Here is a 133,684-nt window from a genome sequence, read left to right as displayed (position 1 = left end):
TTTTCGCATTCTAATGTTACATTGTGTTAATATTGGATATGACTGTGCGTTGGGACACTGTGTCAGTGATCCGGGCGGTTTAGTAGGATGACACGCGTCGTCCTAGTCACCCTTTATATGATATTATATTCCTTGTCTGGAATAGGGGCGTGACAAGAACAGAAGCTCATATCGACTGAAGAAGAATTTTTCTTCTTGCAAAAGAAAGTTGGTTTAGACTTCCAACCAGAAAGCTTATGTTTCATTTTATAGATTATTCTATTTGTTACATAATTTGTTCAATAGAAGAGAGCATTAGTTTTTCACATGTGATCTTAAACACGTAGACTTAGTATTTATCTAATATATATTTGTAATCTCATTTTCTCAACCTCAGCATTTTGTGGGTCTTGAGCATCCCACCCGAAACATTTAAAGATAAAAACCTAAACGGACTGAGTTTTGCTTCAGCCACGGTGAATGGGGAATCCATTCACCAAGGCTGGTTCAAATGCGTATAGGAAGAATCACTAGGGTATTTTGGGAACATACTAAAACTCTGTTGGGGTTTTTGAACCCTAGGATGGTTGGTGAACTGTCCTCCATGGGTGGAGGAAAATTTTCTCCTAAACTATATAGTTTTACTTTAAAAGCATTTGGAATTGTTAAGTAGAGTTTTTAAATTAAGGTTGTGTTTGGTATGCCTTCTTGAAATGCATTATCGGTCAATAATGCATTTCAAGAAATCATACCAAACACAACCTTAAATCTTTCACCCATGGTCTTAAACATATGGACCCACTATCTGTATATTTGTCAAAACATTTTTGGAAACGATAGGCTTCAAATGGCATTCTGTGACAAGGACTTACATAGTGGAGGATAATGGTGTCTGGGAGAAGCGCATAAAGTAAGTTCTGCTCCACATATCATCTACAATAGTTTTTTTTGGTTTAACCATGTTTCTAATAAAATGGAAATAATATTTTCTAATCTCATGCAACAAAATTTATTTTTCAAGAAAAACCGACTTGAGAAAAGTTTAAGAGATAGGCCTGCCACAATGGCCTAAATTGCAAAATTCATATGCTAGTGGGGATGGAGGAGTTGGAAATGACGAGGATCATGTTATCTTAGATGAGGACAATGACCTCGAGGGTGATGAGGTTGTTCCACATACTCCTAGGTCTAGGAGGTTGGGTGGATTTGATGATGGGAGTGTTGAAGGAAATACCATTATTGGTACCCATAGACTTGATAAAACCCCTAGTGTGATTAGGAAGAGGAGTAGGAATTCAGATCGCCACAAGGACAATGTGTGAGGTATCTCGAGTTAGAATGGAGAAGTACACTTCCTTCTGGGCACCATCTCTTAGATTTGAGACTGCAGACTACAGTGTCAATCACTGTGTGACATTGCTTGAAATTATTTCAAATCTCGATAAGGATTTATGCATGAAGGCTATCAAGCAAATACAGAGGACCTAGGATGGAGAACGGCCTTTGTTTTGCAGTTCTAATAATAGAGTTCAGGGAACAAAGGAATGGCGGGGAAACTGGCAGGGAGGGTATGGGGTTAGGAGATGGAAAATGGGGTGAGAGTGGGATTTTAGGGCTGGTTAACAGAGCTGGGTGCGGCGGAGTTGCAGATGCTTTCAGAGAAACCAACGGTTTTCTGTCGCCTTCCACAAAGAAGATGGAGAAGAAGGGTGTGGGTTCCATTTGCTTTTAAAACAAATTTTAAAAAATAACAATTAGAAACCGTGAGGGAAAGGGTAATTTTACCATTATAAAAATGTTAACAACAACTTAACTACAAAAGAGTAAAAGACTAATGGATTGGACTTAGTTGAAATATAATCATAAAATAAGGGTAGTCTTTGATATTTTTTCAAAGTATGGGGTGTCCGTGACATATTGAATACTTATAGGGGGTGTCCATGAAATTTGCCCTAAATTAAATGACTGAGTTTTCCTTCACCCACTCAAAAATGGAAAAAGAATATTGTCTGATCGTGTGCAGTCTGTGTCCAGACAAAGCCCCCTGAAATAACCATCCCTACCCCCTATAAAATGAAAAATCCCCTCGATCGAATGCCCCTATGCATCCCCTCATTAGCTCTGCATCAGATTGGTCCCCATGATGATGCAAGGGCCACTCGACTGGAAAACGTTCTTCTTCCCTAATAAAATTTTCAAGTAAAATCTTAACTTATGTATAGATTTTATTTGAAGATTTCCATTTTACAGTGATTTTACTTTTTAGAAACAAATGGAGCCTAAAAATAAAAAGACCGAAAACATACAACATGAGAAGCATCATGATTCATATGACTCAAATAGAATAGAGAAAGCAGCATTCTTTAGTTCGGACTGGATTGGACTGGATCGGCCGTGTCAATGTCGGTAAAACGATACTAATGATGTTTTGATCTGGAACTGGATTGATACGGCCGATACGTATCCATACCAATACCATGGATTTAATACCATGAACTAAATCCATGATAAGGACCATGTGTTCGCTGTTGGGGTTGGGCTTTGAATTAACAAATGGTACACCCAGACCCGGTCCATGTACATTTGTACATCCCTATCTTGTGTCCATTTAATAGTGGGTTGGGCTAACTGCTAAGGTTGAATCAGGGATATGAAAATCAAAATTGGGGATCAAATCGGTCTGTGCCAATTCTGAACTGAATCGACCAAAATCAGCTGGAATCTAATCAGAATCAACTGTATCGGTCACGGTCGAATCCTATCTGAATCATCCGATTCCAATTTTTGAAATAACGGGTTGGATGCTTAGCTGTACTACATGTGACTAGCCCGTTTCCAATCCTTCATAATAATGTCAATCTAGGATTAGAACCGGAAATCAGACCAGAACCGGCATCAACCCACCCGTTAAGTTATTGGTATGGTTTTGAATCTGAAATTTGGAATCAATTAATAAATAGGATGGGAGTTCACCCCTCAATTGTATACTTATGAATGGATATTTGGTTATTTGTATACGTAGAAATAAATATATAATTATGTTTTGGAATGGATGTTTTGTTATTTATATGCTTTAGGTTAAAATTTTGGAATTTTGAACACTAGAATAGTGTTTGGACTAGATTAGATTAGAAAGTACGTCCCACCCATTAACTTTGGTTAGATTTTTGCACCTAATTTCATGTAATAGAAATAAAATGGAATAAAATTCTGAAATAGTCAAGGAGATGTTTTAATTTTGAAATTGAAAACTGATTTCATTCTTGCTCTTTAATGAGCACATAGTTAATTTGATGGGTAAGCTGTAATTTTATGTTAAAAATAAAGGGTGTTGTTCTTCTCTCGGGAGCATAGGCTGTGCTCAGACACATGGGGCGGGATGCGATGATCATTTTGGCCATTCAAGGGATGAGACAGTCATTTCGCCCACACCCATGTATATGGGCGCATCCTACGCCTCCAGTGCAAAGAACATTTCTCCTAAATATAAAACACTATTGCTCTTCCCTTGATGGTCTCACAACCATCATGCCCCCGTCACCACCCTCTCTTAAAAAAATATAAAGAATCTATTCCCAGAAAATGAACTACAGGCATAATCAGCCATGGCACGTAAATGGTAGTTTGATGCCGAGTAACATCGATTCTATTGCCTCTTTTTTTTTTGGGGTTTCTCATGGAAAAAGAGATGGGGGAGGAGGCTACGTACTGAAGAGGAAGAAAGAGTAAAAACTGCAAACTACTCTTCTTAGCAAGCAACTCTCGATCGAGAGCCATTCCATCATTTCAGATTCCTCACAAGCTAATTAAGAACTTATTTTCATTTTTCTTTTTTTCCCCCGATACTAACTCATCTGAAATAGACACCAAACGGTTCAATTAATTCACCATAGAAATAATTAACTCATATATAGGTGACAAATCAAGTCAATCACCATTAATTTTGCTTAGATCGACGGAATATATAGAGACCCCAAATGGTTAGTTGTTTTGTCCGTCCTGATACAGTGATTAGTTCAATTTGGGTGACATATCAACTCAGTCACCATTTTGCTTAAGACAGAATTATCATGTTTTGAACAAATTAAAGGCTGGCCCCAACTTTTGTGAGGAATTTTCTTTTCCAAGATTTGTTAAGCTAGGTCTGCTCTCAATTACCCTTGTCTAAGCTCCTTTTGGTTCAATTAATCTCTTTGTTTTCACCATAGAAACTCTTCTAACTTCTATTCATCTCTCTCTTAATAAATTGCTTTAACCATATAATTCTTCTAAGCATATATAGTTCAAAATCTTGATGAAATTTCTTTGAAAATTTCGGATATCCAATCAGACCGAAACGAGATGCTATGTTGAAATGAAAAAAATGCAATATTTCAAAAAATTTAGTGAAATTTCGATCATATCGTTTCGAAAATCTAAAAAATCTCGGTAACTTTGATATAAAAAATGAACCGTTTCTTTGAAATTCTGGTTATTTCTTTTCAGTATTTTGGTATTTTACACTCAGAAATGGTTAAGCAAAACTCATAGAAAAAATACAATATTTCGGTGAAATTTCAGTATTTGAAACTCTTCTAAATTCTATTCATTCTCTCTCTCTCTCTCAAATTAATTCATAATAGTGCTCTACAAAGGATAAACATACAAGGAAAATATGGGAGATCGCGATTAGTAAAGTTTGAATCATTCATTTAACAATAAGTTAGCATCTAGGTTGGTGTAGATTGAACCGGCCGGTCCATACCCTTGCTTTGTCCCTTCTCTGCATGTAAATTAACCAACTAAACCAAAAACAGGTGTGACATTATTCAAATATGATTGGATGATGAAGATAAAAAAACAAAAAAAAAAAACAAATTGTATTGGGTTCACATCAATCAATATCGTGAAATAATTGATCACTTGATCATAATATAAGATCTTGTCTAATAATAATACGCATAAAATAAAGAAAAGGTAATAGAGAATAGAAAAAGAGGGAATAAAGGGGTTGGAACCACCACAATAATTGTTAAATTAATCATACTTTTAAACTTGTCTTAAACTCCACATCTTAGACTAACATATGAAGCTCATTGAATTGGTTTCAAAAATTCTCATGGCATGGGGGTGTTACCTCTATAGCTAGCTCCCGTGGCTTAGCCAATCTTTCCAACTAAAGTTTTCATTTCTTTTTGGATAGTCATGAACATAAATGTTTTTTCGGTAATTAATTTGATCCCTTATACATGCATGTTAATGTAAACTTCTCCCACGTCTCTATAATGCAAGCAAAAAGGAGGGAGAGAAGAAATTGTTTTAACATCAAAGGAAGAGTTTCAACTCTATTAAAAAAAAACTTTCTCAAAGTTTCTCTTGTTACTAACTCTAGACCCCTTATATACAATGATGAAAGGGCTAAACCACCACTGTGCTCTTGTGGTACCCTAACCATGCATGTTTGAGGCCGATATACGGGTGATCCTTGATTGTATTGGTGCCTGTTATGTGCTTAATGGGGCTCACTTTAGTGTATGACTGTTAGATTGGGTCAATTTAGTATGGGATAGGTTAAAGAGCGTGATTTAACTCGTTCCATCAACTTTGGAGCTTTTGGTGTATCGGTCAAGTACCTAACATTTGGTATCAGAGCCAAGTACCACGTCACGGATTCGAGTCACGTAATATTTGGTATCAGAACTGACCACCATGTCACGAGTTTGAGTCACGGAAAGAGCTATCTAGGAGAGGGCTACCTAAAGTAGAGTGAAAGCCGTAAAAAAATGGCTACATGCTGCTAAGCAGAGTGGAGCCGCTTGGAAAGGATTACCTACTACCAGAGTGAAAGCTGCGGAAGCATGGTGGTCTGTTATGTGCCTAATGGAGCCCACTCTAGTGTATGGACATTTAGTTGGGCCAACCTAGTATGAGATAAGTTAAAAGGCTTGATTTAACGTGTTCCATCAACTTTGGAGCTTTTGGCGTATCGATCGAAGGATCTTTATCCTCTCAGTTCCCTGCTCGGTATAGTTTGTCCAGTTCTTCTCATAGGGGGCAAAAATGGCGACCTTACCCCCTGCCCTAACACACTGCCGGGGTGGGGTCCACCCCCCCTCTTATTAGAGGCACTAGTGAACTGTACTTGGCAAAGAACCTGAGAGGATATTTTTGCATCGATCGAGTACCTAACAATATTAATAACCATCGATCCCAAAATCTGGTATGTATCAAGGGTAAAACTGTCAAAAAATTTGATATATTTTTTTAAAATATCAGGGGCAAAAATATCCGATCCTGGCCCATTTCATCATATTAATTTCTGAAATAGACAGTATCTGATCCGATTCCTTGCACTAAATCCATGACCCTACAATAGAAATGGACCTTAATCAACTCAAATGACCTTTTTAATTACATGCAAAATTATTACCAAAAAAAAAAATTTACATGCAAAATTCTGATTCTGATTCTAGGAGGGTATGGATTGATTTGATTTAAAACTAATTAGTCAATTCCATGGACCCACTAAACAATTAACAGATTGAGATCTATCTATATCCGTTCTGGTTAATATCAATCTTCTGATTGATTGCATGCCAAATTAATTGGCGATAGCCCCACCCCCGTTTTATTATTTTTGCTAATCCTTTCATAAGATTCCCTTTTACCGGATGAATATATTTTCAAATGGTATTGATCTAGAACCTCTTTTTTTCCTCACTAAAGGTAAGTGAGAGTATTGGGAGAAAACAAATACCACTAAAGAAAAAAAGTTAAGATTTATCTTGTTTTTTTTTTTTTTTTTGGGTAGAAATTAAGGCTATTTATTCATGCGTGCCCAACGCCAAACAAAGGAAAGCATAATACATAACACAGATAGATAGCATGATAAGCGTAAGGTCTGGATATACAGTATCCAGAGCCAAGGAATCCAGAGCCAAGGAGTGGAAATTGATCCAGTCTCACATACCATTGATAGGAACATCCAGGCCAGGGGTTGGTTCACAACCACTTCCCTAGTAAACAGGCTGTAAACACAGCTAGGTTTAAGCGCATGCACATACGTGCCAATAAAGGAGTCTCCAAACGTGCCGAGTAGACTAATGAAGCTGACGACACAGCTAACAATACAGCTGGATACATGACAAATATCCATAATGCTGCAGGGAACCCATGAGCAGGACTGGCTTGGCTGACAAGGCATCACGCATATCCAACATCTACTGACGATGGCGACGGTGGTGGAGAGCATGAAACCCATGAGCAGGACCGGGTTGAGAATGGTCATTGTGTCATCCGAACCGACGGTAACCATGGTACCATCATCACCAGACTCGGCATCACTTGCAAACACACAAATATAGAGGAAAGAAAGACCCTCCCGAAACCCCTTGATGTTGTTCACAAAACAACCAAAGACTGAAACGAATATTACAATAAGATAAAATATTTGCCGACTGTGGCAAAACACCCCAAGAAAACACCAATTGATTGTTGTGTTGGCCATGCCAATGCCAACCAAAGATTTATCTTATAACAAGTAGATTTTGGTCTTTGGATCACTAGCAAGAATATACATGTACACATATGACATCTCTATAAGTGTATTTAGAACTTGAGATTTGTCATCAGTTGTTTTTCCTTACGATCAGGACTAGAAACTAACCACTAGAAGCTCACCCTTGGGGTTTCGCCTACACCTTCATTTAATTGTCATTTTGTCTTATTCTATTTTGTAATCTATTTGAAGAATTCAATTGATGGTAAGATACAAGGAAATTAACAGGTCTACAAATAATGAATGTCATTGGTGTGCCAAATATAGAGGGTTAGAATTGGTGCAATAGTAAGGTTGCTCTATTGTGACGAAGTGGTCACAGGTTGAGTCTGAAAATTAAACAGCCTCTCTGCAAAAAAAAGGTTAAGGTTGTGTACCAACAGGTGAACATACATCTCAGAGTCAATCATATTTTAATTTTGTTTCCATAAATACCCTTTCTTCCCTTGTGAATGGTAAAAATAGGATAGGTGGTTGACTCTCACATGTAAGTTCACCTGTTGATATGTGCAGAGAAACCGAACTCCAGGATATATATATATGGAGGACGATGCATGCATGGATATGAGCTTATTAATTTTGTCTTGACGTCATCTATTAATTATCACTTCAGATCGTCTACGGCGCCCTGCCCAGAGCGGCGCACAAACAGGGTGCCCTGCAATGACGGCCTTACCCCCGCTCGAGCAAGGTGCTCGGGCAGGGGTAAGGCGATCAATGCAAGGCGTCCTGTTTATGTGCCACTCAAGCCGCTCTGCCCGTAGCGCCGTAGACGATTTGGATCCACTATTTATTGTGGTAGCTGGCCATGTAGCATCCATGCAAATTAAAGATCTATCTATCTATCTAACTGTCAATGATTCACCCAAATCTATATATTCTGTTCTCATCCAATGTTGGATCATCCACGTTTCTTCCTTCAACCTCATCCAAATTCCAAATTGGCTTTGGTGGGTCCACCATCTCATGACTGCTTCCTGTCCTTCCCAACTCTTCCTTTTGATCAACCATTCATGGATTATCAGTTATATCATCTCTCTCTCTCTCATACACACACATCATAGATGGCGTGTTATCTTATATTTAGGTTGCAGTTATCCCTTGAGAAGAAAGAAGTGGACCATGAGAGTCCAGTAATGTGGCCCACCAATGTATCATTTGTATCAGTGGGACCACCCGGCCATTTGCTTTTATCCAATGGGGGGTAAAGCCGTAAAGGATTGGATAATCTCAAAAACTCACTAACTTGTATGTATATATATCGATCTTCAGCAAAGCTATATACAGCTTTTGACATTGTTGTAGAGTTGCCGGGCATAAGTATAACACAACATGGACTTGGAAGTAATATATATATCCTCTTATCTATTAACTAATAAGTAAGCCAAAAATAGAAAAATATCATCTCAATTTACTTGGTCGTCAATTTCCTTAATTCCTTCTAATAGAGGGAGGTGGATCCCATCCCGGACAGTGTGCTCGGACAGAGAGTAGAGTGGTTATTTCCATCACCCTATTAGATGGAATTGAAAAAATTGAGGGACAGACAAATTGAGGGGATAAAGATCCGACAAAAACTGCATGCGGGTAGTCATGTTCTTGTAAAATTATTAACAACCAACTACATGTATTATATCTATACATGGTCCATGACCCATGATCCATGGGCCATGGCACGGCATGCCTTGGTTTCTTAAATGATAGGCCAACTCCTAAATGATTTAGAATTCGCTTGGTCGGGTCGGGTCGGATTGAAAATCCTCCATTAATCCACTCCAAGACTCCAAGCAGTTGCTGCTGACCCTTCTTCATATATGGTAGGGTAGGGTTTGCCCTTCTCAGATATTGATGAGAAGATATTGATGAGAAGACCCTCTTGCCTCAGTTATAGAAATTTGTTATCTAAAGGTTAGGAGGGTCCATGCATTGCCACATTAAAGTATCAAAAGCACATGAAGATGGGACTCCAAACCAATATATATACAAAAAGTAATAAGGATATGGATATATATAAAAAGGTTGTTGGCTGGGTTTTGAGGGAAGAACTGTATATGATCAATTGTCTCAAAATCTTTGTTTCTAATTGAAGATTGGCAAAAGGTTTTGTGTATGACCGTGCATCATATATGGTTCTATCTCAACCCCTTTGTACATGAGGCCGTTAAAATTAATGACAACCCCCTCCCCCTTTATAGGATTTGCCCTGGTGGAAAGATACTAGTAGTGTGTCGATCAAGGGCAAGCCCTGGTGATTGGCACTACTCTCTTAGGATAGTGTTTCAAGGGCTTGGTCAGTGGATCAAGTTCTCTCGACGGTAAGACACAACTACTACTATCTTTCTTACTTCTCAAGAAGGTTGCGGCGTTCTTGGGGCACCCATTCTGGCCCCTTTGTGAATCCTTTCCTTGACTCCTAATGGATGCCTTAAAAAGAAAAAACTACAAAAATATAATAGTGTCTTAAATAAATTTCTTATTAAGGTCCCTTCCATGGGATAAAGTGGGAGTTCGGATCCTCTCCAAAACGCCAGTGAGTGCAATGCGCATCTGATAATTGGAGCTGTCTCGCACACGTCTCAAGGACATCTCTAGCCATCCAATGCACGCCGCACTCACTGTCAAGTTGGAGAGGATTTTTTCATATAAAGTGGACATCTCTTTTCTGTTTATGTTAAGGTTTATTAAATATTTTATGATGCTGCACATATAGCTGTAACTACCTGTATTACACTTTTTGTATTTATTATCATTTATTGATTTAAGAAAAAGGCTCTCTAAACCTAAGATGTAGACTGTGCTTTCTTATAATGAAATATTATATTATTTTTTTAAGAGAAAAATAATGGTTTAAAAAAATCATGCGAAATGGTATAGAAATACATTGTTTGCTCAAGAACCCTCGCTCATTAATTTATCATGTGTAGGCAGCAAAAAACTAAACATGATAAAACCACCCCAATGGGTAGCTCAGTTGGTAAAGACCACATCTCATAATGGTCATGAATTTAAATCTCCTTGAGGTCGTATATATCCTCAAAAAAATAAAATAAAATAAAAAATAAAAATAAAACCCATGGCTCAGGGGACTCATGTACTGTTTATAGGGCCCATTAGAAAGATACTAACCACCAAGCCAAAAAAATGGGAAATAAGTAGAGAAGGGAAGAAAAGGTGTAACCATGCAAGGAAGATGAGGAAGGGGATTAAGTGAAGGTATCAAGAGAAGGAGGAAAAGACAAATGCTAAAGTAAGGTGAGGGTATGGAGTCCTATGGACTATAGAATATGGACACCTTCCCAAGAAAACCTATTCTGTCTTTTACAGTTTATTTATAACAAAAACATATGCAAGGGAGTGTGGTAGGAGCTAGGTTCTTTTCTTCTTAAGAGGTAGATATAATGTTAGCACTTTCACCACTTTTTGTTTTACACTCCTTTCCTTACCCAATTTTCATTGGCCACACACTTTTTGGTGGGGTTTGAATACCATAGTCTCTTGAGTGTGGGACACTCCTTTCCCTCTTTAAAAAGAAGAAAAACTGATGGTTCAGTTTAATATCCCAACTTTTTTATTTTTGTCTTAATTAGAAAAGCTGTTGTTGCTTGGGGTGTCATGGAGTCCATTATTAGGAAGAAATTAAGTTAGATCCAAGATGAACTATAATAATTGTGATTTTTTTTCCTATCAATAAAGCTAACTGTACTGTGGACAGATCTAAGCTGGTTTTGTTAGTTTTTTGGCCAGTTCCTCAAATAAATAAATATATATATATATATTTTAATGGGTTCTTGAGATTGGCCAAAACTGATTCAACCAATTAGGTTGACCCAATCTCTTATAACCCTAGAAGGAACTGAACCACAAATGGTTACTACATCTTGATCAATTTATCTACATAATTGATAAGCTTGGTGAAGATATATTTATGATCTATTCCAAAATAGGTTATTGGATTTGACATTAATCAGAATTGAAGTTGATCGTCTTCAGAATTAAACAATCGATTTTGATACATTCTTATCTCACCATGGATGTAGGCATCTTGTCGAACAACCTACATATATCCTTATGTAATGAATATTTGATTGTTCTTTCTTTTGTTACGTTTTGTTCTTTTGTATCATAAATAAGTTTCGATTTCTACATCCCATCCATTTTCATTTTTATTTTTCATTTATTTTAGAAGGTGGGTGGGGGTTGGGATGTTTTAATTAATACACAATCAAAGTAAACTATGATTCCTCCATGATGGATAGTCGAATTGTATAGTAAGAATCAATTTCTGAAAACTGAAAAGTGAGTTATTTTTGTAATGAGATAGATAGATTACAAAAATTAATTAATGGCATAAGGTTTAATTAAGGGTAGAGTTAGGGTTCTTCTCCCTCGGGACTACAAATTAAGTGGAGAATAAAGATATGACAAAGCACATACATATATAACATGCGCAATGGTTACAGACTATGAAACTAACATGATCCTTTAAATAAAACGTGAGCATGTCTTGTCTTAATTGGTCTGTTGTTAAATTGCAAGTGTCAGAGGAGTTTTAGAAATAAAGTGAAATATTATTGTCACAAGGGTTTCTTAATTTTTTAATATCACAAGACATCTATTTCGTGATGATTTTTTTTTTCCAAAATTTTTTTGCATGTCAAAACAAATTTCGAGGTGGAATTTTAGACGCTGATCTTGGGTTTAGAACATGCCAAACGGCAGGGTGTCTGTCACCTATGGATTGAGTGCGAATCTATTGCTGTGTCGATTCTCGTTGGTAAAGGAATTTTCCCCTGATTCATTTGTCAAAGATGGTTTTCTCTTCAGGCTTTCTTCAATTCCATCTAACGGAAGATCACTTATTATTTCAAGGAAACTAACTCAGTAGCTGATTTCTAGGCAAAATATATCTGCGGCAAAATTGTGTGATTTCCTATATGATGGTGGACTTCCCTCCTACTATACGGGATGATATGATTGCTGATACTCATCAAAGACAAAGATATCGATTTTCTTAATTTTCTCTTGTTTGTTTGCTAGTTTCCTCCTTCTCGCTGATGGCAATGTCATAGGTGGGAGGAGGTTTTCTGAGCTCTTTTATATCAGTTTCTGCCTTTTCTGGCTTTGCCTTTGTTTTTTCCTTTGTTCTCATTTTCTTCTATTAATTCAATTGGTCTTTTTTGTAGAAAAAAAAATCAATTTTGTTACGTGGATAGATAATATTTTCATTCCGACCATTGGATTGAGAGGAAATTGTCTAGATTGCAACGTGTAAACTTCAAAATCGTCTAGGTTGCCATGTCTTGTCTTGGTCTATTATTAAATTACAAAAGTCAGGAGGAGCTGTAGCTAATTCTTTAAATTAAAATTAATGAAAATAAGGTGAAATATTATTGTCAGAAGGATTTGATATCTTTCCCAATATCACAAGACATCTATTTTGTTATGTGGATGGATAATATTTCCATTCCGATCAGAAGATTGTCTAGATTGCCATGTGTTAAACTTCAAAATCTGTGTATGTCCATTCATGTGTACCAATACTTTACTTATTACTGTGCACTCTAGAGAAAACTAACAAATGGTTCGGATAAGAAAATTCATGAAAATGATTGTCTAAAATCTATCTTGTGACTTTCAGAACATCATAAAATCATGTGACATCGAATAACTAGCCAATAAATCATCACATCTAACTTATAGGATTATGGTCAATTGACGAATTTTTGCTACTACTTGAGCTCGCACCTAAATAAATGGAATCTCTAAGGGTATTTTGAAAAAAAATACAAAACCCTACGAGTGTATTTGTGAAACCAAGGGAAAGCGAATTATTTCACTTCTTTGGCTGCAAATCCAATAGCAAGAAAATTCCCGCAACCCGAATAGTAGCAAAAAAATTTCTACGATTGGTTGTTGTCACAATGCATGCATTTCAATTTTGTTTTGACTTCAGATCTGCGTGCACAAGATCACAAGAATGAAAAATGGATGGAGCCATATTTTTGATTCATCACTAAAACATGAATAACTCAAAAAATTGAATCCATTACTTATAATTGGCTAATATATTCTTCCTTTTATTTTACATTTATTATTAACAATAATCCTTATGAGGGCAATTAGTACATTTTGAAGGGTTTTCTAAAGCAGACAAGTGCTCTGCTAGTAGTTTTAATATGTAGAATATTATTAAGAACTACATATGAGAGAGCATGATTTTACTGCATAGTATCGCAAAGGGTATCGGTAACCTACAAAATCGATACGATATCAATAAAGCATCGGTCAAAATCGATTGTATTGAACAAAATTACCCCTAATCTCCTTTAAAATAAGTTTTTGATCATTTTACCCCTTATCCATATCGTGCTATCGATACGGTATCAATACGGTATTGATATTGATGACTAGCAAAACCGTTACATATCAAGCCGGGCGATACGATACCGATTCTTAGAACCATGAGAGAGAGAGAGAGAGAGAATCCGTGATCACTCATCACAAGTCAAGGAGATAAGGGTTCCAAAGATGTAATTTATATTGATTGACTTCTTGGGTTTGTGAGTTGTATGCCCTGGTCATAGAGATGTCTCTTTTAAGGGAAGTCGGTTCTTTAAATATTATTCCCTTGAATCTGATCTACCTACCCTACAAACAGAAAGACATTTTTACTAACTTAAAGGATGACATCCGTCTTAATTTGTCTTCGTCACTTCACCCGTGGAGAGAGAGAGAGAGAGAGAGAGAGAGAGAGAGAGAGAGAGAGTGTCTCTGGAAATGTTACCCCCGTGAATGGTGAAAAAGTGAGTCAGTGAAGAAGAATCTTCTCTGAGTGCGACGGGTCTCTTCCTTCTTTCTCTCATGGGCTGTTAACCATGTGTGCCCCCACATATCATCCCAAGGGTAACATTGTAAATTGAATACAAAATGTGACCTCTTCCTTCGCCGCCCATCCTCATCCATTTTTTCCTTTTTTTCCTAAATTCGTAAGCGTAAAGTCGCAAAATCGTCCACTATCCGTCCACGCCCGTGTTATACTCTCGGCTTAGGTCGCTCGCTCGCTCGCTCTCTCTCTCTCTCACACACGACACCCTCATCTTTCTTTTCTCTCTCTGTGCAACGTCCATGCATCTTTAACAGTTTTTCTTTCTTTCTTCTCTGTCTCCCTGCAACGTCGACCATGTCCCCTTAACAGTTAGAAAGAACGACGTGGAGATCCAATCACCAAATCATATCTCTTTACATCATCCATCTCTACCATTCAAACCCCCCCCCCCCGGCCCCCACCCCGGCCCCCCACTCTCTCTATATATATATATTCACATCTTCCGCAGCAACAAACACACACAAACCCAACCCAACCCAACCCAACCCAACTTTCTTATCCAAAAATGAGTTCCATCTCTCTTATCTTCTCTGTGTTTCTTCTCTTTCTTATTCTCTCGGTTTCTTCACGCACAGGAGAAGCACGTCCTTCCTTCGCCTGTGATCCACAAAATACAAACACCAAGACCCTACCTTTCTGTAAGGCGTCTCTACCGATACCAAACAGGGTGAGAGACCTCATCGGACGGCTGACATTGCAGGAGAAGATCCGTCTCCTCGTTAATAACGCGGCCCCAGTGCCGAGACTTGGTATCAGTGGTTACGAGTGGTGGTCGGAAGCTCTTCACGGGGTCTCCAACACAGGTCCCGGTGTTAAATTTGGTGGTAAATTCCCTGGCGCCACTAGTTTCCCACAAGTCATCACCACCGCTGCCTCCTTCAATTCTTCCTTATGGGAACTAATCGGACGGGTGAGATTTCCCTTTCTTTCTTTCTCCATTTCCATATTAAGTATAAAACATTTCCTGTTTCCGTGTTTCCCTTCTATTCCATTGATAATTCCATACTACCCCTCTTGTCCCCCATGGATTACTAATTATGGATAATAGGGTAGTTTGGTAAATTATATTAAAAGAGTAGCTTCTTTTTATTTTATTTTTTTTGTCTTGTATGTTTATATATTTTGAGTTTTGTTTAATCCAAAACTTTAAGGCATTAAGTGGAGAGAGATCCTTAACTATGTGAAGATACTAAGAAACTGAAAAAACCGATACAGGATTATGGCTCTACAAATCCATATATCAAAAAGCTTGCTTAGTATCTTCGATGCTCCAAGTGATTAATAGCAATGAAAGTAGCTATTCATAATGGATGACTTGATTCGAGTATAAATCAACTCCCTAGACGTGAAGGTTTCAAATACAGTTTTGTGATGGTACATGTCCTTTTGCATCTATAAATACTTCTCCTTATGATGTCATTAAAAATATTTAATGGGAGCATTTGTAGAAAAAAAAAAAAGACTTCAGCTGTGACTAATACACTACAATGCAAAATATAGAATTTTTTTTAAATGAAAACATATTATTTTGATTAATTTGATACAATACGATTGATACGTGTCAGTATCAATATCGATGTTGACAAGACCGATATCGTATTCTCAATGGAAAACCGGAAATGGAACGAGCTTTGAAAAGGTGAAGTAACGTGAAAGTGTGAAAACCGTTTTTTCAAAAAAGTGTACAAAGCTTTTTGGAGGGGGGGCTTGGGAGTGCGATCTTCATGAGATTCTGAGCTTTCGGTTGGTCTATGTAGTGTCGGATCTATTTCTGAAATCTTCTAAAATATGGGTTGCTGGCCCCTCGGCTAAAAGTTGTCCCGGGTCCATGGAGCACTTTATTATTAGTATTTACTGTATTTATTAGGTGCCTAACTAAATAATTGTTTTCTCTCATATAACCCTTTTGGATTTTGACAACAGACGTGTCAGTCCCTTCGCCGCTGCATAATGAAGCTCTCAGTTTGTGCGTGGTGCAGTGGTCATGTACGAACCCAAGGGAAGATTTAGTCAGCCTAAAGTCGGATATCCCTCCTGTCTCCAAAAAAATGAAAAAACCCTACAAATCTGTCTTTTTTTTGGAAAACTACTCTTGTATCCATGTTTTACAATAAGCTACAAAATTAAGAATGGGTTAAAGGCTGGGCATGCCGGGGTTGTGCTCAACCTCAGCTTGTCTCTCTCCCCATCTTCTATGGAAATGACTCTCTTGTCTTTCCCATTCCACCCTAGATTCAAATCCTCTATTGTCGAGTTGCCTGGTAGGATCGTGCTGTCAAGATACACTGAGGTATATAATGATCACCTTACCCCCACTCGGGCAAGGCACTCGATCATCTTCTACAAAAATGACCCTCTCTGACAATAAAACAATTCACTTTTTGACTGGACACTTCCAATCTATATCCATATCATATTATTCTTAAATATGATGTCAACAGATATCGACCAATATGATACGATACCTTATTTTATTGTGTTGCCCATTACTTATGGGTCAAGAGGGATGTGTCTGTGGGTGAGTGTAGGTGGTGTCCGATGAAGCAAGGGCCATGTACAATGGAGGATCGGCGGGTCTCACATACTGGAGCCCAAACGTGAACATATTCAGGGACCCTAGGTGGGGCCGGGGCCAGGAGACTCCTGGTGAAGATCCTGTTTTAGCCTCCAGGTATGCTGCTAGCTACGTCAGAGGACTCCAACAGCCCCACGGTAGAGACGGTAACAGGTTAAAGGTCGCAGCGTGCTGCAAGCACTACACAGCCTACGACATGGACAACTGGAATGGTGTCGATCGTTTCCATTTCAATGCAAAGGTAAATTACTGACACAGTCTTAATATCTTTAATTAAAATTTTAAGCACTTCAAAGTTTTAATTATGGGAAAAAGTACCTTGAAAAGGGCAGTGTGATCTTATGTTCAAACATCGAGAGGTGTGAAATGACTGACCCACTCTCATAAAAGTTGAAAATCTTATCCTTGTTGATACTTTTGCATATGTTTCCATTGGCCTTGCATTGACGCAATGTACGTCAATGAGAGTATCCACAAAGCATTGATTTGAATAGGGTTCAATTTCATTTGGGGTTGAGCATTCTTTTTGCACGTCGTGTCTGGACACAGGAACCACACGATCGAGGAGAAAGTTGGCCGCAACCAGGGTGAAAGAGTGTATCTCTTCATCCCAGGTTTAGGTTTTGGAATAGTGAATGACATCATTAATTCCCTCTCCTTAAGGATCTGAAGTGTAAGCAATCCTTTCTCAGTCCGATCAGATGAACAAACTCCATGAATTAAGAGACTCTCTCTTGATCTTGGGTGGACGAAAGAAAACTGAGTCCAACCTAAAATAAATGGGAAAAAGAATGTTGTCCGATCGCGTATAGCCTGCCCTTGTACGTCCCTTCATTGATCCCCATGTTGGTGCAGATTCATGGGAGTAAGTAGCGTTCTTTGAGTGCAGGAAATGTTCATGTACGTGAATGACTTACAGCCGTTCAGATTGAATCCACTCTGTGGAAATGTTCCATTTAAACGGTTTTGAGTCATTCACGTACGTGAACATCATTCACCCCCCTCACGTTCTTCTTTTGATTTAAAAATAATTAAAGGAAAGAGAACGTTACCGGGTCATATGTGCGGCACATGGCCCTTGCACCCACCCAGATATAGGGCTATGCAAAATGACCGTCATGTCCCCAGGGATTTTCGCCTTTTCATGGGAGGGGGGGACAACGGTCATTTCGCGCGGCCTATATCTGGGCATTGGTGTCGCGCACTGCATGTGACCAGGTAACATTTTTCTCCAAATAATCATTTTGGAAGTTAAAATAATTGACTACACTGAATTGTGCGCAGGTTAGCAAGCAAGATTTGGAGGATACATTTGATGTGCCATTCAGGGCATGTGTGGTGGATGGGAATGTGGCGAGTGTGATGTGCTCTTACAATCAGGTTAACGGAAAACCTACCTGCGCCGACCCCAACCTCCTCCGCAACACCATACGTGGTGAATGGCGCCTTAACGGGTTTGTCGTTCTCTTACCTCCTCCTTTCTTATTTAATCCTCTCTCTCTGGAAAGGTTGGGCCAATAACCAAACGAGGCCCAATTCCAAGGTAAAAGTATGGGTCCGAATTGACCCGGACAAAGCAAGCCCAGAGAGGCTAGAACCAACAATTTCAAAAAAGGGTATCAAGGAAGCCCTGTGTCATTTAATTTCTTTTCATGATTGCAGGTACATCGTTTCAGACTGTGATTCTGTTGGGGTTTTTTACGATACCCAACACTACACTGCAACACCTGAAGATGCAGCTGCGATCGCCATTAAATCAGGCCTAGATTTGGACTGTGGACCTTTCCTTGCAGTCCACACAGAGCAAGCCGTGAAGACAGGGAAGCTGAGCGAGTTGGATGTGAACGGTGCCTTGATTAACACCCTAACCGTTCAGATGAGATTGGGCATGTATGATGGAGAGCCATCGGCACAGCCATTTGGGCATTTGGGCCCACGGGCAGTATGTACCCCGGCCCATCAACAGCTTGCCCTCGAGGCCGCCCGACAAGGCATTGTCCTATTGAAGAACCGTGGGACATCCTTGCCTCTCTCACGTCTTCGCCACCGTACGATCGCCGTGATCGGGCCCAACTCTGACGTCACGGTCACCATGATAGGGAACTATGCGGGTGTACCATGTGGGTACACAACTCCGCTGCAGGGGATCGGGAGATACGCTAAGACCAACCATCAACCGGGATGTAGCGACGTCGCATGCAGCGGCGGCCAGCTATTCGGTGCGGCAGTGAACGCTGCTCGTCAAGCGGATGCGACGGTGCTTTTGATGGGTCTGGATCAATCCATCGAGGCTGAGTTCAAGGATCGGGTTGGGCTACTCTTACCGGGACGCCAGCAAGAGCTCGTTTCCATGGTGGCCAGGGCTTCCAAGGGTCCCACTATACTGGTATTGATGAGCGGTGGGCCCATCGATGTTTCATTTGCTCAGAATGATCCACGTATCTCTGCTATTCTCTGGGTTGGGTACCCTGGCCAAGCGGGAGGGACAGCCATTGCTGATGTGGTTTTCGGAACAACTAATCCAGGTAGGTTTCTATCAATTAATGGGTTAAGTCTTATAATTTCAAACCCTGCATTTCAGGTAGATTTCGCATTCCCCGAAGATAAAAATAGAAAACAGTGTGAAATCGACCTAGAATGCATACCAAACACAACCCTGATAACAATAGAGAGAAAGGGATTTTTGTTCGTAAACATTTTATATCTTGCCACAAGCTTCCTATTCCTACCCATTGATAGAGGTGTCAATTGATTGGTTTGGTCTGGTTTAAGTTGGATTGAATCGGTTTTAGGTATGTATTGGCTGAGTCAAATCAAAGCCGAACCATTAAGGTAAAGCTCAGTTTTGATTTTTCTTAATTGATTCTTATCGGTCTGTTATCAGTTTTAATTTGGTTCGGTTTCGATTTTCTATATGGGTTTCTCAAGTTTGGTTCGATTTTGATTTTGGCTAGTCCTATCGATTTTCATTCATACCGGTTTCTAAAAACCCAAACCAAAGCCGAAACATATAGTTTATGTTTGGTATGCATCCTCGGAATAGATTCCAGGTCTAAAACACATTTTATAACCCAATTCTTCTTTATTTTCTCTCATCAGAATACGTTCTAGACCTAGAATCTATTCCCAAAATAAATACCAAACATAGCCTAAGATTTCTATTCGGATTACTTTCTATCGGACCAAAACATTTGGGCTGAAATTAGACATTTAGACACCCCTATTACCAGTTTGGATCCTCTACTGCTGCTCCTGCCCATGCAGCCGGTGCACAGCCTCACACAGGCAAGGTGTGGACCCCACCCGGGCAGGGTGCTCAGGCATTGGGTATGATGATCATTGTACCCCAGCCTGTGTGAGGCTGCACACCGACCGCACGGGCAGGCAGCAGCAGAGGATCCCGATCCCCCATATTACTACCCGATACTACCCGATATAGATAACTGATGTGGTGCATATAAATCTTCAGGAGGAAAGCTACCCATGACGTGGTATCCGCAAGACTACGTGGCCAAGCTGCCCATGACGACCATGGCCATGCGGTCCAACCCGGCCACCGGTTACCCAGGGAGGACCTACAGGTTCTATAAGGGCCCTGTTGTATACCCCTTTGGGCATGGACTGAGTTACACCCATTTCGTACACACCATTGCCGCCGATGCTCCAAAAGTAGTCTCAGTTCCTCTCGGCGGTGGACATTCTGGCCGGAACACCACTTTCTCAGGGAACTCAGTAAGGATTAAACACGCTAAATGCAATAGGCTCTCAGTTGGGTTACAAGTCGAGGTAAAGAACACTGGCTCCATGGATGGAACTCACACTCTACTTGTTTACTCGGAGTCGCCGGCCGGAAACTGGGCACCTCACAAACAGTTGGTGGCATTTGAGAAGGTGCAAGTTCCGGCGGGTTCTAAACAGCGAGTTGGGATCAACATACATGTCTGCAAGTATCTCAGTGTTGTGGACAAGAATGGAATTAGAAGAATTCCCATGGGTAAACATAACCTTCATATTGGTAATGTTAAGCATCCCTTCTCTCTCCAAGCTTTGCCTCTTGGGGAGATCAAATCATAGTACACCAAAAATGGAAGAAAGAGGAGCATGCCCTGCCCATCTCCCTTTGCCTATAATGGCAGTTGTGTCTCATCTTCCTTCTACCCCCTCTCCTCTCCTTGGTGAGGGGTGCAAATTGGCATTGATTTAAACCCCAATTTGAGAAAGATCTTTAATGAATAAATGTATGTGTGTATGAAGAGAGAGAGAGAGAGAGAGAGAGAAAAAGTCACATTTAAGAAGATTAAGGAGAGAATAATTTGACATTTGGAAGAAAAGAATAAGTCAAATTAAAAGAAAATGGGTTGTTAAGTTTTTTTTTTTTTTTTTTTTTTTTTGGGGGGGGGGGGTGTGGGTTGGGGAGGGGGTTGTGTTGCTCAAATATAGAAGTGCAAGTCCTGTATTTCATACTAGTTGTTAGGATTGGTAATGTATTGTGCTCTTCAAAAGTGGGAGCTGTTTGATTCTTCAAGACTTCAAATGTGTAATGGATTTTATTAGAAAAGAAAAGTACAAAGTTTGAAGACTCGTTGCTTGTGTGATTAATTAACTTTATTTTCTTTTACAACATTTTTATTTATCTCTCTAATCTTCTAAGTGAAGAGAATTGGTCATCTATTCTTGTTTCATAATCAGCTTGAGCGTTGGTCAATCAAACTTCAAATCAATAAATAAGGACGCACTTAGTGCATGAGGCTTCCGTCAGGGTTTGGAGAAGGTCATAATTTAGGCAGCCTTACTCCCGTTTTAGGGAGAAACTATTTCAAAAGACTTCAACCCATGATCACTTGATCACAATAGAATAACCTTACCATTACACCAAGGTCCACCCTCAACCTTCAAAATCAATAACGATAAAAATACCAATGCTATCATCACTTGGTCATTCGGAACTTTTTTATTTTTTTGGAATTGGAGATGTCCTGTCTTTGGCCGACTAATTCCTCCAATGCTCATACATGGCCCCGCAACACACATGAATCGAAAGATTTGATTATCCAAAACATTGGATTTCTGCAAAGTTCTTTGGACAAGTCGCATCGTCCATATCGACCTCGTGGAGCTTTCTTCGCTTGAGTTTTGAAAGATTTTTTCTTTTGACTTTATTCCAAAAGGTTTTTTTTTTAAGATTTTGAATATTTGAAATGAAAGCATGTGGATAAGGTCAACTTAATAACACTTATAAGCTATTTGTTTAGTTTCAATATCTCTTTCCCCTTTTAAAATTTTGCATAAATTGATAGTTAATATTCAATTTGACAATGGCCTATAAGCTATTTGAAAAAGGTTTTCTTCACCACGAGGTGAAAGATCACATTGATACCCCATCAATGGTCATAAAAATCCGCTTTGTATTTACTAATGATCAAACATATCTCCCATTGTGCGTGATTCCCTATGGATGCCAATCAAAGGCCTCGATCAATAGATACTTTATTGATTGTGGCTGAAGGAAAACTTAATCTTTAGCTATTTGTTTAGTTTTCAACTATTTCCATCTCTTTTTCTTTTTTATCTTAATCAATTAATATGTAGCAAGGTCCTCCCCACATCCCCCAAATTCTCTCAAATCTTGGGCATTGAAATATAATCCAACAGGCTCTGTTTTAGTACAAGTTTTTCTTTGGAGAAAGTTTTTTGTGGCATAGGATGGAGAGAATGTACCTCGTGATGTGATCTTATGATTGGACTTGAGTAGGTGAGTTTCATCATAACTCTTGTTCCTATTGTACGAAGTTGAAAATATCCTTCCCCAATCCAATTCAAAAGTCAATCAAAGTGATGCCATGACTTATTAACATTCAACGGTCCCGTTAGCAACAGAATGTAAATATGGTGGAGGAAACGTACCTCCATTTTGCCCTAATATACCTCCTCTAAACATCACTGTCCAATGTTCTATTCTTGTCCAATGTACTTTGCTTGCTCCAATGTCCCTTTTATATCTCCGGCAGTCACCAACAAGGAGCAAGGGTTCACATTCACAGGGTTGCTCTCTGGCTTCTCCTTAACGTCCTCCCAATTATACACAAGATCGATGAAGTTATGTATATACTTTTGTAAAACTAGAATGCTCCCATTTAAAATTACGTCAATCCATTGATATATGGTATGCTACAAGTGAATATTTGTGACATTTCCAATCATTGCGAAAGATGTCAAGCCTTCATGGGATCAACAACATTGCCAAAGCACATGACCGTATATCTGCAGTTAGAAGAGTAGGTGAACGTACTCATGAAAGTAATGATCTTTACATGGAAATGAAAAAATCCAGAATGATTAATGAACAAATATTGCAGTTGGTGAACCTATAATAGATTCTCTATGAAAATGATCAAGGCAAAGAGAATCACATTAGGATTAGAGTATTTAAAAGGATTTGGATTAGAGTATTTAAAAGGATTTAGTTTTCTTTCATCCATAGTGTAGAGATTCTCTCATCACCAATGGTGATATAACACTTTGAATTGTGGGTGTATCATTAACTCCCACCCCCTAATGTTCATGGTTTGAAATCCCTTTCTTCATGTAATAAAGGGTTGGATGGGATGGATGAAGAAATTCTCTCTTCACCATCGGTGTATAGAAACGGGTCGTATCTGAAATTATCATCCCCCCAACAAACAAAGCCCAACCAACAATAATATGTTTATGGGAGAATATTTTTTGTGGGGGAGTTTGCGTTCTATGCCCAGACACAGGGGGAACGAAATATGTCACCCTACCCTCATGAAAGACGGTAATGATTACCCTTATGATACCACCGTGCGTGTTCCCATTGGCTCTTGCATGTGCACAAGGTTCCCGATCTCCCACAGAGAACTCTTACCCTATGTTTATATAACTCTCATTGAATTAAGGGTAGGTATTAGATAAATAAGATTAGATTTAGTCCAAAATAGACAGTTAAGATTCCAGCTATCATTGGAGTCGAAAGTCCTTCAAATATTTTTTTTTTTTAATGAAAAAAAGTCCTCCAATTTGATATGTGAGTTCAAAACATGTTTCGCATGATCAACATGTACTGACAAATCCCAGAAGTCAGGGTTGGCGGTCGTGTTAAATACTTCATTTGCCTTGCTCTCTCTCTCTCTCTCTCTCTCTTTCACTTGTTTGGGTGTTGTGTGTGAACCCAAAAGATCCTGTCAATTCAGGCAGCATGTAGCTGTGTGCAGCGCCTGTGATGAGGTGGGCGCATTGATCGCCTTACCTTTGCTCGGACAAGATGTTGGGCAGGGGGTAAGGCGATAAATGTGCACCGCATCATCTCAGGTGCTGCACATATAGTACTGCTGCCCTGATTGACAGGAGCCAAGTCCGTGTGTGAACCATCTTATGAGATCTTGAAGATAGAAATATAGATAGAGAATGGTAGGATGTCAAAGTTCGGTGTAAACCTGTGGGATCAATCGGTTCAGATTAGACCAAATCGAATTGAATTCTCATCGGTTTGTTTTGGGTTGGGTTTTTATGAAACTACTAAAACTAAAATTGAAACCAAATCGGACTGATCAAATGCACTGGCCGAAACTGCAAATCGGACCAAACCCGATAAAAGAAACTAAGACCAGGCCAAAACTGAATACTTCGAAAAACAAAAAATCAGGATTCTCATATTAATGGCCTTATGTATACATGTAAACCCAAAACCCGACCAGACTGGATCGGTAGTAGATCGATTAGAAATTGATAACACAAAAAAAAAAAAATAAAAAAAAAAATAATAATAATAACAATAATAAAAGATAAGAAACTGGACCAATGGAACTGAATTAGACAGGAAGCAGCATGGTTCGTGATCTCGGTATCAATTGGATCGGATCGGATCGGATCGATCGATACGGATTGAGATCGCCCAAAATCGGGCAAATATGACAGTTTTGTCCCTGTTTTTTTATAAATAAAAAAAACTAAATTTTTTACATTTTTATCTCTGTCCGTACAAGTGGATCGGATTCATATCGGGATCGGTCTCGGCCGATACCAATCCGATCCGGCCAAAAGCAGCCGATTCGATCCGATACCTCAAACCATGGGAAGCGGACTTCCTTTAATGGTTTGGTTTGGTTTGGTTTGGGGTTGATCCAGTAACAAACCGAAATCATTTCAACCATGTCGAAACCAGACCAAACCAAACCAAACCGACGGATTGGACACGCTTTAGAGAATGGGATTATAACATGCATGCCTCATCTTCTTGCGGATCTTGCCTCTTGGTGTGGTGAGAGTGGGACCGTTGGGATGTTGGAGAAGTGTCGGTGACCGACAGATGACAAATCTCACGTGTGGGAACGCACATTCTCTGATTCGGCACGGCCAAACAATCCTGAGACGTTAATTTACTTCAGATTTAAACCCAAAACAAACAAACCCGATTCTTCTCTCTCTCTCTGTCGCTCTCACTTAGTTAGAGCACAACAGTACGTGATCTTTTAATCGATCTATTTCCTTAAATTTAGTTGGAGTTGGGGTTCTTTAATTGGGATCTCTCTCTCTCTCTCTCTCCCTAGATTTCTTGCACTGCAACGCTATTCCATATACTTATCCCTCCCTCTCACTCAACCTCCAATTCTCCACCTTTCCTTTTTTTTACTCTTTCTCAACCACATTAAATACTCTCCCCTCTCATCTCTTCTCTTCTCACCTCTTTTACTCCCTCATCGATCCCCCTTCTGCTGCTCCAACTTAATCCCTCTCTCCCTCTCTCAAAATAGTTGCAGGTGTTGCTCCTGCGGAGGAGGGTGAGATATGGCTGATCGCAACAGAGGCGAAGAGTATTTAGCTTCCCAGGTGGAGGAGGTAACACACACAGTCTCTCTCTCTCTCTCTCTCTCTCTCTCTCTCTCTCTGAATTACTAAGAATTAGATGAAATTGAGGTTAGAGGAGCATAGTTCTAATCTTTCATGAACATTATTAACCCTCTCTCCAGATTCATAGAAAAGGAAATGAGGGAGTGAAGAAATCACCATTTCTGTGTTTTTCTGCTGCTAAAGTATTTTAATTACAATGTAGAAAGCCCAAATGCCTGATGATAAGGCCACCTTCTAAAACCGTTGGATTGGAATGAAATGAATCTTCCATTTTTACCGTCAGACTGTGTTTTTTTATTAGGGGAGTGAGGAGGGGGCCTTCAATGATGGCTATGATTAGAGAGGCCCATGCATGGCCCATGAGTGAGTCCAAAGTAGAATAGATGAGCCCAGAGTTGTGTTTTTCTTAAATGTCAAACCTACTTATAGTTAGTTAGTTGACCTCCTCAACTGGGGTGGGCTTTCTTTGGGAGTCTGGTGGATGCTACTTACTTATCACTACTTAAAATGTGTTTAGTTGATTCACCCACCATTCATTACCAAAATCATTTCCATTAATCTCTTTCTCCCTCCCTCCCTCCCTCCATCAAAAATCATTATTTTTTCTGCATTTAGTGATATATGTGGGCCGTGGTGGGTTGTGGGCCTGATGATATTGTTATTGAGTTGGATAGAAAAAACCCGTGCATCAACAAAGTAGCTCATCAATTGGTTGCTGGGTTTTATTTCTCTTCTCTTCATTGGTCCACGTGTACCTTAAGTACCATCACAATTCTTCTTCTACATTTTTTTTTGGTAATGATTTTTTTTTTAAAGTTAAGGGAGTGAGGGAGTGAGGGAGAGAGGTATCCATCCCCGAGGGAGGGACGTAGGGACGAGGGTTTAGTACTTATGGTACCTAAAAATGTGGCTCCGTACTAAAGTATAAATTTCCGTACATCGAAGGTGGCCCCACAATCCCACTGGATATTCATATTAGGGTCTATGGAATCTGTTTGGTCCGTTCCGGTCTGGTTTTGATCTGGTTGACCCGATATTCGGATACATTAAAAAACGGGACAGTGCAAAAAAATTTGTTTTTGTTTTTGTTTTTGTTAGCCCAGTTCAGTTTTGGTTCGGTTGGTCGTCTTTTGGTTTATGTTTTTTGATGGTTTCTTTGAGGCTAACAAGAATTCTTATTGGTTTGTGATTCTATTTGTGTAAATAATTTTGACACAGGATGCAGCATTAGGAAAGAAATATGGGGGACTTGTTCCTAAAAAGAAGCCCTTGATCTCAAAGGTAAAGTCCATTAAGATTTAAGGTTGCGTTTGTTATGCATTCTTGGAATGCATTTTGAGTCGATAATGCATACCAAACGCCACCTTAAGAATCACGATTTTCCCACAGACCATATGATGATATGAGTGAAGCTTTTAACTTCCAGCTCCATTTTTATGTGTATCAAATATAATAAAAGCTTTTTTAATATTTGGTGATGGGTGTTTCTTCTATTTAGGATCATGAGCGTGCATTCTTTGATTCGGCAGATTGGGCTTTAGGGAAGGTAAATGAAGATGAGTTTAAAACTTGTTCAATTAAGAAAGCGTGAGAGATTGTATTTGGTATGCACTTTTGGAATCACGGTTCAAAGTAAAGGGAATTGTATCAGCCCATACCTGAGGGATACAGTAATCGATCGGTACTGAGGGCAAAATGGTCCAAAAAAATGTGAGGGCAAAACCATCTGATACAGCCCCCATACCAGCCGATCCATATTGGTATTGGCAGAGAGCAATAGCATGTTTTAAATTCCTACTTGAAATGGATTCTGGGTTTAGAAGGCATTTTGAAGCAAGAAAATAGAGAAGAATTGGGTTTCAAATACGTTCTACACCCAAAATCTATTCCAAGAATACATACCAAAACATGCTTTGTTTGTCACATACTGGGCTGGTGTAGGTCTTAGAAAGCCCACAGAGGAGGGCCTACAATTGCTTACTTATATTGATTGTTCTTTGTTTTTAATTTCTTGTGCTTGTAGCAAGGAGCTAGTTTGGACCAAAAATCAAAAGCAGATATAGAGACTCTGCGTCCAAAGTTGCAGGTATTGTTTGAATGTTTCTCATCTATGATGATCTAAAACAACGATTGAAAATATGTTCTAGACCCAAAATCTATTATGAGAATGCATACCAAACACAACCTAATTAACAAAAATGGCAGATTACAATGATCTCATTCTTACATCTCTAATATGGGATTGTTTGATTGAACTTGGAATTCCACAGCGAACGCCTCATCAGCAGCTCCCTCCTCGAAGACCAGCCTGTACATCAGGGAGAGATGTACTTGTGAGTAATTTCGTTTTGTTAAGATTTTTAATTTATGTTGTCGTTTCATATGCATTCTAGGTCAACAATGCATTCTGCGACAATGAAAATTATAATATCAGAATCCATTATCGACTAGAATGCATACCAAATGCAGCCCTAATCTTTCTGCTCTAATCCCCTTTCGCATTTATATCGTATTATACTGTTAAACCCGGTTTTATTTCATGATGTTTCAGGCCGAATAGATGGAATTGAGGCCACAAAGCATGGAGATCACATAAATTTGATTTATCTGAAATTCCTGAATTACTAAAATACTCTGGAGGTCTAGAGAGAGAGAGAGTAATACTAATTTAGTGAGGAGCTGTGTTTCAAACATCATTTGTATACAGATTACAATTGTTGCCTATATCTGAATGGAGGTTATCAAAAAAGGCTATATCTGAATGGAATGGTCTAAAAGATAAATTTGTATTATTAATGACTAGAAGTATAATGGTCTCTGATTGGACCATTATATTCTGAAGGTAAAGAAAGGTGGGACCCAGATCCTCTCCAGTGCACGTCAAATGGCTGGGAGCACTCGAGCACGCACCCCGAGTGCCTCCAGTCGTCCGATGCACTGGAGAGGATCTCCTTCCAAAAAGGTGGGCCTCATAAAACTTTCTTGGAGACCCAGAAAAACAAATATCTGCCTTTGTATGCACTCTCGACTCTCCAATCATTATAGAATGTAAGACCCACCAGAACACAAAATTAACACGACCTACATTATTGGGCCTGGACAGTTTAGGCCCAAACTGTGAATTTTTGTAGTCATAACCTGAGCTGGAATTTGTAGTAGCTCATTCCCCAGGCCCGGCCAACACTATGGCCCATTTCCTCCGGCTTCCAACCCAAAGAAAAGGTGTTGGGCCTCTTCATCGATGACACAACAAATGAGTAGGACTTGAACCACACTGGTGATATTTGGAGGTTTCCATAATTTTGATTCAATTCCAACCAAACCCAATTTTTCCCAGTTCTGGGCTCAGATTGGGGTATCTTAATTCCCATAGAAAATCAAGTTTGAATGTGATCCAAGGAGCCTGGGTGGGTTCTGTAAACTATAATATGGTTAAATTAAGGGTGTCAATCGGTTCGGTTCAAGATACAATGTGTATGAATCGAAATTGAACTGAAACTAAATACTTAACTTCGGTTCGATTTTATTTGTTTTCATTCGGTTCATACACAATCTCAGTAAATTCGGCAAAGTTGAAATAACCTGCTGAAACAAATAAAGTTGGGAAGGAATAAGAACCTCATGAAGATGCGGTCCCACAATGTCAATCGGGTTCCTCTCAACCCTTTGTTTACACAACTCAACAAAGAAACCCATAGTAGGGTTTAGCATGAATTAAGTTCAATTTATTTGGGTTAGACTTTATTCAATTTGGTTCAATTCAAAACCTATGATTTGTAATCTAAAACCAAAATTGAACCAAACCAAACCAAACTAAACTGAATAAAATTTCAAACCGGATTTTTTGGTTCAATTTAAGATGCCCGGTTCCGAGTTCGGTTTTAATTTCTGAATTGACACCCTTATTTAGGGATGTAACGGATCGGATTCGGCTTAGATAGTGCTATATCCGCATCCGCATCCGATTAACTTTTGGACGGATTCGGATAGTGCCAAACGGATACGAACATGGATACGGATCGGATATTTTATCCGTTTACATGTAAATAAAACTTTTCAGATGGCTATAGCCTATCCGTATCCGTTTAGCTTTTGAACGGATTCAGATAGTGCCAAACGGATACGAAAACGGATTTTGACTGTTCATTTACATCCCTACCCTTACTGCTGATCCTAAAATAGGCAAAGGGTCAAAGCAGTCGCAAATCCCCCACATGAAATCTCATCCATGGGTTGGGCTTGGGCTGGCACTGAGGGTTCACAGACGACAAGAGCAAAACAAGTCTAAGAGGTAGTAACTTAAACTACATAAGGCCCTGTCTAATTCGATACTAAATGAGTAGTCAATAGAATAAATAAGGGATTAGTTATGCAAAAGATTGGTTGATGGATAAGATAAGTTAATAATTATCTAAACAAAGAATCATTCTTTAGGAGATAGATCCCTTCTTAATCTCACCCTTTGCTTCCTCCTCTATAGACATGTCTAGAGATATGGAACTTGTAACCAAGCCACTAACTAATTTAATATTCCCATTTCCCAATTAGAGAGAGAGAGAGAGAGAGAGAGAGAGAATCTTTTAATAATATTCCCAATTCATTGTCATCTCTTATCATCATCCTTAGAAGAGAAGTATAAAAAACAAGAGGGTCTCATGTTGTTTACCCATTTTAAAACTGCCCATCATGACCCTATCCCAAGTAGTACATAGGAAGTACTCCTTCAAAGTATTCCATTAGACTGCTATTTTATTTATTAAGGGAAAGTTTCTTCCCCTAGATAGCCAATAATCATAATTATGAGAGAGGTTTCCCTACGCTGACAGTGTGGGGAAAGAATATGCACATCACATGAATTTCCTGAAAAATGTATCATCCACGCAGGGCCCACATTTTTAGAATAAGTAATAAAAAATAGTAAACAATCATGTGAGAGGGAAATTGCACAATGGCACGTGGCAATCCTTTTCCCTTAAATTTAACTAGTATCTGTTTATACCCCGTTTTACATTTTCGGGCTAAGTTGATACCAGGGCTAGTTCTTTTTGGATCGTCCTTGGGTGGTCAGAGCCCTGATTGGTGTAGTTTACTTTGCCTAGATAAACTTGGGCGGTTATATAGTTCGAACCACCTTGGGCGTTGGGTAGTTTGTAATCGACTATGTATAAAAGGAAGAAGGGGTGCAAGTTTGGCCCTGTCAGCCCCGCCCTGGTCCACCCTGAACCCAAATAGGACCTGGGTTGAGAAATCTTGGCCCTAAAGGCGGGTTAGGGTTGGAGATTTTTAACCCTGAGTCAGGATCGGGTCAGGGTTGAGACCTCATGCTGAGCCTAGCCCGATCCTGGCCCGGCCCGACCTTGTTTTAAGTTATACTATAAAATATAAATTGATATAGTATATATATTATAAACTTCAAATGTCACCCGCATTTTGTTATATAATATAGGGAAGTAGTTTTCTGTCCAAGAGTGTGGCCTACACCAGTACTATCATGGGTCTATCTCTCTCCTCCACAAAACAAGGGGGCATAGGTGTCTTTTCATATGGAGATGAGAGAGATAGACTCATGGGAGTACTGCGTAGTCTACACTTTCGGACAAGTTCTTTTTCCCTATAATATATTATATATGAAGATAATAGGTGATATAAACATTTTATTATAGTGTTATTTTAAGTAAAATTGATAATTTTCTCCCCGGTCCAATCCAGCTCATACATCTCCGTTCCCCCTCCCCATGATTAGGGCCAATCAGGGTCAGCCCGACCCCAACCCCGACCCAACCCGACCCTAAGGGTGGGTCAGGGTTGGATTTTTCAAGTCCTGATTTAGGGTCGGGTGGGCCTGGACCCAACTAAGGAGACTAAGGGTTGGACTAAGGTTTTATAAAACCCAGCCCAACCCGACCTTGTTGCAACCCTAAAAGGAAGGGAAAAGAAGAAAGAAGGCATCGAACATATCAATGAACACTTGCTAATTTATCTTTTCTTAGGAGTAGGAGTAAAGTAAAGTTTAGAATATTTTTCTCTGCAAATCCTCTTAGGAGGTTTACAATGTATTGTTTATCACTTGATGAAATAAAGAAAATTTGTTTGACATCAGGATCTGTTTCAATCTCCATTTTCTGCTTCATCAATTATTGGAAAAGTCCTTGGATTACCAAGGCCAGAGTTTAATCTTCATCGCCTGAAAGTCATATTTTTCCCTGGATTTGGAACGGTCTATTGACCGAAGAAAATCAGGGAAACAGTATCGATTGGCTGGCCATTGTTGTTTTAGGTGTAGATGCCAATTGGTTAGTTCGGTTTCGGACGGACTGAATTGGTTTCAAGGTTGTAATGGGTCAAATAAAATCAAACGGTGAAGCCAAGTTAGCTTTTAGTCCGTTTCATTTTTTAGCCGGTTCGGTTCAACTTTAATTGAGTTGGCTTAACCGACTCTTATCATGTCGTGTTAGAACAAACACCAAATAAAACACGAACAGAAAACAAAAGACAGATCGGGACGACACAGAGATTTAACATGGTTCATATACCAATATGATGTGCTACGTTCATGGGCGAAGCTGAAGCAATTTCACTATGTAATGGAAGAAAGCTACATTGTACAGATCTCTCAAGAACACTCAAAACGGAACTGCTGCTCTCTCCCAGAAACCATAATACGAAAACCCCAAAAATCACTCACTTTATAACAAAGTAGGTAAAGAATATAAGTACTCCTTCAAACGGGTCAATTCATTGGGTTGGGTCGTACCGTATTACAAGGGCTTCGATCCCACACCCTAACGAGATTAGTGATGGGATAGGCCCAAGCCCTCTGCTATCATCACAGATATCAGAAAAAATCCCATTCGGATCTCTACCAAAAAATGTCGGAGTGGGTCAATCTTCAAAACAGGTACAATAATTCAAGACACACATAACATGCCGTAATTGAGCTGTTATCGGTTCAGTTTCACTTTTCATTTATATACATTAAAAACTACAGCAAATAATGATTTGGGAAAAAGTAGTCTTTCTGATAGCATTGCCCCTACACCCAGACACCACGAGATGAGGTGAAATGACTACCTAGCCCCCATGAAAGGGGGTCCACTCTCTTGAACAAAGAATTCGTTTCCTAATGATTTTTATTGTTTTTGGATCCGGTTTGATTTCGATTTCAATTTCAATAGCAATAATGGTTTGGACTGAACCTATAGGTTATGGCCGGTTCGACCCAATCCGGTCTGAAAACTAACATCCCTAGTTTAAGGTTGGAGTGAAGAGGATAATGACTTTCGAGGTTCATTAAAGAAGACCAATTGAGAGTCTCTCCACAAAGCTAGTACTAGTAGTATACTTGGCTGCACGTTTGTATTGGTTGTACTTTCACATGCCCTTTTGAATGAAACTAACTATGAATGTCCAAAGAATGTGTCACACATTTCAAATTTATGTTTTTTGTTTATTTTAAAATTTTTCTTTTTACTTTTCTCCCCCCACATCTTTTCTTTCTAATTCCTCCTTTAATCCACTTGCAATTATTTTAGAATTTCTCTGATGCACATTCCATTATTCCATGTGGAAGCCTAATACCTATACACCCTTAAATAATGGTCTATTAGCATGTGGAGCATGTGCCCAAGACCACAGTTACCAAGGAAATTGGTTTCTGTACTGGAAACTTTATAGTAATTAATAGCATCATTCATGTTAAGGTATGGAACCAAATAAAAATCCAACCAATCAAATGCCCATTCGAATACCGAAAAGGGCAAAACCCCAATCCATATAAGTACATAATCTTCATTTCAAATCATATTCTGTTCTATTTTATTGGTTTACAGTTCACACAATTAAAAAGATGTCAAAAAGGGGAAAACAAACACCCAATCCACCTGTTGATCCGTTGTACTCCAATACTCCATGGTAGTATATTAAAAAGAAATTGCAGTTCTGTTTGGTTGTAAGGAAAATACAAATATTTTCTTGAAAAGTAGAATATATTTTGTATAAAAAATCATTTTAAGTGTTTGATTGTAAGGGACATGTAAATATTTGCTTTAAAAATGAAATATATTTTACAAGAAGTACAAATATTTTCCTTCACTTTCCTTTCTTTCATTTTCCCTACAACCAAAGGGAGTCTTATCTATCAACTATCCAGATATTTCATACATTATTCATGTAAACTAGAAAAATATTTACAAAAAAAAAAAAGCATAAATAATACAGCCAAGATATAGAAAAAAATACATGATTCTTAATGAATATTACACAAATTACCTAATTATGACCTTATAGACATGCTACATTCTTTGAAGTTAATGATTTTGCCAATTGTTTTTCTCTTTCAACAAAAGAGCTTTGTTTCTATGAAGAAATTATCTATGCTAATCTTTCAATAATTCCAGCTAATTTAATTGAAGGATGCGTTTTGTTGTCACTAAGATGATATAGTGAGATGTTGTAACCCTACATTAATTGTCGCTTGTCTTCTTCTCAAAAGGTATTTAATGGTAAGGTAAAAAAAAAAAAAACTTTCTAAAATAATATGGAAGTGGCTTGTCAATATTTAAAGTTACATATAAATTTTTCGAGTAGACATGCCAATTAACTGGATTTACCTTCATTGGAAAAAAAAAAAAGTATTATACTAAAAGGGCAAAAAGGTAAGATTATGATTTTTTTTTTCACCAACCATGGTTACAATATTTTTCCTTTATTATTAAATCACCTCCATAGACACTTCTACATTTACACCAAACCCTTCTCTATCATGAAAATGACAAAGCATATATAGCCTAATTAGCCAAGCAAAATTTATTTCTTCCTTTGCCAGCCAATCAATGTCATACAATAGTGGCTGGAGTTATTAGTGACAAGAACTGATATAGATTTTGTGATTCTAGATTTATATCAACACCTCGTACATGTGATGATGGGAACCATAAATAGTAATGCTATCACCAATATTAAAAAATGGGATAAGAACCTTGAAAGGCTATGTGGTCCTTGTGTCTAAACACAGAGAGGGAAAAATGATCGCAACACCCCTAAGAAAGATGGAAATCCTACCTCTATTGATGCTTTTGTACACACTCATTGCACTGGGCCACATTGCCTTTGAGGGATTCTTCTCCCGTCAAAAAATTAGAGAGTCAATTAAATACTCACTTAGATTTCTTGTAGGAGACACAATTTGGTTCGGCCCCCAAGAACTAGTTAAAGCCGAGTCATTGGGTAACTCAGTTGAATTATTATATGGATGGATCTCTTGATGTGTATAACATTGAAATTGATTGGTTATATGTTTCTATTAAAAAAATACTAACTAATTGATAGTTATCTACTTATCCTATACCCTGGTGAAATTTATATTTTAATTTATATTTTCTATATTATTTTTGTTCACATCTTATGTAAATTTACATTTCTTTTGTTTCAAAATCCGGTGTATCACATAGGTTTTGTGCTAGTATATCATAATTTGTATTATCAACTACTAGTGAAAACTTGGAATCGCTAATGAATTATTTATTTATTTTGTTATACTCTTCACTAAAACTTTTAAGAGAAAGATCCCTCCCAAACTGCATGCAGTCTACACCCAGATACATGCCCACATGAAATGACTACGACGTCCCTTGAAATGAAAGAATTTCACCCCATTGATGGCCCTACACACACTCTTCACTAAAACTTTTAAGAGAAAAAGAAATCCCTCCCAAACTACATGCAGTCTACACCCAGATATAAGCCCACATGAAATGACTACGACGTCCCTTGAAATGGAAAAATTTCACCCCATTGATGGCCCTACACACACTCTCATTGACCCCCACGCTTGTACAAGATCCATGCAGCTTGGCTGCGATTTTCTAACTAACTTTTAATATCACATGATAGGTATTTGGATTATTTAGCAAATCAACAACCAAAATAAATGCATTTATTATGCTCATATAGGTTCAACAACAATAGAACTTAATAAATAGGAAGAACATGTTAAAAACATGCCTATGTTGAGAATTTTTTCTTTTCAGCTGGTCTATTTAATTATAAAATAATATTTACATATTTACCCTAAAATAATAAATATCGAATACAGAAATGATCTCTTAAGTGGTGGCACCTAAGCAATTTATTAATCTGTAATATTAGTGAACTAATTTGGTTTCCTTGGTTCATCACTAAAAACTAATTATTCATACACATTCCATTTAATTTTACCCAACCACAAACAAGTTCTATTCTCTCATAACATAACTAAGCATTCATGTACTTCATAACTTTTGCGATTCAATTTTCAAATCTACGACTAAACTTAAAGAACTAAAGTCTCTCTTCATTACTCCAACCCCAATTGTTTCTTGGAAATTTCCTTGACATTTTAGCAATTCTATTTGTATCATGGGTAGGACTGTAAAAGGATCGGATTCGGCTCAAATAGTGCTATATCTGATTAGCTATTGGATGGATTCAGATAGTGTTAAACGGATACGAACAAAGATACAGATCGGATATTTTATCCGTTTACATGTAAATATAGCTTTTCGGATAACTATAGCTTATCTGTATTCGCATCCATTTAGCTTTTGGACGGATTCGGATAGTGCTAAATAGATACGGAAACGGATTTCGGCTATGCATTTACACCCCTAATCATGGGGTCCATTTTGATTGATTCTGCAATATCTATAAATTATTTGTGGTAGTCTTAAATTTCACATATTGTACTTATTTATTTAGTCCTTGCTCTTTATACACGTTTTACATATATGTTGTTGTTTATTTATCATCTGATTATTCAATCTTTCAAAAAAAATATTGGTCCTATAAACTACTTTGGAACAACCACCCCCACCCCTTTTTATAGTTGAATGTATCAATAATTGCATTTTGTGTGCTACTTTACATGCATTTGGTTCTAACTTTGTGACTAATGCTTTCATTTTAATCTATCTCTTTTTCATCTATAATTGAACCAAAAGAATTTATATGCATTTATTATAAATGTTACTTCTTTATTAATCTTAATCATATCTAATTTTTCTAATATTTATTAAAGTGATCGAATTGGTTTAATGCTTGAAATTAGTAAAAAAAAATGTGCTAAAATAAATAAAAAACTACTTGTCATTTCAAAATTATCGTTTTTATATTATTTTTTACTTAGCTATTGATGAAAAAAAATCCCTTCTTTCAACTTCCTCAAAATTCTTTTTGTATAATAATTAAAAGAGAGATTTTCTTTGGTTAAAAATTTTAAAAGAAAAAACACACCATTTTTAAGAATTAGTGAAAATAAAAGTGTTGTGTTTCTTCAAAACTCGATTCATATATCTGGTTGGATATATAGTTTTCAAACTTTATTGACAGGGAGACCCTAACCTCCCCTTTTGTACCAAGTTTGACTTCAAACAAACATCATCATTTGTTAAAATATAAATTAAGAAAACTAATCGAAATACAAATCTTAAAAAGATTATGGACCATCAAAATACAAATGAAGAATGCAATATACTTGGTGGTCTGCATGATTATATGTGGTCCAAACTTTGACATGTAATAATATATTATCTTTCTTCTCATTCCATATACATGTATTAGAAGGGAATACGTGGAACCTTCCATAAATATTAACCAAAATGTTTGTTTTCCATTTGACATTTTGGTAATGAAATACTTTTACCTCATTTGTTTCATTGTAAAATTTTCCACACTGCAAATAATATTTTACATGAAAAGGTTTTTTCATGCAAAATTTCTGTACTTTCTTAATGTCTTTTTTCATATTGTATATTAAAACAAGAGAAGAGGGATCCAAATGATGTCAGGCTGCAGTTTCCCACCGAGAGGGTGGGAGACCAGATCGCCCAATAGGGGGTATAATTATGAAGATGAGAGAGATGATTGCGCTCCTCTCCAGGGAGCCCAGCATGCCCAAAGAGCATCCAGCTATTGGGCTATGCCGCACACATCCCTAGGTGTACGCCGAGATGTACGTGTGCGATACAGGCCAACCCTTGGATACCCCTTGGGCACTCCCTGGGCGCTACGCTCCCTGGAGAGAAGCCGGATCCAGATGGAGAGTATAGGATCCATTGGGGATGTTAGGGGGTGTGCGTAGGAATCTGTACACTTCCATCGTGATAATCTTTTTCGGTGAAAAATCATATTTTATAAGAAAGCAAATCTTTATCTCACATTTTTACGAGGAAACAAACGGAACCATAATTCAATATTCATAAGTGTTTCGGATCATTGAACAAATAAAGGAGCTTCAAATGGATAATGGATCTGCCACTTGATTCGATCATTGAAGGATTCCAAGTAATGCGGGACCCTAAAATTTCCCATTGCCACGTGGAAACAGCTTAGAAAGGATTAAAAGGCATGTTATGAAAGGCTTACCCATCAGGCATAGAAGGGCTGGTATGGTATCGTATCGGGTGTAAATTAAAGAAAAAAAAACAAATCACTTATTATCCGATTAACGCTTTAAAATTAGAATCAGATTGGATCGGTCGAATCGATCAATTCAGATTAGAATCAGCCGTGATTGATTCTGATTCCGACCATTCTGGAGTGGCTGGTTCTTGGGTTTTAAGAATTGAATTGTTGGGTTTTAGGTCAGAGGGCCAACTCCAGGGTTTAAAGATATGATCAAATCGACATGAACAGTTTTGACCTTTGATTCTAAGTTTAGAATTCTTGTGGCCACCTTCATTTAAACACTGAAGAATTCCAAAACAGGGTTTTAGTAATTGGTATCAGTATCAGAATGAATCTCGGTCGATATTGATTTGGATCGAACAGATTTATTCTTATTTCTTTTGAAAAAATAAAGGTTTTACACTTTTACCCCTGTTCGTATCAATCCATCGATACAGATCGATCAAGAATCTGTATCAGTAACCAATACCGATTCTTCAAATGAATTTTTATCCGCTACTGTGTCATCGTGCGAACAGCAACGACCATGTGTGCATAAGTACAACAATGGATAAAGGTCGTTCCTCAAACCATGGTCCAGAACGAGTATTGTGACTCGAGGTTGTAAAAATGTGAGGGGCACACAACAGCTCCAATAGCGGCGTTGGAAACAAACCACTGGGAGGTGCATTAATGACGTGGCATGAGGTAGTTGCCACTAGGCATATAGAGCCAACAACCAAACTACACCCAAAATAGGCTCCAAAAATCCAGCTGTGTTTTATGCTGGACATATCTGACTCTATCAAAAGAAGGGAAAGGATTTCATCAGCCACGTGGATAACAGCTAGGCACATTGATGACGTGGTATGAGATGGCACATGGAGATTGTAGAAGTTGCACCTTTTGCAAGCCTTTGGATCGGGTAAGTTAAGTTAAGTTAGAGAGCCTTAAAGGCAACTTCATCTGTCTCCATGTGCCTCAACTTAAAAATAATATTATTATTATTTTTCTAAAGTTAGAAAAATTAAATAAATAAATAATACTTTATAGTTATAAAAGCGTGGGTGAAGGTGAAGCAGATTAAAAGAGGTGATACCCCTCACCCCCCATTAAACTTTCACAAGAAAAAGAGCATGATTCTTGTGCCTTACGAGAGACGTCACTTTCTTTCCTCTTCTCCCTCCATCCATCATCCCCATAAATATACCTATCCCTTCTCCCTACTCTTATCTCAATGCCCTCCCCCCTATGTCTCAGATTTCTCCTCTCTCTTTTGGTTTAATGACTAACTTCTCCTCTTCTTACCATTAGGGGATGTCAAAAACAATTCACATTGGTTGAACCAAATCGGATTAAAACCCGATATAAAAATATGAAATAGAAATCCGTTGGCCGTTAAAATTCAATGAAACTAAGGCAACATTTGGTATGCAATCTTGGAATGCATTTTAAGTTAATTTTGGATTCTCCGATGATAAAAATAGTAGTTTTTATTGTCTGAGAATGCAAAATCAACTTAGAATACATACCAAATACAGCCTTAGGCCATAATCGATAAAATCGAATGTCAATAGTAGCAAATCGATTAAACCCATAAGTCATAACTGATCAAATCGAACATTGTCTAAATGATTTTGATTCAATTTGATCTGATACATATATAAATTGAATTAAATTGATTAAAATCGAACCAAACCGAACCAAACCAATTACCATATTGTCCTTGCTAAAAACAAAACAAAACAAAACCATGGTATGGGTAAAAAAATAATCAAAAGCTAGGCCAACAACCTTTATATGACTTAATGTACATAGTCAAACCATACTTTCTCAATGGGTGTTGGTTAGTCTATTAGTTATAAGAGGTAATCATCTGTTTTTAATGAAGATTGAGAAGACTTTAAAGAAGATAGGGACAAATAACAACATATACAAGTCCTTTGAATGAGAATGAAAGGATAAAATGGTAAATGAACTGTTCCTTGCTCTTTTCATACTTAATTTTGCTGGACTTCTCTTTACTTGCTTTTCTATCTATCTTCTCCTTTTTCTTTCTTTCTTTCTTTCTTTATTAATGAGAGAGAGAGAGAGAGTCATCTGTGTTGGCACTTGCCAGCGAAGAAGGTGAAGGATCAAAGCTTTCTCTGAGTCAAAGCTGGCATTTTTTAGGGTTTTTTTTCCGCCCCACCACACCATCTTATTTACCCTTAGAAATTTTGGTTTAAATCCATTGCTTCTCTCTGCATCTCCCTCGCTTTCTCCGGGTGCGTGGGGGGTGTTGATATTTCCCCCCCAAAAAAAAATTTTCTCTTTTAGGAGACGAAAATGTGGAGGATTTGAGATTTGATGTTTGAAGGTTTTACAACCATTACAACCATGTCGACTTCTCCTTCTTTGGCTGGTGGAGAGAAGAGGCATTGGTGGCTTAGCAACAGAAAGGTGTGTGGTTTCTGTTTAAGATTTTGGAGCAGTCGCTTTACTTCCTACTGTGCTGGAGAATGTTGTCTTTCTGTTTGATTTTCATCTTCTTTTTTCTAATATTCTTGCACGGTAGTAGAATAGAACAGTAAGCTTCCTGGGTTTTTGTTTAGAAGCTCTAGTAGAAATGGGTTTGCCTTGCAATTGCTTTACTCCCTTTCTGATTTTCTGGGCTGAAAGGAAAAAAATTTGAGTGTGAACTTGTCTGCAAGAATCCAACCCTGTTGGGTTTGTTAATGGTGGTTTCAATGGTTTCTCTGCAATTATGTGACTGAAATTTCAGCTTTCAGTCTCCAATGCTGCTTAGATTAGTGATTCAAATTGGTTCCGGAATGGGTTTAATGTCTTGTGCTTTAATCTCTCTCTATTGACCTGAATTTCTTTTATTTCTCCTGACAGATTGTTGACAAGTATGTAAAAGAAGCTCGAGTGCTTATCGCGACCCAAGAGCAGTCGGAGATCGCTTCAGCCCTTAATCTCCTCGATGCTGCCCTTGTTCTTTATCCGCGGCTCGAATCGGCTCTTGAGCTTAAAGCTCGATCTCTCCTCTACCTCCGCCGGTACAAGGAGGTTGCTGACATGCTCCAAGAATACATACCAAGCTTTAAAATGGTGTCCGAAGAATCGTCCCTGTCTTCTGATAACTCGTCCCACCAACTCTCGAAGGAACGAGTGAAGCTCCTCTCCTCTGATCACTCCCCTTCTGACTCTACAGATAAAGACCCTACCTTCAAATGCTTTTCTGTTTCGGACCTGAAGAAGAAGGTCATGGCCGGTCTCTGTAAGAACTGCGAGAAGGAAGGGCAATGGAGGTATATATGTCTCCCCGTTTCTCACATATTTTTCGGGGTTTCAAAGATCAAATTTTTATTTGGTATTGATTGCTCATCATCTTTGTTTATGGCAATGCAGATACTTGGTTCTTGGTCAAGCTTGTTGCCATCTTGGGTTGATGGAAGACGCTATGGTCCTCCTTCAAACGGGAAAACGTTTAGCTTCCGCAGCATTCAGGAAGGAAAGCGTGTGCTGGTCTGACGACAGCTTCTCCGCCAACTTCGCTGCAAGCAGCGATCGAAGCAACGCCAATCCTCCGACTACCCCAACAGACTCGGAGTACGTCGCTCAACTCCTTGGGCACATCAAGCTCCTCCTCCGCCGCCGCACTTCCGCTCTCGCAGCCTTAGACGCAGGGCTCTATTCGGAAGCCATCAGGCACTTCTCTAAGATAATTGATAATCGCCGTGGTACTCCACAGGGCTTCCTTGCCGAGTGCTACATTCACAGAGCTTCGGCCTATAAAGCCGCCGGCCGGATTGCAGAGTCGATTGCGGATTGCAATCGGGCCCTTGCACTTGAGCCAGCCTGCATCCCTGCTCTCAGTACTCGAGCCAGCCTCCTTGAAACCATCCGATGCTTTTCCGATTGCCTGCGTGATTTGGAACACTTGAAGCTCCTCTACGATTCCATCTTGCGGGACAGGAAGCCTCCTGGCCCTGCTTGGAAGCGTCACAACGTCAGGTACCGTGACGTCCCTGGCAATCTGAAGGGCTTGAGTTTGAAAATCCAGGAATTGAGGCAGAGAGTGGTATCAGGGGAGACAGGCAATATAGATTACTATGCATTGATTGGATTGAGGCGGGGCTGCTCGCGTTCGGAATTGGAGAGAGCCCATTTGTTACTTACCTTGAAGCATAGGCCAGATAGGGCCATTGGTTTTATTGATCGATGCGAGTTTGTGGGTGATCGTGAAGTTGATTCCGTGAAGGACCAAGCAAGGATGTCAGCATTGGTATTGTATCGGCTTCTGCAGAAGGGGTATTCGACGGTGATGACCACGATCATGGATGAAGAGGCAGCTGAGAAAAAGAGGCAGAAGGCAGCAGCTGCAATGCAACAAGTCCAAGTAATCATCTCTGAGCAGAAGTTGGAAAGCGAGAAGAGTAGTAATAAACCACAAGCAGTGGAGATAAAACAGAGGAGCCGAATTGATTCATCAGATTACAGTGCAGTAGTGAATGAAGTCACAGAGACGAACAATGCAGCTGCGGCTGCCACTGCAAATGCGGTATTCCAGGGCGTATTCTGTCGGGACATTTCCGCGGTTGGGAATTTGCTTTCGCAGGTTGGGTTCAACCGTCCAATAACGGTGAAGTATGAAGCATTAAGCTGCTGAGATGTGTGTTCTTAAGACCGAAGAAATTGGTAATGGAGGAGACCTCTCTCAATTCTCATTTCTCAATTGTCATCCTTGTTTCTTTCTGGCACCATCTCTTCTCCTTGTACAAAGAAAAATGGAGAAAATGAAAAGACCAAAAAAATGGGAAATTTTGTTACATTCGCTCCCTTCCTCATGTGTAGTTGCAGTTTCGATACTTGGGTTTCAATAGCAGTTCTCGTATTCTATTTTCTTTTCTTTTCCTTTGAGCAGGTAGGTCATTTTGTTGTTTTTGTTGTTGTTTTTTGTTGAAGGTGTACAGTGCTGTACCTTGGGTTTCTCCTCTCTGGTAGTCTTATAATTACATTGGATTTTAGCTATAACCTGTAGGGGCTTATTTAGATCCCTAGTTTTGGGCTTTCTTCTGCGTATTCTTCGCCATTGTTTCTTAGTTTGTCGATTGCTTTGCTCACTAGTAAAGGCTAAGAAGACTATCTCGTGTTGCAGAAAGTGGGGAATTGTTCTATCTATCCTTGTAAATAGATATCTGCTGCAATGGTTATCTATTCATTCTGATGTTCTTCTATGTATGGGGGTACTACTGGTACTTTGGGCAGTGCTCTCGTCATTGCTCTGTTCCTGTGGTAAATGGTCCCCCTTTAACAACTCCAACACTCCAAGCCCCTCCAGAATCTCAATTAGTGCGTTTAGGGGTGGGGGGCCGGGCAAGAAGAGGGAAAGGGGTGGGGGAGGATTGGATTGGGGAACTTAAATTTATCCGTTCCTCTCTTCTCTCTCCACTCTTGGGTCTTCTTCATAGCCAGTTTTGCCAGGCGAGATTGATGTCAGAGTCCTGTACTGCATTGTTGTGGCTGTGTGATGGTATTAATTGCCCATTAACAAAAATCATTCTTTTGCATCTCGACCTTCTGGACAAACATTATGACTCAGGGTGGGCTCTTTTCTCTCTCTTTCTATTTTAGTTCAGTGTGCAGTGAAAGTTATCATCTCCTTTTGTTTGGTAGAAACCTGTATGTCCATTTAATATCTATAGTTTTGGGTTGGATTCTGTACATGTCTATGGTCAGGTATACTTTAGTTACACAATGAGATGAGAAAAGAGGTTGTTGACACTCTTGAGAAGCCATGAGTTATATAGTCTTACATCAGTTTTTTAAAGTTCTTGCTGAGTTGATCTCTGTACTAGCTACAATTTCAGGGGATGATATCTGTTTCAAAAATTGTTTGGTTTGATTTTTGCATCTTATTTCAGTACAATAGAATTCACGTGGAATAAAAATTCTGAAATAGTCCATTCAGAATTTCTATTTCATTTGATTTCACTCTTGCTTTTTTATTACGACATGTTTAATTTGATGGGCAGAATAGTAATTTCATGTAAAAAATAAAACACCATACTTTTTCTCCGAATGGTCTCACCACCACCACCACTACCCCATTATCATTACCCATGGTTTTAGTGTACGGTAACGGAACGGATATCGGTAGCACATAAAATCGATATGATACTGATATGGTATCGGCTTGGATTGGTTGTATCGGACAAAATGACCCTTGAAATTCTTTTAAAAAATGACATTTCTAACCATTTTACCCCTTGTTTGTACCGTGCTACCGATACGGTATCGGCACAGTATCGATATCGATGACTAGCAAAATTGATATGTATCACCCGATACGAGCAATACGATACCGATACTTAGGACCATGTTTCTACCTCGTCACCACCTCCGCCACCACCACCTTTTCCAAAGGATGGATTTTATTTTATTTTATTTTAAAATATTCCATATTGATACAATCAAAACAATTTCAATTTTTGACCAAAAATTTCATGAAATCAATCTAAAATTGAATAGAAATCATTCGATATCTGACCTTGAAACTTTTAAGATTTTGAGTTGAATCCTCCAAACATAGTTGTTTTGGATGGGATAACCTTATCAACTTTGAGTTCAGATCTGCCATCAGCAGGAATTCAGGATCGATTGTATCAGCCAAAAGATGATACCAAAAACCCTACTAAAATAAGCCACTCCGAAATGTCCTATTGGTCTCTAAAACCCTAATCCGATCTCTCAAATCTAAAATTCAACAATTTGATACCAAAAACCCCAAAACCAATCACTTTAAAAATATCCGAAATCAGATTGTTCATGACCAATTCCAATCTGAATCAATTCAAGATTCAATTACCATGACTCTCATGGCATATCCAATTATTTTTGGCCCTTATGTGATGAAATTATCTTTCTCTCTCTGTCATCTTTGACTTTGATTTGATGCACCACACCACACATTCACACACCATCATGGTTCCCAAGTCACAACCCCCCTCTCTCTCTCTTATGATTCCATACTCTGGCTGAACTGATATCTATGCTAGATTTTAAGATTAAAATTATTATCGAAATAAGGGGGGAAAAAAAAAAAAAACCCCTAAAAAAAACTCATATATAATGAAGGATTTTAACTTATGTGCAGTTTTTAGATACTCCTAATTCCCTTAAACAAGATTAGGTGCAATGATTCTAGAGACAGCAGGCCTATATTAACATTACATTAATAAGACGTATCAGTACCAAAACAAAATAATTAGGTTGGGTTTCATGTGATAATCACCTTACAAATAATGGTTGGGACCATGGTTTTAGGTATTGGTATCCTATCAATCGATACATATTGATATTATCGAAGATCGATAATATTATAGGTATCAATACGGATCGACTGTATCAGTCAAAAAATAAAATTTTTTTTTATTTATTATAAAAAAATGGGTTTTTGATCTTGAATCGCCCGATTCTATCGGTATTATCCAATACCATATTGATATCAACGATTGTATGCTTAATATGTTCTTCAATCTTAATTCATTATAATTCCTGTTTCTTTTTCTTTTAATTTTACTTAATACAACAATTATATATGTTCTCCTTTTTCTGTGGGGGCAGCTTAACTAACTTATAATTGAGATTTCTATTTCTCTCAACTAAAGAGATAATAAACCCATCATGAGTTCATGACAACAACAATGAAAATGCTTCAAGAGTCCACTCTTTAGGTGGTTGGTGATTCCACTGTAATCAATTTATAGAACCAAGAAAAAAAAAATAAAAATAGTAGTGTCAACTCTAAACAGGAAATTCTACTATTAATTTTTTTTTAATAATTATTGTCTTTCTTTCTTTCTCTGTGGTTGCCATTGTAGAACACCACAACCATAAACATGAGTGTACACAGGGGTCCATCTGTGGTCGTTTTGTTCTAAGTTCTGATGACATCAAAATGGATTTAAGATCAGACCCAAAAAACAAAAAACAAAAAAAAATGTTCTCTTTCTGAGAAGATGTTAAAGGACCTTAAATTATTGGAACTCAAAAGGATAAAAGAACAAAACAAAAGTAAGCATATGGAGGAGATGAGGATGGGGTAGAGGTGAGCTAATGCATAATCATGAGACTGGACCATCACCATCAGATTGGCTGGCCATGTTATAACAGAGCAGAGTAAGGTAGAAGCAGAGGAGGGCCTGCTCTGCTTTCTATCTTAATGTTACATCTTTTACTTCCTTAGCAAAGAGAGAAGAACAAACAAAAAGGAAATAGGATAAGGTTGAAGAGAAGGAATTTAGGGTTTTAAAATATTGGCATCGGATTGGTTGGATCAGTCGATTTGAATTGAAATTGGTGAAGGCCAATCCAGCTCTGATCCTGGATGGAATTGTTCCCGATCCAGATCGCGATTTCAGGTTTTTATACCTTGAAGGATAGGGGTGTCAAAAGTTGATCTGATAAATTAATAATCGGACATTTTTTATGGACAAAAGTTTTCGTGCATGATTGTGTAAACTGTTTATAACCTGATTAGCCTAAGAAAGTTTCATCTCATAATCTCTTCTATTTAGCATTCAAATACCATGTCAGACCGGCCAGTCCGATTTTTAACTAAACCAGAGTGAACCAGGTGGCCAGTTCCTTCCTTTAAACTTGCCAGGCCTTCCCCTGCTTCTGAGTGCTCCACATGGGGCATGTTTAATCGATGCAACAGTGGTGACTGATTGGGTGGCAAATTCATAATTGAGATTGCCAGCCATGAGTCAACAAACAACAAACCCACACACCCAACCCCCCCACCCCCCTCCTCCTCCTCCTCCTCCTCCTCCTCCTCAAATCCATAATCACCAAGCTTTGGATTCTGTAGTTCTCTTCTGTGGCAGGTCAAAGTCAAACTTTATGAAATTTCAAACTTCCAACCCCACCACCATCACCCAATTGGAGGCAATGAGACAGCAAATTCAAAATTCCCATGATATGATAAATAGTTTTGTAATCGAGTTTTCCTCCACCCACAGTGAATGAGATCCTATTCACCAAGGGACGGGAGAGGGCAAGGATGGGTATCAAAAAGATATTTTATAATATATAAAAATTCTAAGAGGGGTTAGTGAACCCTAGATTAATGGTAGGTGAACCGTCCTCTATGAGTGAGGAAAACTTTGTCCATAATTTTATACCCATGATATTATGATTTTTATTAGGAAGCATAAACATTGCATTGCAAAATAATTTAAACTTCTTTTGAATGGATCATGAAAATGTTATCTTATTTTTGACAAAATTTATTAACATTATTCGGTGTAGGTAAAAATCTGGTGTTCAAAGCAATTTTTTGATTAAAAAATTCATTTTTTTTCACCAAAAATTTAGGGTTCACGTTGATTCACCGATACTGTATCGATTAGGTATCAATATTAGGAACGGCCGATACACCTGACCCAATACTGATTCCTAAAACCATGATAATAAGTGGAGCCAAGATGGATTGGGTCCCTAGAGTAGTGTGGTAAGGGATATACCCTTCTATGAGGACAAATTTGAATTCAAAAAGGGGCCCATTTGGGGGGGGGGGGGGAGTAGTTGTTGAGTTATTATCAATACCAGTTATCCTCTAGCTGTGTTTTGCTGTTTTCCCTCATATGACTGGAATTTATAATAAGCCTCATCATAAGTGCCCTAACCCTAATATTATATGGGATGATAGGTGTTAATCAACAAGTGTTTAGTCTCTTTCTTCATTAATTTGGATGGTGCAACTACTGTGGCATCAACTTGATTTCTTCCTCTAATGGCCGCAGCTCTTGGCGATTCTTCTTGGCAAAAGAGCCTATTATCCTTGAAGTCCTCTAGGGACCCTCTATTATTTCTGATGTAGTTGCCCTTGAGGCTATACTTTAAGGGTGTAAATCGGTTTGTAACAGGGTATTCAGTTCAGTTCTGGTTCGGTTCTATGGAATATTAGTGTGATCCAGGTCCGGATCAAGTCTGGCCTCGGTTATGAAATTTGGTACTTGTACCGAATTTGTACGATTTCGGTTCCTACATGGTTCGATTCCAGTTCTGATATTTAGTTTATACTATAATATAGTAGTATTATAATATTAGTAATATATATTATAATATATTAGTATTATAGTGTATTAATATACTATAATATATTAGAATTATACTATATTAATGTACTAAATTATATTGGTACCCAAATTCAATTCGATTTCGGTTTTAACCATTGGTTCATACATTGGATCTGAATAGTAATAAAGTCTCACCTTGGTTCTGTTCCTCAGTTCCAGATTGTGACTAAATTCTATTTGATTCAGGTTATTCGGTTTGGATCCGGTTTCGGTTTTTGGTTCTAGTTCTAACTTGACAACCTTATATACCTACTTCAAGTTAAACTATCCTAGTTTTCTCCCCTCCAATCACTTGAAAGTATTGATGAAACAAAACAGCAGAGCTAGAGGGTCCAGCAGGTCCCGCCATACCCATACCCCTCTTTTGTTTCACCAATACTTTCAAGTGACTAGAGAAGATCCATGGCTAATTTTACTTCTTAAAAAAACATAAGTGTTTAATCATATGATTGGGAGATGATTATGATTTTGGGGGGAGGAATCTAAATGCCAAGCCACAGAAAGAAGTGCGTCATGTGTGAATCACATACACGGACTCACATGGTCATCAAAGAGAGAGAACATCAACGAGTGTTAACCATGATTCTAAGTAAAAGTATCATATCGACCGTTGCTTATTAGTATCGTTGGAGATTAATGCCAATACAATATCGAAATACATTGATTGTATCAGTCAAAAACTGATCCATTTCTAAATTTACGTCGGCTACCAACCTGATATAATCTAATACAATTCGATTTATATCAATATTATACTAGTATCGATATTAATACAAACATCGATACCAATATCTAGAACTTTTAGTGTCAAGAAAGATTGAGAATGTGAAAAATCCCAATATATACATCATGCATTTTCCCTTGTTGAGTTATTATTATCTTGTGGCGAAAGAAAAGGATGGGGATGAGTAGAAAGTAAGACAACTCCCCACAAGGGAAACTTTAAGGCTTAGGCTTTGTAGTTAGGGAGAATATTAGCCCTAGCCCTAGCCCTAGCATATTTTTTTGTTTATTTGCAATGGTGGATTCTTTCCTTTGAACAGAGAACCTTAAGCTGGGATGTTTGAATCTGGGGAACAAATAAAGGGAAGAGGAGGAGGAGGAGGAGAAGAGGTGGGAAGAGACTAGGGTGATGATGATAGATGATGTCAGATAAGGCATGTGAGGAGCCTCAATATCATGTGCTCTCCATTACATTTATTTTATTTATTGAATGTTTTTCAAAGATTAACTTTAAGAGATTTAAGAAAGAAAAGTTTTAACTTGAAGAGATTTAAGAAAGAAAGAAAGAATATTAGTAGTTATTTAAAGACAAGAAAGTACTGTCAGTGGCCAAGACTGAAAAGCTTGAAAAAGGGGATGAATGCTTCTGCAATCTCTCTCTCTCTCTCTCTCTGCATTTCCACTTCTCACTTTCACATGTGAGAGAGAGAGAGATGATGATTTTAGAGTGAGATACGCTTACCGAAGATAAGCAGAGACAAATGAAGGCTTTGTTAAAAAAACAACATTTTCTGACACTAAACAAGATTTGGAAAAGTGGGTCAGTGCCTCTCTCTCTCTCTCTCTCTCTCTCTCTAATCTATTCCTATGACTTGTAGTAAGGACATACCAGGCTGTCTGAACACTCAAAAGGATGGCTCTCCATTGGCTAAAGCTCTTCTTAACCCATATTCCTTGTTTGGCTTAGCTTTGCTTTGCTGCTTTCTTTCCAACTCCTGTTGTATTCTTCTCTCTCATTTATTATTCTATTGCTAAAGCCCATGAAAGAATTTACCAAAAAAAAAAAAAAAACAAAAAAGCCCATGAAAGAACACACAGAAACCTAGAAATCAAAGAGGCAGTAGCAGTAGTCATTTTCTCATGCTAATTAAAATGGACTTTGTTTGGTGAAATATATATATAATTGTCAAACATTGAGTAGTGAGTAGACAGGCGAGAGTGGTTTTAACTTTAAATACAAAAGCTTTAACTGTTTTTCAGTTCAAACACAAGTAGCTATATCTCAAGTCTTTAAGAGTGAATAGAGATAGAAGAATAATAATGTAAAGAAGGTGCACGTATGGGGAACTATTATAGATTGTCGATCTCCATTTTGTCAATAACTTTCCATTGCATGTTACACCCCATTCCATGGTTTTAGGAATCGGTATCCGAAGGCCCGTACCGGTCCATTATATCGGTATTGACATTGACCAATATCGATACCTGACCAATTCGATCGGTGCAAATATGATTTTCTTTATAAAAAAAATATATATATTGTATCGATATCGGCATCGACGACGGCTAGTAATACCATCATCGACATCGTGAACTAAATCCATGCCCTATGATGGAATACTCACTTCATATAAAGAACCTACTAAAGACATGCATGGTGGGCCGAGTCTTACTGGGCCAATTCAGTAAGCATTCTAAAGATTTACACTAAAAGCCATCTGAAATACTTCATATTTTGGGCTGGGTTGGACTATTAAACTTGATCTAGGTTCTTAACTCTTTATCTTTTAAAAGTTAGGCCCAGTCTAAATATTTCTATTTGGAATAAGTTTTCCTTCACCTCTGAAAAGGAAGAATCTTTTTACCATTGGTGATGTGACCCAGTGATTGGACTCTTCTATCATTATTAACTCTCATACCATATTGTACGGGTCGAGAATACTATTGCCCATGCTAATCAAAGGGTCAGATCTCCATGGTAAGGAGACTGAAACCGGATGCTACTGTCATGAGAATCTTAATGCAATATAAAGACTCCAATACAAATGCATCTTTAGACATTGTGACTGCAGTTAAACCGAGACAGGTAAGAAATATAAAATGGTGACAGGACTTGTATACGGGAGATTCCTCCTATCGAGCTTGTCTCATAGGGGACGAGGAGTGTTTTTGGTCATTTCGGATGGGCGTGCATGAAAACTTCTGCCATATAAAATTCATAAACACCGGATTAGTTTCTTGACGAATACAGCATTACGAATTTGTGATATTAGGGTTTTTTTTTTTTTTTTGATATTTCTCCAAGATGGATCTTATTCTAACCAGTTTCTCATCCAATCATGGATCTAGTAATCGGTATGGGGATCGGACGAATTTGCCCCTGTTTTTTTTTAAAAGCTGTTTTTTTTTATATTATAAAAAGAAAAATCTTTTTACCCTTGATCCATACTGGTACACTGACATGAGACCGACCAGAAAAAGGTATCGGCCTTCCGGTACTAATAAGGATCAGCCGATCTGATACGATTCCTCAATCCATGCATTTAATTGCAAAGTGGCTGATAACCAGGCTGGTATTGCTATTGGACAAGTTCAATATGGGCCTAAGATTATTGGCTTGATCTTCCTTTCATGCCAAAGCAAATGCCAATGATTCTATAGAGGACTTCCTTAAAATGGATAATGCTATATTGCCCCCAACAACATTACTTCACCCCTATGGGCTATGTATGTACAAAAGAATCTGGTTGTTCATATGATATAATCTACAAATTAACTAAAAGGCTTGTTCGGTCTTGTTAAAGGTTACTCAAGATAGGGTAGTGTCTCTATCGTGAGTTATGTTGATTCAAAGTTTAGGCTTTTGTTTTACCCCCCCCAAAAAAAAAAAAAAGTTTAGGTTTTTGTCAAAATTGAGTTTGAGTTTAATTGTTAGCAATTAGTTTTAGTGTTTCTTTTCCTTTGTCCTTTCCTTTTGTCATATTGTAATTAAGTGTTGGAGTCTTAGTAGGAAACCTACTAAGACTCTACTTGCTGATTTATAAATAGAGGAAGTTAAGATAAGAGGTACTGAATCCTATCGTGGCAGGTTGAATACTCTCTCTCTCTCTTTCTTGACAATTGTAGGTGTTTGAAAACGAATCCTAACATGATGCAAAAAGGACTTGAAATCGTAAACAACAATTACATAATGAACACAAGGATTTACATGGTTCGACAAGATTGCCTACGTCTACAGTGAGATGAGATCTATTTCATTATCAATGGAGAATAGGGTTATAACCACTCATCCTCACACCTCTCTTAGATTTTGCTAAAGAGAAAAAACTCTCGCTACATATTTATAGCGAAACCCTATACAAGAATTTTACCAAAATAACCATATAGACCTTAAAAATTTTCTTGAGGACGGCAACCCACAAATCCCCGCATGGACCGGCTAGTTCATCAAAGTCCCATCAAAATAGTAGATTAATGCACAAGTGGGTCGATTCCTCCGGGCCTCAAGGCCTACAGCCTCTTAATGACCCTTCGGAATCAATCCACAAACCAAACGACGTAATACAAGACATCGTACCCCAACAATAGATACTAGTTTCAGGTCTTCATTTAGTTATGGGTCTAAATGACACATGTATAGGATTATTTAGAACTTGACACATTTTTTTTATTGCTAAAAGTTTTTTTTTTAAAGCTAGGGATAAAAAAGGATTTAAAAAAATAATTTGATAATGAATTATCATTATGTCATTATCAAAAGTCTCATTATCTTGCACATTTTCAAGTATACATGTTAAATGATAGGTTATACCCTTATTGAAAAAAATGTGTTAATACTAAAAAGGCAAAATTAAGGATTTACAAATTACTTGACACGTAAATGGCAAGATGTCAATAAGAAAATACCATGTCTTATTGACAACTCTATAGATGTATTTAGAACATGTAACTTCTTTTAATCATCTCTTGTTTTATTCCCAAAAATTCTTCAAGTCAAAGGCAAAATAATATTTTCAAAATTGCAATATCACTAATAAGGTGGACTCAAAGTGTGCTCACCAAATTGAGATACTTGGCTTTTCATCCACTCAACTTGGAGTTTTTATTTGAAAGTGACTTACCCTTATGCCATTTTCAAGAGTTGTTATTATCTTGCCCACCCTTCGACTATACATATAAATGACAAGTTTTAACGTCAAGAAAAAAAAAATTTGGGTTAAATAAAGAGGGCAAAAATACAAGACTACAAATTATGACACCTCAAGGGGTGTCAATAGAAAATCCCCTAATTAAAATAGGGAAAAAATTGGTACTCCCTCTGTACAAATTCCTTTATACCCTCCTCACATAATAAACAATGATACCCATATTGACGTTTCTCTCTCCTATTCTAACAACGTGAACACCATGTGGGTCCCATATAGATGATACCATTTTCCAACCACTCATTGGTTGTGGTGTATAGATTCGTTCTTACACTACCCTTGTAGGAAACCCTAACCCTTAAACTAGTATCAATTGTTTTTGCAGGTCAAGCGTGAGCTGGGTCTTCCTTCATATTATTAATAATCTCCTACAGCTTTGGTCAGCTTACGCTTGAGTTCATCTGACAATCTCTTTAGGAAAATGTGTGTGAGCTTCTTCATTGGTTTCCCTTTCCTTGATGATCTCCTCATCACCAAATATAGCAAATTCTTTATAGTTGAATTGTCAACCAACGATACATGACCTATCCACGTACCATCTTGTTGACTTGTAACAAATAATGACTAGAAAATCATATGTAACAATTAATGAGACTAATAGAAATGTATATGTCCTAGTAATAGATATGTGCAAGTGGTCACGGGTTCGAGTCTGGAAACAGCTTCTTTGCGAAAGCAAGGGTAAGACTGCGTATATTATGACCCTCCCCAGACCCCGCAATAGCGGGAGCCTCGTGCACTGGGTTATGCCCCTTTTTTTTTCCATGTGCCATAGCCATTAATGCCTACAAACAAAATTTATGTTTTATCATTTGTATAAAATGATCTGTAAATAACTTACTGGATTATTTGTAGCAACTCAACCATTGATGACGTTAAAGCTTCGAGTGTTTCCCCAAGGTCTTTGGTTTCAGAGTAGTGGGGAGGAATATAAGTTGGAGCTACTGATGTACTTATGCAAATATCCCCCCAGAAGAGCATCCATGGAAGTATCATTCTTGGCCTGTACAAAAGATATTACTGTGAGTTGATCAATATCAATATCTTTCTCTGACAATCATCTTTGAAAGCACAACAAAGATATAGAGATAACCTTATAGATGGAAAAGATGGTAGTTCTTGATAATCTGATGACATTAAGTTGTCAAAAATTGGTATATAGACCTCTTGAACAGTCCACTCAGCCAACTAAAACAACAGTTTTTTTGTAGCAAACAGTGGCACCGTTGCATTGCACTAAAATAATTTAAACACAAATTCAATCAACAGGAACTAATGAGTAACAAACTCATGTGAATCAAACAATCAACCAATCATCTTTACTATTCAATTCTAGGATCCAATAGTGTAATTTCATAATACTAACTTGAGCAAATGCAATATTCTATGCTTTGAGTTGTATAAACAGAACTTGGAATCTTTGAGATCCGTCTTTGTGGTTTTCTCCAAACATATATCAAATATTTCAGTAAGCATTGAAAGAAAGAAATAACAGTAAGGATCAATAGAGTATGTGTTGGGTTACGGTTCAGAATCTGAAACCAGGGGGATGGCATAGGGTTGACTAAGCCCAGCCAAGTAGTAAGTCTATGTAAACCCATCACCACGAAAGGATGTCAACCACGCAAAGTCAAAGCCCCAACTCAGCAGGCAACTGAAGTCTGAAACTGCAGTTCAGAAACACCGGAGAATCATTTTTCTCTTGTTTACTCTGCAACAAACCTGAGAATCGTTGCAGAGGTTTACCAAAACATGAGTCTCATATCTTCTGTTGGGTCAACATTTGGTAGAAATACAGCAAACCTTTTCAAGTGATTTGCAGAGTATAGAAGAAAACTAGTACAGACCATACAGGCTTTGTTGTTTTTGCAGAAAGGAACTTACCTGGAGCTTAGATTCAAGAAAAGAGAGGATGACACTGAGGACTATACCCATCACACGGTCACACCTCCCGCATTGATACTCAATATGGTCACCTTCGCACCCAATGCTGGGGAAGACAGCTGCAACATGGCTTGTGTCTTTTCAAACTTATCGGAGAGTGGGCCAGAACGTGATGCCAATGGAGGGGCCATGTCTATATCATCAACAATCAAAGGAGGAGACGGTCGTGTTAATGTGACTAACACCTACAGTTAGTTTGAAGCCTCCCACCATTGATGAGGTTCTTTCTGCGTTTGTATCTGCAGAAGTCAAAGCATAAATAACTTGAGGCAAGTGAAAGATTGGAGAGTGGTAGTACCATAATTGAGGGATTATAAAGGAGTCAGAGTTTCATGCGAATATCAGATGAAAGCACAGATGGGACAGAGAAAAGAAGCCGCATCGGTTACATTCTGCTTTAACAGTATAAATGGTGTATTGCATGGGTTTTTAATCCGCACAAATAGGCATCAATTAATTTAAAAACTACTGCTATCGTCTTCTGGGTGAGACCAACCTGATAATATCTTGTCAAAATGTTTAAAAAATATACATATATATACATTACAGAGGTGAAACAAACTAGATATTATCTCCCTGACTTCTATCACAGCCCGATGGGCAGCAAGACTAACATGGGACAACATTTCTACACATGCACATAGGAAGAAAAGAAGTCTAACTCAATTAAATCCAAAGAGGGCCTTCTCTTGATACTCTTTGGAATTCTGGTACCGTCTTCACTACACTTTGAACAAAACTAATCTTCCTCTGGAATATCTTAAAAGGGGGGGGGGGGGGATTACAGCAATCAATATGCATACCAATTCTGCACCCCTTGGAACCACCTTCATCACCACAAATCATCATCACCTCCCCCTGTCAGGAGACTCGCAGACTTGACAAGTGAGATTGTCATTACTATCTGATGGTGTGGAGGCCTCTATGTTTTCCTCTGACCGGGTTAACAAATTTGCAAATGACTTCTCTGACCAAGCATGAGTATTGTAAAGCACATGCCTCTCGAGGGAATATCCCGGCTTGCATACATACTCTACTAAGTAATCAGCCAAAACACAAGGGATTTCATGTCTTAAGAACTCTTGGACCCATGAATCGATGCGTGAGATTCCAGGGCTAACAATGGCAAAATCAACTCCAGATTTGAGAAAACGGGTGTATGGAGGGGCTGTTGCTAGAATGGTGCCATCTCCAGCCTTCAAGACACGTTTCAGGGTATCCTGGTTAATGATGCAAGAATTATGAGTAACTGATTAGAATCAACAGAATAATAGGGAAAAAAATAATTGTGACATGTATTCTGAAACCAATTTATTTGTACAGAGAAATGTGAGACAGGAAGCAACAGAATGCTATCAAATGTTACCCAACTAGATTTGACAGAAAAATACCAGAGGTGGTGCAATGCATTCTCCATATATGATAACACGCATTCCATAGAAAGCTCCATGACCAGTCCTTTTCCTTAAGAGGCGCCACTTCCTTGGAGCCTCAAAATTGATTGCGCCATCTTCACTAAGGCCACTCCGATACCATTCATAAGGTTCTTCTGGCAAGAACTTCCCTGCCTGATTACTAGCAGTTAAGTAATCAGTCTTGAGAATCCACCTATATTGCCAGAAGAACTATCATTTCTCAAGTACTGCAGAAACTATTTAGGTTCATGAGGGAAAAAAAAAGAAGTATAATATTTTATGCTGAGGTTGAGCCTGTATCAAATGGAGTGCACACTGTTCAAGCCAAGAGGTCAAAGTAAGCTACAAATAGTTGTCCAGCAGAAAGTGTGCTAGTAATGATGACTGAAAAATACCTCCCAGATGCTGCAGCAGCAAAAAACTTTTCTGTTCGGCGAACTGGTTCCGGGACAATGAAGTGTGTGGCCTGGTACGACCAGTGGTGAGAATCTCTGCAAACTCTTCCCTTCAAACGCCTTATAACCTGCTGGAACTCTTTCCTCTGTAGATTATGTCCACTCAGAATAAACCACACTGGTTCAAGCTTTACAATATTACAACTTCCACCAGCTTGAAATGTGTTCAGATCAGTTTCACCAACCATTTGATTACTTCTAATGGGGGCTTTACTGGTCTTCCCATGTTTGGACAATTTTAGACTCGGAACTTCATTTCTGATTGGCTTGTTCTCCTTTTCGGCGTCCACAGACTTCTTCCTCTTACTTGCAGCCATAGTCTTACCTGTAGGGCATGCCTTTGGCAACTCTGTCTTCTGAACACCAATGTTCTTCGGTGTCTCTTCTCTACTTTTGCCTTCATCAGACATCTCAATCCCATTTACAGTAGAGACAGTCTTTCTGTTGGTTTTACTTGAAGGATGCCTTTTCCTTTTAGCGCTGTCTTTCTTTACCACATCTGCTGTTGATTTTCCCCTTTCAGTCATTTCTGCACTAAATGACTTCTCGAGCTCAGATCCCCCTTGTCCTTCCCCTAATTCTTCTCTGTCTTTACCTTTGTCAGATGTTTCTATCTCATACCTAGAGGATAGTGTATTTCCCTTGATTTTCTTTGGTGAGTGATTTTCCTCCTTAGCCATCTCTTCTTTAAAAGTTGATTCATGCATCTCAGTTTTCTTGTTATCAATTCCCTTATCAAGCTCAGCTCCAACTTTCCCTTCTCTTAGCCCATTCCCTTTTTTTCCTTTCTGGTATGTCTTGATTCCAGCCACAGTAGATACTGCTTTCCCAGTTTTCCTCGAAGCATGTTTCCCATCATTAGTAGTGTTTATTCCGACCGCACCTGCTATAGAAGTTGATTCACACATATCAGTCTTCTTTACACTCATAGCACTTGAATGCCCATCTCCACCCTTGCCGCCTTCTACAGGCGCTCTATCAGCATCCATGGTCAATGTATCAGCATAAGAGGTTGGCTTAACCATCTCCAATTTTTCAGTGAGTGGTTTCTCAAGCACATCTCCATCTTTTTCCTCTGATGCTTCAGTTTTATCATCGAGACTTTTAGTCTTCTCCCCTTTTATCTCTTCCCCCATGATTACATCTGCAGCTGATGTTGGCCAACAAATATTGTGTTTCTCAGCAACTGTTTGCTCATCTTGTGCTCCCTCTATACCCATCATTGGACAGACAGCAGCTCCATTTGAGATTGCAGTTTTATCAAAGCTAAACGAACACTTCAACTTATTACTTTTAACGGTACTTGGCCTAGAGCCCAAACCTTTTTGGCCAACCACTTTCTTGGTAGCCAATCTATCATTCACTCCCTTAAATATGCCCAAACTAATAGGACTTTTGGACTCCTCACTCACTGTGGTTTTGATATTGGGAGATGAAACCTTGACATCCAGGAGCTGCTTCTGGAGCTCTGTTTTTATCTCAGCAGGAAGGTCAGCTGTTCTGCTGATTTGGACATCCTGTATATCAGGCTCACTAGCTAAGTTGAAACTCTTTAAAGCCTCCATTGATATTCCAGATGTCTTCTCTGGAGGAAGGCCATCCGCCCTCATATTAGAAGGAGATTCAGTACTATTGAAAGTTAAAGTTTTCAAAACAGGCAATCCACAATTCAATGATATCTGGTTAGAACTAAAGGAGTTCTTCATTGATGGACCATTTCGCTGTTTCTCAACAGAATTCACATAAGCAATGGCATTCGAATGATGTTTATTATCACTAGGTGTAGGATCAGTTCTCGTTGGGGGTGCACCAATTATCATTGATTCATACTCCAAACCTTCAAGAGTACCTCCTGATGGACTTACAGAAGCACAAACTTTTGGATCATGACTTTCCTCATTTGGTGATCTAATATCATTACTAGAAACAGCCAGTTCTCTCTTCTGAGGTAATGTACCAGTTTTCCCTCCCTGATGATATAAAGCTCCACAATCTGAATCAATATTATCCTTGGATTGTTCTACTGTTAAGGAAGAAGTTCCAAACCCAAGGTTGACTTTCTTTCCTTCTAAACTTCCTTTTGAAAATTCATGTGCATGACCTGAAGGTTCTGCAGAAGTAGAAACTGAGGACCTCCTTGGGGTTCTCCTGGAGTATCTAACTGTAACTAACTTTGCTGCATCAGAGTGAGGGGATCGTGCTGCAGTTCTTGAGTTAGATGTTATTTCATTACATTCTTTGGTGAGGTTGGATATAGTGTCAAATGGAATGGATGTCCCACCACCAACAGCATCCCCAAAAGAAGCTCCATTACTGTGACAGCTGAAGTCCCCATGGCCCCTTATATTTACATGATGGAAGTTCGGGGCTTCATCAGATCTGGTATCTTTTACAGTAGTAGTTAATAGCCTATTGTCAGAAGTAATATTTTCGGCACAATTTGACAAACCTTTAGGCAAGACATTTTTCTGACAGAACTCTAACACTTCCCCTGTAGGCATGGGCGATTTGGAGTCCCTCGGAGTTCCACTTATTAAGCCAAAAGGGCTCCCTGTGACATTACTCCCCTCACATTGCTTATTACTATAATCCTCCCCAGTTTCTTCTTCAGAATCCTTAGCTTCAGCTTCCATCATCTCTGACTTGTAACCACTGTTATTAAGAAGGAAAAAGAGGGGGGGGGGGGGGAACAAATAGAATGAGGGAAACCAATTACTAGTAAAGGAAGGCATGAAAATAGTCTGTTTATTTACTGGACAAATTGAAGCCAAAAAAAGAACATGGTTTATTATGTTGAAGATTTAATTAGTGCACTACTCAGAAAGAAATTGAGAATACACATGATGGGAAGCATTACCACTGTTGACATGGGTTAACTTTCTTGGCAAGGCTCAAAGTTAGGACAACTAAACAGTTTTATATGTTAAATTGTATAGATACTTAGAATAGTACATGTTTAATAAATTATATAAACAAACACAAGCATAGATATGCATGCCATCACATTTTCTTCTAGTATTCCACTTACAGAACCTCGGAAACTAAAATTGTGGCATAGATGTTCTTACATCCAAATCAAATACAGCTTCGTCCCCTCCCCCTTTAATATATCATCTGCATCTATTGATGTGACTGCCTTGAGTTAATTTATTTCAAGTAATTTAACCTAAAAAACTTGAAGTACCCTTTTCTTGGATAGCTTTACCAATTTTTCCTTAATTTCACCCCATATTGCATGATATTTACCCTATAGTCAGTAATCATTCTATTGTAACAATTTCCTTGATATTCTCTTTTTTAATAAGACAACATGCATCACTACATTATTTCACAAATAAAGTTGACACAAGCAAAAACACAGGGCAGGGATTCATACACACAAATGCATGCATGCAAGCGCACCCCCAAGCACGCACGCACACCCACCCCAATAAGGATGAAAGGAATACAAAACCCTGTGATTTTCTGATGCTAAGAATGGAAAAACACTGAAAACATGCCTCAAAAATATTGTTGCCTCACAGAAACAAACAAGAACAGCTCACCTCTTGGCATAATTAGCTTCTGGGACAATCTTCCATACTCTTAAACTGCAAGAGAAATTTTTTTAAATGAATAAAATCCTCAATCAGAAGAATAATAAAAAGAAGTAAAAATTCGATGTCCCATGGGTACTCTACTGATGAAAACAGCAGATAAAGAAGAAGAAATAGTACCAGTCTTCCAACCACCGATGATTGACAAATTTTATCTTCATTTTCTTTGCAAGCTCATACTTCTCTCCTAGATCACAATGATCAAGCCATCACTCAAATTTGATTTCTACTAGTTATAGGAAACAAATTACTTGATTGTGATTTTCCATGGTATATACTGTATATAAACTCCCTATTACAAAACGTCAAGGGCAATACTTTGTTAAACACCGTAGAGAAATTCTATGCACCAAGGATATTTCATTTTATGGAATTTCGCCATGTAAAACATTGTTTCATAACACTTATTCAGACATTCTAATTATCAAACATCTCTAGTTCTCAATTATTGTGTGATAAATTATTTTTCACCAAATATTTATAATTTTTAGGAGCATTGAACAGTATGTAAAAGTTAGGGTGTCTGAAGTAAAAGAAGCTTTAAGGAGGATGAAAGTTGGCAAGACACCAAGCCCAGCTGAGGCTCCAATAGAAGTGTAGAAGAGTTTAGGAATCTATGGTTTATCTTGGCTAACCAAGTTGTTTAATAAGATTATGAGTATAAGGAAAATGCCAGATGGATGGAGGAGAAGCATTGTGGTTCCGGTTTACAAAATTGAAGCTGATATTCAAAACTGCAATAACTATAGAGGCATAAAACTAATGAGTCATACTATGGTAGAAAGATCCATGACAAAAGCTACTTACTTACTATTACAGATAACCAATTTGGTTTTATGACAGGAAGATCCACGACAAAAACTATTTACTTAGGAGACTCATGGAAAGATTTAGATATGGTCTTTATTGATCTAGAAAAAGCTTAAGACAAAGTCCCTACAGAGTTAACCTGACAAGTACTAGAATCCTAACCGTGAGCACTAGGGGTTTTCTCCTTCTTCTCTTCTTCTTCCTTGTGTGTACAGGTGCTGGTATTCAAGTTTAGATACTGTCACAATGACAAAGGTGACCAGATGCCTTATGTGGCACTTGCTTTGATGCCTTTGCATCACCTAGGCTCACCTTGGTGCCATGACAACTATGCTCCAATGTGATGTGCAAATTGAAACAATACATGGTAGGATTTTGAATAAGCACCGGTGGTTCTTGAATTCAACCCTTAAACCTTATAGTAGCATACTTCAAGGGTTGAGAATTAATATATGGAAAGGTTATAGGGATTAACATGTTAAACAAGTATAACAAAAAGATGACAAATAAAAGCAGAACTCACTAACTAAATATCTTAATAAGTGTTCATAGGAATAAAGAAATCGCACCCTCAAATTTGTAACATATAAGATGGGTAACTTTATTTGCAACCAGTGGCTTGGAGAACTGTGCGCCCATCATGCCTACCATTTTCTGATAACCAAAGAAGAAACAAAAAGTAAAATTAATAGCTCTTGTCACAACAGAATCACCAACGTTATTTTCTTTGCTGACTTTATATCTTTCGTTAACTCCTGAAATCTTATGAAGAGAGGGCAGATATAATAAGAAGAGAAGTTGTGAAACATAAAGAGGAAAATGGTATACCATAATATCTTCTCGATCTTGCCTTTGGTATCCTGTCAAGCAAACATACAGAGATTTGGCACCTGGGATTCCATTTAAATCTTTTACAGGCCTGTACAAAATCTGCAAGGAAACAAAATTAGGAACTCAAAAGAGGGAGGGGGTGGGGGCGAGAACTGAAAGTACACTCAGAAAAATAAACAGAGAAACAGGAAGAATCGATCACTGAGAACACTTAGAAGAAGGCATATGTAATGACACGTCCAGTGCAGGTAGCCCTTAAGTGGAATAAGGAACATCATTTGTGAAATGCCTTAGCTATGAACTGAGAACTGCTTCAAATCAATTTGAACCCGTCTATTCATGATTACATATTAGAAACTAATTTCACAAAAAAGAAAAACGATTGATACATACAAGTAAAAAGAAGGTTTAATGAACTCTAAGCTGTAAACATTGATGGGTTCAGTATTCAAGGGAAAGGCATAAGGGTAAATTTAGTTAAGCTTTCAAGTTTCAAAATTTCAGTAGCTTGTAAAGAAATAAAGCTAGCACACTCTCTCATTAAAGTATCTCCCAGATTGAGATACTAGAAAAGGAGACATGAAGCTGAAAAACCGGATCCTGACAGATCACAATTATCAACCCTCTCCAACAGGATTGATATTGAATGGAATAAGAAAAAAAATAGTCAATAATTCCTACCAATGCAAAGGGGTATCTAAGCCTGAAAGAATACTTTTCAACCATATAACCATAATAAACAGATAAAAGTTGAAATAGGATTCAATTGAAACTTTTGCAGAGTCAAGGACCTACGATTAGAGTAGAGTATTAAGTCAGTTCCAGTGTTCCCGGCTGGATAAATGTAAAACTTACCACCATTCAAGGAATATGAAATTTCATTTAATAAGATAAGAGTAAGATTAAGGGACGAAAAACCAAGAGAAGATACAAACCAAATTTGCATCCGCAGGCATCCCGATATCAAAACTATGATCAACCCATAAGCCAGTAACAAGTGTTTTGCCATCATTGCGAGCAGCAACACAAACAAAAGCATCCTACATAAAATAGATAAGGAAATGCAACAGGATTAAATAACACAGTACAACAGAGTACTTTAAGAGTAAAAGAGCAGGACATGAAAAAAACAAAAACAAAAAAACTGTTTTTTTTTTTTTGTTTTTTTTTTAAATTAACCCTCTGAAATTTATGGTGTGAATTGGGTGATGGAGGAAGGAAAGAGAGATAATGACTCACATTAACAATATTGTCCACGATAACGTGAGTGCAACTCGGACCGTATTCTCCGACATCAACTCCACCTCCACTAACAAGCTTAGATCGAATCTGCGAAAGGAAAATGCAGTATCTCAAATTAAAGCTTTCAACTTGAAAAAAACAACACAACTGAATCGAAGAGGACAAACAAAATACCACCTTCGCTTCAATGACGGGATCAAATCCTATTAGGACGAACCGCACGCCAATAAACATACTTGTCTCGTTATTATTATAAGGAAATCTTCACCGTTTTTTAGGGCAGGTTTCAGAAAGGAAGACGATTTCGGGGTCGGAGGGAGATGAGAAATGGGCCCTAAGCAAAGATTGCAATTTGGTTCTCTGATTTTCTCGAACAAGGATGAAGTGAGAAGCGGGAACTGTAAAGTGCGACTTAAGAATGAACAGAGACGCAATAGATAAAGGAGGCAATCTTTTGATATTGATTTGATTTTTGGCGCAGTGGCGGGAGATCAAATAACTTACACGTGGCAAAAACGTGTCAGGTTTTAAAGATTAGAGTGTAAAATCTGAAACGCCCTAACTAGGGGAATCCGACGGTACAGTGGGTGGATATGAGAGGGTTTTACAGTTGCTTCGAGCATTTTGTAAGCAAGAATAGAGATATATGGATACGCATCATTTATCGTTGTAAGCATCAGAGAATCTTAAACAATCATTATTTATTTAATTTTTATTATAAGTATTGAGAGATTATTTCGATATTCTACGATCAATGTCTACGACGATCGTGATTGTTGTTATCCATTACATCCCTAGATATAACCAAAGGAATCTGCAAAAATAAGAAGCTTCATTCCAACTGAGATAAATGGGTAAATGGGGAAGAACAAGAGCGGCTCTCGATCAAAAATTAACCAGTTCAGAAGCTCCACTAAGAGGCAAGTCTTCATTCAATCGTTCCCAATTCCATATACCTGATAACAATACTATTTAGGTTTTATCAGTACTTCTCTACAATACTTGAAAGAAACGATTGGTTTATCTTGTTAAATCACGAGTTGAAATCCAGAAAGTCCAGTTTTTTTTTTTTTTACTTTTGACTCCAAATTTTGTTGTGAGAATATTGCGGCATCAGTAAAAATGCGTTATGCTCATTCAAATTTTATGTCTAGGTTACAAATACCAAGGAAACAGTAGTGAATAGTAAATTTGTTCGGAAATTTTTGGCTCATGCCCCGTCTGGGTTTTGGGTTTGGGGTTTCGGAGGACCTTTTTGCATTTTAATTGGTAGTTGGGGCAGGTTAGGGCTTGCCAAGTATTGTGCTATAGTTCAGACCAGATTTCGCTCTTGGGACTCATTCCTACTCATTTCTCCTATTTGATTATACAATTCAGTTATTGAAGCATTATTGAAATCAATTTCCTTGTGTTTACACCCTATTTTGGTCAATAAATCGAGCTATTTCAGTCAAGACTGGTCTGTTAGTCAGTGACCCATGAACAATCAGCGACTGACGTCACCGATCAGCAAAATAGATATAACCAACCCTTAAGGAAGTGGGTAACTGTATAACTGCCTAATAACTATTGCAACCTCCATGAACTACTAGGAACCGCCAAAACTATCAAAAAATGCCTTTAAAAGAGCAATCCAACAACAAAAGAAGAGATCTCTTGATCAATTAGTTGGTTGCATTATTTCAGTCCTTTTTAACGTTGCAATTTTTATTATTAAAAGGATATTTGGAGCAATCGAGGCATTGGAAAGATCTTACATTTTCTTGATTAGAAGTCAGATACGATCCATTCGGTCATCTCTCGAGCCCTTCGGATTTTGACATGCTTACACATCTTCAACTCATACGACCAATCATGTTGTGTTGCCGATAATGTCACCAACATTTTTTGGCACGTCCGGTGGGACTCCAGAATTGAATCGTAACATCGCCAAGAAGAAGGAATACCGATGAAGGGAGTTCAGTCTCGAATCGGACAATGAAAATGTGCTCAACCAGGGGCAAATTCTGTTGCAAATCAACAATGAGAAGTTGTAACCTATCCGATATTGGTCAATATTGACTAAGCAAGGGGCATGGTTTACGTAGCAGCCTTGCGGTTGGTGTTTTGGATGGCCAACACTCTATTTTCCGGCCAGTAACAAAACCTCCGTTGGTCGCCACCAAGCTAGGGGCGCCGGCAAAGCTCGTCTTCTTTCACGAACTAAAATCGAAACTCGAGTGCCATGGAGGAATTCACTATCTAGGATCCAACTTAGTTACTAGGCGCAACTTCAGAGTTTGCTTATTACCCTGGCGTTTAGACCGACACTTCAGTGAAGGAATTCCTCAATTGATTTCCTCTTCCTTTTGTTCGTGAAATGGTCGCATCCCGGCAACTCACAATTAGTTATGTTCCCACTACTAATCAATTGGCAGATGTGCTCACCAAGGGGCTTTCTCGGCAGTGTTTTACCGCTCTCCTGACCAAGCTTACCGTTGGTTCCCCCCCGGTGCGCTTGAGGGGGCGTGATAGTGATAGACCACCGTAGGGACCACATTATAAACCACCTGTATTTAGTTGGTTAGGTTCTTGCCACTTGGCAATCCTATATATACATGTATATTGAATTGAGTTAACTGAGAAAATCACTTTCGTGTCAAGATATTCAAAGACAAGCAATCGCCATTTCAAATGGGTGTCAGAACACCATTGTTGAAGGGGACTCACATCTGGTGGTTAGCTGGCTTTGCATGACAGATCTAGCAGTGTGCCTTGGAGATATCTTCATATGATTAGAAGGGCAAGACTTCTATGCTCTAGAGGGTTTTTTTTTGTTTCCTTTTGCTTGGAGGATGAGATTGGCTAACCCTTAAGTTGATTTTAAATTCAATTAATTGTGTGATCTCTGCTTCAGGAAGTCGTTATCACAATGCTAAGCAGTTTCTTTCTCACTTTGTTGTGGATCTGCAGTTCTCTTGATTCAACATCTTGTCATCTCGGAGCCCACCATCTTCAGGTTCGTTTAAGGTTAATGTTGACAGTGCAATCCTTAGTTCTGTTATTGCAGCCACGGTTACAGACCGTATCAGTCACCGCTGATAACGATACCGGTATCAAAAAAGTCACTTTTTGGTCAATACTACTGATCCATATCGGTATCACACATCTGCGATACCAATATGTACTGACCAATACACTGATACGATACCAATACCTAGAACCATGATTGCAACTGGTGCAGTGTTTAGAGACTAGACTGATTGGAGGTTTTGTTGCATGTCAATGTGGGTGTTATTCAGCTTTTTTCACTGCAAAAAGTTAGAGGCATTGGCATTGTATGATAGTTTGAAGTTGATGGTCAGCTGATACCGATACGTATTGGTTGAATCGATCGGTCTTAGCCACTTTTTGGGATTAATCACTGTATAATCAAATAATAATAAGTCTAAAAAATCCAGAAATTTATAAATATATATTAAAAAAAAAAAATCCTCCTGATACGATACTTGTATTTACTTTAAACCATGTATTGCAAATTTATAACCTGTATCGGGTCATCAAGGCTGATTTGGCCAATACACCCGATACCTTGACTGGTATGGTCAACCATGCAGGTATCGATATATGGTGTTTTTTGTTGACGAAAATATTGATACTGCTACATAAATCTATGGATGAATATGATATCTCTATTTGAGTGTTGGAATTTGTCCCAATGTTGAACTACTCATTTTCTTTCTTTTGTTTCAAATGCAGTGGAGTAAACATTGCGCTTCACTTTATTTTAATAACAAAAGCATTGATGACTGATTTACTAAAAAAATAAAGGGAGAAAGAACGCTGACTGGTGTTGTGTGTGGATGAGTACCTCCGCCCATACATAGCCCAGCTCGAAAAGACCGCCACACCCCCTGGTAAGGTGGAAAGGTCTGGGGATGTAGTAGTCTTCGCGTTGGGCTGTGTCTGGGTACATACCCACACATAGCACCTCTTAACAATCTTTTTACCTATAATAAATAACATTTAAGAATTATTTGGGGACGAATTAATCTAATCAAAGAAGTGAGCTCATTGGTTGTTAGTTCATGGTGGTCAAATGACCTAAAATGGTCAACGCCTTTCAATGAAGAATCAAGCCATCATTTTATGAATTTTCTTTAAAATTTCATACGGCACCTTAAATTATAGTTTTTTTTTATGTTTATTTAAATTTTCTACCAAAAAAATGTTTATTTATTTTTTAAATTTAATTAATTGTTCTTTTGCAAGCAAAAGAATCAGAGTATCAAACTAATGGGAAAAAGATCTCTATATGGTGTTGTTCCTACGCCTTCTCACAGGGCATTGTGAAATGACGCCTTTGCCCCTTGGGTAGATACCTAGGCGTGCTTCCCCCCATTGACCCAAACGCCTGTGTAGAGACCATGCGACCAAATAGAGATCTATTACCCTTAACTAATATAGGCATTTGATTTCCAACATTAAACATGACAGTTATCTAATTGGTCATTGGTTGGTTAGCCATTTAGGTATTGGTAGTGTATCAGCCATATAGATTGATATGTATCGATATTGGTATCGGTGATGACTCCACTGATACGTATTGCTTGATACAATAAAAAAGTGATTTTTTTTATTAGAATCAACCCAATATGGACTGATATGGCTAATTTGTATAAGTATTGCTATTGATGCAGTAGCTTCAATGATAAAACCTAGCCATAGTGAGCCAAGTGGTCAATTCAATGGAAAGAGCAAGGAAGATGCGAGATAGAGAATGGGTTGGTATTTTCAAAATTTTAAATGTGGAAAATGTTTGAGGGCAAATGGTTTTGCTTTATATTCCCTTGGACAAAGTTTTTTTTTTCTTTTTTTTGACGGCGCAGAGAAAGAAAACCTTATCCTAGGATTTACAAACCTTATAGAATTTTAATATGTTCTCTAAAATACCCTTTTGATATCTTTTTATACCCATCTTCTTTTAACTATATTTAAGTCATGGATGAAAATATGGAAACTTAAAAGAAGTCGTCCCTAACACTAGTTGTTCTTGTGGAGAATGGAAAGATATAATTTTGACCAAATCAAAACTCAAAGATTGTACCTTTTCCTTCATGCTTGTTTTCTAAAATTATTTTGAGTATGGCATTGGTAAACAATTGCATTTTAGAAATAAAAGTGTCAGAGGCATTATAAAAGAAGTTCCGACGCCAAAGAAAACTGTATGCAAACATGACTACAAAATTTTCTCCACACCCGGATGGTCATACTAGGGTCGAGCCCTACCACATGGATATCCTTTCTTACCACTTCTTCAATAGTCATTTTAGGCCTGCCCCTACTTCTTTTAGCTCAGTCAAACTGAATCTGTCACTCTTTCTTACCGGTGCATCCCAAGGTCTCGTTGGACGTGATCATACCACCTCAAGCGGCTCTCACGAAGACATAACAAAAGACACAAACCTTTTCAAACCTCGGGTCACTAATGAAAACTGTGAAACCTGTTATCATTAGAAAAAACCTTTGCTATTCATGGACACCTACTTTTTACTACATATTTTTTATCAAATATTATTGGAATTTTGTGGACAGTTAAACCCTAAGATCCCCGGTTCACATGTCAAGTTTCAATCCAAACGAAGTTTGTCAAAGTGATGAGATAGAACAAAAAAAAAATTAAAGTTTACAAAAGTGCACAAAGTACCAACGAGGGGCGAGGACATACATAGGAAGGTCTGCCATTATAAGGAAGGGTAAATAGTTGACTTTGGGCCTATAATTTTATTTATGAATAATTCAAACTTGTGCAACTATTTCAGAGCATCTCATTCAACCATTCATAATATCCAATGGTTAGAAATACCAACTCATCCTTCCAAATGACAGAAAATATTTGCACATCCAAAAATCATCTATAAACACATTTATCAAATCTTTATTATTCTATTTCAATCCAAATAATTAATTAATGGGAGAGGGATGGTCAACCGATACCGATACGTATTGGTTGAATCGCGTGATCGGTCTTAGCCCCTTTTTGGGATTAATCACTGTACAATTAAATAATAAAAATAAATAAATAAATCTAAAAAATTCAGAAATTTATATATATATATATATATAAATAAAAAACAATTCACCTGATACGATGCTTGTATGTACTTTAAACCATGCATTGCAAATTTATAACCTGTATCGGGTCATCAAGGCTGATCTGGCCAATACATCCGATACCTTGACTGGTATGGTGAACCATGTAGGTATCGATATATGGTGTTTTGTTGACGAAAATATTGATACTGCTACATAAATCTATGGATGAATATGATATCTCTATTTGAGTGTTTGAATTTGTCCCAATGTTGAACTGCTCATTTTCTTTCTTTTGTTTCAAATGCACTGGAGTAAACATTGCGCTTCATTTTATTTTAATAATAAAAGCATTGATGACTGATTTACTAAAAAAATAAATAAAGGGAGAAAGAACGCTGACCGGTGTTGTGTGTGGACGAGTACCTCTACCCATACACAACCTAGCTCGAAAAGACCACCACACCCCCTGGGAAGGTGGAAAGGTCTAGGGGTGTAGTAGTCTTTGCGCTGGGTTGTGTCTAGGTCCATACCCACACATAGCACCGGTTAACGATCTTTTTTCCTATAATAAATAACATTTAAGGATTATTTGGGGACGAATTAATCTAATCAAAGAAGTGAGCTCATTGGTTGTTAGTTCATGGTAGTCAAATGACCTAAAATAATGGTCAACGCCTTTCAATGAAGAATCAAGCCATCATTTTATGAATTTTCTTTAAAATTTCATATGGCACCTTAAATTATAGTTTTTTTTTTTTTTGTTGATTTAAATTTTCTACCAAAAAAATGTTTATTTAATTTTTAAATTCAATTAATTGTTCTTTTGCAAGCAAAATGATCAGAGTGTCAAACTAATGGGAAAAAGATCTCTATATGGTGTTGTTCCTACGCCTTCTCACAGGGCATCGTGAAATGACACTTTTGCCCCCTGGGTAGATACCTAGGCGTGCTTCCCCCCCCCCCCCCCCCATTGACCCAGACGCCTGTGTAGAGACCATGTGACCAAGTAGAGATCTCTTACCCCTAACTAATATAGATATTTGATTTCCAACATTAAACATGACTGTTATTTGATTGGTCATTGGTTGGTTAGCCATTTAGGTATTGGTATTGTCTCGGCCATATAGATTGATATGTATCGATATGGGTATCGGTGATGACTTCACCGATACGTATTGATTGATACAATTAAAAAGTGATTTTTTTATTAGAATTAACCCAATATGGACTGACATGTGTAAATTTGTATAAGTATTGCTATTGATACATTAGCATCAATAATAAAACCTTGCCATAGTGAGCCAAGTGGTCAATTCAATGGAAAGAGCAAGGAAGATGTGAGATGGAGAATGGGTTGGTATTTTCAAAATTTTAAATGTTGAATGTTTGAGGGCAAATGGTTTTGCTTTATATTCTTTTGGATAAAGTTGTTTTTTTTTTTTTTTATAAATTTTTAAATTTTTTATTTGGCTCCGGAGAAAGAAAACTAAATCCTAAGATTCACAAACCCTATAGAATTTTAATATGTTCTTCAAAATACTCTTTTGATACCTTTTTATGCCCTTCTTCTTTTAACTATATGTAAGTCATGGATGAAAATATGGACACTTAAAAGTCGTCCCTAACACAAGTTGTTCTTGTGGAGAATGGAAAGATTTAGTTTTGACCAAATCAAAACTCAAAATTGTACCTTTTCCTTTCATGCCTCTTTTCCAAAATTATTTTGAGTATGGCATTGGTAAACACTTGCATTTTGGAAATAAAAATGTCAAAGGCATTATAAAAGAAATTCCGATGCCAAAGAAGACTGTATGCAAACATGACTACAAAATTTTCTCCACACCCAAATGACCAATTGATCTAAACACTGATAAATAGAAAGATCTTGCAATTCTTGTTGGAAAACAAAAACAAAAACAAAATTTGTAGGAAAATTGCCTTTATATTGTATGAATGGAAAGAGAAGCACTGGCTCTAAGTAGAGCAATGATAGCTAATATATATATAAATATTTTGGTAAGAAGCAATGGTCAACATAGATCTTCTACGGTGTGTTGCCCTGTCCTGCCTATGCTGCGCAGACACAAGACTGCATGCAATGACCGTCTTACCCCTGCTCGAGCAGGGGTAAGGTAGTCAATGCACACCGCCTTGTGTCTGCACAGCACGACAGGACAGGCAGCCCACGCCGTAGAAGATCTGGATAGCTAAGAGAGGGTCAGATAAGGAAATGGGAAAAAAGAAAAGGAAAGATTGAGACTCACACCTCTTAAGCAATTTTGTGGTATTCCGAGGTCAATACCCCCACTTAAATAATGAAAGGATGACTCCATGTCATTATATTAGAGATATTTAAACCTGGTGAGACACTAAATCTTTTCAAAATAATAATAATAACAATAACACTCATCTTAATTTGAAAGGATGAAGAAATTTTAGAAACAAAATGCCAGCTTATACAAACATCACAAAAGACACAACTGTTCAAACCTGAGATCACTAATGAAAACGGTGAAACCTGTTATCATTAGAAAAAAACTTTGTTATTCATGGACACCTACTTTTTGCCATATATTTTTTATCAAATGTAGTTGGATTTTGTGGACAGTTAAACCCTAAGGTCCCCGGTTCACATGTCAAGTTTCAATGCAAACAAAGTTTATCAAAGTGATGAAATAGAACACAAAAAAAATTAAAGATTACAAAAATGCACAAAGTACCAACGAGAGGTGAGGATATACATAGGAAGGTATGCCACTATAAGGAAGGGTAAATAGTTGACTTTGGGTCTACAATTTTATATATGATTAATTCAAACTTGCGCAATTATTTCAGAGCATCTCATTCAATCATTCATAATATCCAATGGTTAGAAATACCAACTCATCCTTCCAAATGACAGAAAATATTTGCACATCCCAAAATCATCAATAAACACATTTATCAAATCTTTATTTTTCTATTTCAATCCAAATAATTAATTAATGGAAGAGGGATAGGTACACCACCCACGTGCGGCAACAATGCAGGTATGGGACATTGCAACATACAAAAAGGGTAGCGCTCATTTCAAAAGAAGAAGAAGAAGAGAGAGAGAGAGAGAGACAACAAGCACTACCTTGAACTACACAAGTGGTGTGCTAGCCTTTTCCCTTGCTTTATTTTCATTGCAATGAGTATATATATTTCCTCGTAGGGGGATGATAGTTGCACAGCCGTGTGCATAGAAATACTGTGAGTGATCAATGAGAGCAGATCATGACCTTGTATACGTACCATCTAAGGCCCTCTAGGGCCACTCACATGGAATTCATTGTGAGACCCACAAGATGAGTGGATTCCATGTGAGTGGCTCTAGATGGACTTGGACGGTACTTGTACAAGAACATGAACAGGTCTCATTACTAATGATCATTTAGGGTGTGTTTGGTTGGCAGGAAAAGAAAAAGAAAGAAAAAAAAATATCTCATAGCTCGGCTATGAAAGGATCATAAATTCTCTTTACAACTTTCCCAATTTCCCACCTACCAATGACCGAAAGATGGAAATAGCAGACGATGATGTAATATCACGACAATACCAAAGAAGAGGCCGAGGCCCGAGACATAGAGAGGATCTCTCTTCTCTTCCGTAGTTTCCATCTCTAATAAATAGATCAGAAGGTGATAGAGAAGCTGAAAACCCGAAATTTATAGCAGAGAACACTCAGAGAGGGAAAGAGATGGCTTGGCTTACTCGATTTCTCGCCGCAGTAGCTTTCCTGGCCTTTGGAGTCCTCTTCTCTCCAGAAACCTTCGGATCAAAATCAGAAGGTGGGTATTCGTCGAGGCTCTCAATCTCTCTGAAGCTTGCTCATCTCTTGTGTTTCGCTACCGCTTTTGGCTCTGCTCTTTGGGTTACCTTCATTGGCGGAATTATCATGTTCAAGTAAGCCTTTTTTTTTTTTTCCCTGTCTAAATTTGGTCCTCAATATGTAGCTCGTTTTGATCTATTTATGCCTATGTTATTCATGATGATTACGAGATGGGAAGTGTCATTAATTCGTCGATTTGATCAATTTCTTCTTGATTTTCTCATGGAAAACTCAGGAATCTGCCGAGGCATCAGTTTGGAAATCTACAGAGCAAGATGTTTCCGGCATATTTCTCGTTGGTCGGGGTTTGTTGTGCGATATCGGTGGCGTCGTTCGGTTACCTTCATCCCTGGCGATCTTCATCCTCTACGGAGAAGTATCAGCTTGGGTTTCTGATTTCTTCCTTCGCTTTCAATCTCACTAATTTGTTCGTCTTCACGCCCATGACAATCGAGGTAATGCTCTTTATTGTTTTATTCCCAAAACCCCTTAACCTTTTAGGGTTTTGAGGTTAACTTGAAACCATTTGAGGAGCATCATCTAGAAATAATTCTTTTTCTGTGTTGATGCAAACTCTCGCTCATACCCAACATTGATGTACGTTTTTATAGGGTTATTTCCCTTAAATTAGAATTTTATTGTTGTAGACCTAGCTTGGTCTGCAAAACCAAGCTCTTTCAAGCAATCGGATTAAATGATCATCATCCCAAGAGAGTTTCTTATTCTTATTTGGTTCTTCTACTATTTTTTTTTAGGGGTGCAAATTTTGAAGTAGGAATTGGATTAGCCAATTGATGGGTTTTCTGTTATGATTGTAAGTAATTTCTTGTTTTGTTATCTTTGGGTAGATGATGAAGCAGAGGCACAAGGTGGAGAGAGAAGAGAACATTGGAGAGGAAGTCGGGTGGACGAAGAACACGGAAGTGGCCAAGGTTAATCCAAAACTTGCTGCCATGAACAAGAAATTTGGAATGATTCATGGGTTATCATCTCTTGCCAATATTATGTCCTTTGGTAGCCTCGCCATGCATTCCTGGTACTTGGCTGGTAAATTAAACCTCTAGTTAGAGGCCTTACGGATGTTTTTAATGCCTAGTGTTCAGTTGTTCTTCCCCCCTGTCATCCATCCCCAAGAGCCCCAGCTCTGTCATCTGTGTTAGTACTAGGTTAGTGCTTTTGCTGCAGGTCGTGGTGAATGGATAAACTGTTTTTATTCTGGTAAATTGATAAACTCATAGTCTGATTCTTAGGGCTTATGGGTTCACCACCATTGAATAAATTTGTGATGTTACATTTCAGTAGAGGCTCTTTGAAAAGTAAAGGTAAGAAGAGTTTATGAATCTCTGTAGTAAATGGTTCCACTGCACACCATACTGATTCATTGGTAGTTTTCTGATCATTGTTGCCTGAAAGCACAATCTGGGTGAAGCAAATAAGGGCACATCACACCTGAAGACCCTTCCTGCTACCACCTCCTTGCACCCATCCCACATGTATAATCCTATTTTCATCGAATTTATATGAATTGGGCGCAACTGTGATCAGGTGGGGTAGTCTTGAGAACTTGAGAATTCATTTCAATGATTTCTCTCTTGTGGCTGTGAGGGAGAATCAACCAGGGCATGCTGGAATAGTATTCTTCAAAAGATTGCTCATCATTATCTGCAGATACCCATATCACTTCAAACTTGAAAATCACTGTGCTTGGCTTTGATCTTAAGGTACATTTCTATGAGAATTTGTGTAAAAGCTTGGCATGGAGGACAGATTTTACGGGAGTAATAGAAGAGAATAGTTTTGCCAATGAGCTCCGGCACTGGAACCTGCACTTTTCACAGCATATCATTGATACTTGACAGCATTGAGTTGCAGAGCAATGGATATTTTGGTCAATTATTACAGTAGCATTAGTAAGTAGTAGTGAATTAAACTTAATTACCTCAGCACCATCTTTCCTGAGAACAATGTCTAATTCTCCAGATATGAAGAGCCACTCCAAGGACTGTGACTCAGGTTTAGCCTTGACAATCTGATCTAGCTCTACCAACTTGAAGGCCTAAAATATACTCATGGACTTCTTTTTCTGATGGAAAGAAAAATATATTACTGAGAAGAAGAAAGGGAAACAGCATGATTGTTATAAGTATTACAGTCATCCATAATAGCTTTTGAAGCTAAAGATTTAACCATATGAAAGATAGTAGGGTTACGTGACCAACAAAACTTAACAGTTGTGAAATTTTTTGTTTGATCAACTATTCAGATGAGTAAGGTGACTAAATTCCAAGGCCAACAGGTGGTGCCTGTTGGTGGAAGAAGAGCAACGGTATCTTTGCTACTAAGCCAGATTTCTTGATTTGCTTGTTTCAAACCCTGCCAAAATCTCTGCTTCGGTTTTGTCAGTAGATGTAAGGTGACCTGCATCGGTGAAACTACAGTGGCCATCTAACAAAATGCAAAAAACCCATCCTCATACTTAGGTCTGGGTTATATAACCCTGCGCAGATTAAGACAGGTAAATTGAAAGCTTTATTATCATATAAAAACTCAGTGGGTTGGGAGTGGGGGAGGGGGCGGGGGGTGGGTTGGGTTTGGTTAGCATTGGTGAGGTAGATATAATAGATAGATGCAATCGAAGGTGGAGAAGGGGGGTAATGTGAAGCTCTGTTAGCCATTTAGTTACAGACCGACAAACCAAATTAGGATTGGCCTTAGCCAAATCTTTAACAATGTTGTTCCTGACAATCCAGATATATTAACAAGTACTGATAAAAACAGAGAGAAGCTAATTGTAAGATTGTTTATCAAGGGCCTTGGAAGATAAGAAGTGGGCGCATAGGTGAGTCATAGTTGGGCCAGAGAGAAGTTCTGTTCTCAATCCGAGAGGACTTGCTGCTCAAATACGCTTAGTCCAATCAAGAAGAGGTGCCAAGTGGATTCAGCACAAGAACCACATAGAACACAAGTAGGCTCGACTAATATCCATTTCTTGAGAGTCTCTTTAACTGGCAATCATGCATGTAAAACACGTCAAAAGAAAATCTTAAATTTAGGAAGAATATTTAGCTTCCAAAAAAAACGCCACCATTTCGAGAGGATGAGGCTTGATTCAATAGGTGATTGAATGAAATTTGCAGCTAGTTGAGTAGAAAAACACCCGAGTCTTAGGTAAGGAACATCTCCATTGATCCTCATCCCCTGAAATAGGAATCTGAAGAATTTCATCAACAAAAGAAGGGGGTAAAAGACTATGAAGAATATTAGTATTCCAAGAAGATATAGTAACAGTATCCTTAACAAGGTGTATGGTCCGAGATCGAGGTATTTTAGGAGGGATTGAAAGTCCAGGAACAGAAAGAATCCAAGGGTCAAACAAAAAATTAGTTCTATCTCCATTCCCATTTTTGATAAAAACCAACTTTTTCAAGCTTGGAATGATCAAAGCTATACTATTCCAGGTCCAGGACCCTCTTTTGGTTAATACCTTGGGGTCAAACAAGGAAGTATGAGGGTAGTATTTAACCTTAATGATTTTAGCCCATAAAGACGAATCCTCAGTTAAAAGGCAGCCATCTGAGCTTTAGGAGGAGGGCTTTGTTATGGGTCGAGGCTTTTCAAAAGCCTAGCCCACCAGAATAGGTTGGTCCACAAGTATTATCCCAACTAATTAAGTGAAGCTTCGTAGAATTCCCAATATCTCCATTCCAAAACCGGAGGCATATGGAGTCGAGAGTCTTGCAAATTTTAGCAGGAAACAAAAAAGCAAGACATGAGGTAAGAAGAAGTGGAAGCTAAAACAGATTGGATTAACACCCATCTACTTGCATATGATAGGAAATTAGATTTCCAAGTAGTGAGTTTGGTCTTTGCCCATTGCACAATAAATTCACGGTCCTTAATCTAAGAGTGGGAGTAACACAGCTTTGTTCCCAAATATAAGGAGTCCTTTGACATTTTTGAAATATGAAGAAGGGAACAAAGTCTTCTTTTTTTTAGAGGCATCCACATTTTTGCCAAAAAAGATCTCTCTTTAAGTAGTTAATTTCTTGGCCAGAAAGGTCAAAAGAGGGTCAGGAATGGATTTGATTGTAAGGATATCCTCCTCAGAGGCCCTACAGAAAATGAAGGTATCATTAGCAAAGAGTAGGTGAGTTATCTCAGGGGCATGGCGAGCAATTTTGATGTCCTTGAACATTCTCAAGTCCTTATAAGCGGCAAGAAGTCTGGATAGAGCTTCCATTGCAAGAAGAAAGAGATAGGGGCTTAAGGGGCATCCCTGTCAAATTCCTTTTGAAGGTTTAAAATTTCCAAAAGGGCTGCCATTAAGTTAGACTGAGAAAGAAGTGGAGAAGATAATGTTGAAAATAAGGACAATGCATTGGTCCGGAAAGCCCAAAAAGGTAAAAAGTTAGCGGAGGAAAGTCCATTCCAATGTATCATAGGCTTTGGCCATGTCGATTTTGATGGCAACAAAACCAGATTTACCTTTCTTGTGTTGGAGAAAGTAAAATATCTCCTGGGCCAAAATAATGTTATCAACAATTTTTCGACCAGAAATAAAAGCCGCCTAAGGGGGGATATGAGTATGGAAGAAGGCTTTTAAGTCTAAAGGCTAGAATTTTAGTAATAATCTTGTAGGAAACATTGCATAGGCTTATAGGCCTAAAGTTAGAAACTCTGAAGGCATCATCCTTTTTAGGAATCATACATAAAAGGGTATGATTATAGCCATGGGGAAGGGAGTCAATCACAAAGAAATTTTTAACAAAATGGGAAACATCATCTCCAATAATATCCCAGAATTTATGATAGAAGTAAGCCTGAAACCCATCAGGGCCAGGAGCTTTAAAGGCTCCAATGGAAAAACAACATGTTTAATTTCATCGGGAGAAGGGGTTGAGGAGATGAAATCCAAGTGGCTAGGATCAAAGCATCTTGAGAATAAACATTCAATAAAAGAAGTGTCCAGAGGGGAAGAGGCTTTGAAAATAGAAGAGAAGCGATCAATAAAGATATGAGCAATACCTCTGTGATCTTCTATAATGTTACCAAAATTATCATAGATAAAGTTGTTTTGTCGTTTCCTAAGGTGAGTTTTGGTAATGATATGGTAAAATCTGGTGTTTCGGCCCTCATCTCTAATGTATGAGTGTCTTGATTTTTGAAACCAGAACGCCTCCTCAACAACAAAAATCCATTTGATTTTGGATGCGATGTGCATCAGATTTTCAGCTTGATCAGAATAGTGTAAAGAATCTTCTAGGGATGAGAATTGATTAAAGTAGTTGGCTCTGAGGACCAAAGACTGATCTGTTCCAGTGGACAAGAAGTCTACTAAAAGAGGAAAGTTTGATTTGGAAATTATCATTGATAAGTGTTTTCCAACTAAGGGAGCAAAAAGGTAAGAAATCCAGGTTCTAGGCATGTTGAAAGTGGTTGAAAGATCTTTGGGTGGATTGGGTATCGAGTAAAATGGGATTGTGATCTGAGCCCAGAAATGGAAGCTTGGAAACAAAAGCCCAGGGAAAATGGATAAGCCATGCAGGAGAAACTAGAGTTTGATCCAAACATTCTTTAACCAAATTTGGTGGTTTCTGTTTGTTTGGCCAAGTGAAAGGAGAACCTATAAGGGTTTGAGATGTTCTAAAGAAAAATTTGAAATGAGGGAGAAGAGAGAAATAGAGGATGGATGAGAGGAGAAAGAGGTTCCACCCAATTTTTCAGAAGGGGAGAGAACCTCATTGAAATCACCTAAATTGACAGACATGCATTGTAGCTTGTGGAGGCAGCTCTCTTTGTTGAAGGGCATTGCCAGCCATGGCATGCTCTTGATTCTTGAAGTCATTCCTGAAGAAGAACTAATCCCCATCCATGGAAATCATTACCATCTCAAAGCTATCTCTTTTCTTCAATTTCCTATAAATATCTGCGAGTATCTGAGTAAAAAGCGGTGGCAATGTGGCGTGAGTGGAGTACAGGCAGACTATCTTCTCTTCAAGTTCTGAAACAGAGATCTGTCACCTGGAGTGTCAATTTTTTTTGCCCTTATGATAATATGAAAATAAAATTACTGGAAAAGGAAGATATCTTTATCCTCTCAGGTTCCCTACGCGGTACAGTTCGTACGCTTCCTCTCTTAGGGGGGCAGAAATGACCACCTTATCGTTGCCCGAACACACTACCTGGGTGGGGTCCACCCCCCCTCCCCTCTTATTAGAGGCACTAGGGAACTGTACTGAGCAGGAACCTTTTTCTTTTTTTTTTTTTTTTTTAAAAATCCCGAATATTACCTGGGACCCTGGCTGACCCCTACGCTTTTATTATAATCAAATTAAATAATAAAGAATACAAGGGAGGACATAACGCCTTACCCCAACGCGGGACATCAAGAGGACTAACCACTCAAAAAGTCTAACCCACCCTTCCATGAGTAAGAAGCTAGGCCTTTAATTCCGTAGAACTGGTAATCCAGCCTTGTCCTCACGAAGAATGTCCTGCAGAGGCCCCAAAGGAATGCACCCAGGTTGAAACCTGACCGAAGTCTTAGTGTCACAAGAAAGATTGGCCAACTAGTCAACCGCTCTATTGCTCTCCCGAAAGGCAAAGGAAACACAGGCCCGTGTGAAAACCACTAAGTCCTGAATCTCCTTAAAGAGGTACCATCCTCTCCACAAACTACACCTCTTAATATTAACTACTTTGACAGTTGCCTCTGAATCACAATTGATCACCACGTCCAAAAGACCCATCTCCTGGCACACCTTCAGCCCATCCCTTAAAGCCCTCAGCTCCGCCAGAGAATTAGTGCAAGGGCCATAAAAGTTAGAAAAAGGTGTCAGAACCTCCCCTTGTCGGTTCCTAATCACCGCCCAGGCCTGGGTTACCACGCCATGCGCCATCCACATTCAGCTTAACTGAGATAAACGGGGGGCACCAATACACCGAGATAGGGCACTTCCTCTTGGGGACAGATGGCATAAAGCCTAGACACTACAAAAGTAGACCATCTTTGGCAGATCCACGGGTGCCTACCTTGGCTAGATAGTGAAGTTCCCTCACCCAGGTTTTAATACATTCAATTATGCTGCTCGATGTCCGCTTCTTCTCCCCATGTCTCCTGTTGTTCCTTTCCTTCCACAGCTCCCAGATGACCAAAGATGGCAGTATCCCTGTTACATAGGCACTGAGGCAATGGCCGCCCGCCAAACCTTGCCAAAATAAAACCCTGCTCCTTGCATCATGGGTAGGGGGTAGGACAATGTCGAAGATTCTTAAGAAGTATCCCCAAACTCTAGTCGTCGTACATCCTGCAACGAGGCAATGATTAGTCATCTCCCTATGAGGTCTCCCACAACAAACACACTTGGAAACCAGAGGAATGCCCAACGACATCAAGGAGTCATCAGTGGGTATCTTTCCATTCAACAGCTGCCACGAGAAGAAACCCATTTTCACCGGAAGTGTTTGATTCCAGATCCACTTAGCATATGGCACCATTGGTGCACCACCCCGCACCTCCTTCCAAACCGCCTTGGTAGAGCACAAACCATTGCTGGAGGGGGTCCAGACCAACATAGCCTCTCTGTCCGACAGGAAGAAGGGGCCTGACGAAAAGCTCTCTCTAATGGCATCAGCTTCTATACTGTCCAGCACCTCCTGCCTCCAGAAACCATCCTCCCCAAAGGCCTCCTTCATCCGTAGATCCAAATCAACCACAAGCCCATTATCCACAGTGTCAATAAGCGGGCCAAAGCCCGTCCAGTTATCCAGCCAAAAGTAGATGTCACCAGCCCCTAGTAAAAATCTGGAATTGTTCAACAGGAGATCCCTGTGCTACAATGTGTTCCGCCATGACTTAGACCCAGTCCCAGCCGCCTCTAAAAGAATCACATGCTGGTTTTTAAAAAACCTTCCCTTGAAGAAATCACTCCATAAAGACCGCTCCGTTAGGACCCTCCACAGGCCTTTAAGCCTAAGTGAAAGGCCTACATCCTCCAGCAGTCTAATCCCCAAACCACCTTCCTCAAGCGGCCTGCAGACCCTTTGCCAACCAACCCAATGCTTTCTCTTCCCCCACTCAGAGCTTCCCCAAAGGAAATCAACAAAGACACCATAAATTCACTGAGTAACCGCTTTAGGCGGCGATAGAATAGCAAGAACATGTATAGGAATCGAAGAAAGCACATGCTTTAAAAGAGTGATCCTACCTCCTGTGGACAACAATCTTCCTTGCCAGCCTGCTACTTTGCTTCTAATCTTACCAATCAACCCCTCAAACAGGTAAATTTTCAGCCTTCCCGAGTGGAGCGGTGCACCCAAGTAAGTGATAGGGAGAGCCTTCTTAGGGAAACCTGTGATTTCCCCTACCAGGCAGGCCCTGACCGGGGAGGCCAAACCACTCAAAACAAAATAGCTCTTCTGCCTATTGACAAGCTGACCCGAGAATCCTTCGTATCTGCTAATAAACCCCATAATCAGCGATCCCTTCAGCGTCCTGGAGAAAATAATAGTGTCGTCTGCAAACAAGCAGTGAGAAACCCCCGGGCAACCTCTTGACAGCCTGTAGAAAGAAGCCTGCCCCTCATAAAATTGAATTTTAATGCCCCTGCTGAGAACCTCCTTTGCAATAATGAAAAGGGCCGGTGAAAGAGGGTCTCCTTGCCTCACCCCTCTAGTAGACTTGAAAAAACCCGATTGCCTGCCCCCTAGCACTGTTGAGAACCATCAATTAACCACCATCTTCTTAATTAAGCTGATCCAGGCATCGCAAAATCCAAACTTGGAGAGCACCTGCCAAAGGAAAACCCATTCCAGCCGATCATAGGCCTTAGCCATGTCAAGCTTCAGTATGACATTGCACCCCTTAGTTTTTCTGTTGATATCCGGGGCTATCTCTTGGACAATGGAAATAGAATCATGAATGTTTCTGCCCTACACAAACGCCCCTTACTCCTCCGCTATGATAAAAGGAAGGATACCTGCCAACCTGGTTGCAAAAATCTTTGCAATAATCTTATAAGCAAAATTGCAAAGGCTGATGGGGTGGAGATTAGACATTACCTCTGGATTCTCCTTCTTGGGAATGAGCACCAAGTTGGCAGTAGTGAAGCTCCTGGGTAACTCTCCTCCAGTAAAAAAGTCCTAGACCGCAGCCCAGGCATCCTTGCCCACCACCTCCCAGCAAGCGGTGAAAAAATATCCCGAGAAGCCATCAGGACCCGGCGCACTATCACACAACAAAGCGAAAACTGCCCCCTTAACCTCGTCCAAGGAGGGCAAACCAAGGAGCACTGCATTATCAGCCTCAGAAACACCATTAGGGATTATTGACAGCAAATCCTCATCCACCACACAGTCCTGCGAGGTAAAGATGCCTAAAAAGTGCCTCACCGCCTCCACCTGAACCCCTTCCGGATCAGTAATCCATTCACCATCCCCCCCCCCTTTAATTCTCTGGATACTGGCCTGCCTCCTGCAAACATTCACCATAGAATGAAAAAACTTTGTATTGCGAACCCCCTCCTTTAACCAAGCCACCCTAGACTTTTGCTTCCAGAATATTTCCTCCGGAAGCAGCCTCTCCTGCAAGTCTTCCTTAATAGCCAACAACGCCTCCATGGATTCATCAGAGGCTTGCTGGTCAAAAGCAACTTCTGCCCTACAAACATGATCTTTTTCGCATCCCTAACCTTCTGATGGATGTTGCCAAAGACCTCCTTATTCCACTTTTGCAGCGCACCGCGAAGCAACTTTAATTTCATAAACAAAATAAATAGAGGTGAGCCAACCACCGGTCTGGCCCACTGGTCCGTAATAAAGTCCTGAAAACCTGGGTGTCGAAGCCACATCAGCTGAAATTTGAAAGCAGAGAAGGTATGATGACCAGCCGCTTCGAAGGAGAGTCCAATTGGCGCATGGTCCGATCAGGTCCTATTAAAATGGGTCACAGTGCTCCTAGGGAAGGCATTGAGCCAAGAAGTATTAACTAGGAATCTGTCCAGTCTAGCTAGCACCCTGCTAGCCCCGGCTTGATTATTAGACCAAGTAAACATGTTGCCGACATAGCTCGCGTCTACAAGGCCAGCCCTACTCACAAAAGACCCAAACTCATCAAGAGAGAGCGAACAAGCCGGCCTACCCCCCAACTTCTCATCAGGTGTCAACACAGCATTAAAATCTCCCCCCACCACCCAAGGATGAGGGACCCCTCCCGAGAAAACCTCAAGCCGTTCCCACAAAACCCTTCTCTCCAAGGATAAGCATCGGTCATGGACAAAAGTAACAAAGAAAGTCCCCCTGCTGGCCTCTTTACATTCAAGAGTAATAAATTGGTCATGTTCCTCCACCACCCTGACTTTAAGAGAGGCCCTCGAGAAAATCCAGAACCTGTCTATCACATGTAGCTCATCTAGACCGATTTTTCACAGCATATAACGCGCCTTCGACACCTGGGCTTTTGCTTCAGCAATAGCAACAATGTCCACCTTGTGCAAACACACCAAAGATTTTAGCTGCCTAATCGTGGGCTTATTTCCAACTCCTCCGGCATTCCAAAATACACAACTCATTAGGAACTATTGCTGTGGGCAGCAGTTGATCTCATCGATCTCGTTACCCGTCTGTGGTCTCCACCCCTGTTTAGCCCCCCCTGCCTGGTCTTCTTGATCTTCTTCCTGTTGTACATATGAGCAGCACCGAGAAATGTTGTTTTAGGATGCACTCGACTCCGAACACGATGACCTGCAGGTGCGGAGGCACTGCCCCCAGGTTCCAGCCGCCCAAGGGTGTTGCGAATCCTCTCATCAAGAGTGGCATTGAAAGCCCTCAAACTGTTCACTAATGCTTGTCGATCCAACCTTGGGCCAGACAAGTCTGTGGCACAGCTGTCGTCCTTTGAAACCTACGGCAAAGCTCCCTTGTCGAAGTACCACGGAGCCCTGTCCCCTTCAGGCTGCGATCAAGTCCCCTGGGTGTTACTGCCGAAGCCCAACAAGCTATCATTTTCCCTCGTCGCCGCCATAGACAGGCTTAAATCAACCAATCTGCCAGTACCTTCCATGGCCTCGACGCCTTCAATGCAAAAGGCTGCTTCAGTCTCACCTTCGTGAGCCTCACCTTCCCCAATAGAAACTATCGTTTGTGCCACCATAAGACCCCCACCCTCTCTGGCGTCTTCAGCCACCACGCAGGGTAGCCCTTCCTCCTCCGGAGATTTGGCCGAGCCTCTCAACTTAGAGACAGGGCGCTCTCCCTCCTGCGCCTACAAAAATCCCCTCTCCAAAGAGCCTCGCCTCTCTGTCGCAGTGCAAATTGGCAGCCCTCCAACGACAGGCAAAGCCCCATTGTCCACCTGCCTTGCAGCAGTCCTCCATTGTCCCCTCCTTTGGCGAACAGCCCTCGAGCTTCCCACCGCAGGCTCATCGAGGGCATCAGGAGCTTCACGAGAGGTGACTTCACCCCTTGGGATGAAGATGCCTGCAACATCTCTCTTGACATTATCTGCACCAGCAATGTCGTCGCCGGCAGCACCTACTGATCCCCCTGGAGCAGAAGTCCTTCGAACCCCACGTCTGCAGGCGTCTGACCTGTGGCCAATCTTCGAGCAGTTGTCTCAATAATCTGGTCGATTCTCATAAGAAACTTTCTGGAAAAAGCCCGATGCTCCACATCCAATCCAGACCTTAGATGGGAGTGACTCTCGTAAATCGACCTCCACACATGCCCTTGCAGTCACAGTCCTTGTGCAATTTGCCGTAGCACCATCGACACGCAACACCCTACCTATCGCTCCAGCTATAGAGACCAGAAAATTCCCCTAATACAGATTAATTGGGAGACCTGGCAACGACACCCACACAGGCGACAACGGTGATTCCCACCCAGAGACGAAATCCAGAGACCATCTCATGAACCTGAAGAGGAACCCCTGAATGTGCACTTGAGCCTTGAGCCATGCCTTGACGAAATCGGCTTGAAGAGCAAACCGCAACAGCACATGTCTGGGATCCAATGTCGAAACAAACACCTCGCCCTGCAAGAAGAGAGTCTTCTGAAGATGAACTTTGATTTGGAAGAGAGCAGGCTTGTTGTAGCTGCACTTAGCCACCAACGTGGTTGCAAACGTCCTCTCAGAAACGTCGAGTTCTTCCCTGGAGAAAAAAATAGCAGGAACTCCAAGGTGCGATGTAGGCTTCTTGAAATCCACATGGATAGGTGGCATCGCAGTTGATCTGGATACCACAGAGGCATACGAAAGTGTCCCACACGTAGCAGAACCAGAGGAGGTGGAGGATCTGGGGGGCTGCCATGGCAGAAAACACGAGGGCAAACCCTAAGCTGTGCCACCAGAGCCTATCCTACGCACCCAAGTCGAGCCTAGTTCTGGTACTGAGCAGGAACCTGAGAGGATAATTTTCCGATAAATTGATCTTTGTACAATTACCGCCAAGGCCCTCTAGTGTCAGTCACATGGAATTCACTGTGGGACCCACAGGAGGAGTGGATTCCATGTGACTGGCGCTGGAGAAGTTCAGATCTGCTAGCCACATGGGGACGGGTACTTGTACAAGGACATGATCCGGCCTCGATAGATTGTCCGATACTATTTGCATTAACTTCTACTGCCCCACCTAGCCCAGCCTAGCCCAGCCCATTTATCTGCAATAGCTACCATATCCCTTCCTTTTTTGATCATATTTACAAAATCAAAATTAGACACTAAAGAGGAAATATCTAATGGTGTAAACAACTCCCACGGCCAGCTTTCACTTGTGCCTTGTGTACACCAAGAAATAAGTTCCATACAATCCATCCATACCGTTAATTGTGTCTAGCCTTGCTCATACGCTCGTTGCAAGCCTTGTAATAAGCTCCTTACCCCTTATCCCAAGGGGTAGTAGCTCAGTTGGCAAAGACTAAAATCTTATAGTTAAGAGGTCATGAGTTCAAATATCCTTGGGCTTATCTATTCACAAAAAACAAAAAAACAAAACAAAACAAAAAAAAACAAAAAACTCCTTGCCTGTATTCTTGTCGGGATTCATAATTCATTGAGACCAACACAAATTGTAAGTCACACATTAAGATTGAAGCCCAATCTGTGTTGCCTATTTTAGGGATCATAATTTAGGCAGGAACCAAATTTAAATCATGGATCCATCAAATGATCAAGTGAAAGAATGGATTAGGATTATGGACATAGGAGTATAGGACTAATCTTAGTTTTGTTGAAATAGGCTGCATCCCGAGATAACCAGATAAAACAGAATGAGATAGTCAGAACAGATATAATACAATGCTGCTTACTAGATTTCAGTATTGCACCATTAGTAATAATTGAGTTAAACAAAGTGAAAGAGTGATGAAGAAGCAAGATTCTTTGTCCTTAATTCCAATGGCATGGCCTAGCAGCATGGATACGCTTCTTCCAAACATCACAAGATAGGAAAAGATGTCAGTCAGTCTCAAGTTCCTTTTTACAAAAGCAACAATATGGGTCAACACTTCCAAGCAACTCCCATCACCTATGCATCCAAACGTAGCCTAAAGGATTTGGAAGGGTTAGCTAGCTGGGCCATGGTTGGACAGTAGAAGAGACCCAGAGAGCGTGGAGGGCAAAATACACCTTTTGTCACCACTCAGAGAGCTCAGAAAGACCACTCTGGATTAGTCATATTTTTATTATTGGAAATATGCATCATGTAGGTTCTCTCTAACTTTCTGCAGTTGTCCTTTAGCAGTTTGGCTTGATGTTTGGATTTTTGTTATCAAGTCAAGTATTAGTCTGTTTGTGTTTATTGGTAGCATCTTGTGACTTTTTTGCAGCATTACACGCGAAAATTGCACATACATTGAACTTGAATTTGTTGTGATATCTGGGTTTGATCCAGGGTTTTAAAAAACACTGATTCAGATCGAATGAACCGGCCAGTAGCCCAATTCAAGCTGCTTCGAATTGACCTCTCTGTACAGCTTTTCTAAGGTTCTGCCCGATCCTTGCCAATTCTAGCTTCTAAAACCCTGGCATGTTCAGGTAGTGTAGTCCCGCGAAACCCAGCAATCTCAAGTCTCTAGGATAATTCAAGAGATTATAACCATAGAGTGTAATCGCACGTTAAGATGCAAACAGCACAGATTATGTGAACCTCATGAACCTTACAGCACAACCACCTGTTTGAGATGTAATTATGTTTTCCATCTGCTTATTGTATCCAAAAGATCTAATGTGACATGCTCACACTAGGCAATGAGCAACCTTGCAACACAGATTTTGTGAGATAAGCAAAGCCCAGCGTAAACTATGACGAGTATGGCAACCTGTATAGGAAACAAGATAAACAAAAAAGAACATCCTTCAGATCTACATGTACGGCAGAGCCAAAATTTCAAGGCCCCTCTGCTTTCATTCATAAAATCAATATATTTGTTCTTTACATTCCAGCTCCTCTCTAGTCTTTTTCTTTTGGGAGGAAAGAATATTTGTAAAACCAATAAATAAAGAATGACCTCCCCATCCACCAGACAATTGCTTCTACCTGTACAATTTAACAATCTACCCATCCTCCAACGGCAATACCGCAAGAACAGATACATCCCCAAGCTCTTCCTTATTCAATGGAAACCAACCAGAGAATTTGTCCCCAACAGCAACAACCGTGCAGGGAACAGAAGTACAACAAGCAAATGCAAGTGCTGTGATGCAACCAACCTACTGAACCGCTTCAATGTCGGCCTCCCATTCCTGAAGATGCCAGATAAGCTGGGCTGGTGCTGACCCATGTTGCCAGATGAAACATGCTTGTCCACAATGATACCCCCGTGGATGATGTGTGGAGCCACGAGGGGCCACCACATCTGGCGCCGCTGTTTCCTTTTAGCCTTCCTGATACGATTGAGCTCCTGTCGGATCACACCATGCACAGACTTCAAGTAGGAGTTCATGTCGTGGTCCCTGTAAATGGTGCCATCAGAGCCATAAGCTGACCGGTCACTAAGGATCTCAAGTGGGTGAGGCGAGTTCAAGAACACAGTTTTTGCGGCCTGGAGCTGCTTCTCTGCATCAGATGAATCTGACTCGGGGCCTTTTAGAAGGTATAGACCACAACCAGAGGGAAGAAGGTGGTGGTGTGGAGAAAATTTCTCCTCTGGCTGTAGGATTAGAAGCTCCCCCATGGGTGCATACAATAGTTTCTGACACAAAAAACACAACAAAATGTCAATTATTGCCCATATTCAAATACCAATCATTGTCAAAGTTACAAGAGTAAAGAATGAAATGCATAAAGAATGTCCAGAATGAGTAAACCCTCAAACAGAGGAACCAATGGGCTTCAAAATTTTTATTTTAAAGCTATTACAGTATCCATTAAATTTGATAAACTAAATCCAAATCATCAAGGTTCCAAGATGTAATAGTAAAAGACAATACCTGGTCCTTTAGACACGGATGGTTACGGAACTTGGCATTAACAGCCTTGAGAAGTTCAGCTACGTGATCAGGGTAAATGCAAGAGAAAGCCCGGGGTACAATGTCTCGGTGCATGGTAATTGCTTTAACATGGCTCCGTGGTAAGCCAAACTTGTGAAGAAGCTGATCCCCTCCACACATGATAGATGGGGCACCAAATGTTATAACAGGAAGTAAGGAGGATGGTGGGACTTCACCCCGTATCAACAGCATGAGGTTTATGAGCAATGACAAGCTACCCCCAAGAGAATGCCCAGTGAAGCGGAAGGTCGCAGAGTCACCACGAGACTTTAGGTGGGTATGGACTTCAGGAAGCATCTGTTCATATATACCTTTGGCAGCTTCATAAATCCCTCTGTGTACAAGTACATCTAGTCCCTGAACCACAAACAGGTCATATGTGAGGCTAAGCTTCATAAGAAAAGATAGTCTTACATTTAGCATGTATTAATCTCATAAATCTGTAACTGTAAACCACTCCGAAGAGATGACATGGTAGGATGCAATATACAATCAAATCAATCCCTAATTACTTGGATTGGTAAATTAGCTCTTAGAGATAAAATAAAAAGGAAGCTGACCAAGTAAATTCAGAATTCTACCTCAAACTGTATGGGCTCAAAGAGTAGATTTGCTTGCCAAGAAGCCAATGACTCCGAACCCTGCACATTAAGATATTGAAAGTCATATTACAAGACTGCAATCAAGCGCATTATTAGAACTCCTAATAATATTCAGTAATTTGATTGTCCTGCTAGATTCTGATAACTTGCTTGATTTTTTATAATAAAAAAGATATGGGGAAGGGTGCACAAAAATTCCAATGGTCTGGCTAGCCTCTGGATGCCACAGACCATTTATTGATGTTCAAATGGATCACAGAGATATCCATTCACAGGACAGTTACCATTGCATCCATCAATCTCATGACCAGGGATTATAGATCTATTACCTAATTTTATCGTCATTTAGTAATCTATAAAACAGAGTCAATACTGGTATTCAAATAGAGAAATCCCTGACTTCATCTTTTCAAGGTTGATCCAAATCTAACTTGCATATAGCTCAAATTGGTTGTCAGTTGATAAACAAATTCCTTTTACCTGAATAACAAAGAATCTCGTCCCACTTCGATCATCATCACATATGAACCACTCACAAGGGTTTGAATTTGCCGAGTTCAAATCCTTTACAACAGCTTGCTTTGTTTCCTCCTTAGCAGCAACCACAGCTGTTACTGAGTTAGTAGTTGCCACAAAAGAAGCCACCTCTGAGCTTGTTACATCAATATTCTTACTGGCCTCTCCACCTCCAGGAGAGTCTTCCTCTGTTGCAGCCTTTGAGGACATAAAAGGAGGAATGCTCTTTGTTTGAGAATGCAAATAGGAAGCAGCAGATGCAGCAATCTGATAGGCAGTAGATGCACTGATACGGTGTTCATTCTTCTTCATCTGCCCCTCAATGTCTGATGCTTCTTCCGTCCTTTCTGTTTCTTGAGCTGGGGTCACCTCCTTTCCACCATTTTTTGATTTCATTTTCTTCTCCACTGAGGAAGTAACAAAACGCAGGCCATGAGATTTCAGGAGATTTCCTGGCTAAAACAAAAAGAGAAAGAAAATGGAAAATAAAGATAACTTCGTCAAACAATTTACTCAACGTCTATCATCAAAATCAGAACTCCTCAAACGAGGACTATGGTTGAGAATATATAAAAAAGCAAAATGGAAAGGGAAAAAAAAAATTAGCATGGGTTGCTCGGTTTGTTGTCTGAAACACAAAATTTTCATTTCAGAAAGCTCAAATCTCAGAAAAAACGAAGCCAGGAAGTAGAAAAACCAATGGGTAATAATATCATCTGTGAAAAGATATTTGGGCATTCAGATTTGGGTTTGCTAATCGGGGTGTACCTTGATTTTGGGTATGGTATAAGCCAACTTTCCCAAATACGACATTTGAGCAAACAGTTTGGTCTCTGCCAAGGACACACGGCGGAGCAACCTGGAGAAGGAATCCTTATCAAATGTGATCTCCTGCTGCTCAGCCTGCCCTTCCTCCTCCTCCTCGCCATCAACACTACAAACTCCAGAATCCCCGTCACGGCAACAAGAACATCCGCTCACCGCATCTTCCTCTAGCCCCAATTCCGCTACGCCAGAATGACCTTGTTTCGAGTCTTCCGACCAGAGAGACCTTACATGGAGAATTTTCAGAACCCAACTTTCCCGCTTATCGCCAGACAGCAAGGGCTCGTTCTGGTTCTGGTTCTGGTTCTGGTTCCGGTTCTCGTTCTCCTTCTCGGGTCCATCACCAGCGATCACTTCTCCGTCTTCTCCATTCCCAACTATTATAACGGCATCGTCGAGGGCGACACCGTCATTGGGCTTCCCAATCCTACCTCGAGGCCACAGAGATCTGAAAGGGAACGGGAAGGAAAACCTCGACGACGAAGAGGGTCTCTGAGACGAAGCTGTGGCGGTCGATTTCTCAAGAGAAATTCCATTAGAGTTGGTTGAAGCCCCACCTCCAGAACGTCCCAGAGCACAGACATGCGCCGGGTGCACACCGCCGTCCAGAGATCCAGCGACGGAGATGGGTGAAGGGAGTCCCGCGTGAATCCCTTGTTTGAAAAACAAACTATCCATTCTTGATTCTTCAAGTAGTTCCGAATTGGGTATTTTTCTGTAACTCTGTGTTTGATTCTACTATCTTACAGATTCTAAACCTCTCTCTTTCCTTATTATAATTAGAAGAAGAAGAAGAAGAGGATCCAAAAATTTTGGAACCAAAAAGGAACTCAAATGTGCAGCTCGAAAGTGGAACCACAATCTTTGAAACAGCTGCGGCAGAGAGGAAGAAGGTGGCGAGCATTAAAGAACCAAAACCCAACCAACAAACAAATTAACTTTTCCAACCTCGCAGTAGAGTAACGTGTTCTTCTCTCTTTCTCTTTCCATTCCTCTGCGTGTTATAAAAATTTAATTTTTCGAACCTAACCGTAATCGACCGACTCCCTTGTCCCTTCCCTCTCCCTTCCCAGCAAAAACTAGCTACTTTTCTTTCCTTTTCTTACGGGATTTTCTTATTTGACATTTTGACCTTAAATTTTTTTTTTTTTTCCAATTAGAATAATTTAAATACTTTTAAATTGTCAATGGGTCGACTTGGTCTGGATTTGGTCAAGTGAACCGGTTTCAGTCAAATCGAGATCAACCTTTAAGACAATATTCTATTGGAATATTGGTCAATTCGGTTCAGCCTTTTACTAGGTTGACTTAACGGGCTCTTCTCGGTCCATTATTAGGTTGTTATTGGTTCAGTTTCAATTTTTCGTATAGATATATATAAATTTAAAATAATAGGAAAACATATTTTCTTTATATATAATATCTTTTGTTTCTATTGAATTTTTTTTATTTCTTTTTTCTACCAATTTCATGAAAAGAAAAATCGAAATCAAATCGATAAATTCTATTTGATCCGGTTATACTAATCGGTTCGATTGAAAATTGACATCCCTACTTCTATTTTAAGAACTCTTGTTTGCATGAATTACATGATTAAAGAATTTCTCAAATTATCAAAATTATCTTTTTTATGAGTATAATGTTATAGATGAATGAAAAAATTAAACCCTTGATCGATGATATTTACGACCGCATATCCTAATTATAAATGTGTCATTTTGGTAGAAATGTCATCTTATTATTGAATGGAATGGAATCGTTTAGTAAATAATAATAATATAATATGAAATCAATTTATCTAATTGTCATCCAAGTTGGAGGTGCTATACCATCATTAAATGGCAAATTTGGTGGAATTATAATGGTTGATGTATTTATGTCATTTTTATCAAATATATATATATATATATATTTTCATGGATTAGGGATTTAAAAATTGATAGTAACCCATACGAGAATTTCATTTCAATTAAATTTATAGTAACCCACATGAGAAAATTATTTAATGATCTGATTTAATATACACACAATATGTACGTTCACACTTGTACCTTGAAATCACCATTCTTAGGTATACATAGTATGACTATCATATAAACAGGGTGTCCAATCTCATCCCTAATCGTGAATAGTTTTTAGTTAAAAGACTATTAAATAAATTAAATAATTTAATTTAAATATTTGGATTTGATGGATACGCTTCCAACAAAACACATCCCCTATTTACAAATAGTCGAACATACACCTTGTTGTGTGATCTTCCTCCTAGGTCCATTAGGGTTCTAAGACCTCATTAGGTCCATGTAATCCCATGGATTTAAGAGAAAACAAAGAGAACCTAAATTAGGACATAATATGGTAGAAACCTTAAATTTCCTAAATGGAAAGAGATTACTTAGGCTTAGGGCTTGTAATGGAGTGAAATAACTCCACCATAGTCTAGGTTTAGAGGTTCCATCGATTCCTTGGGTTCCAGAGAACCCTAGGTCGAATTTCTCCCATTTCCCAAACCCCAAAACCCAAAATAGAAGAAAAGAGATGGGATTGAATGGCTTACCCACCCCAAGGTAGAAGGCTCCATGTTGAGGCTCAAAGTGATCTTCAAACCTCTAACCAAGATTCTCCACCCTTCTTCCTCCTTTTCTCCTTCCTTCTTTCTTCTTTCCTTCTTTCTTCTTTCTTCATTCTCCTTTCTCTCCTCTTTCTCTCTTCCACGATTTAGGCTAGATGGGAGAAGAAATGAAAATGAATCCTTCTCCCCCTTTGTCTTATTTATAGAAAATGGGCCTTGGGTCCTTTAAGTTAAATGGGTCATAGCTAAATGGGTTGACCATTGGTTTTAAAAAGAACCCACTTGGGGATGGGTCCATCCACCATGGGATTATAAGCCATCACGCTCCCTTAAATAAGTGGGACCCACAAATGGAATATTCTAACTCAACTAAAATAGCCGGCGGTCCCAATCTTGACCCGCACTTCAGGCATCGAGAAAGGGTAAATAAATAAACTTAAGTCTTGGACTATTTCCTTGTCGTGGTTTGTCCCGTGACCGAATAGTTTCCTCCCGGTAAATCCATCTGTGATCATAATTTTGTAGTGGGTTTGACACGGTGAACATCACGCATACGTGGTAGTGATAATCCCTCGGGAAAAAATAATAATTAATTATGATCAGTGCGGGTGTAACATACCCTCTCCACCCATCCGAAAGTCGTGGTCAAGAAATTCCCCTTTACTGTAGTTTTTGAAAAACTAGGTCTTTAATCCAAATTTACAAGGCCCAATTACCTAAACAGGTAGAAACGATTAGTCTTAAATTAATGGGACCAATTAAATCCGATCGAAATCGAGGTTCGACCGGGTGACACCCATAAACTGATAAACCAATGGGAATCTCTCTCTCTCTCTCTCTCTGTGAAAAATTGAATTCAAATTGAATAAAAATAAGGGAATGGGTCCATCAAAGACAGCGATAAGCTGTGTCGAACTGTCAAGTAAAAGGCTAAAAGCCAATATAATGTTCCGTCGGAGACAACGAGAAGTGCTCTCTCTGTACCTCTGTGTCAAGTAAGACTGCTTTTCTCAGGTTGTGAAAGAGTCAGAGATGTTGTGGGCCACCACGTGTTTCTAAAGACTGTAGGAATTATCCACAGATTGACACGTCAGTGGATGCATAAGAAGTTTTTTTTTTTTTTTTTTAAGTGATCTGAGTAACGTGTCCCTAAAGCGAAAAGTGTTTTCTCTAGCTCTCACTGCGTAGATTCTTTCAAATCCGAAAACCTGCTAACTCTGCCACGTCTACGTAGACGGCGCATTCTCAAGGTTTAAAAAAAAAATCGCAGAATCGGATTCGGATCCGAATCTGGATCGTTCCATTGAATCTGATCCATCATCAATCAAGAATTTATAATCTGCTCCCAAATTTATTTTTTTGGGAATTGAGAGCTTATAGCCTTATATATATAAATTTCTCTAAGACCCCGTTTGTTTAGAGGTGTTTATGGGGTGGGAGAGTTATGGGATTATTGATGGATTGGTTCTATGTGTTTGAAAAAGTAAAGAGTTGGTGGATTATTGTAGCATTCCAAGGGAAAGTTGCAAAATCCCACGTATTTCGTGGGACTTTGTAAAGCCGAGGGGTGAGAAAATTATGGGATTTGCAATGCCATGTCAGCATTTTACCACAATTTTTTCCACCCCTTGCAAACTATTCCACTAAACAAACGGGGCCTAAGGAGAGGGGGAGAGACTGGGGAGGGGGAAGGTAAATGCCAAGAGACTAGAACTCGATACCTCCTGGTGAGCATGGGCATGAAACGCACCACAACTCACCAACTGCGCTAGGCAGCTATTGTTGATTTTAATCAGTTTCAACATTGGAATCAACAAAGACCAATCCTGTTGCCTATTCCGCTTACTTAAAACATGTACTTAAGTGTAAAGTTTCATTTCTCGCAACGTATCATAACCTATATGGACAAGAGGGCCCTCTTCATCGTCCAAAAAGGATTGGAATTTGTCAATGCTGAAATTGATTGCAGTTGAATTGAATCAGTCGATCCATACTAAATTTCTAAGATTAGGGCATATTTAGGCTGATTCTGGTTAAATTCTAATCAATCCAGATCAATTTCGGAAACCAATATGAATTCTAATTTTGTTATTTTAAACCCTAATTTTATCGGCTAAAAATAACAAAAATTTAAAGAATTTCTTAAAATTCCATCAATGTAAATTCAAAGCCCTCAATTTTTATATGGGCAAAACCAATACATGATGAGGTTAGCGACCTTCATTGTTATAGCTCTTATTTCTTATTCATTTTTTTTTATAAAAAAAAATTCTTATACTTTATTTTTTGGGAAAAAGAACTCTATCTGAGAGTGTGACTTACACCGGCATTCCTATGACTCTATCTCTCTCATTCCTATATGAAAAGACACCTCTACCCCCCTTGTTTTGAGGTAGAAAGGAAGAAAGAGACATGGGAGTGTTGGTGTATGCCTCACTCTCGGACAGAAAACTACTCCCATTTCTAAGTTATTATTTTCCCTAATAATAATTTCTTTAAAACCGTCACTAAAAGAATGGGGAGGGACCTTCTGTTAAAAAGTTGGGTTTTGTAACTTGACAAAAAGTCAGAATGATTACCTATCATATGAATAGTGTAAATTAGAAGCAAAGTTCCTTATCATATGAATAGTGTGAATTAGAAGCAAAGTTCGTGGAAGCAGAATCGATTAAATTCATCAGAAATCAGCCAAAACCCTAGATATCAACCAATTTTTTGAATCAGAAATTGGATTGGAATGAGAGAGTTTGGTAAGGCCAAGCATAATGGTTGTTGTGTCACCACCTTTTCATGCATAAATGTCTATCTAAAAATATATTTCTTTTTGGTAGAAAACGAATTTAATTAGATGGACGCGAGTGCCTCGTGGATGAGGATTACACTGATTCAAAACTCAGAAATTGAAAATGGGTCAAATTGTCGTACACGTCACAGACAAGACCATCCATGCCAAGGAATCAACCATGCTATTAAAATCCCTTGGAATAAAAGAAAAATTACATAACTCAAAATAGGATTGTATATGCAAGATATCTTTCAGGATGGGCTTAACAAAAAGCGGTGCTGATGCAATTCCCCATTGTAAGAACCCAATTATCTCTTTGTTATCTCCTTCCACAATGAGATGCATATTATCCTCATAAATAGCTTCTAACAATGAAAGACCGAATCACTAATGCTTATCCCACTATTGGATTAGAGAAAGAAACAGGGCCTGATATGGCGAAACGAGGGCGGCCAAAATGGTCTCGACATATAAAACCAGTTCTCCCTTGCATTGAATCAAAAGGAGGTGGCGGCTCCCAAAGAGGCTGATGACTATGAAGAAAAAACGATCACCAACTAGAGCAAGGGAATGTGAAGGGATAGCAACCTAATGATACTCATGAAGTTGGATGACCTCCAACGAAGTCCTATTCTTTTGTCTACCTAAATTTTATGTTGAAAGACATGTTGATTGAAGCCCGAAAAGCATTTGACATTTCATTTCCATCACTCTACCAAGATGGAAAGTTGAAACAAAATATAACCCCAAGCATCATATAATTATATTTAGGGAGAATGTTCTCTGGGCTGCACGTTGCGCCCAGGCATATGGGTCTGCCATTCAAGGAGTAGGATGGTCATTACACTCACCCCCATGTGCCTAGGTGCAGCCTGTGTTGCGACACAGAGAACGGCACCCCTATATATTTATCTTTAAGAAAAATATTCTCTGCAGTAGGAGCCTAGAATGCACCTAAACACATGGGGGTAGGCGACCGAAATGACTACCTCATCTTGCCCCATGTGTCTGAGTGCAATCTACGCCTTTGTACACTATCGGGCCGAGAACATCACTAAACCCCTTACTTTTATTATGCTAACAAACCTTTGTTGTCAATTATTATTGGTACCTATCTCCATCTATTGAATATTATTCAAATGTTACATCTATTCTCTGCACAAGGATCTATGCAGTTTCTTTCTTTTTGATGGGACTGAATTGACTAATTATCTACATCCACGGTGGAAAAACCATGCATTAATAACTTCAATTTTGAAGAATATTTCTTTTTTAATTGATTTTTTGAATTAATTTTTTTGCCCTTTTATTAGGGTGAAGAGAGAATTTATTCACCACGGTGATGTGAGCTATCAATGACCTCTAGGCACATCATTAACTCTCATTTTCTTTAATCCAACCATAGAGTTAGACTGGGTAGATGAAGAGACTTTCTCTTCACCTCAGGGGGAGAAACTGGGTCCCTTTTTTAAGGTATTGTTAATTTAAAATTGATGACACAAAAGCCAAGCTATCAAAATCCCAAATCAATTCAGTTTTAGTTCAACTAAATGTGATTGGTTACATGGATCTTTTTCCTCTTCAATCAATTCTATTCAAAGTCATACTTGTTATTAATCTTAATTCTGTCAATGTTTTATATTATTGATCCCAAACCCGGATGAAGAAGGAAAGTTGGTGCTTCAATTGACAGTTGCTATTGTAAAAGTAACATTGACATATCATTATGTTATTTTCAAAAGGTGTCATAGTCATTCACATTTTTCAAGTGTACATGTGAAATGACAATATTTATCTTCATTGGAAAAAAAAGAATTGTATCTTATATATTAGTAGGAGGAAAAAAAAAAAAAGATTACAAATTATTTAAAACCTTAAAGAATTTTTTTTCGGTGAAAAACAAAAATAATATCACACGCAACATTGCAACCTCCAAAATCACATCTCCAAGCCACGACACATAACATTCAAATAATTAAGAGATTTTCACCAAAAAACACACACACACACACTAAAAAAGCAATTAAGAGATGGTATACCAAAATGCTACCAGAACAAATGGATGGTTGATATACTTAACCTATCTTCCTATTTATGCCACTCCATTTCTGTGAAAGGGATTGATTGTTGGTCTGTAGTGGTGATGTTTGCTTTTCTTGAAACTCATTTATCTTTGAAGAGAATCTAAGTGTAATCAAGGTGGTTACCATTGATTGTTGTAACCAATGTTTATTTTCCTTTCTTTTACCTTTGGTTATATAAATATCTCTCTTTCTCTTTGTATAAGATTTTTGTTTTGTCTTGTAATTTCACTCTTCTTGTAGTTCCTCCCCCCTCCCCCTCCCCCTCTCATCCCATCCCTTGGTTATATTTCTCTCTTTTACTTTATATAAGGTTTATTGTATATAATTTATTTTTGATATTTTAAACACAATGTATGAACTATTTTACAAAAAAAAAAAAAACCATTCAAAATGGTATTTGTGGTTTTTTATCCGACACTTATTTATGTCAAATATCATTTTATTTACTTAAGATATTATTCATAAATAAACAAATATTCTCTATTTGGAGTCAATAAAAATAGTTAAAAAATCAAATTTCAAAATGATAAAAAGTTAATCTCCAATTCAAAACAAAACTGGATTTTCAATGGTAGGTGAAATTTTTAATTTTAGAACACTGGGGTTTTTCTCAAATCTATAAATTCCATAAATCTTAATATGGTAAAACATTGTTAAAATAAAAAAATACGATAAATATTCATTTGTTTTGATGTATAAAAAAGTATTTACGTTCAGAGTCATTTTGACAGTATTCGTGCACATCAAAATAACATTGATTAGAACATAACTTCTTCAATATAAATCAAATTTAAAAAATCTTGAATTTGTTAAAAAACTTTCCAAACAAAACTTGTAAAAATAGACAAGATAAATGTTTTTTTTTTTTTTTTTTTTTCTAATCGTGAGGGGACATGAGTTATGGGCTAGTTCCGCATAAAGTACATATGTAATTTACTCAAATATTAAACTCTCTTGAGGTGATTCCCCAATTCCCACCCCCTCAAAGGTTGTCATTAAATATTAAATGCTAACTGAAACGACAAGTTGATTGTTACCTTGCCACTAGAGTCAAAGCTCCTAAGAATTCACGGGTTTTACTCATCAGTCTTCATCTTGTGTCATATGGGTCATGACGCCCGTTTTTTTTACTCACTTCCCCCTCATTCTCTAGTAATTCTAGTCATGGTTTTAGGAATTTGTATCGAATTAATTGTGATGGATACCATTATTTGACCGAGATGGATCGACAAATATCATACATATATGATTTTTAAATAAAAATTAATATTTTGATCTATAATCAAGTCGATACGATCTGATACAACTAAAGAATATTTATATCAGTATCAATGATGATCGATACTAGAACCGTTACCTAATGAACTATATACATACATGGCTGTGATAGATTTAGAAAAAAACAAAAAAACCATTATTTATTTGGGGTGGGCGGTATGCATCATCATGCATGGTTTGAGGTATCCGGTTTTACAAGTGATCGATCTTGATACCGTACTGATATCATATCTGTTCTTAGATTGACCGATACCCATTCCGATACGTGCACTGAAACCATGCCATCGTGGCTTACATACCTATACTTTAAAGCTCCCAAGATTTGTGACTCCATTAATAAGTATTTAATTTGGCCAGGATTTCAAGTATCTAAAATTGGATCGAGTGGATGTGGATCAGCTGACCTGATGATTCATCTAAAATACTCTTTGCCGACTTTCCTCAATCTTCTCATAGTGTCGTGTCGGCCAAGATTGGGGAAAGCCCAACGCGTTCCCATCTTCCAATGCCAAGTTTTTAAATCTTTGGGTTTTTTCCTTACACTCATCTGTATGCTTCTATTTCCCCCAAACGCGGTTTTGGTTTTCTGTCTTTTAGATTTGCGAGTATGGTTGCCCTCTCTCCCAAACAAACTCAGGCAACTCAGCCCATATGAAAGTTGGGCTTAATTGTTGCAATAGAGGCTGGAATTTGGGCTTAGCCCAGTTCAAAATTAATCAATTGTTTGATCTGGTTTAAATCATGTTTTAGAAACGTATGTTGTTGCTTCTGAGTTTCCCAATCAGTTTTTTAAAATAGGGAGAGGAATGATGGTATGCTAACAGTATACCGTAAGCTTAGCACCCTATGTGTTTCTTGCCCCCTTTTTAAAATGAAGTTAGTTTACGATATACAGTCAACATACCCAAATTTTTCCTTCTTTAAAATATTAATTATATTTAATTTAAACAAATTATTATACCACTCATCCTTGGGGATGTAGCTCAGATGGTAGAGCGCTCGCTTAGCATGCGAGAGGTACGGGGATCGATACCCCGCATCTCCATTGTCTCATTTTTGGGTCTCGGAACTCGAATAGGGCAGGGATGACATACTAATATGGTTTACTAACTTAGCCCTGAGCCTGGACAGGCTGGTCTAGACTATATGACTGAGGTTTAGGGACCCTAGACTGGGCCTTGGTTTTCATAAATCTCAGCCGTGGCCAGCCCAGTTTTATCCAGTAACAATTAGATTTTTTTTTAATATTTACAGGGAAAAGGTTATGCACGTCCCCAAGGTGCCTAGCATGTGTCTTTCTCTCTCTTTTCCTATTGATCCAATTCTCACAACCCATAGTGATAAGCCCATGAAACCATAGCCATTTGATATTCCGATTCACTAACCAAAAATCTAAAACATTATCCATGTTTAAACCCCAAACTAAATCATTCTTGATACTAATACTGGTCATCAATACCGATACTAATACGGATTGGTCGTATCTGATCGATTCCAAGTCCAAAAACCTCCTTTTTACCTGAAAGCGTCACTCACATCTTAGCCAATTCACTAATACCGAATTAGTTAAGTTTTGGTTCTAGATACCACCAAATGCTCAACGAAATGCTACTAATACGTAAATCCCTGAATACGATATAATGTCTTAAAGAACAATTGCATAACGTAATTGACCTAAAAGGCCATCCAAATAGGAGGTTCTACGTTAAAGCCTTCAGGCTCTCACCTAGCCTCCCCTATAGAATAGGATAGAATAAATTCTCATACACGTGCTCTTATTGACCCCGCACTATACGATCAAACAGCGATCTCTTACCCTTATATATTATAATGCTTTAGAGATTCACTTTTGGAATGCAACTATTGTGGCACCTACATGCCAGAGGTTCTAACGCCTATGGAAACTAAGTTACATCGGTTAAGATGATGTGAAACATGGTTTCTTCAAAAAAAACATTTATGGTAATATAATCTTGACTTTTCTCATCAAAAAAAAAAAAAAAAAAAACATGGTTTCTTCAAGTGGTCCCTTGGTTAATTAAATTGTAAATTAATGGCTAAACCATATGATTTGCAAACAAAGATTTCATTCTTCTACAAAAGGCTAAGAAATAGATGTTTGGTACAACAAATACACACTCAAATGCTTCATTCATTCCTTTGCAAAACTTTGGATTTCTACCATTTCTAGAAGATTTGCATATTTCTCAATTTACGTGTATGTTTCTTCACCAATAGGTCATCCCAAAATCTACCAATTTGTGAATTTTTCTTGAACCTCGTCTCACTTATTTCTACAATAGTCTTAGTTTGGTAAGCGTGATTAGTAACTTCATTAATTGGTTGCTTGCATAGTGTTAAAAATTGTAATTAGATTGGTCGAACTGACCGATTCAGATCAGAATTGGTCATGATCGATTCCAATAATTTTGGTTGTTTTAAAACGGTTTATTCTAGGGTTTTTGGAACTGAATTACTGGATTTTAGGTATAAGGAATGATTCTAAGATATCGGAATGGACAAGGGCCAATTCGACCTCCAATTCTAAGTTTAATATCCTTGTATCAGGATGGCTTATTAGGTTTTAAAACAAGAAATTAGTATCTGAATCGGGTCCAATTGATTCTGTTCCAAATATATTTCAAATTGGTCAAAATCGATCAAATTCCACCTTACCCCGAGAAACAAATTTTAAAGCAATCGGGAATTGGGATCAGATAGATTCGGCCAATTCTGATTCAAATTGATCAATTCACCCAATCCAATTTCGATGTTTAGAAGACTGGATTGGCCCAACCACTATAAATGAATAGCTCCGACTTAGATTTTTGGTTGGAATTTTGAGTTAAGAATTCAGAAGGAAATGTGTAAAATTAGATCTGGCGTAAGAACACCAACAAAAGAATGTTTAGGTTTGGTTTCTGACACTGCAAATTGAAAATTTCAAAAGCAAGTAAAGGGTTGGTGACTACTATACACCAACTGTCCTCTTCAGCTTAGTGACTTGGTCATGCCCAACCATGCCTCCTCTAAATAGAGTAACCCTCGTAAGAAACCCTTCCTTCTGGGTGTCCAATTTACCAAATTAACCATAACATTAGCTCATGAAATGTTGATAATTCAAAGGGAGAGTATCTCCAAAGACATTTATTAAAGGTGTCAAACCGTCGGTTTAATCCGGTTTTGGATGGTTGATCTGCATGTAGAAGTCCAAACCAAAGCAGAGCCGCAAAGACAAGATTTGGTTTTGGTCAGTTTTAGTCTTGGTTCGATTTGGGTTTAGGTTCTTATCAGAAAATCTTAATGGGTTCATATCGGTCCGTTTTTGGTTTGGTACCGGTTTGGTTCTGAAAAAAAAAAAGTATTTTTTATTGCTTTTCGATTTTGTGACTGTATTCAAAAACCCAAATCCGAAAACACCCGATAAGGGTTCGATTTCGTTTTGATCCATATTTTTGGTCCATCGGTTCGGGTTGGATTTTGACACCCCCAAATTGCATTAAGATAATGATATTAGGGAATGGGTATTTTGGTAAAAGCAAGGGCATTGGGTAGGTTTGATTATTTGCAGCTCTATCTGTGTATTGCTAATGCAAGAAATTAAGAATTTACTTCTTGTATATATGTATAACATATTAAATGACTTGTTAAATGAGTTGCTCACTTTCCCATGAGTTTCAGAAGATTAAAACAAAAAACACTGAAATTGAGAACTAGCTAGCTTCTTCTGCAATGGCAATCTCATTCTCATCCACCCCAGGCCCCAAACGCTGCTTCCTTGTTGCAGTTCTAATCTCCATTTCTGTCTCATGCTGCAAATCAGGTCTGCATATATTTATGGTTTAATCATGAGACATGTTTTCTTGTACAGATTTGTAGTCAAGGATTCATAGGTTCTTCATATATTGATGTTGGGTTTCCTTTGTAATAATCTTTTGGTGCAGACTTTACCCATGATGATCCAGCTCAACTAGTTGCAAAAGCATTACTCTGTTTCAATAATCAATACGTAAGTGAAACAACATATGTGTTTGTATTAATTACTAAGAGAAGAATACTTTAATTGGTTTTAATCAAACCCAAACATATATATTTGTTGCGCGCAAAACGTACAGATTTATAGCAGCTGCGAGGAAACTTGCAGATTGAATGAGAGCGGAAACATCAATGTCTCTCCTCAAGCAACCGATGAATACTGCAATGGGCCTTGCCTGGAGGAGACAAACCTTGTCCTTGACTGCATCGATGGTATCTTAAACAACTTTTGTTTTTACAATAAAGCTACTGTTCAAGATATAAGGGCTACACTCAGTGCTGGATGTGGCTACACCAGTGAAAGAGGTAACCATTTCAACTTACAATTTAATTACCCTTGTTAAAATTAAGGTTGTGTTTGGCCAGTATGTATTCTTGGAATAGATTTTGGGTCTTGAATGCATTATGTAGCGAGAAATAGACAAGAATTGAGTATCAGAATGCGTTCTAGACCTAGAATCTATTTTGATAATGCATACTAAGCACACCATCAAAATCCAGCTTAACCCTTCTAGCCTCTATTGTAAGGGTGTAAATTTGGGATTGAAACCGGGAACATCCCAAATCGACCAGCTAAAACCCTGAATCAACCTGTCATGTGGCTAAATGGGATGGTTTTGGAAGCTGAATTATAATTTATATAAGGGTTCTGTCGTAATTACAAAGAAAAACTAAGGGTTGCGTACGTGTCAAAGAAACACATATGTGAATGTTTGAGACTTTCAAATCATGTCACAATTTCAAATAAAAAAAAAAAAATTTATATTTGAATGTTTGAAACTTTGTGCCCAGAATCGGTGAGGAGCTAAAACTGGAATTGGACAGTTCTATTATTAAATGAGACCGAATCTTAATTTTAGGACTGTTTAACTGGGACGACGGTTCTGGGATTGACCCCCTTAAAACTGAAATTGGTAAAGAACTGTCTTGATTACCAAGAGCCGTCCCATTTGACCCCCTTACTCCGTCGTTGTATACAATTCTAAACCACTTATTGAACGATGATCGACCAGTGTTTTCTAATAGAGTTTATATCTTATGTTGTGCGTGTGGTGTTTTGCAGGAAACTTCAATGTCGCACAGCACATGCAAGATGAGTATAGCAGCCATGCATACAGTGATAAATCCCACCTGATGCGCCTGTATCTGCCTATGTCCATGATCACCCTCTTTGTTTTCTTGTTCTAAGCATACGTCTCTATGGCTCTTACCCCCAAACCCCCAGGCCTTCCTAAATAATTAAAGAGGTCTCCATAGGTCAATGCAAGAAATATGTACTAATTGGTGATTCTATAGATATATGAGTCATATATATATATATAAAGCTAGATTACTCTTGACATGTGCATGCTTTGGATCGTTTTCTCCTTCCTTGGTTTACTAGATTCAAAGATTCAATCACTTGTAAAAAGCCTCAAAAAACAGAGTATGTATGCGTACAAGTACATACTAATGGCAACATTTCATATCTTTAATGGGTAATGGCAGAAATCTGACGTGAAATGCCGAGAGCAAAGGTTACCCATGACACCACTAAAGTGGAAAACCGCACCAATGAGGGTTGAGAGACATTTTTTCAATGAGGGACACATATTGATAGAGGAGATCGAGAGTGTGTGTGTCAATCTGAGCCCACATGGATCATTATGTGAGAAGATGTGCAAATGCTTTCTATTCCCACATTGTGGGGATCTTAAAAATAGGGCCAGTTTGTTTGACGGGGACTTAGGTGGGGTGGGAAAGTGATGATGTGGCATTTCAAAATCCCACTTCAACCTTGTTCGGTTAACTTGTGATGGTGAACTTATAAAAGCTCAGGGTAGGGTTGCAACAAGGTTGGGTTGGGTCGGGTGTTTTAAAACCCCAGCTCAACCCTGAGTCTCCTTAGTTGGGCTCAGATCCAACCCAACCCTGATTTGGGACCAAAAAAATCCAACTCTGACCCCCCCTTCAAGGTCAGGCAGGGTTGACCCTGTTTGGCCCTGACCATGGGGGGAAGGGAGATGCATGGCCTGGCTAGGCTGGGAAGAAAAAGAAGAAGAAATAAGAGGAAGAAGACGAAGAACAAAAAAAGAAGAAGAAGATAGGGCGGGCTTAGGCCATCAAGGCCAAACTTGCACCCCTAGCTCAAGGAACAACATTAAATGCTTTATCTGTTGACGTGACACTTGAAAATCCCACTCCTATCTTATTCAAAGTCCCATCATATTGATGTGAAGATAGGACTTTGGTTACTGTTGATGGGAACAGTAAAAATCCCACCCCTCTTCTCCAACCCACTATAGTGTGGAACCCAATCCTACAACATTCCCACCCATCCTCCCCGTCAAACAAATAGCCCTAAGAAAAGAAGAGGAAAAGGTTAAAATAAAAGTGGAAATTTTAGAAAAAATTCTACTTCCTTGCCCTGCTAAAATAAGCTTTATTTGATGGTCATGTGGTGGAATGTTGTGGTATTTCTTACCATTGGAGAGACTATTTGTCAAGTTCAGATCCACTTAGCTATATACTCTTGTTCACATTGGTATGCATCACCATATATATGTCCATGCATGCCTATGGTATCCCAATCACACTATTGTGCACTCTACAATATTGTAGAACCACAAGAAATCATACATCACCTAGGTATGTGCTACGAAATGTGCATATATGCTCTGGCCTCCCTAACTTGGCATGACGCTTTTTAAAATCGTGAGCTCGTGAGATCCACCTGCCAAAGAGAATAATATTGTGTCATCAGTGGGTCCGGATTCGCGGCATTTCATTGGCATTAGACCCAGGGATGGGTTTGACTGTTGGGAGTCATGGTCCCACATCATCTGAATATATGCCATGGAATGCGTATATATGCTTTGGCCTTCGTTTGAGAATTGTGGCCCACCCATACTTAGTAAATCTGTGTATTATACTTGTATAATACGCAGATCCGAGGTTTAATTGACATGCAATCAGAATTTTAAGTTCAAACCATCACATCGTGGGACAGTCACGGTACGCTTCAACTCAAAGTCAAATAAAACTGATCCCAACTAAAGTAGTAGCACAACACCGAATAGAAACACATCTAACAAAGTAAGTAGAGGGAAAAATAATAGCAGCACAACATCGAATAGAAACACATCTAACAAAGTAAGTAGAGGGGAATAAAAAAATAACAGCACAACACCAAATAGAAGCACATCTAATAAAGTAAGATCTAAAAACTAAAACTAAGCCTCGTCTCACCTATGTTAAGTGTATCTAACCAATAAATGTCAAAGACCAACAAAGAAACAAACGAAAAAAGAAAATTTGGAAGGAAAGGGAGGGGAAGTTTATAAGTTAAAGGGTCGGGCTGTAACCGAGCGGTCTAGATCGGGCTTGGAATTGATTGGTCCGGTCGGGTGCCCGACGGGCTAGGACCCAACACCGGGACCGCCCGACACGTTTAGTAATCGGACCGGGCTGGGCCGGGCTTTAACTGGGTGGGCTCGATCGGGCCTAGTGGGCCGGGCCTGAAATTGACACCCCTACTTGAAACCTTCTCCCCTCCCCTGACTTTTTGAATGGGGAAAACCTTTCCCCTCCCCTGATTCTTGAATGCGGAAACCTTTCCTCTTAAATGGGAAAACCCTTTCTTCACTGACCTCTCTCTCTCTCTCTCTCTCTCTCCCCCTGATTTGTAGGTTATTTTGTTGAAATAAAAAAGTTGCAAGACCGGTTAGGTTATTTGGTTGAAATCAAGAAGGGTTCTCTTGGTTATGCAAGTTCCTCTTTTTCACCCTTTCTCTCAATTTGTCTTTGTGTTCTGCACTGTATGGGCTTTAGTATTGGCTTATAATCCACGAAACTGACCTCTCTGCTGTTACATATAGACCCAAATTTGTATCTATGGTGAACTAAGTAAATTAGGATCTATAGATTGCAATTGTTACTCACCCATTTTTAGCATGAATCCAGACCTACACAGGGAAAAGATTTGTAGTAGGCAAGCTTGAAAAACGAAAATGAGCATTGGCAGGATAAACCAATATACTGCAGAATGAATCTGACAACCGAGCAGATAGTATAGAAAAAAATTAGCACAAGGGTGTAAGAAAAGGGAAGTAATCATATCGATGTAAGAGAGAAAATTACAACATTATCAAACTAAATTTGATCTTCATACTATATATTTAGGCACATCAGTAAATGAAATTATTGTGCTTATTAGGTGTACATGTCTGTTGTATATGTATATATGCACGCATTTTTGCTCTCCTATTTTTATAGAGCAATCGTATTAAACACGTACCGTATCATTGTTATACACGTTTTATTGCGCTAGGTTTTTAAAAGGTATTATTATCGTCTAACCCCTTTAATTGTCGTATGTATCCATTCCCGTATCATTGTCGTTCATGAACTTACTAACTATGGGCCTACATGCCAAAGTGGACAATATGGTGCCATTGATGGGGTCGGGTTCATGACACTTCAAACATCTTCTTTGATTTTCAAAGCTTTATTTTGCTATCGTTAAGGCATTAACTTGGTCGGAACCCAATCTCGATTCTTGTCAATCCAAATCTATTGATTCAAGAAAAGTTTCTATGGTTCAGGCCAACTCCCGATCGGAATCAATTAGGGCCGATTCAATTGCCTATTCCGCTTATTTGAACCCTTTTCTCAATTTAATCAGAAAATCACATTCCAGGGATTAGGATATTCTGTCTTTCATCTGTTTTATTTTTTTGGTAGAAAGAGGGAAACAAGGTAGAGAGAAGGTCCCCCCCCCCCTCCTGCCATGTTCCTTAATTTATTAGGATTCATGTAAATTCATAGCCAGATTAGAACACATAGCTAAAGCCATGGAACAGAATTGGGCCAAACTGTCACACAACTTTGATGAAAGCGTAATAGTTCATTGGTCTAGGAAATTGATAGCCTGGTTCTAAGTATCAGTATCGTATCGCCCAGTACCAGGTTTGCTAGTCACTGATACCAATACCGTGTCGATAGCACGGAACGACAAGGGGTAAAATGGCCAAAAAACTCATTTTAAATGGAATTCAGGAGTAATTTTATCCGATCCAGACTGATACTGTATCGGTATCATATCAGTTTTACGTGTTGCCGATCCTAATCTGATACTGTGCACTAAAACCATGATTGACAGTGCCCTCCAAGCCAAGGAGACAGCAGCAGCGTTGTTTCTCCCTTTGAATAAAATAAAAAAGGTTTATTTATAAATGCCCCCCTAAAAATATCCATTTGTCCAAATACTCCCTTATAACTTTTCTAATTGAAAATTTCTCTTACTTTCAAAATAATGTAGCACTTTGGTCCAATCCGTTAGTCTGGGACGTTATGTTCAAACGTCTGAATTTTTTTGATCATTTTGCCCTTAATTGGGTAGAATGACCAACTTGCCCTCACTAACACTCAACCCTGGAACTCATCTTCCAAACCCTAGCTATCTCCACCGTAATCCATGGCCGGAACCCAATTGACTGCACCACCACTGCGAAGGGTTCCAGGGATCATCTACCCAACAAGGCACCTCCCAGTATTGGATTCGATTCAAATGAAACCGCCCCCCCACTTTTTTTAACCTTCGTTTTCTTCTCTTTCTCATAAAAACTCTCAGATCCCGTTCTCTCTCGGATTCGCTCAATTTATGCCCTAATTTGGTTCGAGCCTGTCATCTGCTTCGATCATCAGAGACTTGAGCAGCTTTGGCTTCGAGAGGTCTCGATCTAGATCGCGTTGAAACCGAAGAAAAGGAGGGTTTTTTTGTTTGATCGTTCCATAAGACAAAAAATGGCGGAAAACCTGCTCAAATTTTTGGATGTCTGGTGCCCGAGCTCCAAATCGCTTGGTGTAGATCGTTCTATTTCTTCTAATGCTTCTAGTTGTTCTTTTCTAGAACTGCGGCGCAGATCGTTCCGTTTTTATACTTGTTTCTGTTGAGACTGGGTTCAATGTTCCATTTTTTGGGAATTTCATAATTCATTTGTTCGCTGCTTTGTGCTTGAATGGAATGGGGTAGCTTGGTAGAGAAATCTGTTGGTACTGAGTTGCTTAAGGGTTTAGTTTACACAGGGCTCATGATTTTTCCAGCACATTTCCAGGAAAGCCTTCAATTTCTTGTGTTATTACTTTTGTCTTTTCCCGATCCATGTTTTGCTTGTTAATTTGGTGCGAGAAGCTGATAGTGGTTGGGATCTATAGAGCAGTAATTGATTTCTGCAGTGTCAAATAAAAAAGAAAAAAGGTCCTATTAATTGAGGTTGCATATGGATGCATCATGCATGATTCCGAGTTTCAACTGGGTCAAATTGATGAATCTTAGCTTAGATATGGTGGTGGGTTTCTTCCGGCCATGGATTACGGTGGAGATGTTGGGTAGATGATCCCTGAAACCCTTGACAGCGGTTACGGTGGAGATAAGTAGAATTTGGAAGATGAGTTGCAGGGTTGAGTGTTAGTGAGGGTAAGTTGGTCATTCTACGGGCAAAATGATCAAAAAAGTTTCGACGTTTGAACATAACGTCCCAGACTAATGGATTAGACTAAAGTGCTGTACTGTTTTGAAAGTAGGAGGCAGTTTGCAATTAGAAAAGTTGTAGTTGAAGCAGGGTCACAATTCCCAGATTATTAGATTCGACCAACAAGTTACCAAGCCCTTTGAAAGCGCCTCCAACAAAGCTGCTCTTATTGCCAAAGCTGCACCAACAATTGCTGAAGGAAAAGAAGGAAGGTGGTTGAGAGATTGCAGGTACAATAGAACCGTGTTCATCCCGGAAGATAAAACCCGGAAATGCACCGATTGAATCCATCATAATTGATCCCGATTCCAGCGATTTGAGATCAGCCGATTCTAGGGTTTTGGAGACCGACTTTGGTCGAGGATCCGATTCCAAATTTTAAAATCCTTGAATAAGACCCGTTCCCGTTTAATAGCGGGTCTGTGAGTAAAGCAATATACGTGGTGAAATGCAATCAAAGCAGAAGCAGAGGTATTAGCTGTTTCTTCCTCTTCTTCCTCTTCTTCCTCTTCTTCCTCTTCCTAAACCCTATCCTCAAACCCTCAACTTACCTCCATTCTCCAATTAGCCATTTACCCTTTACGATAAAACCCTTATAAGTTCCATATCTTCAACCAATCTTGCCTTTTGAATCCGATTTTAATGAGATAAATAAGAACAAATCGATTGATTTCCAAGGTATAGAGCACCATTCTTCGACCTTGCTTTTGGTAAAATTTATCCGCTCTTCTTCCCTTTCAACACACCCACACACACACATTGAACGATATCTTTTTTTTGGAATTATTAGAATAATTTATCTCTTCTTGAATTCTCAAGAAAATTCCGGATAAGAAAACCGGGTTAATTCCATTGATCTCATTGCAGTAGATCTAAAATTTGACACTCTTTCATTTAAAAAGGTTAAATTCATGAACTTGCTGTAATTATTTATTCTTTGAAATTGATTAAATGATACAACAGGGTTATATCAAATCACGCAACCGAGATGCACGACAATTCTGCCGGTGGATCCACCGTGAAGCCGAAAATCGGATCGTTGCAGATGTCGGATGTCTCGTTCAAGCGCAAGCCAGGAGTTTTTCAGAAAGATTGTAAGCATATACTTCTGGGTATTTGGTTCCATTGAGTTGTGAACAGTGTTCACTCCTTCAATTTTGAATTTTTGACTGCTCTGACTGATCTTTGTTTTCATTATGATGCTACAGTGCAACACATGATGTTTGGATTTGGTGATGATCCCAATGTACGTTTCCACATCTGTTTCACTCTTTATTACATAAATACTTGTGCACATTGCTTAGAGAAACGCATGGTAGACACTGATTGTGTAGATTCATCCATGGTCTTAGATTTCCATCATTTAAGCGGAATTATCCATGGAAGTACCTGAAATGAGGAATTTCCTCTTGGAAAATAATTCCATATCTCTTTTGATCTTCAGCACCTCTCTAAAGAAAATAATTGCCTTGAAAATTATGCATGAAATAGAGGGATTTAAGTTCAACAATCACTGCAGTATTTGTTTACTTGTCTGTTTGAAGTCTCAACAGCAACACCTCTCTAAAGAAATTTATTTGCCTTTAGATTGATGCAAGAAATTAAAGATTCAATGACCCTGAAAAGTGAATTGGAGCTCAATAATACTGTGCTCTGTCCATATATTTGTTTATATTCGACATCTTTGTTAAGATATTGGGAGTTATAGAGTTATAGTCTCACATGGGTTTGTTCGGGTCTTTAGTACCTTCATATACTTGAGGTCCTCTAAGGTTTTTTGTTAGACCCTCCAACATGGTATCAAAGCCTAGTTTCCTTTATTGTCGTCCTTAAGTTCTTTGTCCATTTGTAGAGCTAGGTATGCTGAAGCTGCATGTGACGGGGAGGGGAGTGTTGAGATGTTGGGAGTTATAAAGTTATAGTCCCACATCAGTTTGTTCAAGTCTTTGTGCCTTCATATACTTGAGGAGTTCTCTCCGCTTAATGCCTTAAGGTTTCTGAGTTGGACTCTCCAACACCTTCAGCATTGACTTGCAAATTGCTCAAAACATATTGCGTTTTTGTTGTTGGAATTGAGAAATGCTATTCTTAATATTTTTGCATATCATGATTACCATATTTGGTCTGGGTCTAAAATTAATTTTTTCATTGACCCCTAAGAGCTGGTTAAATCAATGAATTCCTGTCATTTTTGCAGCCACTCCCAGAAACTGTTGCACTGGTTGAGGAAATAGCTGTTGAGTATATCACAGATATGGTAAACCAGGCTGCTCTTTATCCAAGTGTATGTTTCTTAGCTATTTAATTTGGATATCTTTGCATCCATAACCTTTATCTGCCGCTGAACTTTCCTTAGGTGCTTAAAGCTCAAGAAACTGCATCAAAGAGAGGGAAGCTTTTAACAGAAGATTTTTTGTTTCTAATCCGCAAGGTACCTTCTGCAGTAGTTTCTATGGCATCTTTCTAGCTTGCATAAACTCCTCCTTGTGATTCATTGATTTGGTCGGTGGCTATCACACTTTATTCAAGACAGAAGACTCCCTCGATATATCTTAAATGTTCAATCTCCAGAGTTCTCCAACTTTCCATTAGTTATTACAATTGATACTTGTGGATATATTTCCTGCTTTTGTACAGATTGATGCTTTGTTTATTTGCTCTGTTTTCTAATGTAGCAGTAACACACATTTGACCATTTCATGGTACAGGATTTACCAAAACTTAATCGTTGTACGGAACTACTCACTATGCATGAAGAACTGAAACAAGCACGGAAGGCTTTTGATGTAGATGAAGAGAAGCTGGCAACTGGAGATTGAAAGTGAATGTCTTAAGAACCAATTCATCGTTCTGTTGTGATGGATTGTGAATTCAACATCTTTAAATTGTGACCAGGATATTGGGTATCCATTACAGTGATCTATTTATTGATATTTTTTTTTTCATTGGGTCAATGTAGATAGTGTCTGAAAAACAAAATTGAAGGATAGACCTTTAACCCAATGAATTGGTAAAAACTAGGTGATGATTCATTCAAGCAACAACCATAAGATAAGAGCAGTAACAGCTTCTTTGCTGTCTCAGCTAGGGAAAGTAAATGTAAATCAGACATAGTAGACAATGTAATCTCTGTTTTTTCCTTCTAATTAGATTTTCTCTTATCAAAAAATAAAGCTTCTTTGCACAAATGCCTAATTCTTTAATTTGTATCATATTAAATCAGTGCAATGTTCCAATTTGCTTCTTTATTTTGTTGATTTCCGCACCTAATTCTTTTTTTCATATACCATATATGACCGTTTTCCATGAGACGCAATTTTTCCTTGCAACTTATAGTGAGATGAACTTCTCCAGGTTGTTGTTAAAAAAAAAAAAACTTCTCCAGGTTTCAGTCCCATCAAATCTTGCATTCATACTAGCTTACCTGCACATTTTCAAAGTTGTAGGTCACCATGAGTTTTGCAAGCACTGCAATGCTACGCGGTCACCTCGTCCATTGAAAGCCATTCCTAGATCTTGGCGTTCCAAGAAACCAAAATTTTCCGAGGCGTCTCATTAAAAACCCTGAGAGTAGTAGTTTCCCAGATTTGCAATAGAAGTCTACAAGAGAGTTCCACACAAACATAAATCTAAAGAAATGGGCAGCATCATAACTAGAGTTGCATCGTCTGGATTGAAGCTGTTGTCTCACAGTTGACGGAAAAGCTTCAGAGCATTGTTGCCCCTGATCATGGAATTCAAACTGACAACACTCCCCTCTATGAAAAGATGTGAACACCATATGTAGATATCCTCTCTTACAGATTCCATGAATCATCATATTCCAAGGTCGGATCCACTTCTGACAATCCCAATCTAGATCGCTTGAGACATTGCAAGATTGGTCGATCTAACCAACTATCCAACCAGACTATGTCAAAAAATCCCGACATTATTTCTACCCTTACTCTCAAGTTAACTTCTTATATCACCAATCAGATAAGTATAGAAACAGGACTGCAAATGCATAGAGTGTTGGAGAATCCTACCCTATCTCCATAATTGTTTTGATGATAACAAACATATCAGACAAGGTCTAGTGTATTGTTTATATGTCAACAGGGCTAATAAAGTCAAAGCAATAGAAGACATATAGTACGAAGTAAAGATGTTCAGACAAAGCCTTGAAGATCAAGATCTCGAAGGAATGTGAAGATCTTACAGAAAAGAAAATCTTTTGAAAATTGAAGAACATCACATGAAGAAGTCGAATCAAGACTCAAGATGCTCGTGTGTACATACTTAGACACACAACACTGCATGCTTGTAATCGCATTTGCATAAGATAAATGAAAAAGCATATGCATCATTTAGAGACCTTAAGAGGTTAAACTTGAACTCTCCTTGACCCTTAAACATGTTGGAGTCAATTGGAAAAAACCCCGGACCAATCCCCACAGGCATACTATCTGAATCAAGCCAAGACTGGGATCCGGTCTATGATCCGATCGACCGGATCACAGTGTATGTATCGATCAGATCTGGTAGTAGCCTCATTGGTACGTTCCCAAGTTTGATCCGGTCGACCGGATCAAGTGGGACGATGATCCGGTCGACCGAACATCGACCGGATGGCCCTACTGCCCTCCAACGGTTAGTTTTTAACGATAAGTTTTTCCAACGGCTAGGATCCGATCGACCGGATCAATCTTCAGGTCGACCGGATTGGAGAAAAATATATCTATTAGAACACATTTTGCACATGTTCTAAAGGTCATCATTAATGAGCCTATAAATAGAGAACATGCCAGTCCTTTTCACCTATCCACTACAGTCTAAAATTCCACTTTTGTAAAAGGTGAAAAGTCAATTTAAGCTCTCATTTATTGAAGTCTTATTGTCCTCATCAAATCTATTTCAAGGTTGACTTCAAAGCTTTAAAGATCTTCATATGCTTGCACTTTAAAGAATAGTCTTGAAGAAGGTCATCATTACAAGCATTCATTCTTGCATCATTTTGACACTTGCAAGGAGTACACATCACACTCTTTGCCTAGGTAATCCTTACCTTACCCTCTTTTGTATTAGTTTATGCTTTTGAGTTTATAAAGCATTGTTGCATTAACCTAGACTGTACTTAGGTTTTGCAATGATCTTCTTATCCTTAAAAGATTGGGATCCTCTTATCTCGTGGAAAAAAATTGTAAAAGTGTTCTTTCCACCTACTGTACTGAAAGGAAGTAACTAGTGAAATTCTCTCAAGGTTGAGAGGAGTGAACGTAGGCTAGTTTAGCCGAACCACTATAAATTTTGTGTCATCTATTTGCGTAATTTCTCTCTCTATCTTGTTTTAATTTAAAGAAAATTTTTAAAAGGACAACATTTCACTAGTGGTAACTTATTCACCCCCTCTAGGTTACCCCACATAGAGTATAGCTAGCAGTTTACTATTCAAATTCCCATAACCTATCATGATCATCAAACAAGGAGATCCTACGATTCCTCCTCCAATATTTCTACAACCAATTCCAGGTTCCTCCTTCAACATTGCTACCACAAAAAACCATGGCCATGGGTCTCGTCATCTAACCCCCTTCTATAACCTAATGTTTTTTTATTTTATTTTATGAATTCTATAACCCAATCTTGATATGCATCATTCCATGTTCATCTTACAATGCTTCAAGAAGATGCCTTACAATAGTACTTCTCTAAACCCCCATAGATCTCAATTGTAGTTCTTTAAAATTGTGTTTTTCAACCATCTTTGTACAAGGATTTGGAAAAGCAAACATCATAAAAAGAAGGCAAGTCCCCAACAGCACTCCGAACCACCCAACCACAGTACCCCCCCCCCCCCCAAAAAAAAAAATCTTTTTTTCTGCTCTTCTACAGAATCTATACACACGAACTATATGCAAGCACAAAAAATCAACCTCAAGGTCCCAATCGTATTAGACATTATCAATCCCTAATCACAATTTCAACATTTTCATATACAAAATAAGTGGGTAGGGTTCAACAAAAAGGGGGAAGCAAAAGGAAAAAACAAAAAATAGGGCCGGGGGAGGGGAATATACATCTTACACCCTCAAGGGTGGTCAGTAGTGGATACAAGTGTTCTGGAACAGAATGTACCCAGCACACTCTTTGGTTAAGAAGATGGTTATAAATTTCCACCCTATGTTACATTGTTTTTTTTTTTTTGGGGGGGATGAATTTAAACCTCCAAATCCCATCATAGCTGCACCATCAGGGTCTCCTTCCTTGGTGTCTTCCTCTGCTGCCTTCTCTTTCTGATCAAAGAAGAAACTTAGTGATTAAATAACATCACAGGGAAAAGAAAAGAAAAGAAAAAAACACACACACACACGCATGTCACGAAAAAGGGGGAGTCGGAGAGCAGAGGAAAGAAGAATTATTAGAAAAATAGAATTGAAATATAATACATAAACTAACAATCAGTAAAAGAGTGTAGTTGTCTGATCATATTAGCAGGCACTACAGGTACGACCCGAATACAGGTGGCTAATGCATCCTTCTCATACTAAAACAACAAACTTTGGCAAAATTGGCACCAAAAGATCTTGTGCAACCATGTGCTGTAAGCAACAGGGTATGGCAATAAGCTGACCAAGCACAGCCAATCTCCCTCTCTCAAATTCTTGGGCCAAGAGGAATTGAAATCCAGAACCAAGTTCTTACAAGGTTTACAACCAAAAAACAAATTCAAGTCAGAATAAGTGGAGATTTATTTCTTTTCGGATCCTACCCTGTTCAGTAAAGCTACCTGCAACTTTCCACTTCTTGAGAAGTTCAAATAGATTTTGGACCTCACCATCAAAAGCTTTGGAATATGATATATGTGATATTGTAATCCTTATTGAGATGTACTTGTGAGGCATGACAAAATTAAAAGCCCTAGGTACATGAACAGCATGAACAGACATCAATCATTTTTTCGCCACAATCTTTTAATTGTTCTATATTTACACTTCAAATGTTTTTCTCTGCCAAACTCCAAACTCAACTCAAGACAACAGAGAGGATGTCTTCTCCACCAGTGTGAGACACATGTGGCACACCTGAATGGGGAATAACCATCACCATTATAATACGTATAACAGCAAATGATCCAGAGGGAGCCCATTGATTGGTTACAAAGACCTAATTCAGCTAAAATTTGCTCAAAAAGATCTCTTTAATGTTGCCAATCAATCTGAGACCTAGTTCATCAATTCCCACATGCCATTTCTATGGCAGAGGTGAGAAAGAATAGCTTTTTGGTGCTTCACTTCTGTCTAGACTAAGATGATCTCCACACCTGTGTAATTTCTATATGCTCTCAGCAAAACGTAGTTCAGATATAGTGTATTTACCTGTTGAAGAGATGATCGTTCTATTCGTATCAACATACCCAAAGCTCTTTGATCTAAAAAAAAGTACCGTGAAGAGAACAACCATGTGACCACACATGGATATCTATGCCAGGGAAAGAACTCACATTTCTTCCATTATTGTGGACCAAGTAGTTTGCAGAATCCTTAACAACACATTCACAAACTGCACAATAGTATCCAGCCTGCAAAGCAAGTTGAGTTAAGCACTAATTGATGAAAGGATTTAGCTGAAAACACTGAAAAATGATTAAATATTCTTCTTTTTTACAAAATGTAAGGATAGGTATGCATACATAGACAGACAAATCATATATATATATATATATATATCTTCTTCAGCCCCCCCACCCCCCACAGAATACATTTCATACATGAAAACCTCTTAACCATTGACTAATCACATCCCTATCCGTGTTCAAGTAAACTTCTTAACTCCCTCTCCCCCCCCCCCCCCCCCAAAAAAAAAACATGCCACATGCATTTGCACACGCATGTTTTGTAAAAGAAAAAGATATAACAGGAAGACATCTATGTCCCATAAACTAAATGATGTCAGACTTAAAAAAAAAGGTGGGGTTCAAAAGCACAACCGAGAACAAACATATATCTGTTATCAGTGTATCATGAGATCAACAAGAATGCAGAACCAAAATTCTATTGCATAACAAACAAAGTTGAGAAAGTACCTGCTGACTTAGAGGCGCTAAAGGAGTAACAACCTGCAACAAAACTTATCACAAGTCATGAGCTAGAAACAACAACTTCAAATACCACTAAATCCATCTAAATTCATTAAAATTCTGTTTTGTGTCGGGTAGAAAAAAAAATGCATGCTCCAACTGCAAGGAGATTGATCTAAAAATATAAATAGATATAATGGATCAACTAGTCCAATCACCAATGAACTCACAAAGATTAGCAGAAGATGCATCCTTCAAGATGATTAACCATGCCCATTATATGTTTAATTAATAAAGAATTTCCAACAAATATGATGAAGGATGCATCCTACAAAACAATAAACCTGAAAAAGGAATTAATTATAAAATTGAAACATCAGATAACTCATAAAAGCCTGAAATTTCAAGTATTTGTGTCAGAGACATTTCCATCCCCCTCTACCCCCCCACCCCTGAATAGAAAAAGGAACACATATTATAAACAAGAAAAATAAGTGAATTAATTCACTTATATTTGGATTTATATCTCCACTCCTCCTACTGAATCATAATGCAGATTTAAAAAAAAACAATAGTTAGTCAAAAGGAATATTCAAGATTACTTAAGAACTGTTATTGGTGAAGCCTAATCTCAGTCCAGAAAGTGCTGTGGTGATTTTTTGGCAGGCCGTTTCGCCTTCGAAACGTGCTAGCATGGCCAAAAAGTGCATATGTCAGCACTGTCGGTGCTTTAACCTGTAGAGCTCGTCAAGATCTTCGATTTGATATGTATTTCGCCCTATATTGGTTCAGGTCCGAACCAGACCGGGTGAGTCTCTAGGGGCAGTTTTATACTTTCTGGGTTAGGGTTTTCTTATATATTGTTAGGGGCATGAGAGAGTGAGGGTTTGTATTTGCTTCATAGAAATAGTGGATTCGTTCTATCGCTCGGACGTGGATGTAGCCTTCCTTCTTGGGGGTTAACCACGCAAATCTTGTCTTGTCTAGTGTGTGTGATTTCTCTTCCTTTTTTCGTTTTCTTTTGCAAAATCATCATTCTGCTGCATTGTTTTTCTAACAAGAACTACCCAACTTAATCATTCCCTCTTCTAAATATTTTTTTCTCGGTTAAATTATTGTCAACCCCGACGGCCTACAGATACACAACAGGGTAACAATTCCGCATCAACCATGTCAATCATCCTAAACTGACATATAAGAAGAGGAATATTCATATTACTTGAACTGTGTCAGAAAAAAAGGAGCTCACATTATTGCCAGGGTGAGCCCAATTACTCCTTAACTTGAAAGCTGCAGATTATAATGTTCTAATGCTACTGTCAAAATATCAACACAATAAGTACTGGAAGCATGCTAACAGAGACTTAAATTATTAGATAAAAAGCATCAGAGCAACACAATTCCGACTCAAACCCTAGCACCAACACGATTTCAATGAATGCAAACTCTATTCCTGTACATAAGGCTTGATTCACTACTTTGCAAAGATTACACAATCCAATAAGAGGAAACATCAGGAAGAATAAAAGTGATAAATAAAGTACAAAATTAATATCAACAATAAGGAATGAAAAGTACTGACAGCTTATGATGTCAAAAAAGAACGAACCCTAATTCTGGATTTTGCATTCTGCAGTGTTTGAACGGAAAAATGTTCAATGTATTTGAGTAGCAATTACAGAACCAAATTCGTGAAGATGAACCAAAAGAAAAACGGTTGACCTATTTGCGGCAGTGGGGAGACCTCTGTTTTAGGTTTTTAAATGTAATTAAAGAAATCATCAACGTCTTCTGGGCGTTTGGTCTAGTGGTATGATTCTCGCTTCGGGTGCGAGAGGTCGCGAGTTCGATTCCCGCAACGCCCCTTTTATCTTTTTCCAGAGTCCATGTACTGGGCATACTACCTCTTCCTCACCTCCTTGATTTGAGATCAAGGAACCAGGGGGGTTTTTTTTTTTTTTTGAAACCAGGGTTTGCATCTCTCTCTCTCGCAGAACTTGGTGGATTAATAAGAAGGCATTTCGCTGATTCCAGACCTCTAAAGCAATCAAAGCTTCTGGCGTTGTTGCAAACTTGCAATTCACATTGGTATCGGTATTGGGGATTGAAGTCTTCATGGGCAATTCATCCTCCTTGAGGAACTTGAAGTCTTCATGGGTACTTCATCCTCCTTGAGGAACTTTGTCTTAGTTTCAGGGACAGAGGCACACAAAGGTGTGTATAGTTAACTCACCACACCCAGCTTGGGTTTGGAGCTGGGTGTGGTGAGTGTGCGAGTGGGCAACCTCTCAGGAACTAGGTCACATAAGGGTGTCAATCTGGAACCGTAACCGTATATCGAAACCGAAATCGCCCGTGTAAAATCGTATCAAACCGCACTGTTGCAAAAATGGTACGGTACGGTATGGTCAAACGGTATTGACCATGGTACGGTACGGTAATGGTTTTTACGGTCATACTGTCGGTATGTACCAAAACCGTACCGTTTTACCGTAACCGTACCGTTTTGGGGTGTAAACATGTAAAAATGAAACCGTACCATTTTCGTACCGTATGCATACCATTTTCGTACCGTATATATACTGTTTTCATATACATATCGTTTAAAAATCAAATTTATACCATTTTTTGTACCGTACATATACCATTTTCATACCATACCGTATATATATCATTTTCATACCGTACCGTAGCGGTACGGTTGCGATATTGAAAATAGGGTTCTTAAACGGTACGGTATCGGTATCGGTATTGGGTACCTATTTTTGGTACCGTACCGTATTACCGAAACCGTACCGTTTGACAAGCCTAGGTGCACAGGAGAGGAGAGCTTACTAGATGTTCATTAGTGCCACCAGCAAAATTCAGATTATGATAGTAGAGTTACTGCAGTATTTCCAAGATTAGTAATCGTCGTTGATTTACATTGTAGTCCTTGGCAGTGTTTTTGCGTTTGATAGATATGTCAGTCTTAACATAAGCAAGTTCTTGTCAATCAGAGGACAAAGCAGTCAGTGAGATGTCAGTGTTGATGTCAAAGGTTTGCAACTGATGAGTGTAGGAGCCAGCAATCTGTTTATGTGCATCAGTAAGGTTCAAAGGTTCAATTAGTGACATTCTTAGTTGTAGTTGTCAAAGGAGTGCGGTTCTTCAATGAGTATGGTGACTGTCTGACTTGGGCAGAATTGGGTGTTTCAACATTAGAGATAGGAGTGACATGTTGTTTTGACTGAATGTAAAAGCTTATGATGGACGATGGGTGATTGTATTGCAGTTGAGACTGTAGTTGGTTTGAGTTAAGAAATCGATTTATTTAACTCTTAGGATAGAGAAGATACGTATGGGCAATCCTATGCAGTTTAACAATTCACACCTATAGAATAACAAGATGCGGTGGGTATTCCTATAAATTCTTGTATCCCACATTTGGAGAGATAGTTGGTCAAAGGAAGCAAATGGATTTATAAGATTATATCCTTGTTGTTGATTTTAGATAGGACTCATGTAGAGCCATGTGCAGTTCTTTTGCACTTGATGAATCCAAAATCACTCTGACCAATCAGGGACTGCCACATGTCCTAACCCAAGAAAGAGGACCAGCTCAGGACCAGAACCAAGCAGGCAAACCCAGGAGATAGTCATCCCAAGTCGGACCCGGGCGCGAACCAAGCATGGATGAAGACCTCGAGCACGTCATCCCCGGGCACAGTCTCCCTCGAACACGGCAGCAACCATCGTCATCAACAAGACGCAGCCCACATCACCAAGGACTCTAGGCCACCGCCTATCAAGTCACGTAGTCTGAAAGGACTCATGTACCAGGAACCTCATCTACCACGTAGATAGGTCAATCCACCAAGGATACCAAGTCTATCATGACACTACGTCTCTCAGGAAGACGATTGCCAAGTCTATCGTGACACCACGTTTCGTGGGAAGACAACCAGTCAAGGACGAACCCTGCTACTCAGGGACTCTATCATCTATGACGGACACTCTACACCAACTGGGACTCTCCACTCCGCCATGCTCTACTATAAAAGGCAAGGTACTCAACCCCATCAGGGGGCATCTTAACTCATCTTGAATACTACTATTCATCTATTTGCTCAGAGAGATCTAACTTAGGCATCGGAGAGTCTTAGGCTGGAACCACACCGGTTCTCCTTTGTCACCCAAGGTCTTTTGCAGGTTACAGCACTCGAAGGACCGCTGAGCAATTTCTTGACGCAACAGTACTGATGCAAAAGAGGGTGTTCTCCCAAGTACAGGGAAGAGAGACACCAGTTGAGCACAGAGATCTCCCAAGCAAGGGGAGAGTTCTCAAGGAGTTGTGCTTACGTACAAAGAGCAGAGATTGGACTCAAGGGGAGTCCAAGGAGGACAGAATCTCTCTGAAGGGGTAGGGAGCAATCTACTTCAACCCTTTGCAATTATTATCAAGGGGAGAGAGAGAGAGAGAGAGAGACTCATAGGCATGGTTGACTTTTGATGATATTTTGCTCATGATGTGTTGATAACAATTCCAAAGGGGGAGATGGTTGTAAACACGGTGCATTGGTACATATGTGTTGTTGTCATTGTTGTCACGACAGTTATAGTGATCAGAATAGTACAGATAGCATTCTGAATGAGTTGGCAGACTTCTAGCAGTATAGGCAGTGACTAGATAGTGTTCCTAGCCTCCCCAACAATATTAGAATGTTCACAGCGGCAGTGACAGTATCAGTGTATCACATGGGTTTGGCCATGTACACAGAGGTCCCACAGTATTTGGGAGCCTTTTAGAGGCAATTCTATCATTTACAGTATGACAAGTCATGTATAATGTATAGACTGATGCGGCAGTTCACAAGCTTCAGAGATGAATGTGCATGTGTTCGTATGTTTTCTATGTTCAACAGTTTTGGCTGTGTTCTGGGGCATTTTGGTCCATCTATTGCACTCAGGGGTAGTCTCATAATTTGACATAGCTAATAGCCCAGTGACAATGGTTTAGTGGCAGAATCATTTGAGCCTTCTTTCAACATTGGAGGAGAGAGAATGTTGGTGGAGCCTACATGTTAGGGGGTGTGGCATCAAAGTGCGTATTGGCATACCATATGGCACACAAGGCCACACTTGGCCAGGGTTAATCGGCCTAGTTTCAAGCCAAGGGTCATTGGGCACAAGCCAGCAAGGCCAAAAGGTCCGTTGGGCGTAGGCCAGTAGGCACCAAGGCGCAAGGCCATGCGTGATAGGCGGCATGTCCGTAAAGGCCCCCGCATGTATGGGTGCCTGTTGGACTAGGCCATCACATGTCATCCCATTTTTATGTGGCAAATGCTCAGACTGCTGGAAATACTCCAACATCTTACCTATTTGTCTATGGCCAAATCCTTCGTGTCTGTGAGTGTGTTACCCTACAAGTACAATGGTTTTAAATTGTGATTCGTATAAAGTTTAGTCTATAGGGGCCTAAACAGCTGGGGCGAGAGCTTAAATGCAAATTGTGAAGATTTCTTGGATCCACGGTTTTAATTGAAGTTTGAATTTTAAAGTCAAGTAGATTCCATTCTGTGGAACCTGATTTGCCGACCCAGGATGGCTGGTGCATCATATGTGGCATAACACGAGTCTCGAGTCCCACGTTACACAAAACTTCCATGCTAGGCTCATGGACCCAGCTAGTTACTAAGATTCCAAAAGAAAATCTTTCATTAGCCGTGGTCAGATCAACTAGACTCGAATTCAAACCCATCAACCAAAAAATCCCCCGCTTTTCCTTACAATCATGACGGTCCAGCGCGATTCGTACCGTATGGACAAATGGCAAGGTGATACATCATCTGACGGCCTCTGATGCGGTGAAGGAACGAATGTCAAACTCCTTTTCTATTGTGTTATGCTTGTACAGTGAGAGCCCTTTTAAGATTCCACTATGGCATTTCCTATTGGCCTGTACTTCTCTGATGCGGTGAAGGAACGAATGTCAAACTCCTTTTCTATTGTGTTATGCTTGTACAGTGAGAGCCCTTTTAAGATTCCACTATGGCATCTCCTATTGGCCTGTACTTCTTTGGTCTGACGTTGTCAGACGTTCAGTCTAATGCTGGTCTTATCCGATCTAAATGCTTTGCAAAAGATGCGCCGACCAATGCTCATCTCCTACATGAGCTGTGTTTGGTATGCATTCCAGTGTTGATTGTGTATTGTGGTAAAAATAATACCAAGAATGTGTTTGAAGAATGCATACCAAATACAGCCTTGATGAACAAAAAGCAAGCATTGAGCCCAATAAAAGGTGTAAAATGGTTTGGGTCCGGGTCAACTTTTTAATTGGTTCCCATCTCTTCCCTCATAAATTTTATTTATTTTTTATTCAACCCTTCAACTTGTTATCCCCTCTCTCTCTCTTCCGACTTCAGTCCCACTAATTTTTTATTTAAAATCCCATTTCCTATTTTTTAATTTCACTTCGACATAATGGTTTTAAGTATCGGTAATACCATTTCTGCATGGTCACGGCCTATACGAATCCAAAAAAATCCCAATGGGTGCTACAACAAATAGGATAGCAACATATTGCTGATGAAGTGATGGGATCTGACTCCCCTACTTCCGATTACCCGGTACTATCGTGCGCTTTCGCACATAAGCGTGACAGAAAGTACTGCCTTACCCCCACTTGGGCAAGATAATCGAACAAGGGTAACGCGATACATACTACCAAATTAATGAATGAGAGCTAGGTAGTTGATTTTACTACTCTTCTTTAAGGATTCATTGATCAAGATTCATTGTATTGTTTATTAGTCTCAGCTCTCCTTTGATCTGTTTTTTGTTTTTGTCGGTAAACGTGGTGTTTATTGATGAAAGGGGGGAGCTCTCCTTTGATCTGAATCTTCAAAATCCTTAGATCTGAAAGGGAAAGGACAATTAAATTTAAACCAATCATGCAGCAGAACCTGTCAATAATTCTTTTAGTGCCCTAAAAATAAGGATCTCAAATAAGAAAATCAAATGATACACGTATTACCGATAACAGTTCAAAGAGGATTGAAACATTGCCGATCAATCGAGAAGAGAGGCACTCTTGGTGAAATACATCCACCAAAGATTCCATGCACTCGATCGGGTCTGGTTTTGCCGTAGATGACATCTTTTGTAGGAATGGAGGTGACTTTGTGGGTGTTACAGAGACGTTTTCATCTGTTCATCAGCCCAAGTCGCCTCCATTTCTTCCAAAAGACATCCCATCAACACAGAGAGATATGGAGGAGGGAGTCTTTACTCTTTACTCTTTACGTAGAGAAGAGAGGGGTTTCATTCCATTTATAAGAATGGAGATAATTTGTTGAGTCGGGGCAATAAAAATCGCCAACTGATTTAATTGGACAACAAGAATTGCTAGCTGTCTTTTTCTTTTAGCAAAGCTATCAGCCAAAAAACAACAACAAAAAAACAATTACCCAGTTTCTTACATCTTCTCACGTGAAATAGTTCAATTAATATTTTAAGAGAAAAAAAAATTAAAAAATTTTTCATTTGAGGGAGGACATACCGACATAGATTGTAGGAAGCGTTTCCCACATTGGGAGTAAAGGAAATCTTTCATTACCATTTGGGAAAAGGAATGTTATTTGGTCGCGTTGTATTTGGGGTACAAGTTTAGACCTATCGGCCTGAACCAGCCCTAGCCCTCCCTGAGCTAAGGCTTGGGCTGAGATACCTGACCTTGAGGGCGGATCAGGGCTAGAAATTTTTGGCCCTGAGTCAGGGTCAAGTCAGACCAAGATTATGGCCTCGGATTGAGCCCGGTCCGGCCCAGGCCGACTCTGTTTTAAGTTATACGGTAAGATATATAATATAAACTTTAAATGTCATACATATTTTGTTATATAATATATTATATATTGAAGATAATAAGTGATAATATATGTTATTATAATATTATTTTATGTAAAATTGATAATTTTCTCTTTGACTTAGCCCAACTCTGTCCAATCCATGCATCTCACCCATCCCCCACTCCATGATCAAGGCCAATCAAGGTCAGTCCGGCCCGAACCTAAGGCCGGATCAGGGTTGGATTTTCTAGGCCCTGAGTCAGGGTCGGCCCGGATCGGGGCCCAACTAAGGGGTCTCAAGGTTGGCCTTGGGTTTTAAAATGGCCGGCCCAACTCGACCTCATTGCAGCCCTAGCCTGCGTGGCTCCTACACATAGATACAAAAAAGCACGAAAGTATCGTACTACCCCGATGAAAAGGCAAAAATCCCGTCCAAAGCATTGCTTATGTGTGCACTCCCATTGGCCAACCTATACTTCCAAGATCTAGAGGCCCAAGTAGCGATCACTAACCCTCAACATTTTTATGGAATCTGATTAATAGAGTATTACTATATATTATACAAGATGAGGATATGCTATTGTTGGACCAAACCTATTATGGGATTATAGATTTTATTATTAGGGCTCATGTTCTCTGTGCCGCAGTGCAGGCTGCGCCCAGACACATGGGCCTGCCACTCAGGGGGGCAAGATGGTCATTGCACCCGCCCCCATGTGTCTAGGCGCAACCTACGCCCCTGGCATAAAGAACATTCTCCCTTATTATTATTATGTAACTATCGAATGGTCCATGAATGCGCAGTGCACCAGATAGAGCACCCCATATAAGGATCCATGTTAACTTCCCAATCGTAGATTTATTTTTTAGAGTATATATGAACCTTAGGGTTATAACTTATCAAAGATTTTAAACCCATTTTTTTAAGGGTAAATTACACGTCAGTTCCTGGTTTTCAAACGAAACTCAAATCATCCCCTGATTTTTTAAAATACTCGTTCGTCCCCCTCTATAGTAACGGTGTTAGTGTACTGTTAGTTATTGGTGTGAAAGGACCATTTTCCCCTTGTGTTAAAACATTAGAATTAAATTTATAATACTACCCTACCTTTATCTTCAACCTAAAATGATCACCCCTTTCCTGCAACTCCACTGGCAGCACCACCACTGCCGCCGCGGCCTCTGCTTCTCCCTAGCCCTGTGGTCCATTCGTATCACGCCCATGCTATCTAGATCTCTCTCCGTCGTCTTCTTCCAAAATGCAAACTTTTGAAATCAAATGTTTTATTGAATGCGTAATTTGTTCGATTTTATCTATCGATACGATACATTCGACACAAGAACCTCGTAAACGTTAAAGTTTGATGCTTGTTACAGAAGGTCCCGGAAGAGATATATTGAATCTTGGAAGAAAGTGGCGACGAAGAGGATATACAAGGAAGATCATAGGCTCCTCAGTCATTAGAGGAGTTCGTAGCAGAGATGAAGAGCAGCAAATCTGATCGCAATTGCCTTCCCTAGAAGTTCAACAATCTATCTCTCCGACTACTCTGTTTCAGATGATCTTGATGAATCTCGGATACAATCAATTCGCCATGGCGATTCTATCCCTTTCAGACTCCGCATTTCCGATCTGGAACGGTCCTTCAACTCTCTTCGCGCGGACCGATGCTTCCATCCAGAAATTGATGTTGCAAAGGATCAAGTAATGAAGAGTGAGACAACAAACTTTCTGGATAGGGTCAATAAGCTTATCCTCTTAACACAAGTGCCTTCACAAGGAGACGCCCAACAACTGAAACCCTAACTATAGGTCAGGTAAACTTTTAAATCGATGAGGGTTACACATGCAGCACTAACTCAGAAAATGTAGACTATACAAATTTTATTGTATGAACACCAGGTGCTCAAATTTCATCCACTATGTTTACCTAGGGTTCCAGGGAACAGAGAGGGAAATAAGGTGTAATTTACTCAGACGAACAAATCTGATCGCAGTTGCCTTCCCTAGAAGTCCAACAAATCTATCTCTCCGACTACTCTGTTTCCGATGAACAAATCTGATCACAATTGCTCCATTTCTTCTGGTCCGCCATTATCGTCTACCCAAATCCTAGATCTCAAACAATAATCTTCCATTGACAACACCAGGAGAGGAAAATTAATGAAATCAGGGTAAAGAGCAGACTTGAACGAACAAAACAACTGACACATAAAGCCTTTCGAGATCTCAGAAGTTAAAGCTCTTTTCCTTTTTCTTCTCTTCGGTGAACTTCTGTTTGAGATTGAGTTGCAGGTGTGAGGAAGAAGATAAATTTGGGATTTTTAGTTACAAGGGTAAAATCGTAAATCAACATTGACCAAGGGTAGCTTAAAAATTAAATTTATTGGGCAAATTTCACGAACATCCCTCTGAGTAGGCAAAAAGTCACAGACATGTCAAATTTGGGCAAAATATCAACCTTCCCCCGTTAAGCATAGTTAGCACCCAAAATTGAAATGTACATTTTACCCATTTAGTTATTTAAATAAAAAAAATATAAATGACACTGTACCTAACGTTTTGACATTTGAAGAAAGGTATACCTTTCCGCATAGACGGAGAGATGAGAAGAAAGAATACTCTGATCGAAGCTTCAAAACTTCGAACTTCAACGGCGGAGGAGAGCCAGCACTCCGCTTCCGTTCTTGGGTTGCGACTGAATCTACCTCGCAGTTTAACCAAAAATAGTTGAAGACAGCCAGCATCAGGTCTCTCTCTCTCTCTCTCTCTCTCTCATATCTGCTCGACATGGTTACAACCGTTGAATCAAAAGAATACTCTGAGACTGAACTCAAAAATTTGGAAAAGCTTGTAAATCCAATTGAGTTGAAATGATGCTAATTTGGGCCTTTTCTTGGTTAACAAAAAAAGAAATTAAAATAAAAAGAGTTGGTGTTATACTAGGCATATACTGTACGACAAAGCAGATATACAGAAATAGAGAAATACCTGTTATCGCACACCAGTTGCAGAGTGAAACGAACCAGAAAGGAAGAAGCACAGACAATCGAGTTGAGTCGTATCTGAAAGATACTTTCCTTAAGGATTTAGATGCCCCCTCTTCTGCAACGGGGTTGACCTTGCACCTTACCCTCCAAGATAAATACAACTCCTAAACGTATAGGTTGCAGAACCTAATACGAGTACCAAGGATACCAAACGGCTATACAACCCTCTTATTACTTAAAAGAAAATACAGTATTTGTCTCTGGAACGGACTGTTGCAGGGACAATATTGGAGTACCCTTTCATAAAGGGATACATCCGTATGAATACAGGTGATATACGTATAGGGGTGTAACCCTTACATGGGAGGTGTGACCGTATGTATACCTCCACGGGGTGTAACTATTCATATATATGAACGAATAGACAAGTGTGGTTCAACCGTATAGATGAACCACGGGTGAACCAAATCGAGTTTTAAACAAAACATTAAAACTCCTATAAGGTTTTGTCCACACCCACACCCACACCTCGACCTCGACCTCGGCCCGGCCTGGCTCGGCGCGCGCGCGCGTGATTCAAAAGCACCCCAAAGACCCCCCACACACTAGAGAGTAGGGTGTCTTCCTCTCCAAAAGGCACACACCTTAAGGAAACAATCCTATATATATACCCCTCAAGTAACTCTCCCACAACCAATGTGGGACTATTCTTGAGCTCAATTCTAGCCTCTTGCACACAAGAGAGTACAACCAATTTCAAACAAAATAGAGGAGGGAAACAAAAAAGGAGGGAATGAAACAAAACACAATTTTGAAATTTTGACACACACTTGAAAAAGTGCTTTTTGAAACAAGTGCTTTGACCCAAAGTGCTTCTATAAAATAATAATACAACAATTCCCCCACAAGTTTCAAAATAGTGATACATATCGAGTGATAAGTATATTAGACATAGTAGGACACATCCTTGCAGGTGTCTTGAGGACTTGAACCTACACTAGGTCGATGAACTACGCCCACAGTGCAGGTGAAGTTAGACTTCTTGAACCTTTCCTCATCGATAGCCGACTAGTTCACCACCACATCCTACTAGTCGACCGTTTGTGATATCCCTTTTATAAAGATGGACATTTTTTAACTGGCCTTGTCCCCTATCCTGGTCTCATAGATGTTTAGAGAATTCGCCTATAAAATTCTCATCGATAGGCGGCCTCATCCTACATCTATTTAGGTCAGTCCATAGTGTGCACCACAGTTAACACACCTCCACTTTACATGAGATCCGACTAGATTAAGAGTCTATAAGACTCATCCTCCTTCCTTTGTGGTGGTACTACTTTTCCTATCTACCTAGAATGAGCAAAAAATGTAGTAGTACTAGACAGGTCATCCAGTGACTTCGTTTGTACCCTTTGAACCTAATTCAGGAATTTACCTCTTCACATAGGTTGGGTGTCCATCACATGACCTATGTCACAGGCCTTAAGCTCATTCCCTTAGATGAATCATGAATTATTTTTATAGGCAACGGTTTTGTGAAAACATCAGCTAAGTTGCTTTCAGATTTCACAAAATCAATAGCTATTGTTCCTTCATTAATATACTGCCGTACAAAATTATGTCTTAGACGGATGTGGCGCTTCTTTCCATTGTACATTTTATTCTTAGCTTTAGCTATTGCCGCTTGATTATCACAATGAAGTGATATCGAAGGCAATGATTTTGGCCACAATGGAATATCTGCCATCAAAGTTCTGAGCCACTCTGCTTCAGTTCCCGCCTTTTCCAAAGCTATAAACTCAGCTTCCATGGTGGATCCTGTACCACAGGATTGCTTTACCGATTTCCACGAAATCGCTCCACCTCCTAGTGTGAAAACATATCCACTAGTTGCTAATGTTTTCTTGGTATCTGAAATCCAATTAGCATCACAATAGCCCTCTAACACGGCTGGTTTTCCACTGTAGTGAAGGCCATAGGCTATCGTTCCCTTTAAATATCGCAATAATCTTGTCATAGCATACCAATGCTCTATACTTGGATTATGAGTGTATTGACTCAATTTTCCAACTGCTAAAGCGATATCTGGTCTGGTGCAGTTCATTAGATATGTAACTGAACCAATGATTTGTGAGTATTTCTTTTGGGAGACAGGTTCCCCCAAATTCTTTTGTAAAAAACAATTAATGTCCAAAGGTGTTTTAACCGATGATAAATCATTATAACCATACTTCTTTAGTATGGTTTCAACATAATGGGATTGAGATAATATAATCTCTTTTTCTTTTCTGATGATCTTAATTCCAAGAATTACATCAACCTCCCCCATGTCCTTTGTATCAAACTTAGACATTAAGAAACCTTTAGTTTGCTTTACAATGTCTAAACTCGTTCCCATTATCAACATGTCATCTACATAAAGTATGATGAACACACCTTTGCCTTTATTGAACTTACTATACAAGCACCTATCAGCATCATTTATGAGAAAACTGATGAGCACATTTATGTGTGAAATCTTAGGGCATAAAGCATACATTTTACCATATTGGACAGAGTTACTCGGTGCTTTCTTGTGCTTTTTAGGTTTTAGGTGAATTCTTGTGAAAATGGAGGAGATGATGCTAAGGAAATGTTTTTAAGCTGTTTAGAGGTGTTAATGGCTTGGATGCGTAGCCCATCGAGTCAGCTTCGCAACGGTTCAAACAGCACATGATTCCGAGTTAAAACGAAGAAGTTACGGCCGTTTCCGTAACGAAGCACGAAAATGGTCTATAGGGGTTTATTTGTAATTATTGACAGTCGGCTGGGGACAAAGTGAAGCGAAAGTTCAGATTACAGGGGCCTTAACAGAATTATTAGAAGTTACATTTCTTGTACCCGAAAGATTCCATTTGGAGGGCTCTGGACAGTCCAACTTCAACTTGAGATATCTTGGGCTCCCGAACTCCAAATTGGACGAAATTTGGGTCTATTTTGGGTGATTTTTCGCAAGGAACACAATGGTGAGGCCTATATAAGCACCCCATGCTCCACGTTTTCTGAAGGACAGAATGGTTATTTTATTTATTCTTGAAGGAATCCTAGTCATCACCCTTACTCTCTCTCTCCTCCAACTTCTCAAGGGCACTTCTGGAATTCTACTTGGGATAGATTTATTTTGAAAGATATTCTCTCACCTATGGAAAGTTGAAAAATCAAAGATGCTTTGATTTTATTGCTTGGAAAAGATATCTACAAAGAAAAGGAAGCACTTGTTAGAATTGGAAGTTTACTTTTCTAGAAATAGAAAGTCTATGTAAACAATCTTCTCTTCTTCTTCTTTCTATTTTTTTTCTTTTTTCTTAGGATTCAAGGCATTGTAAAAGAGGAAGGAGAAGAGAATATTCTCTTTTCTTAGGGAATATTTCTCCTACACTTCCCTCTTCTCTCTTCTCCTCTTTTCCCCTTATAAATACCCCTTGCCCTCTAGGTTATAAGAAGTTAGTAGTTTTAGTTTAGTTTTTAGTTAGTTTCTAGTTCAATTTTAATTCAGTTTTTTAGTGTAATTTTTATTTCATTCACTTAGTGAAATTTTCTCTTCTTTTCCTATTTTTGGTTTAAGTTCTTAGTTTTGATTTCAAGTTCTTAGTTTTGATTTCATAAGTCTAGTTTAATGGTTGTAATAGTTTTAGTTTAAAGCTTCCTAGTCTAAGTTCCTATGTTGATGACAAGACATGGAGATTTAGAAGAGGGAGCCATGGTGAGTTTATTCAAGTATTCAAGCACATCAAGGTATCTCATTCTCTAAACCCTTAATCTCATTCTCCCTTTCCTCTATCTCTCTCTATCTTCTTCTTCTTCTCCATCTATTTCTTTTATTTTTTTTATATGGTTGTGGTATGTGGATGCACTTTTATTCCCTTATTTCTTTTTATGTGATTATGAAGTGTGGCTGCGTTTTTATTATTCCTTTCAATTCGCTTTAGTTTGATAGGTTAGATGCTCATGCGTATAGGTTAGATGCTCATGCGTTAGGACGCCAATTTAATCCCTTAATTTTGTTAGATGCTTATGAGTTAGGATGCATTAATTTTCATTAGTTTAATTAGTTTAATTTAACATTTTAATTTGGTCCACTTTGCATTACTTTTAAGTTAATTAAATAGAGTGGCGTATATCTCCTCGTGTTCGACCCGTAGCTACGATTGACCCGTACGCTTGCGGTATTATTTTAACTCAAACAAGTTTTTGGCGCCGTTGCCGGGGAGATTATTGACCACTTTATTTTTTTGATTTTTAAGTAATTCGAAGTGCTTTAGTTTCTTCTCTTTCTCCTCTTTCTTTTTAAAAAAAAACAAAAAAAAAAAAAAATTTGAAAACCTCCTCTTGTTTCTTTTCTGTTTCAATAGTGTGCGCCCAATCTAAAGTCCTTCATATGCCCAAACCCAGCCAATCTTGGTGCCCCTTGATTCGTTGGGTGGTTTGGATTGGCATGTGACTTATCTTTGGAGGTGACCACTCTTGATAACAGGAAAGCGACATAGTGAGAGCGTTGGAAACATAAACGTATAGTAGTCCTCCAC

At 38.9% G+C, this 133,684-nt stretch overlaps 8 protein-coding genes, 1 long non-coding RNA gene and 2 other non-coding genes across 13 annotated transcripts; 9 read left to right on the top strand and 2 right to left on the bottom strand.

The window, feature by feature from the left end:
• Window positions 1-14,907: 14,907 nt before the first annotated feature.
• LOC122669244 (probable beta-D-xylosidase 2) lies at window positions 14,908-21,056 on the top strand. The gene is made up of 5 exons (XM_043865965.1): window positions 14,908-15,312; window positions 16,931-17,218; window positions 18,262-18,431; window positions 18,640-19,502; window positions 20,447-21,056. Exons 1-5 carry the CDS (start codon window positions 14,908-14,910, stop codon window positions 21,049-21,051), a joined length of 2,331 nt encoding a protein of 776 aa, XP_043721900.1. The 3' UTR covers window positions 21,052-21,056.
• Window positions 21,057-25,544: 4,488 nt separating this feature from the next.
• Window positions 25,545-28,435, top strand: LOC122669107. Its single transcript, XM_043865783.1, has 6 exons — window positions 25,545-25,833; window positions 27,064-27,126; window positions 27,344-27,391; window positions 27,869-27,931; window positions 28,116-28,178; window positions 28,397-28,435. The coding sequence occupies exons 1-6, from the start codon at window positions 25,783-25,785 to the stop codon at window positions 28,403-28,405; spliced, it is 297 nt and encodes a 98-aa protein (XP_043721718.1). The 5' UTR covers window positions 25,545-25,782; the 3' UTR covers window positions 28,406-28,435.
• Window positions 28,436-34,307: 5,872 nt separating this feature from the next.
• LOC122668857 lies at window positions 34,308-52,918 on the top strand. The gene is made up of 4 exons (XR_006333925.1): window positions 34,308-34,336; window positions 48,197-48,201; window positions 48,732-48,734; window positions 52,813-52,918. It is a non-coding gene; the product is annotated as an uncharacterized LOC122668857 (long non-coding RNA).
• Window positions 40,352-42,973, top strand: LOC122668856. The gene is made up of 3 exons (XM_043865411.1): window positions 40,352-40,707; window positions 41,146-41,558; window positions 41,659-42,973. The coding sequence occupies exons 1-3, from the start codon at window positions 40,615-40,617 to the stop codon at window positions 42,917-42,919; spliced, it is 1,767 nt and encodes a 588-aa protein (XP_043721346.1). The 5' UTR covers window positions 40,352-40,614; the 3' UTR covers window positions 42,920-42,973.
• Window positions 52,919-55,627: 2,709 nt separating the features above from the next.
• LOC122668855 (BRCT domain-containing protein At4g02110-like) lies at window positions 55,628-63,850 on the bottom strand. The gene is made up of 12 exons (XM_043865410.1): window positions 63,794-63,850; window positions 63,614-63,703; window positions 63,310-63,414; window positions 62,372-62,473; window positions 62,113-62,197; window positions 60,854-60,920; window positions 60,683-60,727; window positions 58,033-59,789; window positions 57,078-57,966; window positions 56,659-56,875; window positions 56,184-56,487; window positions 55,628-56,131 (listed from the first exon to the last, which is right to left on the bottom strand). Exons 1-12 carry the CDS (start codon window positions 63,848-63,850, stop codon window positions 56,100-56,102), a joined length of 3,750 nt encoding a protein of 1,249 aa, XP_043721345.1. The 3' UTR covers window positions 55,628-56,099.
• Window positions 63,851-73,276: 9,426 nt separating this feature from the next.
• LOC122669707 (transmembrane protein 205) lies at window positions 73,277-74,775 on the top strand. The gene is made up of 3 exons (XM_043866542.1): window positions 73,277-73,618; window positions 73,780-73,999; window positions 74,393-74,775. Exons 1-3 carry the CDS (start codon window positions 73,413-73,415, stop codon window positions 74,606-74,608), a joined length of 642 nt encoding a protein of 213 aa, XP_043722477.1. The 5' UTR covers window positions 73,277-73,412; the 3' UTR covers window positions 74,609-74,775.
• A 13,135-nt stretch (window positions 74,776-87,910) lies between these two features.
• On the bottom strand, window positions 87,911-107,382 carry LOC122666673 (phospholipase A1 PLIP2, chloroplastic-like). 2 transcript variants are annotated; one of them, XM_043862716.1, is made up of 7 exons: window positions 107,358-107,382; window positions 91,301-91,738; window positions 90,918-91,264; window positions 90,114-90,605; window positions 89,613-89,672; window positions 88,972-89,388; window positions 87,911-88,733 (listed from the first exon to the last, which is right to left on the bottom strand). In XM_043862716.1, the coding sequence occupies exons 2-7, from the start codon at window positions 91,650-91,652 to the stop codon at window positions 88,155-88,157; spliced, it is 2,247 nt and encodes a 748-aa protein (XP_043718651.1). In that variant the 5' UTR covers window positions 91,653-91,738; window positions 107,358-107,382; the 3' UTR covers window positions 87,911-88,154. The 2 variants fall into 2 exon arrangements, with proteins under 2 accessions (XP_043718651.1, XP_043718650.1); XM_043862715.1 differs by having other exon boundaries at window positions 90,918-91,738.
• TRNAA-AGC lies at window positions 100,666-100,738 on the top strand. Its single transcript has one exon. It is a non-coding gene; the product is annotated as a tRNA-Ala (tRNA).
• On the top strand, window positions 103,370-104,972 carry LOC122666674. Its single transcript, XM_043862717.1, has 4 exons — window positions 103,370-103,516; window positions 103,638-103,702; window positions 103,809-104,034; window positions 104,792-104,972. The coding sequence occupies exons 1-4, from the start codon at window positions 103,426-103,428 to the stop codon at window positions 104,914-104,916; spliced, it is 507 nt and encodes a 168-aa protein (XP_043718652.1). The 5' UTR covers window positions 103,370-103,425; the 3' UTR covers window positions 104,917-104,972.
• A 3,223-nt stretch (window positions 107,383-110,605) lies between the features above and the next one.
• LOC122669226 (transcription initiation factor TFIID subunit 13-like) lies at window positions 110,606-113,176 on the top strand. Of its 2 annotated transcripts, none has more exons than XM_043865933.1 (6): window positions 110,606-110,711; window positions 111,204-111,334; window positions 111,449-111,486; window positions 112,438-112,497; window positions 112,597-112,671; window positions 112,949-113,176. In XM_043865933.1, the coding sequence occupies exons 1-6, from the start codon at window positions 110,689-110,691 to the stop codon at window positions 113,057-113,059; spliced, it is 438 nt and encodes a 145-aa protein (XP_043721868.1). In that variant the 5' UTR covers window positions 110,606-110,688; the 3' UTR covers window positions 113,060-113,176. The 2 variants fall into 2 exon arrangements, with proteins under 2 accessions (XP_043721868.1, XP_043721867.1); XM_043865932.1 differs by having other exon boundaries at window positions 111,201-111,334.
• Window positions 113,177-120,092: 6,916 nt separating this feature from the next.
• On the top strand, window positions 120,093-120,164 carry TRNAP-CGG. The gene has a single exon. It is a non-coding gene; the product is annotated as a tRNA-Pro (tRNA).
• The last annotated feature ends 13,520 nt before the right edge of the window (window positions 120,165-133,684 follow it).

Source organism: Telopea speciosissima, chromosome 7, assembly GCF_018873765.1.
Source record: "Telopea speciosissima isolate NSW1024214 ecotype Mountain lineage chromosome 7, Tspe_v1, whole genome shotgun sequence".
Classification (NCBI taxonomy): domain Eukaryota; kingdom Viridiplantae; phylum Streptophyta; class Magnoliopsida; order Proteales; family Proteaceae; genus Telopea; species Telopea speciosissima.
Note: the sequence above shows the minus strand (reverse complement) of the source record. Positions and strands in the feature narration are given on the sequence as shown.

Excerpts from the sequence above, each read along its gene's own strand:
- LOC122669107 (XM_043865783.1), top strand. The coding sequence starts at position 25,783 with ATGGCTGATCGCAACAGAGGCGAAGAGTATTTAGCTTCCCAGGTGGAG. Across the intron at positions 27,392-27,868 it reads CAGATTGGGCTTTAGGGAAG|CAAGGAGCTAGTTTGGACCA; the intron begins GTAAATGAAGAT and ends TTGTGCTTGTAG. Across the intron at positions 27,932-28,115 it reads CTCTGCGTCCAAAGTTGCAG|CGAACGCCTCATCAGCAGCT; the intron begins GTATTGTTTGAA and ends GGAATTCCACAG.
- LOC122669707 (XM_043866542.1), top strand. The coding sequence starts at position 73,413 with ATGGCTTGGCTTACTCGATTTCTCGCCGCAGTAGCTTTCCTGGCCTTT. Across the intron at positions 73,619-73,779 it reads GGCGGAATTATCATGTTCAA|GAATCTGCCGAGGCATCAGT; the intron begins GTAAGCCTTTTT and ends TGGAAAACTCAG. Across the intron at positions 74,000-74,392 it reads TCACGCCCATGACAATCGAG|ATGATGAAGCAGAGGCACAA; the intron begins GTAATGCTCTTT and ends ATCTTTGGGTAG.
- LOC122668855 (XM_043865410.1), bottom strand. The coding sequence starts at position 63,850 with ATGTTTATTGGCGTGCGGTTCGTCCTAATAGGATTTGATCCCGTCATT. Across the intron at positions 63,415-63,613 it reads TCGTGGACAATATTGTTAAT|GATGCTTTTGTTTGTGTTGC; the intron begins GTGAGTCATTAT and ends TATTTTATGTAG. Across the intron at positions 56,132-56,183 it reads AGAGGAAAACATAGAGGCCT|TGACAGGGGGAGGTGATGAT; the intron begins CCACACCATCAG and ends CTGCGAGTCTCC.
- LOC122669226 (XM_043865932.1), top strand. The coding sequence starts at position 110,689 with ATGCAATCAAAGCAGAAGCAGAG. Across the intron at positions 111,335-111,448 it reads AGGAGTTTTTCAGAAAGATT|TGCAACACATGATGTTTGGA; the intron begins GTAAGCATATAC and ends ATGATGCTACAG. Across the intron at positions 111,487-112,437 it reads GATTTGGTGATGATCCCAAT|CCACTCCCAGAAACTGTTGC; the intron begins GTACGTTTCCAC and ends TCATTTTTGCAG.
- LOC122666673 (XM_043862715.1), bottom strand. The coding sequence starts at position 91,652 with ATGGATAGTTTGTTTTTCAAACAAGGGATTCACGCGGGACTCCCTTCA. Across the intron at positions 90,606-90,917 it reads ATACCATACCCAAAATCAAG|CCAGGAAATCTCCTGAAATC; the intron begins GTACACCCCGAT and ends TTTTTGTTTTAG. Across the intron at positions 88,734-88,971 it reads ATCCGTGTCTAAAGGACCAG|AAACTATTGTATGCACCCAT; the intron begins GTATTGTCTTTT and ends TTTTTGTGTCAG.
- LOC122668856 (XM_043865411.1), top strand. The coding sequence starts at position 40,615 with ATGTTTGAAGGTTTTACAACCATTACAACCATGTCGACTTCTCCTTCT. Across the intron at positions 40,708-41,145 it reads GGTGGCTTAGCAACAGAAAG|ATTGTTGACAAGTATGTAAA; the intron begins GTGTGTGGTTTC and ends TTCTCCTGACAG. Across the intron at positions 41,559-41,658 it reads GAGAAGGAAGGGCAATGGAG|ATACTTGGTTCTTGGTCAAG; the intron begins GTATATATGTCT and ends ATGGCAATGCAG.
- LOC122669244 (XM_043865965.1), top strand. The coding sequence starts at position 14,908 with ATGAGTTCCATCTCTCTTATCTTCTCTGTGTTTCTTCTCTTTCTTATT. Across the intron at positions 17,219-18,261 it reads GTTTCCATTTCAATGCAAAG|GTTAGCAAGCAAGATTTGGA; the intron begins GTAAATTACTGA and ends AATTGTGCGCAG. Across the intron at positions 18,432-18,639 it reads GGTGAATGGCGCCTTAACGG|GTACATCGTTTCAGACTGTG; the intron begins GTTTGTCGTTCT and ends TCATGATTGCAG.
- LOC122666674 (XM_043862717.1), top strand. The coding sequence starts at position 103,426 with ATGGCAATCTCATTCTCATCCACCCCAGGCCCCAAACGCTGCTTCCTT. Across the intron at positions 103,703-103,808 it reads TCTGTTTCAATAATCAATAC|ATTTATAGCAGCTGCGAGGA; the intron begins GTAAGTGAAACA and ends CAAAACGTACAG. Across the intron at positions 104,035-104,791 it reads TGGCTACACCAGTGAAAGAG|GAAACTTCAATGTCGCACAG; the intron begins GTAACCATTTCA and ends GGTGTTTTGCAG.